Genomic DNA, 144,179 nt, shown 5'->3' on the forward strand with positions numbered 1-144,179 from the left:
GTTACCCCCTCACCTGGAGTGGAGGATTGCTCAGTTGAAGGATTTGTCAGTGATCCTGAATGGATCATCACCTAAATCAGGAGTTGGCTACACTTTGGAAGATGGGTTTAAAGTACAGACGTCCAGCCCATGCCACAGAGATTGTGATTTAATTGGTTTTCATGGTGGGCTATTTTTTTTAAAATCCTCCCAGGGATTCAAATATGGAGCCAAGTTCTAAGTGCTCCTTAGGTGTGTGGGGACACTCCCCCTCATCAGAGGGGACACCTGTCACTCTGTGCTCCCCTTCCAATCACCTGTGGACTGTAACTGTCCCTTGGACAAGAAATCGGAAGGAGGAGTCACTAAAGAGCTTCTGGGAAATTCACCAAGGAAGTGGAGAATTCCTATCTGTCCCCGGATGCGACAAGTCAACAGGCTCTGAGGGACGGGGGGAGTCTGTGAAGTCAGGAAGACGCCCAGTCAGAATGGGCAGGGAGTGGAGGGGAAGTGGTCCTTTGGAGTAAGTGGAGCAGTGGCTCCATAGGCATCCCCACTCGTTTTGCATTGTCTTGGGTAACCTCATGACTGATGAGGTGAAATTTTAAATTATGCCAGCATTTTCTATGAATACTTCTAGCAGTCTTAATTCCTAGAAGTAAATTGTTCTAGGGCAACAGATCACTCTTTGGAGCACGTTACCGAGGGGGAAATATCATGTGAGTGGCCTCCCTTGGGTATGTGATAAACACCTGTTCTACCGGGAGACAGGTCTTCAGGGACCTGGAGGCCTACTGAGGCCTGCCCTTCCCAGAACCCCTTTGTACACTGAGCTGATTGCTTTAGGGAGAGACAGATAAACTTTAGGAGCTGTATGGCTTTCCTATTGCTGCAGTAACAAATTACCACGAACTTAGTGACCCAAAGCAACACAAATTTATTTTCTTAACAGTTCTGGAGGTGAGAAGCCTCACATGAGTTGGCAGATCTCTGTTCCTCTTGGAGCTCCAGGGGTGAACCTGGTTCCTTGCCTTTCCCAGCTTCTAGAGGCTGCCAACATTCCTTGGCTGGTGGCACCCGATCACTTCAATCTCTACTTCTGTTGTCACACCTCCTTCTTTGACTTTCATCCTCCTGCCTCGCTCTCATAAGGACCCTGTGATTACGTTGTGCTCACCTGGATACTCCAGGCTACTCCCCCCATCTCAAGGTTCTTAACTTAATCACATCTGCAAAGTCTTTTTTTTTTAAGGCGTAAGGTACCTTATTCACTGGTTTGGGGTTCCGGCCTGTGAACATCTTTGGGGGGCCATTGTTCTACCTACCATGGGAACCTCCTGGGAGGAAATGGATCCAGATACCTAACATTTTGATATTCAATGTTACTAAAGTCTCAATCATAGATTGTGACAGTCCCAAATAATTCCACTGCCAGCAAATCACGCCAGGGACCCACAGGGCACTGTCTCGTGGAGGAAGAGGTGTCTGTGTGAGTGGCCTCGCAGTGCTCCTTAGGCAAGGGCTGGATCAGGGGCCTGCAGACCCGACACCCTGGCACAGGGCCATGATTTGGGAGCAATGTCCTGGGATTTGAGCAGGAACAAAAAGAGCGACTAAGCTGAGCCCAGCTTCGGGGTTCACTAGGGAGGCCTGCCACTGGGCACCTGCATCTACCAGAGGGTTTATGGCCCCTCTGCCCAAGTGGCTCTGTGGGGCTGGTCGGACTTTCCAGAAGGGGAAGAAGGAAGGGCTCACAAAGGACAGAGATGACTTCCTGTTAGCATGTATAGATGGTACACGCACAGCTACCTGGAGAAATAAGAGACTTGGCCATATTTGCACCCAGGGTGGTAGTGGTACTACTGCACAAAATTGGGGTTCTCCTACCTGACGTGCATAAGCAAGCCAACTGATTGCAGCCTCAGCCTTTGGGACAGAAATCAGCTTCATTCTGCGAGATGGATCGGCAGGGAGACAGGGGGCATGTGCTCTGAGATCTGTCTCCCTGATTCAGGATTTGGGGTGAAATTTAAGAGATTAGGGAAAACAGGCTGGCACGTGGAAATGCTGGTGGGACAGGTTTTGATTGGTGGATTCGAAGCATTTATGGTAAAGTTCCAAACATTTATGATGAGGTTCTAAACATTTATGATGAGGTTCTAAACATTTATGGTGAGGTTCTAAACATTTATGATGAGGTTCTAAACTTTTATGGTAAAGCAGGGGAGGAATTTTAATACCAAATCTTCTGGAACGATGGACCCCTCGCTTCTAATAAGAGTCTGACTTTTAGGTTCTGGTCGTGTCCTGGTCCTTTGGTTCCATGGGGAGGAGGATCTTTGGTTCTGTGGTCATTTCAGGTCAAGATTTCTTCTTCTGTGCATGCTCTGGCCATATAACTCTGCAAATTTTCTGAAAGACACTTCTTAATCCCTCTGTTGATAAGAGGGGTTCAGCTGAACTGGTCCTGGAGGGCCTAAGCTTACAGTGGGGGTCATGTTAGTCCAGAACCCGTGCTCTGAAAATCCCCCAGATGAAGGCAAGCACAGCCTGAGAGGACGCAGGCTTCCGACTGGGCCTCTCCGAGTTTATTGGGAACCTCAATAACCCCCTCGGAAGTCTTGTTGAGAGGCAGACTCTGATCACTGGGTCTGAGGTGGGACTGGAGATTCTGCATTTCTAATTAGCTCCCAGGGGATGCTGCCATGGTTGGAGCCGGGCTGGGTTTACGGGCCTGTGGCCTGTGCACTTAGAAGGACCTGCACTTGGTTTAATACTCTGCTAATTTGGTCTGCTGCTGCCGTTTTGCAATTCTTAATTCATTTTTTAACAAGGGGTCCCACATTTTCATTTTGCATTGGGCCTTGAAAATTGTGTCTCCAGTCCTGATTAAGCATCACAGCTGAGTTCAAATCACGACTCTGCCCCTCACTAGTGCCTTGTGCTGGAGAAAGGTCCCTAGTTTCCATGCTCATTTCCTTTGACTCTAAACAAGGCTCCTGGTAGTTGCTGGGAGGGTGAGATGAGAGGTGGGACCCCCGCTGGAAGCCCACCTGTGAGGACAAGCAGGTGCTGACACTGCAGGCATGCCACTACTACCACCATCAGCACTAATTGCGGAGTGCTAATTTGTGCCAATACTACACTATTAGTAATACTATTTTTTTTTTTTGGCTATTTAATTCTTAGTAATCATTTCCTCTTTAATCTCACTTAATTGGTATTAAAGCTTTGTGGTTACTTCTGTTTTAATGCTGATCTGGCACCATTGCATGCTAAAAGGAAACAGGAAGGACTTTTCAAAAGAAAACTGTGAAACCCCGAGGCCAGCCATTTCCTCATAACAGCTTCAACCACAGTTCTTTCTAGATGTGAGTCTCAAATCCTTACCAGGCTGGCTGGTGGCACCATCAGATGCCAGAGGTTTCCCCTGAAATCCGCTGCCTGCTAGGTAACATAGAAGGTACTAGAGTTTAGGCAAGAGGGTTTAGGTCAAAAACTAGAAGTTCCAAGGTGAAAAATCAAGCTGTGTGTGATAAATTAGCTTTTACTTGCGTGTAACAAGAATGAATATCAAATAAAGCATAGAAAGAGCACAGCTGTAAGAGCAAAGAGGCGTAGGCGACAACATCCAAAGCCACACAAGGGTGAATCCAGGGTCTTCATGTAATTGCACCTGCTTCTTTCTTGGTTCCGGCTTTATTGGAGCAACGGCCCCATAGAAAAGCAGACCCATCTCTCTACAGTGCTCCAGTTCCCGGGGTTTGTAGCACGAGCCTCCGGTGAGGCCATCCTCCCAGCTGTTCCCAAAGAAAAAGCAAATTGGAGGATCAATGTCTACCCGACACTGTAGCACAATTATTCTCATCTGTGCCTGTGCATTAGCATCAATCACCTGGCACACTTTTAAACTCTACCTAGCCTCAGCCCCACCTGAAAAGATTTTGATTCAGTCCGTGGGGGAAGGTCCAGGCATCAACCCTGTTTAGAAGCCCCCAGATGAGTCTGCTGTGCAGCCAGGCTTTAAACAGACAAGACTGTTTCGACCCGAGCCATTACACAAGCATCAGTGCGTGGTGGCTAAGAGCACAAGTGCTGGGCTCACACTGCCTAGGTTCAAATCCTTGGGCTGCCCCTTCCCAGGCATGCGGCTGTGTTGATTTACTTACCTTCTCTGTGCAACAGTTTTTCATCTTGTAGAATGGAGGAAAGAAGAATGGCCCCTTCGCAGAGCCACTGTGAGACATCAGTGAGGTTTTCTCAGGAAAGCACTTTGGACCATGTCTGGCCCATGGTGAGCACTATGCAAGCCTTGGATAATTAAATATACTTTACATACAATACAGTATAATTTGTGATTTATAAGAAAGGTATATTATTATCTTAAGGTATGTTTGCTAATTGCTTAGATTAAATGATTTAAAAATTTTGTGAGGTGAGGTTTAACTTATTTTCTGATTCTAATTTTGAAGACTTTCTTGGGGTGTCTCTTCCTAGGCTTTCTTGTCTCCAGTTTGCCTGTGTTAGAGTAAAAAAAACAAGCAGATGTCAGATTTTCTTCAAATCTCCAGGCACAGACTTTATTGCTAACAGGTCTGTCCAATTACAGCTAATTAGTGAATGTATATTTTTCTTTTGAGCAGGAGTGTATAGAAAAGCTTCTCATCATTAGCAAGGCTTAAGTTCCAGAGACCGTGATCCTCACAGACGACTGATGCTGGTAGATGCAGCAGGATGATGTGGGGCTGGGAATCAGGTTCCTTCATCCAGACCCGGCTCTGGGGAAGGCCTATAAAACAAAAGGATCAAGTTAGTTATCCCAGAGCAGCAATTCTCAAAGTGTGGTCCCTGGACCGGCAGCATCTACATCCTCTGGGAACTTGCAAGAAATGCATATTTGGGCCCCACCCCAGACCTGCTGAATCAGAAACTTGCTGGATGGGGCCCAGCTGTCTGTGTCTGACGCTGATGCTGCTAAAATTTGAGAACCACACTTTAGCGTGTTTTCTCCAAATCTAAAGCTATACAGGTCTGTCTTTCCAGTAAATTAAAATGAGAAACTCCCTATAGCAATTCCCACCAAATTCTTATCTTTAACCTTTGAAAATGTATTTTGTTTTTTAAAGAAAGCCATGGCATATACCAGAACTTTAATTAGAAGTATTAGTTAATGGTTCATTTGGTGGACAGGTTTAGGAGATATCAAGTTCGGTTAATTTATTGCCAATGCCTCTTTAAACTCAGTCAAAGGGTTAATTGTACATTTATACACCGTAGGCATTTCCTATCTATTATGAACCTCGGTGTTTTATTTGTCTTTTTCCCCTTTTAGCTGTTTTTACTATTTTGAGTGATTTATGACTTATCGACATAATGTCGTTATATTTTATTGATTTGTTTTGATTATGTTCAGAGTAAGTGATCTGAAATAGCTTGTCATAACCTTTCACCCATAGGAAACACACTTAGAAATACTTAATAACTAAAAAAAATTGTTATATATACTTGCTTGGTAAGAACTGCACACTGACACATTTTTATACTTTTTGTGATGAAAATTATCTATTTTCCTAACAAAATAAAATCAAATAAGTAGTCATAAACATAATGAGCTTTATACAGTGTGTTTTCAAATATGCTACGACTTCCCCTTTCTAAGGCATAAAACAGTGTAAATTTAATTCTTTTTTTGTAAAAAGACAAATCTCAGGGAAAATATCAAGAGGTAATAACTATGAAATTATGCTCATATGTGCAATTCTAGTACTCACTACAATGTTTTGGTATTACGATTTCCTTAAAGAAAATGAAAGGAAACGTTTATTGTACTGACATCTTAATGAATTCTGAGATTTAAATAAAATTGACGCTTCTTTTTAAAAATATTAGTTAATAAGAAATTTTATACAAATAATATCCAGGTTGACATGAATTAAAATTTGTGAGTTTTGTGACTTCTATCAATATGGATTTCTTTGCCATTCCTCAATATAGACCATATATATGAGCCTAGACGTGTAAATACGAAAGCTATTTTCCACATATCAAGAAACCGATCTCTTTGGAGTTCTGAGAAGAATTATATACATAAGAGCTTAATTTGTTGTTTCCAAAGGATTCGGTGAATTTTGACAAAGCTCCCCAGTCTCTTAGTCAGTATTCCTCTGAGATGGATGGTATTGCTTTATGCTCGTGTAGCGTTTTATTGTTTTCAAAACCCCTTCTTGTAGGTCCACCAAACCCCCTCAGGAGATGAGGCAGGACGGGATTACTGTTCCTTCTTCCCATATAGGAAGACTGAGATGAAAAAAGGTGAGTCCCTTCCCCAGAGCTGGGACTGCAGCTGGGGGCTTCTGACCCATGAGAGGGTTTTCTACTTTCCACAATTCTTATTACATCAAGATATTCCATCCAAACGACAAGCAGTTCCCTAATGCTGCATGAAACATACTTCACAGGATAGATGGTAGTGACTCCACCAAAAAAGTTTATCCACCAATTGAGAGTCAACAGTGAGAAACAGAAACTTTTCTGAGCTAGCTGCAAACTTCTGTTCCTACATAGCTGTTTCTGCGTAACCTTCCCTACCCATGTATGAACATCAATCAAATGGTCTGACTCACTGATTAAAAAATGCTGAAGAAAATTGAACCTCCAGAACTTGGTGAACTGTCCAGATATGGTTTTAAAATGTTCAGAACACATGAATTCATAAAGATACATGCCACCCCCCACCCCCGCCATGCTCATTGCAGCATTATTCACAATAGCCAAGACTTGGAAGCAACCTAGGTGCCCATCAAGGGAAGAATGGATAAAGAAGATGTGGTATATATACACAATGGGATACCACTCAGCCATAAAAAAGATGAAATCCGGCCATTTGTGACAACATGGATGGACCTTGAGGGTGTTATGCTAATTGATATAAGTCAGAGGGAGAAAGTCAAATACTGTGTGATCCCACTCATAAGTAGAAGATACAAACAATGACAAACAAACACTTAGAAACAGAGATCGGGTTGGTGGTTACCAGAAGGGAAGTGGGTAGGGAGGAGGGCAAAAGGGGTGATTATGCACATGTGTGTGGTTATGGATTGTAATTAGTCTTTGGGTGGCGAACACGATGAAATGTACACAGAAATTGAAATATATAAGGACGTACACCTAAAATTTATATAATGTTACAAACCAATGTTACCACAATAAATAAAGAAATAAAATGTTCAGAACATTTCCTGATTCTTCTTGGGATTCATGTGAGGGGAGAGAAGAACACTAGACAGAGTTATTGGGGATCAGGGTGGAAATAGGAGTGTAGGATGGGAGGTCTTGAGGAGAGCAAGTTCTCGCTTGTGTACCAGAGCCTACAGGAATATGATGGTAAAGTGAGGGGATGAAGCACAGGTTAGCCTGGAGGCTCGTAGGCAGTGAGCAGAGGGGCATGTTTGCGTTCAGGCTTTTCCCAAACGTCAGATTGCTCTCCTTTAGAGTTAGACAGTAAGTATCCTGATTAAGACCCCAAGTTTTAGAGTCAGACTGCTGGGTGCAAAATCTGACTCTAACACTTCCTTGCTTGCTTTATCTGAGTCTCTGGGTCTTCATCTTTGAAGTGGGATAAGAAGCAGGGGTATGCTGGCCAGCTTGCTCCTGCCCATGAGAGCCTATTTTGCTCATCTTTTCCCAACTCAGCATTCGGTGACATAATATTGGTAGCTTGACCTTGGCCATGGTGGGAGTATCTACACCATGGAAACTGGCAAAAGCTACAAAGCAGAGCCTTACTTCTTTTTACATATTTATATATAAATAGATATGCAGAGCTGGTTGTTAAACATTTGCCAGTCCTGAGAATATCCTCCCACAGTTGTTGACAGCGTTCGTTGAAATGAGTTATATCACTGACCAGCATAGTGGCTGGGACAGGGGACGAGTTCAATCCATGGGAGCTGCTCATTTTAATAAGAGTAGAAATAGTGACAATAATAATCCTTTCCTTTCTCTTTAGGTAGACTTGGGGTCAGACCCCAGCTCTCCTTCTGTGTCACTTTAGATAAGTTTACCATCTCTCTCTAAATCTTGCTATACTGGTTTACCCAGACTCTACTTTGTCCCAGAGGGATGTGAGATACCAATTCCCTGCCCTTTTTTGCTCCTTCCAGAATCCCTTTTTATCTCCCTGGTTGTCCAAAAATTTCTCCCTATTGTACTTTCAACGAGAGCACCTAAGAGAGCACATTCAAAACTTTCACAAACCCCTCAGATAACGTCATCTGGCCTCTTTGGCCCCGACAACACAGCTTCTGGCTTTGGGCTTTGGAGCCAATGGGCCGCATTAAGGCAAACCTCGTCAGACAGCTGGGAGTACCCCGGAGCATATTTCCTGGAGTTTGTTCTCATTTAGATTTAAATGATTCCTGTTTCAAAGTGGCCGCGGTAGACTAGACATAGAAGAGATGAGAAACTCTGTCTTTCCCTTCAAATTTGGTAAAGGAAGTTCACAGACTGCCCAGAAAATCCCAAAGAGCCAAATTATGGAAGACAGAGCCCTGAAATTTCCCCCAAAATTTCCAGAAGTCAAAGATTTCCTGGCATGTCAGAGCTGGAAGGGACCTTTACGGTGATCTCAGATAATCCTCTCCTTTCACAGATGAGGAAAGAGAAGCCTGAGACTTTAAGTTGCCTGCCTGAGGGTGCACAGCTGGCTAGAGGCTCAAGCAGAAGGGACACTTGGGTCTCTTCCACTGCACCATGTGTGGAGGATGCTAATCCATTTCTCAAGCTCAAGAGTATTGACATCAAAGCAAATCCTACCTGACCTCAGGGGTTATCTTCTGTAAACATCTACTAATTGGTTTTGTCGACCTGAGACCTTTATGGTCTTTCCATCTAATTTCCCTTGTTCAGTGTATTTCTTCCTCTATAAAAATATCCATCTTCCCTTCCTGTCACACAGATACACTCTCCTGGCCCCTCCTTCCAGCTCCCCTCTCCACTGAGGATATAAAGCTGTCAGCTCCACAGTGACAAGAGCCAGGTGGACTGCTTTGTGGGGAGATGTATGGGTACCCTGCAGGCTTGCTCTCGCTTGAGGTTGATGAACCAGATAGAGAACTGGATGCTGAATCTGCTCGTCTTATGGGGCTGGAGTCCCTGTAAGAATGGACCTCAGCCTCGCTCCCACCACCTATTCTTATGTCTACCTATCCAGAAAGCAATATATAGCAAGTTCTCAGCAGCTTCCAGTAATTTGTGAAACAGATAGGGCAGTGACGTGGGTGATTTTATGTTATTGTAAAACTGTTCACCTCTCAAGGAAACCACATCAGGCTAAAATGGCCTCCCGATCAGTGTGAGTTGATTTTTCTTCCTTTGGATGAGTAAACATTAATTTAAAAGAAAAATGAAAGCAGTGTGGTACTGACTTGTGTGCAGGGATGAGGCTTCATGAGAAGACTGGATATTTGAGTAAATTTTTTTCCTGGAATAGAAAAGGGCTGAACATAACCAACCACACCTCCTTATTGTCCCTTTTGAGTACCCAACTGTTATTACAAATACTTGTATATTCAAAGCCAGTAGTTCCCCAACTTGAGCATGTGTCAGACTCCACTGGAAGTCTTATGAAAACTCAGATGGCTAGGTCCCACCCCCAGAATTTCTGATTAGCAGTTCTGAACTGGGGCCCAAGAATCTAAATTTGTTACAGGTTCGCAGACGCCACTGATGCTGCTGGCCCAGGGGCCACACTTTGAGAACCATTGCTCTAAAGCTTAGGGGCTAAGCCTTCCTCTTGGTGCTTATCAGCCTTCCCAGGTATCAAGTCTCTGCACTTGGCCTCTTTTAGCAATGAGCTTACATGATGCAGCTAATTAGTCCAGATGCAGGACACACAGCACAGCTAGACCTAACTTTTGAACAGGCGGTGTGCTTCTGAATGTGGACAATGGCCGGGGCTGTGAGTGAGTCTCAGAGAGTAATTCATAGCCCGGTTGTGGCCTGAGGACAGGCCGCAGGGTCTGTCAGCCTCAGATTCATGGGTCAGAGAAGGGCTGTCATCTGTGAAGATTCCACGGCAAGAGCAACCTTTTATTCCAGGTCATTTAGTTCCTACTTAAAGGAGTGTCCCCAAGCGGGAGGAAGCAGGCTCTGAACTTTCCAGAGAATCTATGGCACTTACGTATTCAGCCGGGAAGAGTAGGAAACAGCACTGTTTCGATTATGGATAACATACTTCAGTGGAAAGTTTGTGGTTTTCAGAGTTAAAAGACTAGAGTTTAGTATTAGTTCCACCGCTTAACAGCCACGTGGCTTAAAGGAGTCATTTTACCTCTTCCGGTGTGTGAAAAAGGGATACTCATAACCAATCAAGAGCCTTGGCAGCAGGGCTGGCAATCACGTCTGCAGGAAGCCCACAGTGAATGGGAGGTCTGAGGTGAACCTCCGGAGGCCTAAGATTAGGAGCGAGAGAGTGAGCTGCCACAGTGTGCAGCCTCACCTGGGTCTCTGCATTCCTGCTCTGTGCTGGGCCCTTGGGTACCGCTCAGCACAACGGCCTCACGTCTGAAAGCCCCAGAGTCCCCATGGGAATGCTGAGGGAGTGCAGCTGATGAAGACTGGAGACAAAGAGGGAGCCGGGAAGCCACCCTGCTGAACAAGCTCAACTTCTCCCCTTTCTCTCTTGGGCTGATCATCCAAGGGGCATTTGAGGATGGCGGCATCTACGACCCGGAAGTGCTTGACATGACAGAGGAAACCCTGCATTCTTGCTTCCTGGAGGGTGTCTGCTATGTTGCCAGTGTGTCTGCACGTTGGTTACCCCCCGGTTGCATCAGTACCCCATCCAGTCATCAGTGTGTACAAGCTGGTCCTGGCTTTCTGTGGAGACTGATGACACCTTCCCACCTGCTGAAAGGTCAAGGCCTTCTTGGCCCATCCACCTGCATTTGTGGCCGCCGCCACCGCTGCTGCTCCTGCGGCGGCAGCCCCAGCCCCAGCCAAGGCTGAAGCAAAGGAAGAGTGGGAGGAGTCGGACAGGATCTGGGACTTGGTCTCTGACTAATCAATCACCAAAACGCAACCAACTCAGCCAGCTTTATTTAGGAAACAAAGACTTGCTTCTCTTAAAAAAGAAAAAGATAAGCAATCTTCAATGTTTTGGAATCTTAAAATTACGCATGTAAATAATTGAGGAGTCAAAGAAGAAATCTTGAGATCAGAATTAAAGAATGTATTTAGATCTGAATAACAATGCTAACACTCCATATTTTAGCTCAGGAAGACAGCTAAAATGGTACTTTAGCGGGAAATTAACAGCTTTCAATTCATTCAAATTTCAATGCATAGAAAATAGTTTTGAAAATGGATGAGCAAAGCATACAACTGGTGGCCCTAAAGTAAAATTTAAAAAACAACAACAAAGTAAACCCCAAAAAGTAAAAGAAAAAAAGTAATAAAGGTAGCATAAATTAACGAAATAGGAAACAAACCAAAGCAATGAAGAAAGTCAATAAAAACAAAAGCTAAAGTGAATAATTTTGTATACTGCTGCTGGGAGTCTGAATTGGTGCAACCAGTTTGGATGATAGAAATCTAACCAATGTGGGTGTCCTAAACCCCAGCAAGCCCACTTGCAGCTAACTGCTCTACAGAAGCCCTAACTTTTGTGAAGAAGAAACACGTGTAAGGGTGCTTTGGGGAACTTTGTGTCCTGGCAAAAGCATCATAGAGGAGGGGGAGGGGAGAAAAACTGCAGGAGAGACATGAATAAACTGCCTTTTTTCAGATGATGAGATATTATACAGCAATTAAGTTAAACTAGGCCCATAAATAGATGGAAACATGAAATGGCTAGCTGAATAACAATTTGAAGAAAAAAAATACATATGTGCCACTTACATAAACCATAAAACTACAAGGCAATTGAATATATTGTTTCTAAATTTGTGTGTGTGTGTGTGTGTGTGTGTGTGAGGAAGAGTTTTTTTGCGAGGAACATCGATGCCAGTCTTCCTCTATTTTATGTGGGATGCCGCCACAGCATGGCTTAACAAGCGGTGCTAGGTCCAGGCATGGGATCTGAATCTGCAAATCCAGGGCCGCCAAAGCAGAGCATGCAAACCCAACCACTACAGCACCAGCCAGCACCTGTTTCTAAATTTTTATACATGTAACAGAAGTAAAGAGGATGCATGGAAATGACACATATCACCTTTAGTGGTAATCTCTGAGTGTGGAAGGAGATACAAAAGGCTTGGGAGCTTTATGTTGATCCTTAATGTTTTCTTTATGTTTTACAGAGATTTAAGGCAAACTGGTAAATGTTTGCTTTCTCTAAATATATGTGACAGTCACTAACACATGGCAGGTGTTATATTCTTTTCCACACACTCATGTGTTTGAAATAGTTCTTCTCTGTGGCAGGCTGAATAACGCCTCCCCCAAGTATGTCCTTGTTCTCATTGCTGGAACTTGTGAATATGTTACCTTAGATGGGAAAAGGGACATTGGAGATGTGATTAAACTAAGAATCTTTAGATGGGAAGATGATCTGATTTTCCAGTTGGGCCCACTGTAATTACAAGGATATATTTATAAGAAAAATGGAAGATAGGAGGCTCAGAATCAGAGCAGGAGATGTGACCACAGAGGCAGACATCAGGATGCTGCAAGGCCATGAATCGAAGCATGTGGGCAGCCTCTAGAAGCTGGAAAATGCAAAGAAATGCGTTCTCCCCGGAGCCTCCAGAAGGAGATCCAGAAGGAACACCGGCCTGGTGACCCAGACTTCTGACCCCCAGAACTGTAAGAGAATAAATGTGTGTTCCTTTAAGCCACTAAATTTGTGATTATTTGTTATAGTAGCAATAGGAAACTAATACAATCATTAAAATGGTTTTATACTAATGGCTAAAAGATGAAGAGTTTCCGATATGGTTGAAGAACCATTTGGAAAAAAGAAAATAAATATGGATCATGACCTCATTCCTTAAACCAAAACAAATTCCAAATGTATGAAAACTTAAAGAGGATTTTTAGAAAGTACTATAGAAGCAGAAGAATAAATGGGATATTTAAAAAATAATCTCGATGTTATGAAGGAGGCCTTTTTAAGCAAAGTGAAGTCCATAAGCTTTAAAAGAAAACATCAATAAAACTAGATATATAACTAGTAATGTTTAAGAACAAAATAATTATCATAGACAAAGTCATAAGGGAATCAAATCCTGCAAGGAATTTTTGTGCAAACATCACAAAGCCTTAATTTCCTAAATATATAAAAAATTCTTACAAAACAAAGTTATCAACCATTCAATAGAAAAATATAGGGAGAGGATATAAACACGAAATTCACAAAGACAGACTAGTAGCTGATAAGCAGATGAAAGTCATTATTAATTAGACATAAGTTAAAAATTCACAGTTTCAGAAATGACAAACTATTTTGCACCTAAGGTGTTGGCAAATACATATAAAGCTTCCTACTGCACAGTGAGTGAGCTGGAGTAAAGAAATCCTCACTCTCACTTGGCTGGTAAGTTATAACCAGTAAATTGTGACCAGTTTGGAGACCAATTTGGCAATATAAATAAATTTAAAATGGATGTGCTCATGGACCCAGCAATTCTATATCTTATAATTTAGCCTGCCCATGGGTTCAGAGAGATATATACTGGAATGTTCATTGCTGCATGGCTTGTCATAGCAAGATGTAGGAGACAACCTATGTGTCCAATATTAGGGGACTGGGCAAATAAATGTCACACCTATGTGCAACCATGCAAAAGAAGAGGTTGATATTTATGAATTGATATATAAAGATATCTCAAAATATTTAAGCAAAAAATAAAAATCAAGGTGTAGCACAGCATATATAATATAGTCCCATTTTGTAAAAAATGGAAAATAATATGGATATTGTTAAAAACAATAACATATTCATATGTTAAGTGGATAATATGTATATTGGTTTGACTGTAACTAGATAGTAATAGGTATTTGTTCAACTGCATGAGAAGAAATTTCTGGGAGGCTAAGTTGGCCACAGTAGTTACTTCTAGGGGAAGGGACTAAAGAAATCCATATATAAGAGACTTACTTTGCTTTGTATACATTTTTCCTCTGATTTTTTTCTAGATGCAATATTTTTTTTTTAAAGATTGGCACCTGAGCTGACATATCTTGGCAATCTTTTTCTTTTTGTTTCTTCTCCCCAAAGGCCCCTAGTACATAGTTCTGTAGTCTAGTTGTAGGTCCTTCTGGCTCTGCTACGTGGGACGCCACCTTAGAATGGCCTGATGAGCGGTGCTGGGTCCACACCCAGGATCCAAACCAGTGAAACCTTGGGCCACCAAAGCAGAGCATGTGAACTTAACCACTCTCCCACAGGGCTGGCCCCTATTTATTTATTTTTGTATGCTTTTTTTTATTATTATTATTGAGGAAGATTGGCCCTGAGCTAACATCTGTTGCCCCTTCCTCCTTTTTTTTTTTTTTTCTCCCTAAAGCCCCAGTACATAGTTGTATATCTTAGTAGTAAGTCATTCTAATTCTTCCATGTGGGACTCTGCCACAGCATGGCTTGATGAGCAATGTGTAGGTCTGTGCCCAGAATCTGAGCAGGCAAACTCCAGGCTGCTGCAGCAGAGCACGCCAACTTAACCCCTTGGTCACAGGGCTGGCGCCTAGATAGCACTTTTTATAGAAGATTTTTTGTCTTCTTTTTCGTGTTTTCCAAATTTTCTGTGATAAGCATTATTGTGCTTAAAATGGAAAAATGTTTTTAATGCTAGGCATAAAAATTGACAAGATCTCTTTAAGATATAATTTTTAAAAAAAGTTCAGATTCTTGTAAGCTTCCCATGATTAAATCAAACAAAAACTCTTTCCTATTTGGTGGAATCACTTTTCAGAAAGGACGAGGAAAATACAGTGAGTGAGCAAGTAATCTTTTAAAATGTGATCGGAAAGCAGACATCAGAAATAAAATCTAGAGGCGAAATCTACTTTGGGGAGCATCTTCCCACTTAAGCCACAGGAGGAAGCAATGTTAGAGTTTTCTACCTAATACCTTCATGCTGATTGCGTCTAAATACATGGTTTGGTAAACAGGTGAGGCAAAGAAAGCAGAGCGTTGCTATCGATTGCAAGGAAAGCTCTATAGGGGCTCGTCGGCGGAGATGTGGTGTTGATGGGAGAGAGAGCAAGAGAACTCAACCATTCAAAACCCGAGGAGGAAAGAGCAGTCCTGGTTTTATATTTGAGAAAGAGGGGCAGAGAGAGAGACAGAAAACAATAGTTGGACAAAGCACAATCCAGTAAGAGTTAAAATATTGTAAAAGAGGATGCTAATCTATACTTACATGCTTCTATTTCTTTAAGCTTTGTTTAATAGCACGTCTATTAAATTACATACTGATGGAAGTTCTTGGCAATCCTGAGACTTTTTGTAGAAGGCACGTGCTCACGCAGCATCACAGCAAGTTTTTTCAGAGCCACATTAACATTTGTTGATTTTCCCAGCTTTCCTGACTCATTTGGCAGCCACGTGAATACCGCATCCTAATGAGATTGGAGAAGAAGGGATGAGGCATAGATGAAAAAGAGCTTCTTGAAAGCATATTAAATTTTATAATGATATGAATATTAGATTGACATGCTTCAGGGGAAAATGGAAACTAGTAACAAGATTTTTTGGCAAACCTATCTTTATTATGCAATAGGGAAAAGAACAAAGAGCAGTGTAACAGACACTTAGATACCCTATACCCAAATTTAATAAATGTCAACTTTTGTCACATTTGTCTCACGTTACTACTTTCAAGAAATAAAATGTTATAAATACAATTGGAGCCCCCACCGTGCCGCTCTCTCGTACTATTTCCCATGCCTCCTTCACCAGACCTAACCATCTCCTTCTCATTCATGTTACCTTATGTGTAAATATCCATAAATAATGTATACCATTGTTGCATGTGAATTTTAAATATCTATAAAAATGTCATCTTATATTTATCCTCCCACAAATTGCTTTCTTCATCTCACGCTGTGTTTATAGAACTTAATCAGGTTGCTACACGAAGATCTAGTTCATTCCGTTCAACAGCTTTAAAATATTCTGTTTATACGACACAATTTATCAATTCTTTCATGGTTGTATATTGAGGTCTTTTTGCTTTTTGGCTTTAACAAACAGCACTGCCGCGAATATTCTTTTATACATCTCCTCGTGCATCTGATCTAGAGTTTCTTGGGGCGTGAAAGTACTGCATTTTAAGGATTATGAAGCTTTAGTCTTAATAGGAACTGCCAAATTGTTCGTCAAAGTAGTTTTACAAATTTATGAACTGCTTCCAGCAGCAAGGCATCAGGGTTTGTGTTTTCCCACATCCTTGTCAATGGAAAATTTCAAACTTTTTAATTTTTGCCATTCTGTTGGGAGTGAAATAGTACATCATTTTTGTTTGTTTTAGCTGTCTTTCTCCTGGTTAAAAGCGACATTAGTATTTTTTTCATATGCTTATCGACCATTCAGGTTTCCTCTTCTGTTAAATGTCCATTTATTTTTTGGATCGTTTGTATTTTATTAATTTGTAGAATGAAAAATATATTTCTGGACCCTATGTCTTTGTCAATTACATGGGTTAAAATATATTTGCCCAATCTGTAAATAATATAAATTTGTTCACATCGTCTTTCTTTTTGCCTATTATCATATGGAAATATTTTAATTTAAATTTAATCAAACTTATAAAAATATTTCCTCTCATGACTTGTGTTTATTTTCTCTCACTTAAGACATCCTACCCTCTCCTAAGTCAAGATGATATTCTCTCCACTTCCTTCTACCATATGCCAGGGAACACTAGCAGTCCCCCGCCACCCTGCCAGGAGGTCACCACACTCAAAGATGCGAGCAACCCCACCTCAGCACTGCATCCTGAGAGTTTGGTTTCTTGGGGGCCCCTTCTGGTACCGATAACTACAGCAGTGCCCAACTAGGAAAACAAAAACCACTCTGAATATTTTAAAAAAGGGAATTTAATAGAGGGAATTTGTTACACAAATGTTGGAAGAACTTGAGACATCAAATAGGAAACTGTGAAGCCCCCCAGACAGCAGCAAGAAGAGCAGGAAGCCACTATCACCCCTAGGCTGGGGGGACAGAGGGATGGAGCGGTGTAACTGGTGCCAGGGACTGGCATTGCCCCATGGAAGCAGCAATTAGAGTAGGCCAGTCCAGAGGGACCTGAATCCACACCACTGCCACAGTCACTGCGGGAGGCAGCACCCAAGTCTTTTAATAAATGTCAACAAAAGACAGACACGAGACACATTGGCTTATCCTTCACTCCTTCCCTCTAGTTTCCCATCTTCCTACTGCCCAGCTGACAACAGAGCCTGGAAAGAACAGAGCCTGCAGCTGTCAACCCCCCTGAGACACAGAACTGAGCAGAGGCTAGGTGGGAAATGGATCTGTGGGCAAACAAGCTCAGGGCTGACACACTGGGCATTTGTAATATATTTTTTAAGTACCCAGGTAAGTCTGTGGATCAGCCAGGTTTGTGAACCACTTGTGTATTCTTGTATTAGTGTATGTCCCTAGAGGGCAGGAATGTCATCTTATTCATGTTTATATTCCTAGAAATTAGCACAATATCTGGCATGTAGCAGATACTCAATAAACGATAAGTAACTAACTGACTGATTAGTCAATGAGATGCTCTGTAAAAGCTACATAATGGGGAAAGGGATTTGCAAGGGGCCTTGAAAAGAGGAGTCAGAGGAAGGCAGTTTAGGCAGAAGGAAAAGCATGATATGAAGGGAACAATAAATAGATTAAATTGGCCAAAGAGGCTGGTTCATCCTGGTTACTTTGCCAGAACATACTGCAGGGGTCAAGGGTAGAAACATGATCATTGGTCAGGCTACTTGACATTCCATCCTGAGAGGAGATGATGGGGCTGGATCAGGATGGTGGCCTGGGAAACAGAGAAGGGCACATGCCTATCAGATCTATTTTAGAGATAGAATTGTGCTCGTTTCTTCATGCCTTGCACTGGGGATACGGAAAGGAAAGACATGCCCCTTGCCCTCAAGAAGCTCACAATCTAGTGGACAAGTGGTGGGCAGCTAGGAATGCAGCCAACAAAAGCCAGAGCTCGATTCAGACACAGGTTCCATCTCGGTTCAGTCTCCCATCAGCCTGCCCTTACGTGGTCCCATAGGCGCCGGAACATGTTCCCATGCATCCCTTCCCATGGGGAAAGAAAGGGCTGGCCTGTCCTGCCCCACTAACTGTCAGCTCCACCCGCAGAGGCAACAGCAGACTTCTGTCTTCCATTCAAATGTTTTTTAAACCTTATCCTGTTGAATGCAAGGGACACTGGGACTATATCTACATTCGCCAACGTAACAGATATATCATAGACCTATGACAATCACTAGTTTAATTTTCTCCCAAGCTTTGTTGAGATTTAACTCACATAGAATGTTGTGTAAGTTTAAGGTGGACACATGTTGATTTGATACACTTATATGTTGCAAAATGATTACCATCATAGCTTCAGCTGACAATTCCATCACGTGACATAATTACCACTTCCTTTGTGGTAAGAACATTTAAGTTTTACTCACTTAGCAACTCTCAAGTATAGAAAACACGGCATTGTTAGCTATAACCACACATTGTACAATGGATCCCCAGAACTTATTCATCTTATTACTGGAAATTTTTGCCTTTTGACCAACATCTCCTCATTTCCCTCACTCTAATTTGGTCTTTACTATCCTAGAATACTAAATGATTTCTACCCCTCTAGCCTGACTGATTTTTTTTTTTTAAGACCAAAACAAAGGGTTGACATTGTTTGTATGCATCAGAAGAGCCCATTTTCACTTTCTTCTTTTTTCTTCATATTCATTTTTCTTTTTTCTTTATTCATAGCCACTGTGAACAAAAAGCAAGGAGAGGGAAAGACTGAGAGAACACCTCACACACGCTTGGTCTCTGTGGGCTGCTCCATCATGAGCCTCCTCCGGCTTTATCTGACCCAGAATTTCAGGTGTGTGGCAGCTAACCCATGTCTTTAGGAGCAATATGCCATGCTCCAGGCCTCCCACTGGCTGGAACTTTCTCTGGATATTCAGCCTATGTGTTTCTTTATTAAATTCCTTCTGAAAATTTGGAATTATACCCTTGGTACCACCCACAGATGTCTTTCTCCTTTGGTGGTTTATTCTATTAGCCCTTATTGCCTCATCAATTCCCTTCTCTCACCTGGCGTTCAGGAAGGAAATGTGGTTTGTATTAATATCTTCAATCGTCCTTCATAAATCAATACTCAGAGTCACTTAATTATCTTTATTGCTTTTCTTTCAACCCTCTGCTATTTACTATATTTGTCACGTGCTTCTCCAAACAAACATTTTAAGACTGTCGTTAAGTGTCAAATGAAATTACCACTGGCATTTCATAGGGGTCTCCAAAGAAATCCGTTACTAATAAAGTTGACAGTGTAGGGGCAGGAATAGGTGAAAATTTCTCACCAAGGCAAGAAATTTAGACTGCCAGCACAAAAATGAGCCAGGCCTGAGCACTTCAAGCAGTCGCCCTGAATGGTTGGAGGGATACAGGGGTACAAAAGCGAAGTAAAGACGCGAGCACATTTTCCTTTATTTTGACCAAAAGGATAAAAAGAAGTAAATTTAGGTGGAAAAATCAGGGCAGGGTGGTAACTATATGCAGTGAGGAAATTCTGCCAAATACAATAAAGTTTGAACCAAAGCTAAGAAGATAAAAGAATCTGAGAAAATCTCCTCATTCCTAAGAGAATAACACAATGTTGGAGAAAGAAAGTGGGCAGCCTTCTGGAAAACCACTCTACCCTGAAAGGATGGGGGCTGGAGGTTGGGTGGGTCCGCAGCAGTATGATGAGAAAAAAATGGACCTACCATGTCTCACCTTACTCAGGAATTTTTTTAGTTATAGTTAACATACAGGGAAATGTACAGATATTAGGTTCAATGAGTTTTTAAATCACTGTAAGGAATATTTTAACATTTTAATAACCTTAGAAATTTTCTTCAGTCTGTCACTCATAGATTAGCTTTCCCTACTCTTGGATGTCATAGATATGTGATCATTTTGACTTCTTTGGCGCAAAATAATATCTTTGAGATTTAGCCATGTTGTTGCAGTATTAGTAATTAACTACATTGTATTGTTGGATGGTAGTTCATTTATAAATGTACTATAATTTGTTTAGTCACTATCCTATGATGAGCATTCAGCATTTTCCCATTTTTGGCCATTATCAATAAGGCTTCTATGAAAATTCTTGTTCAAATACATATGTTTTCATTTATTTTAGATAAACACCTAAGAATGGAATTGATGGTTAATAGGGTAGAATTATGCTTAATTTTTCCAATTTGGTTCTTTTTTACATCTTCTATTTTTCTACTAAGATTTTCTATATCTTTTTATGCATTGCAACCATATTTTCCTTTATGACATTGAGCATGGTTATAATATCTGCTTTAAAATCCTTGACTGCTAATTCCAATATCTGAGTCATCTTGGAATTGGGCTTATAGATTTGCTTTTATATTGAGAATGGGTCACAGTTTCTGGTTCTTTGTATGTTGAGTCATTTTGGAAAATATCCCGAACATCCTGAATGCTATGTTATGGCGACGCTGGATTCTATAATATTCCTTCTAAGAATGTTGATTTGATTTTTGTTTATTTTGTTAGCAATTGACTTGGTTGAACTCACACTGCAAACTCTGCCTCTTGAGTAGCAACTCAGATCTCAGTTCACTTCTTGTATCCTTAGTGATCTCCTTAGAGTCTGTCTCATGCAGATATGGTTCAGAGGTTAGCCAGAGTTTTGGCAGAGTTTACGGGCAGAAGTTGGTGCTCTCCCTCTCTAGCTACCTCCTTTCCAGGGACCCCCTCACTTTCCAGTGGCCATGGTTGCCCCAGTCTCTGTCCTCTGGTTCTTTAGGCAAAGAGGCTGTTGGAGTTTTAGCTATGGCAGATGGTACTTCCTGCAAGCTCTTCCCAAACTTCAAAAGCCTCCCCCCACCACCAAAAAAGTAACGTTTTCCCAGATCATTCTCATCTTCCAAGTGTTAAATTCCCATCAGAATCTGGGCTCGTGTTCATCTTCAGTGACTTCAGGGAGTTGTGTGTTTTACAGCTTGTCCAGAGTTGTATAAACTTGCTATTTATAAGAGGGTCAGTCTGGTAGGAGTGGAGTTGGCTGTACCAAAAGCAGAACTAACATGTTTTAAATTTTGACAAACTGCCAAAGTGTTCTACAAAGGGTTCAAACCATTTTACGTTCCCACAAACAATGTATGAGAATTCCAGTTGTTCCATATTTCACCAGGATTTGCTGTAACCAGCCATTGTAGTTATTCTGGTAGTTGTGAAATGCATCTCATTATAACTTAATATGCATTTTCTTGAAAACAAGTAACATTGACATTCCTACATTTTCCTTTGTGAATAGTCTTCAAATTTTTAGTTGGGTTGTTTATACTTTTATTGTCTATTGTGGAATATATTTACATATTTGGGGTAAGAATCCTTTGTTCAGACACATATGATGGAAATATTTTCCCAGTCTGTGTATCTATTTATTTTCTTAATAATGTCTTTTGATGAGCAGAAATTTTAAATTATGATAAACTTAACTTTATTATTCTATTCTTTTGTGGATAGTGCTTTTTGTGTTTTGTTTAAGAGGACTTTGCCTACCCCAGGGTCACTAAGGTATTCTCCTATGTGTTTTTCTAGAAATTTTATATTTATGACTGGTTTTTAAAGCTATGATACACCTCAAATTATTTTTTGTGTATGGAATGATAAAAGGATTAAGCTTGTTTTTTTCCTTCATACCTATATCTAGTTGCTCCAGCATAATTTGTTAAAAATATTTCCCATTCATAATTGAATTGACCTGGCACTTTAGCCAAAAAGCAGTTCATCACACATGTGAGTCAATTTCTGGACTCAATCTGTTTTATTATTCTATTTGTCTATTCTCATGCCAATACTATATTGTCTTGATTACTGTAGCTTTGCAGTAAATCTTAAGATCAGGTGGAATACATCTTCCAGTTTTGCTTTTATTTTTAAAGATTCTTTAAGCTATCCTAAATCCCTTGAATTTCTACATAAACTTTAGAATCAGTTTAAAGATGTCTTTTAAGAAGTAATGGAATTTTGAGGGAGAGTCTCTCAATTCGAGGAGAATCAACATCTTAACACTATGTCTTCAAGTCTATGAGCATAACATATCTCTACATTGATCTAGGATATCTGTATTTTCTTTTCTCAACAATGCTTTATAATTTTCGGTGTAGATATCTCTTACTTCTTTGGTAAGATTTATTCCCATATACTTGCTGGTTTTAATGAAACCTAAGTGGTATTTTTCAATGTTTTTATTGTTGTTGCTAAAATATACACAATCGATTTTTCCTATATTGGCTTTGTAGACAGTAACCTTACCAAATTCAGTTATTAGTTATAATAGATTTATTTGTAGATTCCATAGAATTTTCAACATATACAATCATGTAATCTAGGAATAAAGACACTTTTACTTTCTACTTTTTACACTTTTTACTTTTTACTTTTACTATGCTTTTTACCTTCACTTCCTAATCTTCCTTTTTTCCCCCTGCATTTTGCACTAGCTAGAACTTACATTACAGTGGTGGATAGTAATGGTCAGAACTGACATTCTTGCCTTTTTCTTTATGTTAGGGGGAAAACGTTTAATGTTACACAATTAAGTATGCTGTTAGCTAGAGGATTTCGTAGATGTTATCAGTTTAAGTTCCACTCTATTCCCATTTTGCTCAGCGGTGTTTTTCCTTTTCATTGCTTTGTTTGTTTATTTTATCCTTAATGGGTGTTGAATCCTGTCAAATGCAATTTCTGCCTCTAAAGAGGTGATGATGACATGGTATTATTCCTCCATCCTGTTGATGTAAATTACTTGGATGAATTATTGTTAAACTATTAAATCAAATCTACATTCTTGGGTAATCCCCACATAGACATAATGTGTTATCATTTTTATATATTACTCACTTACGTTTGTTAATATTTTGTCAAGAAATGTTTAATCTGTGTTTATGAAGAATGTGTGTCTCTAATTGCCTTTTCTTGGAACAGGTTTTGATATCAGGCTAATGCTGACCTAGTAAAGTTAATTTTGAAGTTTTCCTCATCCTCTATTTTCCAAGAGTTTGCATACAATTAGTATTACTTCTTTCTTAGAAGTTTGGTAGACTCACCAATGAAACAACCTAAGCATGCAGCGTTTCGTTTTGTGGCGTTTTTTTGGTAGGAAAATTTTTATTCCATATTCAGTTTCTTCAATAAATATGGAGCTATTTAGACCTTCTGTTTCGTTGTGTGTCAGTTTGATATATTTTGTTTATCAGGGATTTTTGTCAATTTTATCAAAGTTGTTCAATCTATTGTCATAATTATGTTTATAATGACCACTATTATCTTTCAGGGTCTGTAGGATCTGTAATAGTATCCTCTCATTCCGTCTTGATTTTCATAATTTGTGTTTTCTCTCTTTTATTCTTTATCACTGTAACTGAAGTTTCATTTTCATTATTTTTTTCAGAAAACCAACTTTTGACTTCTATATTGTATATTTCATTTTTTATCATGGTCTTCCTTCTACTCTTGGTTTAATTTGCTCTTTTCTAGATCCTTGAAATAGACACTTAGATCATTTGCTTTATACCTTCTTTTATTTATTTATTTTTGGGGGGGAAGATTAGCCCTGAGCTAACTACTGCCAATCCTCTTCTTTTTCCTGAGGAAGACTGGCCTTGAGCTAACATCCATGCCCATCTTCCTCTACTTTATATGTGGGACGCCTATCACAGCATGGCTTGCCAAGTGGTGCCATGTCCGCACCTGGGATCCGAACTGGCAAACCCTGGGCCTCTGAGAAGCAGAACATGCGCACTTAACTGCTGCACCACTGTGTCGGCCCCATATACCTTCTTTTATAATGTAAATATTTAAAACTATAACATTGTCTTCTAAGTACTGTCTTAGCTGCATCTCATAAATTTGATGATATATTTTGATTACCATTCAGTTTAAAATATTTTCTAATGTCTCTTGTAATTTCTTCTTAGACCCTTTGGTTATTTGTATTTTGTATTTTTACAGTTATTTTATGTTATTTATTTCTAATTTAATAATATTACGATCAGATAATATATTCCTTCTGAGACTTGTTTCACTGCCTAGCACATGGAAGAGATTTGGGACAGAGATTGTCTATGGGTGGGGCTCCTCAGAGTTGTAATTTGTAAAACCAGCCCACGCACACCTGTTGAAGAGTTTAACATTTTCAGTTAGATTCTCCGCACTCTCTTCTTTGAGGCTCTCTTTCTCATGTCACTGTTCTGCCAAGCATGAGGGCAGCCATCTCTTTTGCTAGAAAGAGACTGTCACTTTCTGAAGTTTAGTTCACTTAATTTTCTCAGCTGTTTGATTGCTTCAGGGCAAAAACCCTGTAACTTGCAGCTTACCTGGCTTGTTCTGGTTATCAGATGACAGAGAGTCTCCCGTAGCCTTATGCATCCTAACTGGAAGTGGAGTCCCACTCAGGGGCTTCTTTTTAGGGGTCTGGGGAGCAGACTTAGACATTTTTCTTGTTTATTTAATTTTTTATTGTAGTAAAGTCTACAAAACATAAAATTTACCATTTAACCATTTTGAAGTGTACAGCTCAGTGGCATTAAGTACATTCTCATTGTTGCGCAACAATCGCCACCATCCATCTCCAGAACTTTTTTCATCTTCCCGGACTGAAACCCTGTGCCCATCAGCACTAACTCCCCATTCTCCCCCAGCCCCTGGAAGCCACCCTTCTACTTTCTGTCTCTTTGAGTTTGACTACCCTACATACCTCGTATAAGTGGAATCATACAGTATCCGCCCTTTTGTGGCTGGCTTATTTCACTTGGCAAAGTATCTACAAAGTTGACCCATGTTGTAGCATATGTCAGAATTTCCTTTCTTTTTAAGGCTGAATAATATTTCATTGTGTATATACATCACATTTTGTTTATCAATCTATCTGTCTTGGCTCGCTTCCACCTTTTTTGCTGTTGCAAATAATGCCGCTATGAATGTGCGTGTACAAATATCGGTTCAATTCCCTGATTTCAATTTTGTGGGGTATGTACCTAGAAGTAGAATTGCTGGATCATACAGTGATGCTATTTTGAATTTTTTGAGGAACCGCAACATAGAGGCTGGACATCAGGGTCTTTTTAAAAGCAGTATAGAGTTTAATTTTAGTTGGAGAACCTTAAATCTAGAACAGGAGGAGTAGACATGTGAATAAACAGAGAGCTTGATTTACTTGGAGCCATTTCTGTAGACAAGCAGCCTTAAAAGCAGGAGACAAATATGTGACCACATTTTCTAAATAGCACACTGTTCACAGGGTTTCTATTAATCTTCAAGCAGTAAGCCCATGCCATTTTAAAGCAGATGATCAACCTGGGACCACAGGGACATCCTTTCAAAGGAAAAGGATATTGCCCCAGCTTGGCAGAGATGGTACCTTGTGACATAGTTACACACAATATAGAAGAAAACAGGCTTAACGGCAAACTTACTCAGCATCTATGACTCCCTCCCACCTCCAGGTTACAGAAATCCTGAGTAATCGTCTACCAAAATGAAAAGGAATAAAGAAAACACAATGTAGGACTAGTGCAAAATTCTTCAAAAAAAGAAGGAAATAAATATAAGCTGCAAATTTAGATGAAGGGTATACTTCCAAAGATTACTTATTTCAGGAACTATAAGAATGGTTAAAAGAGTAAACGTTTTACTTTTCAACATAATTAAAATTGATGGGCTTTATGAAACAAGGAATGAAAGATGAGAAGGTGAAGCAATGTAGAGAGCAAAAGACGAACTGATAGTGCTAAGAAAATAATCACGTAAGACAAATAAAGACACTCCGAAACATAAGAAAATAACAAAGAGCAAAAGTTGACAGCATCAAAAATAGGATCGTGTGGAGGATCCCAACCAGAAGTCAGAGGAAGATAAGAAAGACACAAAGGCAATTAGACAGCAGGAGATTTTCTGAGTAATCTTTGATGGGCCTTAACATGTGATAGGCAACCTTATCGAAAAAATGACTGAAACCAACATATGTCTTGGCGATCTTACTTAACTTTAAGAATGAAGTCGCCAATAGTTGAGATCAGGGTTTCTCAATTCACACTACTTACACATTGATGCAGATGATTTTTGGTTGTGGGGCTGTCCTATGCATTGTAGGATGTTTAAGCAGCATCCTTGGCCTCTACCCACCAGATGCTGGTAGCAACTCCTCTCATTGTGACAGCCAAAAATGTCCCCTGCGGGGCAAAATCGGCCCTCGTTGCCAACCACTAGGTAGCGTAAACATGTTACCAAAAAGGCAAAATTGGGCTGTTTACAACAATTCCGGTATTATGCATCAAAGACCTGGAAAGCAAGGTTGACAGAGTTTTGAAGGAAACAGAGTATGCCCCAAGAATTCTCTACTCAGCCAAGTTGTTGTTCACTGACTTGTTTTGCTGAGTCCTTAAAAATCAAGACGAAAATATGAGTCCCCCAGGAATGAAATGGGCAAGGACGCAAACTGAAAATTTGCAAAAGAAAACAATTCAAAGGCAAAAAGAGCATGAAAAAGTTCGGCCTCGTCAATGAAAATAATTAAAAAGGCCTATTATTTTTCTAAGATCAAATTGACAACTTGAAAAAAAATAGAAGATACTATGCAGGGTGGGCTAGGAGTCCTGAAATGTTTCTTACACTGTTCCCCTGGCTGATTTGGCCTTAGGTATGAAAAATCCTAAAGTATGCATTTTATTAGCTCCAAAACTTAGGATTTGTCTTAAAATAATCATGAATAAGTGGAAAGATTTATCCAACAATGCTTATTGCGGCATAGCTTGTAACAAGGAAAAACTGAATGGAGCATAAATGCTTTGTAACAGAGGACCAATCAATACATCTATGTGACAGTCACAAAACGTCATTTTGAATAAGAATTCTTATTGGCATGGCTAAAACTCTAATTGCATTAGAAAAGAAATATATAAACGCACATACCCATACAGAGAGAGAAAGTGACTGAGTTAAGGTAATGACACCAAAAAGCCACAGTATTTGTTACTGGATAGTAGGGTTTTGAATTTTTTTCTTTTTGAAGATTTTTCTGTGTTTACCATTTTCCATGTTCTTTATTTATCATATTTACCATTATTTTTATAATTTTTTAAAAAGTCATTTTGAAATAAAAGTATAAACTGAAGAGAGATGTTTATTCAGCATTTACTCTGAATTTGGAGGTTAAAAATAAATCCATGCAAATGATCTTAACACCATATTAGAGTGAGCACAAATATTTTGACCAGATCCCTTTCTGCTGTTTCCCTCATTGTCACTTGGTCTGACATTGGGCATGCAATATTCCAGATGCCACAGAATCACCCACATCAGGTTATCATAATAATCATGGCAATTATGGGCAGTGTCCAAAGCCACCAAACTATGCACGGAAGTCAGCTGACATTCCTCCTGCCCCTTTCCAGGCCGGAGAGCAGAGATCCCAAGAAGCCCCGGACTCGACCGTTTGATTCAACAGAGCACTTGAAAAAACCCCTCCGTTACATGAGGAAATCTAAAGTGCTGGAACATGATTTACAAAAATTCAATTGGCAAGGAATGTGGCAATAAAGTTGTCTAATGCGTTCCAGGGTGACGGTGGGGAGGTGATTTAAAATAGCCCAGGGCAAGAACGATTGAAAATCGGCCACTGAGCGGTGAACATTTTCAGAGCTGTCTGAGTCTCGGGTTGGGTGTGCAGCATTCTGGTTCAAAGGTTCTAGTCCATTTCAGAGTTTGACAGGAAGAAGGTTGGGGCCAGCTGAATTCTTGCCAGAGGATATAACAAAGAATTCAGAGTGTGAGCCTAGCTCACATTCACAAAACAATGGTTCCTTTTTCCCTTGTTTGAAATGCAAACCAGTCACGTTCCTGTTCCTACAGTAGTAACTAATGAAATCATCTTTCCAGGGCTCTTACAGTGCTTTCCCTTCCTATCTCTGGGTTGCCCTTTCCTTATTCTTCTTGCTTCCTCTTTCCCCCCAAATTCAGGTCTCTAAGACCAGTTACAGCAGCAGTAGAGTAGACCCCACACCCAGAACACACGACTCTTGTTCACTCCATTAGCCTGGATCCTGGAGTGAGGACGATACCAACGCAGAGTGGACCCAGGATACTAGCATGAGTCAAAGTGAAATCTTTCTATTTTAAACCACGGTTATTTGAAGCTGTTCATTATTGCAGCATGATTTAGCCAAAGCTGATGGGTACAGAGGAGATGTACCTGTTACTGGAATTAAGACACATGGGTACAAATGTGCTCCTGGTGTAGTATCTAGCATGCAGTTGACACTCAATAAATGTTTGAAAGAATACATGTGGGGAAAAGATCTGGTTTGCAGTGCCAGCTTTGACATGTGCAGGCTGTGAGACCATCACTTAATGTCGCCTGTAATTAAGGTTACAGTTAACTGCTCTGTGGGCCATGGGTATTACTGTGATGATCCCAAATGAAAGGGTTTGTTAAAGCACAGAATAAGCCATAAAGTGTCATACAAATGAGCTTACCTCTTCAAGTCAGTGAGAACAAGTGTTATTTCTATCCCGTTTACTGGGGAGGAGGGGTTAGTCATTTATTTTTAACTTATGCACAAGTTTTCTCTTGCCTCTAAACGAGGCAGAAAGTAGAGAAATGGAAGCAAGTATAGTGAATGTCAAAATGCCTAGTGTCTAAACCTGGATGACTCATCAAGCTGCTGTGTGCCCTTGGCCAAGATACGTCCCTTCTCTGGACTTTAGTTTCTTTACCTGCAAAACAAAAGAGTTACGCTAAATTACACAGCAGTTCCTTTTTTAAGTCTAACGTTCTAGGAGGGATTTCTTGTGTTTGTAGACCTTGTGAGGTTGGGCTCCACAAAACTGTGTTGGTGAATTGATCTGTGGCCTCTCCACAGTTTTGGTTGGGACTACATCTGCCAACATTTCTAGATGAAAAGCGAACAATGGTTAATTGCCCAGATGCTTCCAAATGTCCAGATGTTTGGCATGGAGACCTAACATGTGAGTGATTGACTAAATTGCTTCATTTTTCATCCAGACATTTTGGCTTGGTTCGGATATAACTTTCTTCTCCAGATCTGGAAGAGACTTCTGCAATAGTGTGAGAACCTAAAGTGAAGACCAAGAGGAAGGGATGGTTCTTGAGCTCTTTTCCGTACACGGATAAAAGCTAACTCAGAAGTCGTATAGGTAAGAGGGGCAAAGATGCTCTCATGCCATCCTTTCAATTAATCCACTTCCATCTCAGACCAAACACAAGAGTCATGACTCTAGATGTTAGGCCAGTAGAAAATGCAGTGACTGATGAAATCAGCAAGCAGATTCACACCAGTGTAGCCACCAGGTGAGTCAAAGTAACAGACAAAAGGAGTGAACATCTGAAGGCATCTCCTTCATGTAGTTATTTCCTCTTTCTGCTTTCTCTACATGCTTAGCTGTGGGCATGACTCAAGGCTCATTTCCTTCTCTTTCACTCTTCTTTGTCATCTTCAGAAACATACGTGTTTTCATAACTTTCATAATCACCTCAACACGGTATGGAGGGAGGAGGGGAATGAACCTGAGCTGTCCAACCCTCCAAAGCAATGTCGTCACGTCCCAGTGGGGAACACGTGGCAACTGTTGAAAATGTGATATAGCTTTCAAACTTCCGCAAAAAAAACTACAGATATTGTGAAGCCTAACATGTTTCTATTTTTTTGGTGAAAGTAAATATTGCAAAATTATATCAAGATGGGAAATAAAGGAAGGCCATTCATTCATTTTAACAAGTATTCTTCGAGCTGTATGTAATGGTGAATAACAGACTACCCCAAACCCACTGTTTAAAGCAATAAGACTTATTTAGCACACGATTCTGAGGGTCGGCAGTTTGAGCCAGGCTTAGCTGAGCAGTTCTTCTAATCTTGGCTGGGCTCACTCATGCAACCGCAGTCAGTTGCCGAGTTAGCTGAGGACTGGCTCACCTGTGACGGCCTCCAATGGGATAGCCTATCTCTGCTCCACAGAGTCTCTCATTTCCAGCAGTTTTTCAGACTACTTCTCCAAGTGGCAGGAAGTGTTCCAAGAGAGCGTGTGGGAGTGTGTGAGGTCTCCTGAGGCCTGGGCTTGGTGATAGCACAGCATCACTTCCATCATGTTCTATTGGTCAAAGCAAGTCAAAGTCTAGCCCGGATTCAAGAAATATGGAAACACTCAACTTTTTGACGGGAGGAGCTACAAAATCAAACTGCAAAGAGGATGGATACACAGAGAGGTGGAGAACTGGGACCATTCTTATGAACAATCCACCATGTCCCTCCAGGTACATTTCCTCTACCCTTACACACTCTAATTTCTGTCCCAGTGGACTGACCTGTATGGACTACACCAACAGAGTCCCATGCCCGTTATCTTCCAGCTGGATACAGCCAATGGGAAATCGGAGACCGGGAAGATAATAGCAAGAGGGAAGACAGTGAATCGCTTCCCTGTCCTCCTCAGGCTGGCTTTTTACCTTGGCCAAAGGTCAGTGCTCTCAAGAGGACCGCCAGAGGTCGATGCCAGGGATTAAACGGGGCCTGGATCAGTGGGGAAGCATGGCGTTGGGGTGTATTCTTCCAGTTGGCACCATCAGAGAAGATCTTTCTGAGTAGGAGAGTTTTTAGCATAAATATGAATGGTGTGAATGAACGAGCTACGTAGGGAAACAAAGGTTAGGGAAAGCATCCCAGGCAGAGAGACTCTGTGCCGTAGACAAGACCCTTCCGCCAATCACCAGCTCTCTATCCACAGCTGCTGGCAGGGTGTTCCTGATGAGTAGCCCTCCACCACCTTCAACTCAACATCTTCCAAAGTAAAATGGTCTTTTTTTTTTTCTTCAAGAAAGATTAGCCCTGAGCTAACATCTGCCACCAATTCTTCTCTTTTTTGCTGAGGAAGATTGGCCCTGAGCTAACATCCGTGCCCATTGTCCTCTACTTTATATGTGGGATGCCTGTCAAAGCGTGGCTTGACAAGCGGTGCATAGGTCTACACCTGGGATCCAAACCGGTGAACCACGGGCTGCTGAAGTGGAAAGTGCAACCTTAACCACCGGGCCACGGGGCCAGCCCCTAAATGATTGTCTTTTGATTCTCCTGTAATTCTCACTGTCCTATTTTCACCATTCTTAGGATTTTCTGCATTAGAAACCTTCGTGTCAACCTTACCCGCACTCTTATTCAGTATTTGTTTATAGTTACATATAGTGAATTACCTTAGAAACTGAAGTTCCCTCTAATATTTACAAAGATTCTACGAGCATCCTTTTTTATCTAATAGAGATAACCATTTTCACAACAACAGGGTAATAGTAAGAATTAAATGAGACTATATAAATTCTGGTATATAGTTGATGCCTAATAAATGCTCATTTCCTTGTCTGGATACGTATGGAATTTTAAAACACATTTTGCTACTTCGTGTTTATTTCTGTATCAAAGTGGTATGCACGCACGGCAGCTGTAGCAGATGCTATCAGTGCACCACATGTATGGTGGTCTTCGCCCTGTCCCTGATCCCTCTGACAGCTGATTGGCAGTATCTGTATCTCTGGGCCTGAGGGCTTGCTTTCTAGAACCACAGCAGGCTGCTCTGTCCTCTCCCGTACAAGGGGCCGGAAGTGCTGGGGAATTAGCGGCACCCGAGGAGCAACCCCCAGCCCATGACGTTGGAAATTGGTGTATAAACACCCCCATCCCTCTTGTTTCTCAGCAAAGATAAGTACGAGGTGTTTGGATTTGCTGTTTTCCAGTTTCTCCTTGGAACAGCTCCAGCTGCCCACTGTGGACTGCTCCGCTAACCTAGTCTTTCCTGGTTCTCTCTCCTCCCTGTAGCACTCTCTTGCAGGTGTTCCTTGCTCCTCCCAGCAGACAACTTGCCTCCAAGTTCTGGTTCAAGGTCGACTTCTGGAGGAACCCAAACTAAGACAATAGCAGTTAAATAGCACAGCATGGCCTGTGATGAAAGCCCAGGATCCCATTCCTCCTTGTAAGTCCTATTCCTCAAGGACAAATTTTACTCACTCTTGCAGATTTCAGTTCTTGTCATGGTGCTTTCATAACTGTAGATAAAATGCTACATCTCTGTTTTTCGATTTAACCATTTTAGATGGTATCTATCGACTCCCTAGCAGGAAAGATATTTAGTCACTTATGATTCCACCCTCATTCTTTAATACCTGACATGTTTATTTTTATATTTGGCTCTGTTATTGGCTACAGTTAATTTTACAATAATGTTTTTAAACCCCTAGTTCTCAATAAATCAACTTTGGACAGTATACATTGACAACCCATTTAGTAAGGCTGGGATGGTTCCACCAGCTTCTCCATCCCACACTTCCATTACCTAACTTCCATCAACTGCACCCCTCTTACTGGGTCAAGGTTGTTAGCACTGAATTTCTCTCCTACCATCTCCACAAAGCCCTCCATGCTTTGTCCATAAGTTGATTCTAAAAGTCAAAAAACTATACTCTATAAAATTTTAGATTCCAAAAAGTGAGAAACTATATAAACACAAACATATATGTTGTAATAATGCACATGCTGTGTATGTTTTTTAACTTTTAGAATATATTTCAAAATTTTGTTTCTGTTCATTTTGTTAATACTTGGTAAATGTTGACCGTGTGCCAGGTACAACGAGGTAGCGAGGATACAGTGATGAACAAAAGACCTCAGTCCCTGGCCTCAAAAGAACAGATGGGAAAGTTAAACCCAAGCCAATGCTGGAGCTGGTCTGGTTGCATAGTGGTTAAGTTCACACTCTCTGCTTTGGCGGCCCTGGGGTTTGCAGGTTTGGATCCCTGGCACGGACCTAACACTGCTCCTCAAGCCACACTGGTGGCCTCCCACATAAACAGAGGAAGATTGGCACAAATGTTTGCTCAGGGCCAATCTTCCTCACAGAAAAAACAACAACTAGCAAATGAATAAAGAATTACAAACGCATAAGTTCTCCAACGGAAAAGTACAGGGCATTTGGGGAGTTATAGTAGAGAAAACTGATTTAGACAGGACGGTTAGGAAAGACCTGCTTAGAGAAGTGCTATTTACCCCGAGACGTGAAAGACGAGTAATGTCAGTGATTGTGTGATGTTTGTGTGTTGTGTTGTGTGATGTTGTGTTTGTGAGTGTGTTTGGGGAGAGGAGGAACAAATGTGAAGCCCCTGACACAGGAAGAGCCCGCCACCAGGAGCAGGTGAGGCGGCCTGGGCTGCACGGAGCACTTTGCATCTTACTCGAAGCACAAAGGGAACCACCCAAGAGGTAAGACAGGCGTCAAATGACGCCAGGAAGCTGAGGAAGGGGATTCAGGCTCTGATGGCAGGACCCACAAGGAGAATTTTGTGACTAACCAATGAGATCGTGTAGATTAAGTGCTGAGCAGCATGTCTGGTGAATAGGCCGTGTTTAATAAATACGGGGCACTGTTATTTTTAATTATAATTAATTGAAAATGATTTAAACTCACTGAGACTCAACTGGCTTCCTTGTAAAATAAGGGTATTGTCCATCCCAAAGTATAAATACACTACAGGAATCCTGTAATAAACTACAGAGCGTAAGTAATTTTTGTTAATGGATGGATGTGGCTGGTGAAGTGGCCTCGTTTCACTTTCATCTCGAGGACGTTTCCATTGGTGTGGAAACTGCTCTTGGCTCTCAGAAAACCAGCAGCGTGTGCGTGCCGCTCAGCTAAGGAAGTGGGACGGGTTTCCTTTGCTTTGACACAAGCACTTTTCTTCCTTAACACTCCCCAGATCTCCTGCATAGGAGCGAGGTGTCTGCCAGGATCTGTGGAGGGAGCCCTGGCCCGGGCACATGTGCCTTGGCCTTCCGCCCACCTCCATTGCCAAAACATCCAAACCTGAACGGTGCGGCACCCGCTGCAGGTTTAACGATGGCTGACGGAAGCTTTTAGAAATGTGTGGTTTCTATTTGTGCCAATGGGGTGTTGTTCCTCTGGTCCCCATTTTCTGCAGGTGGTCCATTTAATTTAACTTCCAGCCACTAGGTTGCTTTCATTCGGGGAAGTTACTTGTCCTTCCTGTACATTTCAAATTCCAGAATCCTTTACATTTCCTGTGTTTTCTCCTCTCCCTTCAGCCCCATTGCCCTCAAACTCCAGAGCAAAAAAAAGATTAAAGAAAAAATTCTTACAAAATAAAAAATTTCCATGAGTCTGAACCAAATCTGGCATCATTTAAACCTGAGCGGCTATGTGACTCTGTGGCCGGAAATGGTTTGCTTCAACACCTGAGGGTTTTTTTTTTCAAATGACCTTATTTTAATGGTTCGATTTTGACAAATCCTGAGTCCCTGCTGAAAGGGATACATGAGACACCTCATTTCTCTAGCTGGTGACAGGAGTTTATGAAGCCTAGGCTGGTCCAGAGAGGGGAAGCTAAAGGCAATTGTAAGGAATGAATAGGAGTTTCCAGTCTGGGCGAGTGTGACAGGGGTGGAGGCCGGGGCACACACAGCTTCCCTGTGGTCAGGAGAGGAAGCCTGCCCGGAGGAAGTGATGCTTCAACGCGGCAGCTAGAGGACCAGCCGGCCGGCGTCCCAGAGGACCCTCCAGGTGCAGGAGGAGGCGCTGAGGCAGGCCTGCGACCAGCAGACAAAGGAGGCTTTGGAAGTCATCCTAGGAGGAGCCGGAAAGGCACTCAAGGTAGAGAAATGCGGAGGGCAGAGCAAGGCCCCTGGCCTGCCGCAGGACTCGGAAACCTGTGAGAATCCACCCCTCCAGCAACAGGTGTGCAAGTGTTTGAGTGTGCACATGGGTGTGTGCACAGAGACATATCAGCAGCATAAGTCTTATGTTCCACAGCATTTTTCCAGAGACGTAGCAGGCCTTGGGCGGCACAATCATTTCATTTTCGCTCTGGAGAGCCCAAGGGCGCAGTAATGGCACTTTCTGGGGGCTGTTGGGAAGGAAAACAGGGATTAACAAGTGAGGCAACAGGGACCTTCTGAGCTGAGACGCCCTGTCCACTGAGGGAACTCAGTGACCCTGGGAAGCAGCATGCTGTAGTGACCGAGTCAGACAGGCTGTGTGACTGAGGAAAAAAACACAGAACATCTTCGTGCCTCACTTTCCTCATCTATGAGGTGGGTATTATTGGGGTGCCTTCAGTCAGAATGGGGGAAGTATTTTCAGCTGCTCACTCAGGATTAGGGGGTCTGAACTCATGACCACTCCAGGAATCAGCAAGGCAAAAGCCCTCCAGCCTGCATTCGCTCCCCTATTATTTTAGGTCGCAGAGTGCCCGCCTCTTCTCTGACCCAGCACACCCCTCCCCTTTCTGCTGCTTGCCTGTAGCCTCAATATAATGTGAGAGGTTTGTCTGCTGAGCTTCTGTTGCCAAATATGGCAAAGAGGTGCCTAGTGAAGCCGGGGACCTTACAACATCAGAACATCCCAGGAGCTCATAGGGGAGTGTACAGGTTGCTGAGGCGAAGGGCAAGTTTGCTTTGGGGGCTGTGCTGGGGGACGGACGGAGGGGCGACAGTGTGTAAAGCTTGCTCGGTTTTCTGTTTTGTTTTTTCCTTCTTTACCTCATGTAAGTCATGGTCAAATATGTAAGCCTTTGAGGCAGGTTTAAGGTTTAATATGGCTTCCTTTTGTATGAGGCGAAGGCTTCACAAGAATAATGGAATTCCAAGTTCGAGTTCAGCCAGCGCGGTGGCTCATTGCTTTCTTTAATTACTCCCGCGCCTCAAAGGGCCGCTCAGACTTCGAAGAGCTCTGACACTAAGATTCACGGATAACTGACCCCGTGAGGGTGTCTGGAGGATTCAATTAAATGTGGCTGTACTTGTAAAAAGCCTAAACAAAGACGATGCTCATGGAGTGGGCTCTTCCTTCTGTGTACCCCTGGCCGGGGTCCGCCCTTCCCTCCCCTGTGCGCTGACAGTGAGCTGACAGTGCGCTGCTGGCTCTCCGGCACAGCATATTTCCTTCTGCTTCATTCTTAGGTCAGCCCTCCCGCTGAACTGTACGCCCCTTGAGACCCGGGGTCAGGTCTCATTCAATTTTATAACCTTCATAACCAAATGTAACTGAAACATCGGGAAGGAAAAAGCCCCCGTAATTAGAGCACTTCTGTCTTGACCAGCCTTCAAATCACTTTCAGGCCTTTAACAATTCATTGGCGCCACTCTGGGTTTGAAGCCTTGCTTCATTTCCAAGCTTCTCCTGCACTTCTCAAAGTAATAGAAAGTATAGGCTTATTTCCAAATTTCAATTTAAATTAACTTGGCTTTGTCAATGCTGTGAATGCTTAGTGATACGGCCCATGATGGACGAGCTGTGGCGTCACAAGGACCCTGGACAAGGAAAGAAGAAGTGCCCCTCATCTGTCTTCAGTGGGAGGCATTGCCTCTTTCCTGTTCACGGACGATTCACCTTCTCAGCCACAGTTGGCACTTCGACTCTATTCTTTCTCCAGAATAGAGCTTCTCAAAATGTGGTCCCCAGACCAATAGCATCAGCATCACCTGAAAACTTGTTAGAAATGCAAATTCTCCATTTCCACCCTAGACCTCCTGAACCAGAAACTTGTTGGGTGGGGCCCAGCAATATGCATTTTAACAAGCTCTCCAGGATATTCTGAAGAGCACTGAAGGTTGAGCACCCCTCACCTCCTGGCATCATTAGGGCTAGAACCAGCTTGCCCGCACCGTGGCTTCCTCTCCTGTGAGAAAGCAATGGAGGCGATGGCGCAGGCCTTGCATTTGGTCAGTTCGCTGGCAGCACTCTGAACGAGCTAAGACTAAACAGACCTCTCACATGCATCTCTATGCCAAATGAGGATTTCCTTGCCTTTTTCTGATTTCTGCCTTAAATCTTTATATCCATAAATGTCAGTGAAATTTTAGTAGAACTAGAATAGAGAGAGAGCAATGTCAACCTCAGATGGGCCTGCGTTCTCTGTTGAAAGGAGGCTCAGCCCTCCTGTGCGGGTGAGAGGGGAAGGGCATCCGTATTTCTCATCGGCCCCGTGTAGGACTCCAGAGGACAGACACTATGAAGCACCAACCCAGGGGGAACTGCAAAACCTGCTTCCTTTTCAGTGTGTCAAGCTGCTTTAAGTGAACTTCAGGGGTAGGGAGTGAAGATAATCAGGGAAATAAAAAGGGGTGTAACTATGAGCGTTCCAAGTCCACACAGGACTGGCCTATGGAGAGCCCTACTCCTTGTTCCTGCCTCTGAACTGCCTTTGGTCCAAATTCAGGCACCCAGCTCCTCAGGAGGCCCCTCCACACGCATGTATGTGCTCGGGCTAAAGGAACAGTGACAAAACTAAGGGCACATGCAAATTGAAGGTGGTTCAGCAGGTCGAGAGCAGAGGGAGAGAGGGAGCAGGGGAGAATGGGAGATGAGACGGGCGCCTACGTGAAGACACCATTGTGAGGTTTCAGGCAGACTGACATTATACATTTTCAGTGGCACTTTAGCTGGAATGGGGAAGATTTGAATACAGACATGACTGGATGACAGCAAGGAGACCCATAGTTGAAACAGCCACGGAAAGATAAAATTCCTACAGGCAAACTTGGCAAAAAATGTGCTAAAACGATGTGAGAATTGTAAAACTCCCCTGAAAGACACAAAAGTGGACTTGGACAAATAGAAAGACATCTTCTGTTCTTAGTTAGCATGACTCCACATTATAAATATGTTGATTCTCCCCAACTTTATATAGATATTTTAAATAATTCCAATAAAAATACCAATAGGTTTTCCAGACACCTACAACCCCCTCCTCCACACCAAGAGCTAGAGGAAATTATTGTAAAGTTTTTTTCGAAAAAAGATAAACCAGGGGGCCGGCCCCGTGGCTGAGTGGTTAAGTTCGCACTCTCTGCTTGTGTGGCCCAGGGTTTCGCTGGTCCAGATCCTGGGCGCGGACGTGGCACTGCTCATCGAGCCATGCTGAGGCGGCATCCCACGTGCCACAACTAGAAGGACCCACAGCTAAAAATACACAGCTTTGTACCAGGGGGCTTTGGGAGAAAAAGGAAAAGTAAAATCTTTAAAAAACAAACACACAAACAAAAAAAACCCATCAGCCAGTAAGAGTAGCCAGGAAAACGCTGAGTAAGAACAGCAACGAGAGGACTGGTCATGCTATCAAATTTAAAAACATATTATTTCATGGGATTATTTTGTAGCATTAGATTGGAAGCAGCCCAAATTCTCACCTCTAGCAGGTTGACTGAATAACCTATGGTATGTGCATCACATGGACTTCTATGCTGTCATGAGAAAGAATGGGGAGGATATATGTGTATTGACATGGAGTGATTTCCAGAACCTAAAAGCAAGGTGCAGGCTAGGACATTTAGTATACTATTTTTTGTGTTTGTAAAAAAAGGAGGAAAATAAGAAAACAGCAAAAAACCTTAAATTACATTCAATAATTTTGATAGCATTATAATTTTAAGTATGTTTTTGTATTGTATAGGATAAAGCAAATAAATACATATCTCAAGATCAGTAGGAACTAAAGTTTTTCATGTAAATCCAAAGTTAAAGGAAAAAAATCATATTGTTAAATTTGAATTTGAATTTGTAATACTGACATGAACCAAGTTTTTTAAGTATATATACTTTGTGTCAGTGCAAGCCAAAAACCTAGAAGCAAGGGTTCTCTAGTAATAGTGAGCACCTCTAACACCTAGATTTTGCTTTCTAAATACCATTCCCCATGAGAAGAAAATAAGGCTCCTCAGTGAAATTGCTAATCCAGGTCTGGAGCAGGGAAAGTACAAAGTGAACCTAGGATATCTTATCCCAAAAAACAAGTACTCAGAGAGGCACATTAAAGGGCAGAGAAGCCAGCTTGAAGGGCTCTCACCGATTAAATTCAGTTTAAGATAAGCATCAAAAATAATACTGGCTGGAACTGATTGAAACACACTGAATAAATAAGATCAATGAGTCAATATTGATACACAGAGAAAGAAAAAGAAAGAAAGAAAGAAAAAACTCATCTGCCACCACTAAAAGTAATTATTATACCAACCCCTTATTCTAAGGATTGATAGCTAAAGAAAAATTTAGCATTTATTGTGCTTTTTTTTAGGATGAACCATAGTTTGCTAGTGATGGAGAGATCCCTTCATTATATAAAAATGGCAGCTAATGTGGAAGGAATAATAGAATTTTAAGGTCACTATTTGGAAACCCCCAGTAAAATAACTGATTCAGGCAAATATAAACAACAGATGATAAAAATATCTATGCTGATGTGGAATAGAATGGTTATATGGTGCCAAAATCTACCCCAGAGATTACACGCTAATTGCAAAAGGGGAAAAGGCATTTTAAGCAAGTGATCACACTTAGTACGCATCACCGATGGTAGGACATGTTCCCTTCCCTGCCTTCCGAGGCGATGTGCTATGAATGCAGAGTGTCGCCTATGCTTCTTAGAATTCTTACAAAAGTGCTTCACTGGCTCCTAACCAACCCTTTAGATATAACTTTCAGTTTGCAGGAAATAAATGGATAGAGGAAAAATTAAATGATACCACAATGAGATAACCTGAGAAATCCAAGGTTTGGGACAGTCTATAAGATAATTGGCCCATTCTCTTCACAAAACACGGAGTAAGAAGATAAAAAGGACGTGAACGCTTCTCAATTAAAAGAGACCAGAGGGATTCAACAACCAAATGCATGAACCCTTACCGGGCCCTGGATCATTGACAGACATTTAGGGAAATTTGCATATGGACCGGGATCGGTGATATGAGAGAATTTGTGCTAATTTTCCTAAGTAGGTTAATCATATTGTAGAAGGGAAGAGAATGTCTATTCTCAGGAGATTCGTGTTGAAGTACTTAAGCATGAAAGGACATGATGTCTGCAACTTGCTTTAAAATGATTCAGCCGAAAATAAAAGGACAGATAAAAGCGAACATGGCAGAACATCTGACAAATGCTCAATGTCCCATTCTTCCAATTTTTTTTGGTAAGTTTAAAATTCCTTAAATAGGGCCGACCCTGTGGCCCAGTGGTTAAGTTCACGCGCTCTGCTGCGGTGGCCCAGGGATTCACCAGTTCAGATCCTGGGCACGGACATGGCACCGCTCATCAGGCCATGCTGAGGTGGCGTCCCACATGCCACAACTAGAAGGACCCACAACTAAAAATATACAACTATGTATTGGGGGCGCTTTGGGGAGAAAAAGGAAAAATAAAATCTTAAAAAAAAAATTCCTTGAGTAGAAATTTGGAAATAAAAAGATAGACTGACTTCTAAGTTTCTGGATTGGGCAAATGTTTAGAAATATTTAGTCATTTACTGAGAAAAAGAAAACATGAATGAAACCTAGAAGAGACGGCAAGGGTGGTAAACGCAAGCAAGCAGGTCTTAACGGAGGGAGAAGGGCTTTCTTCCTCCCGTTTTCCCCTTGCTTAGATTTCTCCTCACCTCTACCCTCCGTTGGTTGGAAGGTGGTGGGAGGGTAGGGTGTGGGTGAGGGGTGCTCAGCTCAGGCCACCAGCACCAAACCTTCTAACCCTGGTTTAGCAGCCAGACTCAAGGAGTATTTCAGGGCAAAATCTATAAAATTCGGTAACGAGTTAGGTGTGCTGGGGAGGGAATGGCAAGGCTGATGCCACGTTTCTGAATTATTCAGTTGGATAGATCGTGGTGTCATCACAGAGGTACCCTGACCTCCAGGGGCTGAGAAAAAATCAAGCTCAACAAACACATGAAAATTTCTGAAACCTACAATTGAGAATAAAAATTCCTTGAACTAGACAACAAGATTCTATCCATAAATGGAAATTACAAGTTTAAAATGCAACGTCACAATAACTCAAAGGGGATCACAGACCTACACGTAAAATGCCAAACTATAAAATTCCTAGAAAGTAACAGAGGAGAAAACCTAGATGACCTTGAGTTTGGTGATAACTTTTTAAATACAACATCAAAGGCATAACCCATGAAAGAAAGAATTGATAAGCTGGACCTCATTAAAATGAAAAAATTTCTGTTCTGCAAAAGACACTGTCAAGAGAAGTAAAAGACAAACCAGATGGGGAGGAAATATTTGCAAAAGACATATTTGATAAAGGACTGTTATCCAAAATATGCGAAGAACTCTGAAAACTCAATAATAAGGTAATATTCAGGGCTGGCCCTGTAGCAGAGTGGTTAAGTTGGCGCATTCTGCCGCAGCAGCCCAGGGTTTTGCCGGTTCGGATCCTGGGTACAGACGTGGCACTGCTCGTCAGGCCACGTTGAGGCAGCCAAAACAACTAGAAGGACCTGCAACTAAGATATACAACTATGTACAGGGCAGGGGTTTGGGAAGATAAAGCAGAAAAAAAAAAAAAAGAAGAAGAAGATTAGCAACAGTTGTTAGCTCAGGTGCCAATCTTTAAAAAAAGAAAAAAGATAATATTCATATGAAACTGCAAAAGACTCTGAATAGCCGGGGCAATCTTCAGAAAGAAGAACAAAGCAGGAGGCCTCACACTTTCTGACTTCAAACTATACTACAAAGCTATAGTAATCAAAACAGCATGGTGCTGGCATCAAATGCACAAGATGGGATGTCTTGTACTACCAGAAAATAAGAAAGCGAAACATATTTACTGGAGTCATGTTCAAAGGATTCAAGAACCAACTTGAAGAGGCTCTCCCTGGCCAAAGATGGGACAATTTGAGCATCAAAAAATAATAACAACAATGGATTGAAGTATGTCCAATATATTTAAACTTATGAGCTCATAATGACACTAAAGAAATTAGTCACCTTTGGAATATCTGTGACTACTACTCATAATTTTCGTAACTTGTAAATAAAAGAAAATAATCAAGCTTTTATTTTGTCTTTTCTATGTGATTTGTAGCACTGGGTAATTAAGTAATTAATGAACAAAGTGGTTTTTAAAGAAATATTGTAGCTAACGAATGAAGAAAGAATAAGATTCTAATATCACATTGGATTAACTTGGATTCAGGTTAGATTCGCTGCAATGGATCTAACTGCCCATTTACAGAAAACACAAGGCTTGGGTTAAGTGACACCACGGGAAATTCCACAGTGCCTGAATCTGCAAAATCCAGCCCATGGGAAATTCTACAGGACAAATGACCTGGTCCCTTCCATACAAATTTGCAAGAAGAAAGACTCGGAAAGAGAATCTTTGAAACTGACGAGACAAATTAACCAAATGGAATGTTTGAACCTTCTTTGGACCAAGAGCCAAACAAACTTAACTTTAAAAAAATTGTATAAGAAAAATGGAAAAATATTCACTCTATAAGATATATCATATATTAAGGATTTATGGTACATTTTTTAGGGTGAGTGGTATTACTATTATGTTTTTAAAAATTCTATCTTTGGAGATAGATATTGAAATATGATAAAATGATTAATGCCTAGAATTTGCTTTAAATTACCCAGGGTCCAGCAAAAGTCAATAGAAGTATGGATGAAACAAGATTGGGCATGGACTGATAATTTTTGAAGTTAAGTGACAGGTACATTGAGTTCACTGTAGTCTTCTCTCTACTTTTCAATATGTTTGAAATTTTCCATAATAAAAGGTTAAGAAAAACTTGGAAGCAACCAAGATGTCCTTCAGTGGTGAGCGGATAAATAAGCTGTGGTGAATCCAGACAATGCAATATTATTCATGCTAAGAGTAATGAGCTATCAAGCCAGGAAAAGACATGGAAGATCTTAAATGCATATTACCAAGTGAAAGAAGCCAATCTGAAAAGGCTACATACTGTATAATGCCAATATAATTCCAACTATTTGACATTCTGGGAAAGGCAAACCTATGGAGACCAGTGGTCGCCTGGTATTCACAGGGAGGAAGGGATGAATAAAGGGAGCATAGAGGATTTTTAGGGCAGTGAAAATACTCAGTATAGCACTTACTGGTGGATAAGTGTCATTACACATTTGTCCAAACTCACAGAATGTACAACATCAAGAGTGAACCTTAATGTAAACTGCAGACTTTGGGAGATGATGGGTCAATGCATGGTCATCAACTGCCAACAAATTTACTACTTTGGTGGGGATGTTGCTAAAGGGAGAGGCTATGCATGTGTGGAAATAGCGGGTATATGGGAAATCTGCATCTTCCTCTCAATTTTGCTGAGACCCTAAAACCGCTCCGAAAAATAAATAGTCTTAAAATACACACACACACACAAAAGCAACATCATTTGTCATTAGGGAGGTATGAATTGAAACGATACTGAGATACTACCACATAACTATTAGAAGGGGAAATAATAATAATAAAAGACAACACTAGATAGTGGACCAACTGGAACTATCACTGTTGCTGTAGGAATGCAATAGTGGTACTGACACTTTGGAAAACAATTTGATTGTTTCTATAAAGTTAAACAGTTACCATATGACAAATAAAAATGGCAAGCAATAGGATATATTGGAGAATATGAGAAGCCATTTGGTATAAACCTAATTCGGCCTGACCTTGTCTTTCCAAAAGGGCCTGACCTTGGAGGCCGTTGAGCACGCATTGTATATCTGCTTAGACATCCCCATGGCAAGAAAAAAGGCCCTTGAGATAATGGTGCAGCTTCCCTCCCCCTCCCAACGTTGGCATTCCCTTAAGGATTAAGCGTCTTTCCTTAGGCTAGGAACTGATTGCTGCGCTCACCTGTGACCGCCCAGCTCAAGACAATAGACTTGCCTCCTGCTACGCCCACTGAGAGAGCAGACCCACTACGTGCTGTGTCCATCAAGCTGTGCCGACAGGGCAATCTTATGACTATTGTGGGAGGGACATTTCAATCATATGTGGAACAGCCTGTTTGGGGGTATATAACCACTCTGTATACCTCACTTCCTGGGTGCCCTTCCTTCTTTCAGGAAGAAAGGCCCCGGGCAATGGTCCTCACATTTTAGCTCAGAATAAACTCACCCAAATTTTCATTTATAGATTAGTTATGGATTATTTTCATCAACACATACAATGAGCAACTGCATTCCTGGGCATTTACCCAAGAGAAATAAAAATGTATGCTCACACAAAAACCTGAATGCAAATGCTTATAGTGACTTTCTTCAAAATTTCCAAGAACCAGAAACATCCCAGATGTCCTTCAACTAATGAATGGGTAAACAAAATTTGGTACACCCATACAATAATAGAATATTATTCACCAATAAAAAGGAATGAAGTTCTGATCTGCACAACAGCATGGATAAATCTCAAAAGCCTAATGCTAAACGAAAGAAATCAACTAAAAAGGCCATATATCGTCTGACTCCATTTTTATGACAGTCTAGAAAAGGCAAACTATGGGGCCAGTGGGAGGAGGTGTGGTTGACTACAAAGGGGCATGAAGGAATTGTAGAGGACGATGGAACTGTTCTATGTATTTGATTGTGGTGGCCATTACAAAATTGTATGATTTGCTAAAACTCATAGAAATGTCCCACTTTAAAAGGGTGAATTTGCTCTATGTAAATTATACCTCGATTTTTTTAAAAAAGTTAAAAATGCAAAGAACTGTGAGAGATAACAATGGACTAATAACGCAATGACGTTAAAACAAGGTCAATTAGCCAACAACTGCTGGGGTTGGTGTTATGACCCTTCCTGATTTTGGAGAATAAATGTTATGAACTGTGGTGCTGGGGGCTTGTGAAGGGAAAAGAAGGCTGCAGGGAAGAGAGGCAGGCGACCAGCTAGTTGGTGAAGTGTCCTCTTGTGACTCAGGCCAGCCTCATTCCAGTTCCTCAGGGCACGCTTGAATAAAACCATTCACTTGCTAATGTGTCTCAGGGCGCACTTTATCAGGAGCATGGTGCCCAGCCCCCAGCTCCACATACCTCTGGTGTTCAATAAAATCCTTCCTAGATTAGCCAGAAAGCCTTCCCAGACCGAAATGATACATAGTAGATACAGCGAGCCCTGTAGCTAAACCCTGTTTTAGAGAAAAGCCTGGTGAAATCTTGTCCTACAGTTCCTTCCTTGTGACGTGCATGTACAGCCTCGGGGGAGAACGTGGAGCAAAGTCTGAATTCCAGGGCCCGGCCCAGGCCGCCTCACTGATGGCCTCTGTCCTCTCCTGTCTCATTGGCAAAGGCTCAGTTTCACCACCTGGCCAATGGAAATATTAGCTGTTTTGAGCAATAAAGCACGTGCTGTATTTGGAAGTCATTTCTAAAATGAAAAATGTTATTTATGCGGGGAAGCAAGGGCCCGGCCTGAATCCTCTCGGACGTGACCCTGGGCTCCCCCCACCCAGTCTGGACCTCTCGGTTCCACCATTTCTACATCTGGGAGATGATACCGCCGCCTCTGAAGGAGCCGGCTTCCCACTGGTGCAGCCCCGAACAATGGTTTCGATGAAAGAGATAAGCGAAGAGGCCAGAGGGTCTCCGGAAAGAAAGGCAGCTTGTAGCTTTTCAAGTTCAATGAGGCTTAGGAGGTTGGAAGGCTCTCCGCAGAAAGGCATGGTTGAAAGAACGCCGAGGATTCAAAGCGCGGGCTTTCCCGGACCTCTGACCACTGGCAGCCATCCGGGGACGGGTGTGTTTGCCCGTGTCTCCCCTCCCTTCTCGGGTCATTATTCCCTTCCCAAGGCTGGATTCCTCAATCTGTGATGACCTAATGGAATTACCTGGAAGGTCTGCCTAGGGTCAGCCCTCGGAACCCAGGGCGGCAGGTGCAGCCTGCGCCTCCATTCCCAGCCCCAAGGACTTGATGTATGCTAATACGGGGGCCATCAGGCCTGGGACAATGGAGCGTCTTAATCCCCCCTGGCGAGGGAGGGGGAGAGCCTTCATCCACACCCCTCCCCCAGGCTAAAGCGTTGGCAGAATGGAGACCTTCCAGGACCAGCCGGGGACTGGTTCTTCCAAGTGTGCAGCCCCGGAGGGAGCTCCCGGACGGACGCGAGCGCGGACGCCTGCGAGGACTTTCTCCCGGAGCCTAGGCGCAGCCGGCGCTGCGGAGGCTGCGAGCGCACCTTCCGGTGTCCCTGCTCCTGGGTAGAAGCAGAAGCAAGCCGTGGTGAGGGAAGGCGGGTGTCGAGGTCTGATTAGGCTGAGCGGGCATCGGCCTGCAAGAGGCATTTATTTCTGATTTATTCGACGTAAGCACAGGACTTGACAACCGCAAAACGTCGCACGTCCCGTCCTGGTCCTGAACTCTCAAGCAAATGCCTCTCCCTTTGGTGACTGAGCCAGCCCTGCACCTCTGAGAATCCAAAGTGGAGGGAAGACGGCTTCTGGCTGTCTGGAAAGGTTTGGCTTGTCTGCACCACCACCCCCCCCCCCCCCCAGGGGACCAGGATTTCTGTCCCCAAACCAGTCGTGGAAACGCTCTCTTTTATCTTCACTCTAAACTGTGTGGGTCTGCCACTGCTGGCGCGGGGGTGTAAGGATGGAAAATGGATAGTCCCCAATATCCCCAAACGATTTTGCCCCTCCCAGCAACTCTCCTCCCACAGAGCAACTAAACCTTCAGAGGGCACACATTTTACTCTCCTGAAAGAAAAAGTGCAAAGCAGCCTGCATACAAATTAGCGAAGTTTGCAAGTGCAGTCTCCCATTGTTCACGTTTTGCCAATATTTCCCATTCTTTCTTTGTCTCCCTCCTTCCAGATGCTTTATGGGGCCCATCCTTTCACGAACCCTCTGTGAGCTCTGTGGCCTCAGGTGAACACCGCTGTCCCTGTTGGCCCCTTGATGCTGTTGCCAGAAGTCCCCTGGATATAAGTCCCGTTTTGTGGGCGCACAGCTCCCTTTAAAATGGGAGGAAGTGGCCTCAGGGAAAGGCTGAGATCCTTCCAGGGCCGAGATCCCCGAGTCTGGAGTAATGCAAAGCCCCTGTGTATCTCGGAGGGTGTATCTGGGGAATTGTATGCGACTTTTGCTCCACCCCGGGGCAGTAACAGAACCTGAGCTGTGTCATTTGAACCACAAGACTAGACATTTTTCCCGCTGCCTTCTCATCTCCGAGAAGACTTGTTTCCTAGGCGCTAGTGGTCTCACCGTGGTCAGAGGAAGCTCTCGGCTTGACCAGACTCTGGCCCGGCTCTGGGACATTTGACCCTCTTCTGGACATCTTGGCTGTGACTTGGTTTAAGCCACAATCCTGCGGCCTCCTTTGTGGGGTGTGTGGAATTGCACAGAAGTTCTCCCTTCACAGAAAACTGCAGAGAGAAGCCAAAGGCGACAGCCCACTTGCTCTGCTGCTATTGGGAGAGTCAGGTTCATTATTTCCTAATGTTTTCAGATTCAAATTATCATGTAAATTAGAGATAGGAAATCACCATTAGGTCATTTTTCCTATCCTCTCAGGGGCTGAAGTGGGATCAATGTATGTTCTCAAGTTCTTTGTTCTCTCTTGTGTTAAACAATGTAAGGAATGGGGCTACTATTCTTGAGAGAGTATTACATATTCTAATAGATTTTCACAGTTAAGAAGGCCTTTCATCTTTGGCCCAAAGTTTTCTTTCTTTAAATTCATTTCATTACTTCATTCTTTGGATCTCTCTTTACTGCAGCCTCTCCCTTTTGGGGTTTAGACCCTAAAGAGACAGTTCTTAGAAGTGGTTCTCTGAGCAAGACACAGGAGCCCAGCCCCTGTGGAATGGGAAACAAGTGCAATTGGACCGAGTCCTTCCTTCCTTGTGCAAGTGGAAAGGATTATAGAAACAGATGAAGGGGTAACGCTAACCCAGATCCCTGTGGCCTTGTCGGTCAGAGAGCCCACTGAGACTTTTCTCTAGGTTTTTATGACTCAAACACTATAAATGGTTCTGTTTCCCTCAGAAGAGCCAGGCACACCGCTTAGAAGTATCTTTTGTCTTTGCTGTTGTAGGGGAGGAAGACTTTTCCTCTATCCAATGTGGGTTCGTCTGGCCGGAGAACGAATTAAATTCACATGAGACAGAATAGCAAGAGAAAATTAAACAAAGCTTTATGAGGAACCATGGCCCGGGGCCTTTCTTCCCGAAGGAAGAAAGGGCACCGAAGAAGTGGGGTGCACATAGTGGTTATATACCCCCAAACAGGGTGTTTCACATATGATTGAAATGTCCCTCCCACAATAGTCACAAGATTGCCCTGTTGGCTCAGCACTTGATGGACACAGCAGATAGTGGGTCTGCTATCTCAGCGGGCGTAGCAGGAGGTAAATCTATTGTCTTGAGCTGGGCGGTCACAGGTGAGCACAGCAATCAGTTCCTAGCCTAAGGAAAGATGCTTAATCCTGAAGGAAATGCCAACATTGGGAGGGGGAGGGAAGTCAGTTACAGGAGGTTACCAGACAAGCGCAATAAACAAATGCAGATTTAAATCCTTGCCTTCCCCGTTGATTAAGAGTTTCTAGAGACAAGGTCATCTCCTTTCTTCTTCCTGGTGCAGAGAGGGAGGCACCTTTACAGACAGAGATTTCCTTTACAATGTAAAAGTCTCCTAACAAAGGGTAAGTAAATTCTACTTTTCAGTTGCTTTCCTGTCTGCAAAGAAACCAGCCTCAAATAATCCTCATGCCAAAGAGACATATCTTGGGGTGGCCATTTCCACTCCCCACACTGTGTTTCACAGTCACATTCTTCTGCACCAATACACCTGTTTCTGCCTGGGGGGAAGTGAAGGCTCGTGGGGGTTGTGTCTCCTAAAGCTTTAAGGGCAAGAATTCCCTAACTGAGGTCTCACAGGATGTGGCCTTGACAGCCTTGTTCAGAGACCAGGAAAAAATAAACATCTCATTTTTCAAAGATGTCCATGGAGTCTTGGCTTGTTAACAGGCTGTAGATACTTGGTTCAACTCTGTGCTTCTGGCTGGTTCTACACAAAGTTGGAAAACCATTTGCAAATTTGACCAGAACTCTTTCTAGACTCTCCTTCCAGTATTTTTCTCACCTCTTGGCAACCTGGCTTTCTACCCTTGGTACCTCAGAGACCCCCAAACTCCTCCCACAGCTCCTGCTCCTAAGCACTTCCCTCCTTCCTTCCTTGGCACTTAACTTCTAAGTAGTTGGAAGCGATTCTGATAGGTTAATTCAAAGTCAAGTTCTCCTTGAGGGACAAGGTGTACAGTTACTTTTCATCTCCAGTGGTTTGCACAAGACTTGTCTGTGCCAAGTAGATGCTTATTCAATATATGCTAATTGGAAGTGGTACTACTGTTTTAAGTAAAAGATTCTGAAGACATAGGTCAATCCTTCTGACAAATAAAAATGGCAAGCAATAGGATATATTGGAGAGTATGAGGAAGCCATTTGGTATAAACCTAATTCAGCCTGACCTTGTCTTTCCAAAAGGGCCTGACCGAGGCCGTTGAGCATGCATTGTATATCTGCTTTAGAGATTCCCTATGGCAAGAGCAAAAAGGCCCTTGAGGTAAAGGTCCAACTTCCCTCCCCCTCCCAACGTTGGCATCTCCTTAAGGATTAAGCATCTTTCCTTAGGCTAGAAACTGATTGCTGCGCTCACCTGTGACCACCCAGCTCAAGACAATAGACTTGCCTCCTGCTACGCCCACTGAGATAGCAGACCCACTACCTGCTGTGTCCATCAAGCACTGTGCCGACAGGGCAATCTTGTGACTATTGTGGGAGGGACATTTCAATCATATGTAAAGCACCCTCTTTGGGGGTATATAATCACTCTGTACACCTCTTTTCTTTGGTGCCCTTTCTTCCTTTGGGAAGAAAGGCCCCGGGCCATGGTCCTCAGATTTCAGCTCAGAATAAACTCACCCAAATTTTCATTTACAGATTGGTTATGGATTATTTTCATCGACACTTCTAAACCTTCCTTCTTTTTCTTCTTCCCTCCCTCTCTCCTTTTTTCCCAACTTTCTTCCTTTTTTCCTTCTTTCTTTCTTTCTTCTCCTTCCTCCATCCTTCCTTCCTTCTTTCCATTCTTCATTGCTCTCTTTACAAATATTGTTGAGCATCTTACCATAGCAAGCACATTTTTATCTTCCAGAGATCAAGAAGAAAACAAGACCAACTAGGTACTTTTATGAAACTTGTGTTCTATTGGGAAAATACGCTAACCAAGTAAACACAGAAATGAATAAGTTTATGGAACAACAAAAGACCCCGAATAGCCAAAGTATTCCTGAGAAAAAAGAACAAAGCTGGAGGTATCACACTCCCTGATTTCAAATTATACTACAAAGCCATAGTAACCAAAACAGCATGGTACTGGCACAAAAACAGACACACAGATCAATGGAACAAAATTGGCAGCCCAGAAGTAAACCCACACATTTATGGACAGCTAATATTCGACAAGAGAGCCAAGAACATACAATGGAGAAAGCAGAGTCTCTTCAGTAAATGGTGTTGGGAAAACTGGACAGCCACATGCAAAACAATGAAAGTAGACCATTCCCTTACACCATGCACAAAAATCAACTCAAAATGGATTAAAGACTTGAATGTAAGACCCGAAATCATGAGACTTCTAGAAGAAAACATAGGCAGTATGCTCTATGACATTGGTCTGAGCAGCATATTTTCAAGTCCCATGTCTGACCGGGCAAGGGAAACAAAAGAAAAAATGAACAAATGGGACTACATCAAACTAAAAAGCTTCTGCACAGCAAAGGAAACCATCAACAAAACGAAAAGACAACCTAACAATTGGGAGAAGATAGTTGCAAACCACATATCAGATAAGGGGCTAATATCCAAAATATACAAAGAACTCATACAGCTCAACAACAAAAAAACCAACAATCCAATTAGAAAATGGGCAAAAGATCTGAACAGAGATTTCTCCAAAGAAGATATACAGATGGCCAACAGGCATATGAAAAGATGCTCAACATCATTAGCTATCAGGGAAATGCAAATCAAAACTACAATGAGGTATCACCTCACTCCAGTCAGAATGGCTATAATTAACAAGACAGGAAACAACAAATGTTGGAGAGGGTGTGGAGAGAAGGGAACCCTTGTTCACTGCTGGTGGCAGTGCAAACTGGTGCAGCCACTATGGAAAGTAGTTTGGAGTATCCTCAGAAAATTAAGGATAGATCTACCATATGATCCAGCTATTCCACTGCTGGGTATTTATCCAAAGAACTTGAAAACACAAAGGCATAAAGATACTTGCACCCCTATGTTCATTGCGGCATTATACACAATAGCCAAGACTTGGAAGCAACCTAGGTGCCCATCAAGGGACGAATGGATAAAGAAGATGTGGTATTTATACACGATGGACTACTACTCAGCCATAAGAAATGACGAAATCTGGCCATTTGTGACAACATGGATGGACCTTGAGGGTATTATGCTGAGTGAAATAAGTCAGAGGGAGAAAGTCAAATACCATATGATCTCACTCATAAGTAGAAGATAAAAACGACAACCAAAAAAAACACATAGCATTGGAGATTGGACTGGTGGTTACCATTGGGGAAGTGGGGAGGGGGGAGGGCAAAAGGGGTGTTTAGGCTCACATGCGAGGGGATGCACTATAATTAGTGTTCGGGTGGGGAACATGATGTAATGTATACAGAATTCGAAATATGATGCACATCCGAAAAAATAAAAGTTTAAATAAATAAATAAATAAATAAATAAATAAATAAAAGAAATGAATAAGTTTAGAGAGTGACAAGCGCTATGAAGAATGTCAACTGGGCGATGTCTGCAGAGTGACAGGGTAGCAGTGGGTGGGAGCGGTGAGTAAAGAGAAGGAGTTTCCTTGGAACTGGTAACCGTGGAAAGAAAGCCTCTCTGGAGTGACTTCTGAGCTGAGTTCATGACAAATAGGATTCACCATGGGAAGCTTTGGGGGCAGGATGTGGCCTGGGTTCAAAAGTCCCTGGGAGCAAGGCAGCTGGGAGAGGAGGAGGAAAGCAGTGCGGGCCACAGCATACCAAGCCAGAGGTCAGACAGACTGGTCGGCACCGATTGCACCAGTGTCAAACCCTGTGGGTCACAAAATCAAGTGTGAGTTTTAATCAGAAAGCTAATCCTTTAGCTTTGTCATTGTGGATCTGTCATGTCACTCCTTTGGGTGTTACATTAATTATTTATGGCTGTGTAACAAATTGCCCCAAGACTCAGTGCCCTAAAATAACCATAATCATATCTGCTCTGTCGTTTCTGTGGGTCAGGCATTCAGGAGCGGCTGGGCAGTCTGGCTCAGGGGCTCCCGCTGCACTCCTGGGGAGATTTGACCGGGCGGAAAGGTCTCCCGCTTGTGGCTCGCTCACATGGCTGGCAAGTTGCTGGTGCTGCCTGTTGGGGGGAGGCCCCAGTCCCTGTCCATGTGAACCTCTCTATAGGCTGCTCAAGTGTCCTCGTGATATGGCAGCTGGCTCCTCCAGAGCCAGTGGTCGGAGAGAACAAAGTAGAGCTGCGACGTCTTCTGTGACGGAGCCTCAGAAGTCACACCTCGTGATTTCTGCAGTATCCTATCGGTTACACAAGTCAGCCTTTGGACCTACCAAGGGCATGGGGACCAGGAGGTGAGATCCTTGAGGGTCAGCCACAGGCCTGTTGCTAATCTCTGATAAAGATGTTCAAACTGGATAATTTCTAAGCCTAATATTTTATGGCGATAACTTCCATGAATACACGTTTTCATAAGGATTCTGTTTTAATTATGTCATTTTCTGTTATGAGTGACGGGCATGAGAAGATGGGTAAGAGAAGTAGGATGAATCTCCTGGTCCCTTCAAATCAGACCACAAAAGAGACTAATAGGCTTACACTGAAGCTGAAGCTGACGCAACCCTGTCCCCTGACTGTGGGGAGAAAAAATGAAGCCGTAGGCCTTTATGACTCACCTGGTTATGATGGACTCTGCAAGGCTGAGCTCGCCGAATGTTCCAACACACCAGCGTTGTCTTCTCTGTAGCTCCTGGGACTTCTCCAAGCCACACACATACCAGTGTTATCAGCAGGGAAATGTCATGAGGGGCGACCTGACAATGTGGCATTGTCCTGTGGGGTTTATGACCAGGTTTCAACAAATGACCTTTTATCTCACTTCTTTTTCCCTGGGTGGCTTGACACACCTCAGCACAGGCTCACGGGGCCGTTTGGCAACACCTGCTGTCAGATGGCTTTTCTGTCGTGTCTCCAAGATTTCTGGGCACCTCCTTCCACTCTTGAGTGGCACCGTCTTGGCAGTGTCCTGCACAAGGAATGTTGTCTTAGGGAGGCCCTGGGGGCTGTTGGCAGTGGGAGTCCTTGTGAGCAGCTGTGATTTGTGGCAGAGAATGTTTCATAGTTGAATTTGCCCCAGCACAACTTGTCTGCGGCTCAGCATGGGATGGAATGATGTGGTAAAAATCTGGAGAAAGGAGAAGCGGGTATTGTGTGTCAACCAGGATTAAGGGAAAGAACCTCTCAAGGTTGCAAAAACAGTCTTAAAGAAATACATCATTGAATCACATATGATTGTCAGAAAACCTGGGTTAAAGTCCGGCTGTCTCACTCTGTCTTATGTCTGTCTTGGACGGGGACACGTAAGCGCTAAGCTTCCCTTTCCTCATCCAGTAAATGGAGATGAATATCTTTCTTTGCCCTACAGAACCGCTGTGAGGATCAGATGAGAAGGTGACAGTTATTAAAAAGTACTTTCGAATGCATGAACATTTGCAGAGGGGAGGGACATATGGTAGGAACGTGGCTTTGCAATCAGCCAGCTCTGGGTTAAAATCTGGGTTCTGCAACTTAGCTGTGACTTGCCTCATGCTTCTCCAACTTTAATGTGAACACCCTGGTGATCACGTTAAGATGCAGCTTCCCATTCAGCAGATCAAAGGTCAGGCTTGAGGCGCTGCCTTTCCAGGTGATGCCCATGCTGCTGGCCCTCATTTTGAGGAGCAAGGAGTCAGGCTCCCTAAGCCGTGCTCTCAGCCCTGATGCCCATCAGAACCACCTGGGAGCTGGAAAAAGTTTCAGTGCTTGTATCACAGCTCAGATCAGTTAAGTCAAAATCTCTGAGGATGGAACACAGCATCAGTATTTTTGCTCTAAGACTTAGTTTATTAATCTGCAAAATAGAAAAATAATAGCCTTTCCCTCATAGGCCTATGTTGGGATTCAGATTTTATGAGGATCTTCATACAGTGTTTGTTCTATAAAAAACTATCAAGAATTTATAGATACTACAGTGCTTTTGAATTTACAGAGGACTTGTACATACATCATCTCACTTAAGTCTCAAAAAAGCCCTGGGAAAGAGTTCTGTTTCCAGACTCTGAAGGGCAAGTAGCCGGAAGAGTCCACAGCCAGGAGAGCGTATGGCTGGGACTTGAATCCATCTCCCCACTGGTTTCAATGAACAACTTTATGACTGCATATGGCTCTACTAATGTAAAGTATTACCTAAAAACCTCTTTCTTGGGATGTAAAAGCTGCCTACATATATTATCGCCACAAAGGTAGCCGTCCATTACTGAGTTTCATTCATGTGGCATCATTCGGAATCTGATGCAGTTGAGGTACGAGCCACAGGAGGAATTTACTTCCTTCATTCTCCAAAGAGAATACACAACTGTGAAAGCTGTGTCTGTCCAACCAGCTCCAGGAATTGATCTCACTTTATTTCAGAAGGAAGGGATGCCATTCTAGGGCTTGAGGTAGGATGAAGCAAAGAGAAATGGCCCCTTTAGGGGGAAGTCATCCCTTTGACCCCTCAGTTTTAAAGTGGGTAAACAGCCATCTGGGAGCTACGCAGCGCTCCCTGGCTCCCTGTGACTTGCTCCTTCTCTCTCTTCTTCTTCCCCTGGAGGATGGCAAAGAGTTAGAGAAAAGAGAAACCAGTGAGAAGTCACTTTTTTTCCTGAATCTTAGATGGATAAGGATAATTCATCTTTACTGAAGCTCTGAAAAAAACTTTTTTGGATTGCTAAAAGGGTATGTGGTCCCCGTTTATTCCAAGGCTGAGGTTAGCCATGGAAGTAGTGACTAGAAGTGCCGATGTTGTGAAAATCACGAAAGCAGCCTACTGGGATGGAATAATTTAAAAGTGCCTGAGCATCGCATGCAAAGATCTCAGATCCCACCAAAGGCTGGCATGGCACGCTCCGAGAAGCTCTCAAGGGATTTAAGGATTGCTGTGCTGGAATGTTCCCCTTTCCTGTTTCCAGCCTGATAAAGGAGCAAAATGGCTTCAGGGGGAAAAAATCTTCCATTTGGCAACTATACCAAGTAATGGATAGAAAATAGTATTTTGGATGTAATTGATGCTTTTTTACAATTGATAGAGACTAAGAGAGTTCTTGTTTATTTTGAAAAAAGGAATTAAATGGAAATACCTGGGTTATTTAAGAAGCCATTGGAACGCACAACACTGGGGAATTTATCTTCTACTTGCTGACAACCTAATGTGTGTTTACCCTCCTGTCGTAGGCTTAGGATAGTGAATCCAGAGCTGAAGAGGCTGCTAATTTCTTTTTGGAGATCATTCTTCTTGTGAAAACAATACCTCGTCTTTCTGATGGTGGAGCGTATTGAGGCACTTTGGATATTCCCTCTTGTTCTGGCTAGGTCACCAGAACACCCGTGTGATCAATTACTGGATGTTTTGATTAGATGAGGAGTAGACGCTCCATCCTTGTGGGTGGGGAGAACCATCCCTCCCCTTGTAGCAAGACCTTCCGGGAAGGAAGAGAGCAAGCTCTTGGCTCCTTTGATGTATGGTTCAAAGTTCTTACAACACATCTCATGGCCTGAGGTTGCCCAGTTGAGACCAGTTGTCAGAAAATGAGCATGTGGGTCCCTCAGGGGAAATTATTGTAAGAGTCATGGTACTCTTGTCTGATGACCCCTGGCTTCATAGGAGGGACCCAGAGCCTCACAGGACAGCTGGTTCTGGGTTCCTGGCAAAATGTCTTGTGCTGTAGATTCCCTGGAGAGATGAGTGTGCCCTTGGGAAAGCGTGTGCATGGTTTGGCACCTGCCTGTATTTGTGCATATGTTCTAAAAGAGCTGTAATGTTGGAAGGCCAGATCAGCTCTGTGAGGGTCATGCGTGGTGAGCGTAGCCCCTCCTCAAAGCCTGAGAGGGACATCCATGCCCAGCTCAAGACAGGACCCTTGGTGAACCTGCCAGAGCCGGGTTTCTAATCGATGAGGCAACTGTGAACAGCACAGAGTCCTTCGGAGCAGGCAGATTTCCTCATGGAGTTTGGACTTCTCGCGGGAAGGAGAGAAGAATGCACTTCTTTCAAGTGTGGGACAAGCCCTGGGAGTCATAATCTGAACACGTAAGAAATACGATCTTAAGCGGCACCCTCAGCCAGCGAAGTGGGACGTATCAATTATCCTCAACTGTGGAGCAGCCAGATTTCCCCAAGGCGTGTTTAATCAAGAGAGAGCAGCTCACGCTCCCACGAGCACTTCATCAGTGTTTTCTTTGCAAAGCTTTCTCACAGCAGCAACTTTCAAACACTTACTGACACGGTATGAATTATTAGAGATGAATTGTGCGCCAGGCACACAGGTGTTTGGGGTAATTCCTGCCTCCGTGGAGTTTGCACTCTAATGAGGGGGAGCAGATAGTAAATAATAAACATCACAAGTCAGTCAGTTGTACGGTGTGTTGGAAGTGGCCAGTGCAGTGTTAAGGGGGCAGGAAGTAGGCACGGCGGGCCGGAGGAGTTGGCATCCTGCAATTTTAAGACAGAGTGCAGGCCTCACTGAGAAGACGTTTGAGCAAAGACAGGAGGGAAGTATGCGGGGAGTGGGGAAAGGGGGTTTACACAGAGCAAAGGGCCACTATAAAGGCCCTCGAGCAGGGGGTGTCAGGTGTATTGCACACTGGTGCAAGGCAGCCGGTGTGGCGGCTGGAGCTGACGAAAGGAGAGTAGCAGGAGATGGGCCATGGAGGGAAGTGGCATGGGGTGGGGGAGGGTAGACAGACCACGTAGGGCGTTGCAGGTCATTACAAGCCTGTGGGTTTTTCTCTGTGTGAAGTAGCCCTGGGAGGACTTTGAGCAGAAGAGTGGTTGGTGTATTCTGGCTGATGTTTAATACTGCATTACTCCCAACTATAGTACTGAAGGAGATTATTGGTGTGGGGGTCGGGGGCGGGGGGAGGCTGGAAGCAAGGAGCCCAGTTAGAGGTTTTTACTGTGATCCAAGCCGGAGATGATGGTGATCTGGGCTGAGTGGTTGCAGTGGAGATGGTGAGAGAACCTGGCTCTGAATGTCTGTGGTGTGAGCTCTCAGTGCCCTCCCCGTTGCTCACACTTACCCCAGTGTGCTGCAGGTGACTTCCAGCTGCCCTCCATCTGCATCTTTGTGTCTGAGGACTTTCTCTCAGGACCTGAGGGGTCACCTTGCCCACCGTGCCTCCCTATGACCGCCATCCAAGGGGCTCACTGAAGGTCTGTCTTATTGTCCTTGGGCCCTGCCTCACAATACTTCAGAAAGGGACCTACTTTCTAGCAAAAGTGGAGTGAGGGGGGCACCTGGCTGTGGAATCGTATACCACAACCCTGGGCCTGATGGAACAGTGGGGCAGCCTCTTAAAGGGCACAACTGGATCCCCAGTGTACAGATGACCGTCTGTGGAGTGGGAAGCCCTGTCCTTTAAGACGCAGAACATACTTCAGTGAGCCTCAAATGGTGAACCCTGGACCTAGAGAGTCAACACCACCTGGGAGCTTGTTAGAAATGCAAGATCCGAGGCCCTGCCTCAAACCTTCTGAATCAGATTTTCAAGGTGGGGACCAGGCATCTGTGTTTTAAGAAGCTTTCTAGGTGATTACAGGGAGACTGCATTATATGGTGCCAGATCCGCAACAGGTAGAACACATAGGCTCAAGAACCAAAGGGCAGAAGTGAGAGTGGCCCCTCCAACCAATCCTCTCAGTGCCCCACTTTGGGAATTTATACTTCCTATCCCTGGACCTTCAGGTGAGCTGGATTAAAGGTCCTGGTTCCCAGGGGAGGGATAGCTATACCAGGGACTGAAGGAAGCAGCCTACTGAGCTTATAACTATGGCCATCATCTGGTAATCCTGGGCTTTTTATGCCTGTAAAGAAGGAGTGACTATGGACCCTAATTATCTTGAGGAAATGGGGTTGCTGTTGTACAATGGGGATGGGAAGGATTATGTCTGGAACATCAGGGAATGAGACCATCCATAGCCTGACAAGAGCAGGGTAACCAGCCACACAGACTGCATCAGGGGAGAGGATCTGGACCACCCCCCTCCCATCATGTAAGCATCCTAACCCAGCAAAAATACTGGTTGAGAGTGAGGGGAATCCAGAATGGGTGGGAGACGAGGGAGATGACATTTATCATTAGAAGTCTCAGTTTCAGTTGTAGCAGTAGAGATAACTTGTCCCTCTTATCCTCCGTCTGTCTTCATCTTTTGTTTTTTTGTAAAGAAATTGGGACCAGTGACCACCCTGAAGAAACAGTGGCAAGGCAGAGTGAGCTTAGTATAAGGCATGCATAGATGCGAATGGTCGGGTGGTTGGTCTGTAATACACTCTGCCAATGGCCCCACCACAAGCCTTGGCCAGATTCTACTGCTTCAGCATGCTCTGCATGATTTCTGCCTACAAAGATCTATGTCTCTGTGTCTGGAGTCTTTTTCTGGCTGTGAAAAGTGACTCTGCTGTGTGTGGGACAAGCTAGAAGTGCTGGGAATTAACTCTCCCCAGCAGACACTCTCAACCAATGATTGATGGGAGTTGATGTATAAATTCCACAGCTTCCTCCCCCTTCGAGTGGGATAATGTTTTACACCAATTCTCAGAATTTCCCCATGGCATTGAGCTCAGTTGTCCACCAAGGCAGCTGGGCTAATCAGGTATCTGCATCAGCCAGAATCAAATCAGAAGTCACAGTCACATGCAATTTGAGTGTGGAAAGTTTAATATAAAGAATTATTCAGTATAAGAGGGGATTTGGAATAATGAAGGATTGGATAGTAAAACGTAAAGAGAGCTGTAAAGAGCATAAGAATAACAGATATAAAGAACAGCTGCTACCCCTAGGGCTGAGGCAGAGCACCCAAAGAAGGAAAACAATCCAGGATAAGATCCCCTCACTCCACCCATGGCTCACTAGATGGTGAAATCCCTGAGGTGCTATGCCATGGAACTTTCCAGAAATTCACCTTCTAAGTTGTGAGGGGAAACTGTCCAAGAGAGCTCCATCCCTCAGAACTCACCTCGAAATTTTCCTAGGAGTTGCTAGGACATTTCCAAGGAAACTGTCATGGGGAGGTACCTTAATAGTGGCATTCCATTCTAAAGCTGTTTGAGGGAGTTCCAGGGGAAGATGCTGGGTCCTGGGCACTACTGGTCACTACATACTGCAAGATCTGGGCCCTGGAGATGCTCTGCTGCAGGAAACTGTCTGAGTTGGAGGAGCTGGATGAGCTGAAGGAGCCTGGGGAGAGGAGAGCACCAGAACTAGGAAGTAATATCTTTCTTCTCAACCATCCCTCCAGCGCCCTCTACTGTAGAAGTTTAACATTGTGCCAGCTGGCATAGGAGAAATATTTACAAGGCCCAGCTATAATATTGCAGAGCAGGCAATGAAGGATGAATTTGGAGCTGAGAGACAATAAATTGATAATGTGATACTCCATGTTGACTTCTTCCCTTCTTTGTATCATTCACCCACTCCTCTGTTGGTGTTCCCTAAATTCTAAATAAAATACTTGCACTTAAGTTTTGACTCAGAGTCTGCCTTTGGAAAAAGTCAAACATTTTCCGAAAATAGAGCCAATAGGATTTGGTGATGGATTGGATTTGGAATATGAGAAAAAAAGTTTTCTCAAGAACAGCTCCAATGTCTTGGGTCTGAATATGGTGGAAAAGTTCATCTTTACAACATTACATTTTTCAGTCCAAGAACATGATACATCTTTCCATTTTCTTTGTAGAGGTCTTTGAATCTTTCGTTGGACTTTTATTCCTAGGCGTTTGATGGTTTTGATGCTATTGTAAATGGTGTAATTTTTAAAGGTTACTTTCTAATTGTTGTTAGTACAGAAATATAATTTACTTTTTTACATCCAGCCATCTTACTAATTTAGTAATTTATCCTTAGATATTTTTGGATTTTCTAGTTGTAAAATTATATGTGAAAAATGATTTTTTTCCTCTTCCTTTATGATCTTTATGTTTTCTTTCTTCCCCTTGCCTTTTTGCAAGGCAGTAGGATATTCAATGTTATATATAAGTGGTAATTGTGAATATTCCTGTTTTGTTCTCAAGCTCAGAGAGAAAAGTTTTCATTATTTCATTATTGGATATGATTTTTACGGTAGGTTTATTGTCACACTCTTTATCATACTAAAGGTGTTCCTTTCTATTCTTAGTTGGCTATTTTTTTTTTAATCTCAGATGATGGATTTTATCATATGCTTCTTCTGTTCTTTTTCAGATGATCATATGATTTCTCCATTTTTCTAATTTTCTCTCCAGGGTCTTGCTGAATATAAAACTTGAAATCATCCCGGAATATAGCCTAGGAAGTGATGAATCCTCTATACTGAGACTTTCCCCAAATTATCCGGCGTTTCTATCATTTGTCTCCCCTTTCTCCCTCTCTCTCCCTCTGCTAGACCCTTTGAGTGCCATGTTCTTTTGAGAGGACGAGTGGCTCTTACATGATGATGTAATCTTCTTAATCTAAATGTCTATAGTATTACCTTTATGCTCTAAGTCCTTCAGATTCTTAGCCTTGGAGGAATTCAAAATCCTTGTCTTAACAGAAAAGCCCTTGCTTACAAACTAAATTTTGTTTTTTTGGTAATTTTAAAATTATTACACTACTTTATAGTTTTATGAACCCATTTTAAAAATGAAAAATGATGCTTTTGACTTTTCATTTTCGGACTTCAGTCTTCTTGGGACAGCAAGCCTCAGCCTCAATATATAGTATTTCTAACATAAGTGCCAGAAAGCAAAAATGAATCACTGAGAGCAAAAATAGAGTCAGTTAATTTTCTCAAAATATTGTACTGCTATTTGTTCACTGACTTCAATGGAAATAAAGACGGGAGGGGGCTCCAGGTAGGAAGGTATTGCAATTGTCCAGGTGACAAATGATGGTGGCTTGGTCTACAGAGATTGTAGTGGAGACAAGAGAAATGGTTGTGTTCAAGGATATATAGGAAGTTGAATCAATTAAACTTGGCCTTTGACTAGATTATGTAGAGCACTAAGGATGAAGAAGGAGTCAGAAACGATGCTTGAGATTCTGAATGGGTGGTGGTCTCCTTTTCTCAAAGAGAATTGGAAGAACTCATGAGTTCAGTTTTGGACATGTTGAGGTTGAAGTGCCTAGAGAGACATCCACATGGAGATGTCTGATAATCATCAGTATATAGAGGACTAAAGCCTCGGAGAAGAAGCCTGAGCTACAGGTAAAATGTGGTAGTGAACATTTAGGTGCTGACTGAAGATGTGGAAGGAGATGGGATGGTCAAGAGAAAGAGTGTAGAGTGAAAAGAATGAAAGACTTAGGGCTGAACCCTATGGAATTCCAACTTTTAAATTAAAAAAAGAATTTAAGTAAAAAAAAAATAGGTTACTAAACTGTACATACCATGTGGGATATTTTTTTGTAAAAAATCCTATGTTTATACATAGGGTTGATTTTCAGCAGATGTGTACCCAATAGTGCCTATGCTGTGACAGTATTGTGAATATCACTTGTTTATACATTTTGTTTTTAAAAAGACTGGAAGGACCAATGGTAGTTCTCTCTAGTTGATGGGATTAAGGATAATTGTTTTTCTTTTTCTATTTCTTTATATTCTCTAGAATTTCTGCTAAGAGCATGTCTTCAGTACTTTGTTTCTAGGACTTGACTTTAGTACTAGGGATGATGTATGTTTAAAAAATAAAAATTTGTGGTTAGATCCATGATTCCAAAGCTTAGTAGATCATCAAAACCAGCTAAGAAACTTTTGTACAATGACTATTCAGGCCCCAGAGCAGATGGGCAGAATCTGAATCTCTAGATGGGAGGCCCAGGAAAGTCTAAATCTCTAGATGGTACCCCAGTTAACTAGTGGTTGATGAGGTTTGACACTCTCTGGACTAACTAGTTTCTAATACCAGTTACATATTTGAGGAATGTCTGTGCTAGAACGGGATGTAAAACATATTTGGCAAAAGAAGGAGGTTTTTAATTTGTAAATATTAATTGACCTAAATTATAAAATTAGCTAAAACCTTACATACTGACCAAAAGTCAAATTAGGAGATGACTATTCCCATTACAAAGAAACTCAGTATGAGATTTCTTTAAATAGTGACACTCTCAAATTTACTGGAATTTATGGGTGGATTTGTCCATATTTTTCAGGGGTGTATCTGAAACCTGAGCCATAGAGTCAGACCCAACTGGAATCACGCAATAGCTCCAAGTCAGCTGCCAGCCATAGTCATCCCTAACAAGTGGGAGAAATGTCATCTAGCATTAGCATGAACTGAAAAGAGTCAGACCATTAACAAGTGGTCCAGAAAAAGTATTTATGTTCATTGCATTAAACATGATGAAAAAAATAGATTTTAGCTCGAAGAAGAGACAAAAACATCTGTTATTTTGTGTCAATTACAGTGAATTGAAACAATCTAAGAGGATAGTTCAAAAAATAAACAAACTAAAAATCCAAGAAAGCAAACATCGATGTTGTGGGTGGATGGGTACAGAGCTTGCAGATGAGACTCAGCAGAGTCTGGCTGCATGTTGTTAGCATCACCCGGACAGCTTACCCAGCCCTTACCCAGATCAATTAAATCAGAACCTCCAGGGCTGGAGCCTCGGCATTGGCTTTTTTTTTTTTAAGTTTCCCAGAATATTCCAATGGGTAGTCAGGATTGAGAACCTCTGAACCTAAATGCACTTCCAGTTAATTACAGTCCCATATTTCCCTTCCTGATTCCATCCATTTCTAGAGTTCCTTCTCTATCCCTTGGTATCAGCGTGATTGAGGCCTGGGTCTAGGGGGTCGCAGTGGGGCCAGGGACAGCTTCATGGGCCTGTGACCTGGGATGTCACACGAGAGTCTGTGCTCAGAAGGACCCCACACTTGGCTTAGTGCTTTGCTGCTGTTGTCTTGCAATGCCTAATAATTTTATCTTTGAACTTCTGTTCTGTAAGTGACGTCATTGGGACAATGGAGCATACACATGAGCAGAAGAGATACAAGAAACATGCTACCCCACTGACACTTAGCATTCGCAAGGCCCCATGGGCACAAAATTCTAGTAGACCCAGAATGCCCGAGATTCAGCGAGACTCAACGTGAGTCTGAGGTAAGCGCAACTGAGTAACGAAGGGCCCTGAAAATTGTGTAGCTGGCCCTGGTGGGGGCTGTAGGAAGTCAGCTATGAGCAGAAGTGCCCCCGCCCGCTCACCCCGCACAAGCTCCGAGGAGGCGGCCTGAGGGACCACAGGCACACGGCCTCCCAAGAGCTGAGAACGGCTCCTGGAGGAGCTTTGACCCCACGGCAGATGCCGGGCTTTTGCTCCGCCGGCATCCTGACTGCCTGACTGTTTCCAGACGGCCCAGGCTGCAGTCAGAGAATGATAATGAGCAGTTCCCTCCGAGGATGGGCTAAGTACGGGCAGGAAGGGTAATCATTAGCAGCTCTCTTGTGGATACACTAAGGCCAGCAAAAATGTCTGCAGACAAGTAATTTGGCTGGGCGTGTTTTGACAATAAACTCAAACCAGACAGAAGTCGGGTGGGGAGGGGAGGGAGAAGCCATGAACTTTACAGGAGAAAATAACTAGGTTCCTTCACGCTCATTGTCCCAAGAGATGAGCAGCAAAGAACAAACGTCCCTGTGGAGAAAGCGTGGGCTAATGGGAAGAGCCCTGGGCAAATGTTAGGCCCTGGGGATCCCCGCCTGGCTCTGCTGCTGACCAGCTGGGTGACCCTGGGCAGTTCTCTCAGCCTTGCTGAGCCCCTCTTAGCATCCTTTGGAGATTTCTATAACCTTGAACTCATCTGTGTGCTTGGAGGGAACGATTGGAAGGGGTACCCACGCATCAGCCACCACCTTCCTGCCTAAGCTCAGATGGGAGGGTTGCCAGGGTAGCAGCCCTCAGTTTAGGTATAAATGGGTGAATGTGCCAATAGACAGTCAGACTGAGGAGGGGAGCTCTCTCCCAGGCACCTGCTGTAATGCCTGGAAACCTTAAGCTCATTTCATTTTGAGCTCTAGCTGTCTGGACTAATTATCTACTTTTAGAAATCCACAGATTAGCAAGTCTAGTAAGACATGTTGCTCAGGCATAAAAAGGTCAGTCACCAGGGAACTGAAGAATGTAAACTAATATTTTCCATCATGGTTACTGACAGGTGGTATTCACGTCGACCGGCTCTGAACCCTCATTCCTAAGAGCGTCGCTCACAGGGGCGTCCGTGCCTTAGGCCTCGGCAGACGACTTGGTTTACTGTGGAGCCCAGAGTGTCACTTGGGCCTGCGCCATTTATTTATTTCTCTAGCTATCATTTTCAAAGTAGAGAGTTGAATCTCCTGTACAAGGATCTGTCAATCAAACAGTGCTAAGAACCTGCTATGCATTAGGATTTTTTTTCAAGATTACGGGCCATTGAGAAGAAGTCTGCGATAATCTTTGTCATAAAGCAGCGTTTCTCAGTCTTTTTTTTATTATTGTTCCCTTAAGGAGAAGAATTTAATTTAAATTCTCCCTAACAAGAGAAATTAAACAGTAAAGAGTACAATTTTGTCAGGTACGTTTGAGGTTTGCAGGACCACAACCGTCGTACTAAAGTTTTTTCACACTTCCCGAGAACCAGTTTTTACCCTCTTAGGGGGCTATTCCATCCCCACTGAGAGAGCACGCATAGAGGACCCCGTGGCGGGATCTCGTTGGAGGAGAGACGCGAGGAGGCTGAATGACATGAGGATAAAAGCCCCGAGTTTGGAATCAGACACCCTGGGCTTGGCCTGGCATCAGTGCTCCAAAGTCCTCAGTTTCCTCACCTGTGAAATGGCCCAGTAATGCTTCCTTCCTCACAGTGTTTTGTGAGGATTAAATTAGATAATACTTAACATGGTACTTAGTAAAATGCCTGGCATGAAGTGAGCACCAAATTAAATGGTAGTTTGGGACCAAAATCTGAATTGTTACCTAATGCTGCATAATAAATTACCTAAACTTAGCAGTTTAAAATAGCAAACATTTATTATTTCGGGTGGTTCCTGAGGGTAAGGTATCCAGGACCAGCTCAGCCATGTGGCTCTGGCTCGGGGCCTCTCCTGAGGTCACAGTCAAATGTAACCGCCTCAGAGACAGTTTTTTGAGCAGTGCTATTCTATGTTTTAAGTGATATAAGAAACAGCACATGAAAACTCAGCATAACTCCCATAAAGACATTGTTGAGGACCTTATTTGTCATATTACATTACGTTCTTTCCTGTTATTGAGGATCTGTGGGGAAAACCTAAGAAATAGCTGTGCTTTTCTGGAGTGGTTGGTTCATTTGTCGCTTATGGATGCTCCAAATTATGCAATAATCAGATTTCACTTTTGATATTGGCATTGAGAAAATTAGTACAAGGATTGCGTAATATGTATATGTGTTAGCTTTAGACCTGGCTCCACAGGATGTCCCTGTCTTTTGTTTTCCCTTCTCCTCTCTCTCCTTCCTCTAGGTTTTTGTTTTATTTTTTATGTTCTTATAAGCTTCCTTAAAATCTCTCTGGAACAAGACAATAAGTAAGCAAGTAAACAAAACAATATATGTAATTATACACATATAAGTACCTAAAATGTAGATAACCTAAGAATACATTTTAAAAATATATTGGTTAAATTTGAAATTGAAATAGAAAACAATAACATTTACAATAGCATGAAAATGTGAAACAGGTAAATTTAACAAAGTTTGTGCAAGGCCTCTACTTTAAAAATTACAAAGCACTGCTGAAGAAAATAAGGAAGACATGAATTAGAAGATGCAATATTAGTAAGATAGCAATGATCCCAAAATTGATATGAAGATTCCACATACTCCCAATGAAAATTACAGCATACATTTACGGCAGAAATTGACATGCTGATTTTAATTTTATTTTAAAATGCAGCAGATGTAGAATAGCCAAAAGAATTTTGAAGACTAACAAAACTGGTGGACACACACTACCAGATTTCAGTATACTCTAAACCTACAGTAATTAAGACCATTTAGTATCGATGCAAGGTAGAAATACAGATCCATGAAACAGAACAGAGAGTCTAGAAATAGACCCAAATATTAGTAGTCAATTGATTTTAAGTAAAACTCCCAAGATACTTCACTGGGAAAAGATGGTCTTTTCGGTAAACAGTATTGGAACAGTGAGCTATCCATATGTCAATCAATCAATAAATAGGTAGGTAGGTAGATAGGTAGTTAAAGAAATGTCAACACTTACTTTAATCATACTTAAAGATTAACTCAAAATGATCATAGAACTAAAGGAAAAAGCTAAAACTAAAACTAAGGAAAAAATAGGAAAAAATCTTTGTGGCACAAAAAGCACAAATTACATGAGAAAACACACTGACAAGTTGGACTTCACAGTTTAAAACTTTCACTCTTCTACAGAAACTGTTAAGAAAAGCAAAAGGCAAACCACAGGTTTGCTTTTTTTAGTAACGTTTGGACACTCAGACACTGCTGGTAGGAATATAAAATGCTATAGCTAGCTTTGGAAAACAGTTAAGTTTCTTGTAAAGTTAAACATACACTAACGCATCCAGCAATTCCTCTCTTAGGCTTCTGCCCAGGAGAAATGAAATCATATGTATGTGCAAACCCGTTCAAAGCAGCTTCATTTATAAGAGCCGAAAGCTGGAAACAAGCAAATGCCCACCGCCTGGGGAATGGACAAGCAAACTGAGAGAGTGAACACCCAGCTTCCTTGTCTTTAGGGTGGACAAGCCTGTGGTGCATTCCACACCCTCTCCCAGAGGTCCTTGGCGGGACTGAGCCCCGGGTGCCTGCAGTAAGAGCTTACCCTCCAGCTCACCTTCCTTCTCTGTCTCATGCATGCCCTGCCCTGCCAGCACATCCTGGATCACGCTGCGTGCACTGAGACCCTTGTCTCAGGGTTGGGGGCAATTCAGTCCAAGACAGTTCTGCTTGGTTGGGAGTTTTGATTTGGTTTCAAAGCATTCTTCATCCCATAACCACACTTCAGGGAAATCTGCAGTTGGGATTCCTGAATCGCTTTTCAAATGGTGTGTGGCTTTGGTCACGAAGAAGACTGAAGTGCCAAGGTGACACGTGGGAGCAGTATTTTGCAGGCTTTGCTCTAGATGGCAATCTGCCACGGGAACGAGGACTTTGGAACCTCTCTCTATTATCCATACACATGTGACATGAGACGTGGTAAGGCTAAAACTGAGAAGGAAGCAGGCTGCACACTTGGCTTTTCCCTGGAGAAAAATGGCCTTGTCTTTCACTGGGTATAATTATAGACAGATACCCATTATAACACATTTAAGTATTTAAAATTCACTGAGTATCTGCTATGTGCCTGGCACTCTATTACAGACCAAGAAATAAAAGAGGAAGAGATGAGTCTAGTAGGTGACAGAAAGCAAAATGTGAAGCGTGTCGAGAGGCCTGGAGTAGGAGCCTAAGTATGAAGGGAGGATTGGGAGGTGGGGGCCAGGGGACCCTTAAATGATGCTGAAGCGGAGTTTTGAAGGGCGAATAGGAGCTTATCAGATGGAGAAAGGGAAGAAGGGCATCTAGGTGGAGGGCATACTATGTGCAAAGGCACAGAGTGCCCGAGAGCAGGGCGCATTCAGACGGGCAATTTCTGCAGAATGGCTGCAGGGGAGAGGTTTTGTTATGACCAGCAAAGGGAAGAAGCAAATGGAGGTGCAGGCGGGGCGCTGATACTGTCACCCAACCTCTGCTTCAGAGGTGATCCTGTGTAGTTGGGTTGTGTGTGTAGTCACCAAAGAGGCCAAGTAAAAAGCAAATTTCCCAGTGGGTGGTGTAGGAGCTGGGGTAGTCATATCCTGGGAATTGAAGAAGCTTGGAAATACACACATCTCCGCTGCCACCCGTTTCTCCACTCCCACCTGCACCATCGCCACAGCTGCCACTCAAATACCAATGGCTCTGTCTCTTTCCTGCATGAAAAGGGAAGCCCTCTCCATAGGTCTTTAAGGATTTCCAAATGGTGACAGGGTCTTGGCTGCCCGTTTCCTTGGCTGTCAAGCCACATACTTTACTCCATACAGGGAGGATTGTAAAAACGTCTTGTACATTACTGTCCATCTCCCCTTTCCTTCCGACAACGTCAATAGTTTCTGCCAGATGGCCACGATACCTTTTACAAGATCATGGGCTGTTTTGTCTGCCAAAGGACTTAGATTTAGTGCTTATGGTGTTAAGGAGATTACCTCCTAAATGCTAATGCTATGCAGACACCAGAGTTGCCCAATCAGATTCCTCGGCATTGGAGCAGCTTCTTGAAGGCACTCCACTGAGGTGGAGAGGCCCCAAACCTGACATCTTCTCCATATGAAAAGCTGTCCACACGCACTTCATTTGTGCACTGAGAAACTGTGCCAGACAGAAGCCAGACCTTCGGCAGCCACAAACCTCCCTAATCTAGCTCTGTTTGGACTTTGAAAAATTATAAGGAAGTTTCAGGGTTAGTTTTGTTTTGTTTGGGGTTTTTTGGTACACTGAGGTAGAGGTGAGGTCCAGATGTCGAAAGTGAATGACTCCTCTTCTCGCTTCTCTGCTCGAATAAGGGGGACGCCCATGAAAAAGACACTTTCCTCCTCTCCTCTGTCTTCCCTTCCTTGCTCCCCTCCTGTGAACTACTCCTTATATTCAGGAATAGAAAGATAAACAACACTTGGTCCTGCAGTCAAGAAACGTGCAGTGTCTTCAGGGAGAAAGTGTCAACAAGAGCACCAAAGGGTCCTGCTGCCCTGGTGAGACAGGAGCATCACTTGGATGCTGCTAGAAATGCAGAGTTTCAGGCACAGCCAACACCCCCTGCATCCGAACCTACATTTGAGCCGGATCTCCAGGTCACTTGTATGGATGTCGGAGTTTGAGAAACACTGTTCTGTGTCTTCAAAGTAGCTGGCTATGCTCCTCCAAAGCATATAAGCTGGAAATAAAATGAAGAGTTCTGGAACAGGGGAAACCAAAGGTGACAAAAGCAGCTTTGGCAAAAGCTCAATGTAAACCAAGCAAGAAGAGAAGAGACCGGCAAACAAGACTGTACACAGAGCGGGTGAGACTGTAAAGTGAAGTCAAGAGAGAGTTCTAGAACAAAAGTAAAAACATTCAGATTCTAGTCCCAGAACTCGTCTCTGTCATTTTTCTAACCTTGTGACACTGGACTAGAATCTCAGTTTTTCATCACTTCTCTTTACAATCCATCTTTGCCTCCTTCCCATTTGCATTCATTCATTCATTCTTTCACTCAGCACCTGCCGGCTCTGTTCTAGGGCTGTGGCATGAGCACAGATGATTAAACTCTGTCATTGTCTACGAGGAGGTCAAGGTCGCAGAACAGCAGGGGAGATGAGGCCTGCAGATGAACAGTTATAGTGCAACCCAGGAAACTAGAGCTTTAGGAGGGTTACAGATGAAGCGGGGGAGTCCTGAGTCAGGCGAGATGACTGCTAGCTGGGATTTCATCAGTTCATGGGGGAAGAGTCTGGGACAGAATCTGTCGGGAGGAATAGATTTCTCCCTCCCCTTCTCTGAATCAGCCTGTGAGACTGAAGCAAGTTTTCTGAAGAAAGCCAGTGAGGGAGCCAACTGGAGCTACAGGCGGGGCCACTTCCAAGATATTCCAAGAGTCTGATTTTGAATCCCCTCTAGTTAAATGCAATGGGATTTCTTTTCTGGATCTCTTGCAAAGAATTGAAGACATCCTGCCTGGTTCCCTGATCCTTGGATAGGAGGTGTTTCTCTTCTATGGGCTGACAGCAGTGTTTCCCTCTAAAAAGGGCTGTGTCAGGGGTCTGGGGTCCTCCACACTGACCGTCGGATGTGTGATGGCCAAGATGTGATATTTGGGAAAGACTCTGAGCTTCTGGCGAGGAAAAAAGACATGGTTCTGGCTTCACAGACCTAATTCCTGTTTCTGCATTCACTCTGTAATTCACTCAACAAACACTTATGGAGTGCCTGTTAGGTACTGTCCAGAGCGCTGGGGACACATCAGAGAAACAGAGAGTCAAGGGTTTCTTTCTGTTTGTTTATTTGTTCATGAGCTTGTATTTAATTGTGGGAAAGCAGAAAATAAACAAGAAAACTAACAAATAAACACAAAGTGTTAAATAATGGTGACTACTCTCAAGACAAGAGAGCAGGTTAATGTTGTAGAGAACGATCTGGAAGGTAAAGAAGCAGGTGTGGACTCCTTTAGATGGTCAGGGACATCCTTCCAGGAAGCGACATTTCAGGGGAGCGCGGAGTGATGACCAGGAGCCATGTAAAGATCGGACATTCCTTGCCGTGGCCCGAGAAATGTGCCTTGTTTTGAACCTCAGTCTTCTTATCCCTGAAGTGGAGAGAATGAGGCCGACTTCACAGGGTTGTTATAAAAATTCAAATCAGCGACATCTTCAAAGCACGTGGAACTGTGCCGCCTGTGTCCTGTGTCCTCACTCACCCTTTCTGTCCTTCCTTTCCCCTAAAATCAGGCTTTGGGACTAGGCGAGGCCTAATCCCGCCTCCTCGGAGCTGGCTCCTTAGGGCTCCAGCCTCTCTGATGCTCCAAGCCCTCCCTGGGTTTCTGACACAGACTTCACACCCTGGAGGTCAGGAATGTGGCTGCCTTTGGCACTTTAAGCAGATACTGGAAAATATTCGAACTCTTCATATTCACCTCTCAATCTCTAGACAAGAGAGGATCTAGAATGTACCCCGCTAGCCTCCATCTCTTTCTGATGATAGGTGAGCTTGCTGAGGATCCCTGATGAAGCCCTTTGTATATATGTGTTTTGAATTGAAAATAGCTTCTGATTAATGGTTACAAAATGTACTGTTTGTGAGATAAACAGCCTGATTTTAACTGTGCAGATTCTTCACAGACAGCTCCCGTTTTTCTGTTGTCTCCTTTTCCTGGGAACCTTGGCTGAGTTTTGTGTTAGGTCAGGAGAGGCCCATTGGTCCAGTGGCATTTTTCTAAGGCTGATAAAGTGTTGCTGGGTAAGGATGTCCCTCGATAGAGGTCCAATGTGCTGTGTGGGGTCATCTCCCCACTTAGGCATGAACACCTAGAATATGGTGGAAGTGAGGGTAAGGATGGAGGTTAGGAGAGCAAGGACCACCTGGGGCCAAGGGCACTTCTGTTCTTGCAGAAAAGGAGGAGGCAGACGCTCTGGGAACCTCTATTAGGTATTTCTGACTGACACACGGGAGCAACAGGTTGAGCTGAACTTGACAGGTCTGAAGACAGATAAGGAAGACAGGAGTGTAGGCTCTGGGAACAAGAAAGGGCTGACGCTGGAAACAAGTCTTCAGAGACCCTGTAGGCCCATGTTCCTGGACTCCACCACACGCTCAGGCTTAACTCCCTGACTCTGCTACCTGCTAGCTGCATGGCCCTCCTCAGGCAAGTCACCGAGATGCTGTGAACTCCCACGCGGCACAAAGACTTGCCCAAACACGGTGCTAAGAGGCTTGCCCAAACTTTAGTCTGGCTTCTTCCTGCAGTCGATCGACACGTCCCTAAAGGTAACCTCAGCCCCTGTGCTGACTCTTTGCTCAAGAAAAAGCAATGCATCCCGACCCACCTTGCCCAACCATTTGCAGCAATTCTCTAATCCCCATCTCTTGTAATTTTCCATTTCCCTATAGTGCCAGTCCTCTTTTTGTTTTTCACTTCCCCACAGTCCCATTTTTGTTCCCTACATGTTCTCCCTTTAAAAACCCCAGTCCCTTCGTGGTATCTGGAGTTGGGCTCAGTTTATACAGGAATCTGTCTCCCCTACTGCGGCAGCCTGAATAAGGTCTGTCTTGCCACCTTTAACAAGTGTCCACTGCTATTGTTCTTTGATATCACTTAACACTGATGAATGGTCTTCCTCACCTGGAAAATGGAGATCATTACAGCACGTCCATCACAATGAGCTAATGAACTCCATAGTACAGTGTGTATAACAGCATCTGGCTTGTATTCTAATCACAACCCAATTCTTCTTAGCTGTAATTGTTGTGATAGCTGTGACTCCAGCCGGGGTGGGAATCCTGACCAGGGACATGAGGGCATTACTTCAGTGTTGTTTGGTCAGTTACTAAACCTGGCTCAGGAAAGCCCCCAGAATGCTGGTCTGCGGTTGGCAAGGTGTCTGAATGCGGAAGAGAGAAGCACGTTGAGGGTCTTCATTTCATGCAGCGTTTTTTTTTTTTGCTGAGCTAGCTGGCCTCCTCTGCTATTCCTCAGGAAAACAGAGGAGCCCTCCCACCAGCCTGCTGGGCAACACAGAGAAATGACAGCTGCAAGAGGATGAAGTATTACATCCTATGTCCCCGACCACAGGTTGAACGCCCTCATCACGCCTCAGAAGAAACTATAGTTCATTGACCCAACAATTTAAATCATCTGCAATTAAGGATGAAAGCTTTTTCCCCCTTAACTGCCCCCTCTGTGGAATATGAAGAGGGAACAGTGACTCTGCTTCCCAACAATGAATGACCCTGGGGCCAAAAGACTGTGTCTTCAAACCCTGGGGGACTAAGCTTCAGTGGATGCTATAAATGGGTCTTCACAGACCTGCCCAGGGCTAACAGAGTAATAAAAAGGTGAAGGATTCCCTCGCACCATCCAGAAGATGCATAGGAAACTGTAGGTCCCCTCGTCTACAAAGCAGAAGGAAGGATAAGAAAGATGACATTTGTGTGTGCCATTTGTGAAGGGACAGGTGACTACGCAATAAGCCAGAAATCAGAAAAGATATCCGACGATGGCCTTGACATCCCTGCTCCTTACCCGGCTGAGACACGTGGAAAGAACATTCTAAGCAGAGCAATTCTAGAGGAGTCTCTATTAAAAAATCATGAGCCTTCTCCCTTAATTCCTGCCTGTCTGTACAGGAATGGTTTCCAGTGTGTGGTCCCAGGACCGGCAGTATCAACACCGTCTGGGAACTTGTTAGAAATACAGATTCTAAAGCCGCACCCCAGAGTTACTGAATCGCAAACTCTGAGTCTGAGGTCCAGTGATCTGATCTGTATTTTAAAAAGTGTTCTGGGGGTGTGAAACGGTATGTCATTGTGGTTTTGATTTGCGTTTTACTGGTGGCTAACAATATTGAGCATCTTTTCAAGTATTTATTGGCTATCTGTGTATCTTCTTTGGAGAACTGTCTAATCAGATTGTTTGCCCATTAAAGGAAAAAGAAGTGTTCCAGGTGATAGTGTTGCACACCCAAGTTTGAGAAGAAGTGCTCTCAGAGATTAGATTCCATTCTCAGCATTTGACCACTTCTCTCACTTCCTGACTATGAGGGCTAGATTTTCCAAGAATGATTGTTCTCAATCAGTCTCAAAGTCCTATCAATTGAACAATAAGAAATACGTTCTTGTTAAAACAGGAGCCGTAAGGATGTCGTCAAGGAAAGATGAAGACCAGCCATGCAGTTCACCAACTCTTAGTTCCTCCTTCTGTCACTGCTACACCGTCATTGCAGCCTTAGTGCTTGGCCTCCAGAGGTTCCAGAGAGGAAAAAAACCAGCGTCCCACACCCAGGTGGGGGGCTGACGCACGGCTCTCGTGTCCCAGGTTCTGGTAACTTCAATCTGGCTTTTGTTTAAGTCCGTTTTATAGTTTCCGCAGACCTGGACGGCTGAATCTCAAAATGGCCCCGGACCACACAACTTGTGTTCCCTTCCAGAGTCTGATGTTGTCTCCCTTCTGCTTGCCAACAGCAGAGGAAGGGCTGCTGAAGACAGCCGACTCCTGGTCTTCAGATGGGAGAGGGAAGTATGACACTGGCTGCCACAATTACAAAGACGGTTGGCATCAAGAGAGCATGGGGGAGGACAGATATTTGGGATTAAAGTGTCAGTTTCTTTCAGAAACCTTTCACCAATATCTCTTTGGGCTTGAAAGCCCTCCACTGCACAGTGCTAAGTGAAATAAGCCAGACATGAAAGGGCAAATAGGTCAGAGTGATGACATCATCACATGATACTCCACTTATCTGAGGGACCTAGGGTAGTCAAATCCATAGCCCAAAAGTGGCATACAGGTTTCCAGGCGCTGAGAGCAGGGGAGGATGGGGAGTTACCGTTTAACGGGGACAGAGATTCAGTTTGGCATAACTAAAAATTTCTGAAGATGGATGGTGGCAATGGTTGCACAGTAATGTGATTGTACCTAATGCCACTGAACTGTCCACTTAAAAATGGTTAAAATGTTAAATTTTATTTTATATGTATTTTATCACAATTTTTTAGAAGGTCAAAAAAATAAGCTATCCACTGGCCCTTGGCCATTGCTTTAGTATCAAGACAAAGACCTTCACCTGGCTTCACAGGCCCTGAGTGGTCAGCACCCTTTCTCCAGCCTGTCGCAAGCACCGCGGCCTTCTTTGGGTTCTTCATGAACGCCATGTGCCCTCCTGCCCACGGACCTTGTTCCCACCCTTCTTAACTAGCTCGCACTCTTCTGTGAGATTCCACCTCATCAGTGGCCTCAGTGTCTTCATCGCAAGATTTTAGGCAACTTGAAGGCAGGGTCATATCAGTCTTCTTTAGTGCTCCATCCTCAGGGCCTACCACAGTGTCTATCCCCAAGTAGAAACTCAATAAAAGATGTATTAAACAAATAAATCAGGAAACGGAGAGATAGGGCCATTTCCCTTTCATTCTCTGATGAGCGCCAACTTACCTGGGTAAAAACCACATGGAGGTGTAATCAAAGCCAGAGAGTCTCAAACTTGCTGGTTTCAGGACCTCTTCACAGTCTTGAAAATTATTGAAGACCCCAGAGAACCTTTGTTTATGGGACTATATCTATTGATATTTATCACATCAGAAATAAAAACTAAGATTTTCTTTTTTGGAGGAAGATTAGCCCTGAGCTAACATCTGCTGCCAATCTTCCACTTTTTGTTGAGGGAGATCGGCCCAGAGCTAATATCTGTGCTCATCTTCCTCTATTTTATATGTGGGACACCTGCCACAGCATGGCTTGAAGAGCAGTGCTAGATCTGCGCCTGGGATCAGAACCCACGAACCCCAGACCACCAAAGCAGAGTGTGCAAACTTAACCACTATGCCACCAGGCCAGCCCCGTAAAAACTGAAAATTTTTTAAAAGCAAGAATTTGTGACACATTCCACTAACCACCAAAACAATGATGTGTTATTAGCCTCTGGAGAACTCCACTGTACACTCCTGAGAGACAAGAGTGAAAGAGGACAATACCTTCTCAGTAGTCTTATAAAAACGGCTTTGACTTCCCCCTTACTCTGAAAGGGTCCCAGGAACACCCAGTGGTCTCCAGATCGTACTTTGTGAACGGCTCTTCCAGGCATTTAAAATGGCATGTGCCCAGCTTGAGCTGGTGTGCTCCTCGGTGCTCAGTGCTTGAACTGGGCTTTCTGGAGGCAGACGGGCCTCAGAGTGGGGAATTTGCTGCCAGCAATATGGAAGTTGGTGTGGCCAAAGCTGAGCTGTATTGGTGTCAGTAGTGAGAGTGTGGAAAGTCAGCACGTTCACCAAGGGCTCCTTGAACACCCGCTGTGTTCCAAGCGTAGGTCTAGGCACTGGAAATATAAAGACACGTATGACACAGCTCCTCTCCTTGTTTCCCTGTGGGCAGTTTCTGAAACCTGGAGGAGAGCTTCCAGAAACTTGACAAGGACCCATCTTCAAACACGCAACAGTCTCATGTAATGGGGTTATCTGTGAGTACTCACACTTCACGTAATCTGAAGAGTGGAATATACTTTACAGAGAGTCATAGGCTGTGATGGACAAAGGGCATCTTCGGTCTGGCTGGTCGAAGACGGTGGTTGCCCAGGAGAGGCTCACAGGGGAGTTGGAGATTCTAGCCAGCTGTACACGTGGACGTCCTAACACAAGTGCACACATCTGTTCCCAAAGCAGGCCTGGATGCAGCCTCTCCTTCCTTCTCCCTAAAGCAGGCCTGCAGACAAAGAGAGTTAAACGTTCCAAATAACGTTAAAAAAAGATCACTCAATGCCAGGATATTATGGGAACTGGTACAGATAGAGCTGCTTTGGGTAAAAATCTTTCCTAATTTCCACTTGTGATGCACCTCAGCTTTCCTTCCTAAGTCAGAGAACACCGAAAACAAGGAGAGAAGGTGCTTCCCAACTTCTCTCCATCTTTCCTTGACTTCGAGCCCACCTGGAGATTCTGTAACAACTCAACGGTAGACAGACTTCCCTTTCTGCTCCTGGTAGTTATTATTCTCTCTGCTCCAACCATATGGACTCAAAGGAGCTTGACCTTTTGGGATGCCAATCTCCTGAAAGGATGCTGGAGCCTGTTTCCAGACCCAGCAATGGTGCTTCGAGGGATCTACACCTCAGTGACTAATCAGAGTTGTATATGAAGATCTATTCCAGAGCAGGTTTAAGAAATGTTCTCCTGGCTTATTCTTACAGGGAAACAAGCAATGTTTCCAATGGAGAGAATATTTTTGTATATCCATGCAATGAAATAATACTCAGCCATTAAGGATGGAGCAGTAGATGGATATTTACTGTCATGGAAATATTTGAAAAAGGCTAATTACACAATATGTGTCTAGTATAAACCCAGTTTCTGCCATGATCCCCTCACCAAAGGTTTTACAAAAGGTGGCAATAGAGGTTATTTCTGGACAGTAAGATCATTTTCCCCTTTCTTTTCTCTTTTTTTCCAGCGTTTTTGAGTATAATTGTCAAAAATTGTATGTAAAGTGTACAATTTGATGTTTTGACGTGTAGAGTCATGCACTGCATACCGATGTTTCAGTCAATGATGGATTGTACATACGATGGTGGTCCCATAAGATTAGTACCATACAGCCTAGGTGTGTAGTAGGCTATAGCAACCAGGTTTGTGTAAGCACACTCTGTGATGTTCCCACAATGACGAAATTGCCTAACAATGCATTTCTAAGAATGTATCCCTGTTATTGACACACAACTGTATACACTGCAAAATGACAACCACAATTAAGATAACATATCTATCACTCATACAGTTAACTTTTGGGGGGTGATGAGAACACTTAAAATCTACCCTTGAAATCAAGTCTATAGTTACTATAGTCACGCTGCTGTACGTTAGATCTCCAGAACTCATTCATCTTGCATAACTGGAAGTGTGTACCCTTGACCAACATCTCCTCATTCCACCTCCCCCAGCGACGACCACTCTACTCCGTGCTCTATGAGTTCAACTATTCCAGATTCCACATATCAATGAGATCATGCGGTGTTTGTCTTTCTGCGTCTGGCTTACTGCAATTAACATAAGGGCCTCCGGGTTTATATACGTTATTGCAAATGGTAGAATTTTCTTCCTTTTAAAGGCTGAATAATAATCTATTGTGTGTGTGTGTGTGTGTGTGTGTATACATATATATATATATCACATCTTCTTTATCCATTCATCTGTTGATGGACACTCAGGGTGTTTCCATGTCTTGGCTGTTGCGATAATGCTGCTGTGAACATGGGGTGCAAATATGTCTTTGAGATACTGATTTCATTCCTTTTCCATGTATACCCAGAAGTGGGATTGCCGGATTGCCTTTATTTTCTATAATATATGCATTTCTTTTAAAATAAGAAAATAAAGCAATTAAAGTTATTGAAATTTAGAAATTATATTGCAAGTGGCAGTGATCTCCAATGTTGCCACGTTGGCAAAGGCATCTTCCTGTCTGTCTAGGAAACAAGAAAATCCAAGGCCCTGAGGCAGGAGAGAAGGCTTTGAGGGTGCCCAGCCTGCCACAGGCAGCTTTGTTCCACCAGGAGCAGGACATATCAAGACTTCAGCCAAATGCTGACTGATCTAGAAATCACATCCCTTCTGAACTGCATCCTCTGGGAACAGTTCAGACCTATCCAGTTCAAGCAGATTACATAATGGGGCTGGTGGAGAAATCGATGTGGCCAATGCTGAGTTCCATTTGTGTCAATGGTGGGTTTTGCAAGAATCAAGTTAAAAAATGCCACGTAAAAGACACATGAATTTGAAGCGTCCATCAATGAGCTGGGAAAATGTGCATTGCAGTACCGGAGGAGAAGATCTGTTTCACAGAAGAGAAACTGGGAGAGAAAGAAAGCAGAAATTCCCTGGGAGTAGGCCTTCCAGCATCTCTTTGGGGTGGCACAGACTCTAACAGGCACCCCACTGTCTGAGCCCTCTGCATGGTCAGGAAACGTGGGCCCATAGTCACCTCTGGTTCGAAGTGCCTCAGGGATTGGCAGTTGGGACTGACGACTCAAGGAATGGGGCGAGGTTCTGTGACTGTGTAGAGATGGCTGAACTCCCACGTCACACTCCAGAGTTTGGGGAGCTATTTCACACAGCAGTTTTTCACTTATTCTTGCAAAATCCACAAGAGAGGAACAGTGCAGGTTTCACCTTCTCTGCTTTTCAGATGGAGAACAGGAGGTGAGAGTGGAGGCAGGAGGCAGGTAGGGAGTGGGAGGAAAGGAGGAGAAGAGGAAAAGTCACGTTCCTGGGAGTCTGCTCTGTGCTAGTGCTTTCTAGAATTCTCTCATTTCAATCGCCTTTGGACTAGGCAACCGCTGCCATCACAGGTTCACAGAGGCACAAATGGAGGCTGGAAGAGTTTGTTAACTTTCCCATGTCACACAGCCAAGCCTTGAACCCTTGGCTGGTCCCTCACATAGGGTCACGTGGCCCCTACAGCTTTGGACTCAATTAAGTTTGTCCAGGCACCCACCGAAACTGACCTCTACCCTATCTTTTAAGATAAAGCTTACATGTAAACAGCTTCTGCTAGGTTCCGGCATACTCAACTCTGTCACACTTACAAAAACAGATAAATTCGTTACAAATGAACTTTATCAATTTTCCTTGGTTTTTGTTTAAGGAAGAACCAGACAATCCCTGAGAGGCGATACCTTAAATGCCCACCAAGGGAATGTGGGAACTTGAAAATAGCAAAGCCAGACTTGCAGGTACAGCTCAGGAGTGATCAGTGTTCCAACAAAGACCCTGGCTGGAGGGCAGGCAGACAGGAGCCTGCCAATGCCTTCCCGCTCAGAGTCCCAGGGGCTGGGGGACAAGGAAGCTTGGAAAGTGGGGTGGAAAATGCAGTAGGAGCTGGCACCAGACAAAAGTGATCATACCCATTGGAAAAGGTGTGGCCCTGCCCAGCTAACACGGGTGGTTACAGACAAAAGGGAAGAAATGTGTACATCCATCTCTATACATATACACACTCTCTTTGTGAGCAGAAACACCAGGGGAAAGTGCTGGAAAGAAATACATCCGAGTCATATTCTTTTTTTCTTTCTTTCTATCTTTCTTTCTTGTTTTTTGGTGGGGAAGATTGGCCCTGGGCTAATATCTGTTGCCAATCTTCCTCTTTTTGCTTAAGGAAGATTGTTGCTGAGCTAACGTCTATGCTAATCGTCCTCTATTTTATAAATGGAATGCTGCCACAGCATGGTTTGATGAGTGGTGCAGAGGTCTGTGCCCAGGATCCCAACCCGCGAACCCCGGGCCACTGAAGCATGTGCAAACTTAACCACTATGCCACTGGGCCGGCCCCTAGGGTCGTATACTTGATGATTTTCTTTTCTTTTTTTGATTATCTATATTTTCTCATTATAATTTATTCTTTTTGTTTTCTTTTAAAAAATGGAGAAACTTAGAAGGTGAATGAGGCTTGCTTTCATTGACAGCGTGCAGCTCCCCTCCTACAGCCATGGTGGACAGAGCAGAGCTTCAGAAGGAGTTTGCTGCTTTTGAAACTCCTCACCAGAGGACTAGCACAGAAGATGTCTGGTTCACCATCTGCTCCTTGAAAGGAGCCGAGGCGGGAATGCAATTGCTTGTTCCCTGCACCTTTGAGAAGGCAGGGCCAACATCAGCACATCCATGAGGGGCCCAGGTCTTGGGGAGGACACAGCCCTCACTTCCTACGAGCACAGCCTAAGGCAGATGGTGCCAGACCCTTCTAGATGCTACTCTCAGTAAACTGTGGGGAGAAGCTGCTGAGAAAATACAGAAATGGATTTGCTTTTTATGCCATGGCAGTTAGACTGCTAAAATCAGACAGACATTTGGTAACTTACATTTTTTACCATTTTATTCGGTGAAGGGAGCAAGACCTTCTCAAGTTTGACTTGCCTGCTACTTGGGTCCTACTTTAGGTGTTTTCCAGTTCAGAGGTTGGCCCACACTGCATAGGGGAACACATTCTTTCCTATCAGTAACAACAGCCCGGCTCCAACATCATCATCTCTGCAGCGCTCCTGGCAGGCCGGCCGCGATCCTGAGCCGTCGTGGTTGGCTGTTTCTCCAGAGAGAGGGCGGCATCTGTGCTGAATCCCCACGTCCCCACCTGCCCTCCTGGTGCACTGCAGAGACAGTGGGTGGGTGGGCCTAGTGCCTGTGGCCCTGGGGACTCAGCGGGCCCTCCTGGGGCTGAACCAGCAAACCTGGTGTCGTTAATACAAAGCTCCAATCTACGCCTCTAGTCAAAGGTGTTCCTTGTAAAGTTGGCCATGCCTGGATACATGGCCATCTCTTCGCCGGGCTGGAAGGGAAACTTCTTGGCACAGAGTCCTTAGAGACCTTTTGTCATCACAAAAGGGAAATGTGACAGCCTGAACTGGTGACCGCCCCTCCCTGAGAGGAGGGCACAGGCACTATTAGCCTTGCCCTCCCGGGTTGGCCATACTTGGTTCGCCCACCCCCAAAACTGTACAAAGAAAAGTCCAAGAGAAAGCCACCCCAACCCCTTCTCAATCTCTTGTCCACACTGGGGACACTGTCTATTGGGGTACAGTCTAGGAGAATGCCTGGCTGCTCCCTACGTGCTAAGACAGCGATGGAGCGGGAATGAGGTGCAGTGCATAGCAGAGTCCTAGGGGAACGCAGCCCAGAGAGAACATCCAGCTGCTGAGAATTTCCTAACAGATCGACTGTGACAGACTTCAGTTCTTCCCGTGGAGCTGCCCGCATAGCACTCATACTTGTGTCCATGCACAACGAGCCGATTGAACAAATCCTGGCCAGGTCGGCATGCCCTGGACTCACACCTGATGTCTGCTGCTCTCACAGCTCCTCTCCGGTCTCTACTGTCCTGCTTGTTATGGTAAGTTACTGCAATTTCTGTAGGTAATTAATCGCCACCCCTGGTGCTGGGGGTCAGCCCTGTGGCTTCTTTACCCTTACACCCACTGCAGTGCAGAACACCACAGCTAGCACATAGTAGGTGTTCAAAAGCAAGGGCCCAAAGTCTTGACTGACTTGCGCAACTTCGTATGCATCATTATATCCACAATTACATCCCGGCCATCGGCAGCTCCTCCCCATACACTCCACACACAGTAGCACACAACTGCAATTTGACTTTTGTCCGGTCGTACATATGACAGCAATTTGTAAACTGTCAAGCTCCACAGGTATGTGAGGTGGCATTGCTCACTCCCTTGCAGGATAATGGGACTCAGATAAAAGCCGGCTTCAACCTGAAGTGTCATCGTAAATGTACACAAATACGGATTCACTCCTCAGGACCTTTGCTCTCTGAGTATATAAAATTCTTCTTTGAGTCTCTTTTCCAATTTCCTCTCCAAGTTACCAAGCGGCTATTTGAGAAAGCAACTGAGAATGGCCTTCTTCTGAAAGGGGGGAGGGAATCGCTGCATTCCAAGGCCTGTTTTTATTAAAAGTATTAGTAAAATGGTACTCAGTTTTTGGTTGGAGGTGCTTCCCAGCATCTAAACCACCTTCCTGGGTTTGGAGAATTTCCCACCAGGGATGTCGTGCTGAGTCCCAAGCTGAGAAATCCAGAAAGAATCTAGACGCACACATTCGCAGTCCATGGCAACAAGTGGACGGTGCTCTCCAGCTCTCCCTAGAGTCCTGTGGAGATGACCTGAAATGTCTGAACAGGGCTGCAGCAAAGCCTCAGGAGTAGCAACGGGAAATCTACCAGATGGATGCAGGCAGCCAAGGCCCCCGGCTTAGCAGGCCTGACGGCTTTCTGGAGCCCAGAGTCCCTGCACGCCATCCCAGCAGAGGAGCCAACCCTCGGCAAGTCCCTGCTTTTTAGTCCTCCACGTCGCCCAACTCCTGGTTCTGGCTTGGGTACCATCCTCCATTTCAAAGGGAAGCCCCATGAATGAGGACAGCCCTTCCCATCAGAGGAGTTAAATCTTTGTGGCCACCTCTGAGTATGTCCTTTGGAAACGGAATCCTTGAGTCAAAAGGTATTTGAATTTAGAAAGCTTTTGATGTATGCTGCCAAATTCCCCTTCAGAAGAGTACCGATTTACCCATTACATTTCTCCTGGCAGAATATTAAAGGGGCCTCTGCCTGGATCCTAGCTAACACCGGGGATTACCATTCTGCTGACTTCTCGCCAATTTGATGGGTTTACCACAGTATGTCGTTGCTGTTTTAATTTGCACTCTTTTTTATTATGCATAAAGTTAACATTTTTTACATGATAATTGTCAATTGTCTGTTTGATCTTTGCTCTGTTTTATTTCCACATGTTCATTTATTTTTCTCTTAGTGATTTATAAAGAAATTTAACATATCAACAATTTTTTTCTGCCATTTTTGTCAGAAAAACTGTTTCCAATTTGCCATTTCCTTCATAATTTATTTTTTTACTGTATATATACTCTACAAACCTCTGTGTATATAGGTATGCATACATGTGCATATATACATATGTAAGCATGTACTCTATACCGCTAATTATCAAAGGAAATAAAAGATGAAACATTATCTTTTATATCCCACTCTCTTTTCCATATTAAGATGAAGAGCTGAGCACTTTTATTACTCTTTCCACTCACTGATTGGTTTCAGTACGATAATCTGAAGACTTAGGCTCAGATTGTCACTATTACATTATTATTTTTATATTAAACATCTTTTATTTGATGAGCAACTTGTGACATCTGCATTAAGTTTTGTAAATAAACATACATGGAAAGCACTTAGCATAGTGGCTGGCAGATAGTAAGCACTAAATAAATGTCGGCTCTAAAATGATTATTTCAACAAATATTTTGAATTAATTCCATGTTTAACTGTTTTCATGCTCGCAGAATTTCCTAGTCTTCAGGTCTTAATTTTGTTCTGCATTTCACATGGAATGAATTTTCATTTTCAAGTAATATTTTTCAACAAATATATCCTGAGAGGATGTTTTTTTTGAAGATTGGCGCCCGAGTTAACAACTGTTGCCAATCTTGTTGTTTTTTTTCTTCTTCCCAAAGCCCCCCAGTGCATAGTTGTATATTCTAGTTGTAGGTCCCTCTGGTTGTGCTATGTGGGACGCTGCCTCAGCATGGCCTGACAAGTCGTGTCATGTCCGTGCCCAGGATCCGAACCGACGATACCCCGGGCCGCAGAAGTGGAGTTCGTGAACTTAACCATTCGGCCATGGGGCCGGCCCCTATTTTTATAAACCTTCGGCTATCTGGCAATCTTTCTATTTTCCTCATATATAAAAGAAAAACTGGTAGAGTTAACTATTGTTTCGTCACAATACTTTTCCCTCAAACTCTTTCTTTGGTTCCCTTATTTTTTGCTGTTTGGCATAATACTGGAGAAATCTGAAAACCACCAGATTTGTATTTCTTTGCCTTTGATTTGCCCAGTTTTTACTGGATATTTATGGAATTTTTCTTTGTCTTTATAAGGAAAAGTTTTGCTCTGGTTTTTCGAGGTGGTTTTATATTTTTCTCCAATATAATGCGGTAAAGTCTTTCAATCTGCAAAGCCTTTGTAGGAAATTAAAAATAAAGTGTATTATGCATGTGTGTGGCTATGCGTGTTTAATTACTCATTCTATTGTACTTCTGATTTTATTCTTTGGAAACATATTTGATTTTTAAATTTTGGCCTTTGTTTCCTGGCTTCAATGCATATTCCCCCTGGTTTCGTCACGTTCGTTACATAATGATTTGCTCCACCTTACCATCACTTGGGCTCTCTGTGTCATCCCAGGGGGATTGTAATCCTGCCATTGAACTTTTGGTTTCTTTGTCATTTTTCCTCAGCTGCACCATCTATCTTTTACTTTCATCTTGTCTTTCCATCTCAGACCGTTGTCTCCTTGTGATTTCTCATTCCTGTTTGATCAAGGCCATGCTATCTTGTATTCCATTAAGCATACGAAGCATTTATGAGAAACTTTCTTCTGAGCCCTGAAGAAGATCATTTTCCGGGGTCTGCTCCTCTTGAGATGGCTATAACTTTGTTAAATCGATATTTACTTTTTTATTTTTATTTTTTTGGAGGAAGATTAGCCCTCAGCTGACATCTGCTGCCAATCCTCCTCTTTTTGCTGAGGAAGACTGGCCCTGAGCGAACATCCATGCCCATCTTCCTCTACTTTGTATGTGGGCCGCCTACCACAGTATGGCGTGCCCAAGCGGTGCCATGTCCGCACCCAGGATCCGAACTGGTGAACCTTGGGCCGCCGAAGTGGAACATGCGAACTTACCCGCTACGCCACCAGGCCAGCCCCAAAATCAACATGTATTAAGTGGAGCCCAGGGTGCTGGATGGTGAGCAGAAGTTCAACAACAGACCACAGGAGGAACTGAAATAGATAAGTCTATTACTCGCAGGTCCTGCTAGAAGTACCTGCGTGTTTTGAGGAGCCACACGGGGAGGTCAAGGCAGATCTCAGACAGAGAGAGACAGGACCTGGGACAGGCCTTTATTAGGGTCTATGGGTGGAGTGCTTGGGGTCCGTAGGCTAAGGCTGGATTGGTCAATGTAAACCAAAAAGATCAGGGTTCTGGTAAGCTCCACAGGGATCATATCTATAGGCACAGGGGGAAGGCCCGGAGAGACGGAGGCATCTGTGGGTCACCAGGGCTGTTGGGGAAGTCATATCTGGAACTTACATTTGCTGTGACTCTGGGGGCTGCTATCTATAGGGCAAGCATGTGCATGAGGGGCTAGTGTCAGTTTAAAGTCCCTGCAGGCCACTTAGCCAAAGAAATGGATGCGGAAGCAGCAATACCGTGGAGCAGCTCGGCTGAACTCTCAACAGAGACTTAGGAAGGGTGAGATCTATCCAGGCAAGTGCGTTGACCTGGATTCCATGTGGTTCCCGTCTCCTTTCCAGGGCATCTTAATAAGCCTCCAGCCCCACGCACGCCCCAAGAAAGCGTTCATATGGGGCCAACTCCATGCACTGAGGTGGGCAGGTCTCCTACCTCCTTCTCCACGATACACACTCTCTGCCTTGTTGTGTGATACACCTCATCCATGGAGTAAATAAAAAACCATAGTTTCTAGCATTTATTGTTAACGAGAGCATTGCATTCTCTCTCCTCTTTTCTCCTTGCTTAAAAGGATTACACCCCTGAAGATTCAATTTGACATTGTCAACCAGCTCTCTGTACCAACTGATGATTTAAAGAGAACTGCTGTATCTTTTCAAGGGTAAAAATATAGAATAAGAAGAGAACTGGGTTGTCCCACCCAAAAAAGCAGACACACAATAGAGAAACAGCTGCTGGGTTTCTTTCTTGATGTGGAAGCAGAACAGATAGAAGCAAAGAGCACAAGCTTTGAAGTCAAATGGGCTGAGTTCAAACCCCGTTCAGATAACTTGTCCAAGATCACGCAGGGACCCGGTGAGCTCGGGCAGTTGACTGATGCCCCCATGACTTAGTTTCCTCATTGGTAAAATGAGGAGGAAGGGTAATAACAAAACTTCTCGGAGGATTGTAAAGAGAGTCACTACAAATAAAGGCCTGTAGGAAGCATTGAGTAAATATTAGTGACTGTGAGTGAGCATGAGGGATCCTACTGGCTGATAAAAATATTCTAAAATGGCATTATGGAGATGGCTGCACAATAAACCATTGAATTATGCATTTGAAATGGGTGCAATTTATGATACGTGAAATACACCTCAATATAGTTATTTTTTAAATAAATATTTGTCGTCATTACATGCCAATCCTGCCAATAGGTTGATTTTATGTACTAATTTTATAAGTTTTTGTATTTTTCCCTGAGACTTCTGAGCCCCTTCAATATCTGCTATTTACTTTGATAATGAAAGGATTAAGGATCTGAAAACAATGTTATAGAATATTCCTTGTGCTCCCAAATTATGCTCTTCTCATACCATTTCCCCAGATTCTGGACATTTAGTTTTACTTTTAACTATTCAGTGTTCAGTTCGGGGGTCAGGAGACCCGGCTTCACGGCCCAGCTCTGACTTAATCAGCGTTAGAATTAAGGTATCGGCTCCTCTCCAGCCTCAGATTATTCCTCAGCTGCTGAAAAGAGGGAAATGAACTAAACGATCTCTACTCTTGCCTCCAGTCCATAGGACACGGCATCCTTTTCTCATCCTCTCCAAGATCTCAGATAATTAGAAGCTGGATACAAATGTGGATTTTATTTACACGACATTGTGCCACTGTTTACAGTTATGTCTCAATCCAGTCCTATTTCCATCTCTCCTCTGCCCCACAGAGTCCCTGGAGAGAAGTATGTTCACAGGAAAAAAGGGACAGTGGAGTAAGAAATGCCTGCTTAGCTCATGTTTTAGCCCCCATACTCAAGGCAAAAATCCAGGGCCCTAGGCTGGGGCTCATGGAACATCCTCCATGCCAATGCCATGCAGGCCAAAGTAGCCACAAACCAAAGACCACTCCACCTTCTCAAAACAGACATTGAGAATAGAAAACAACTTGCTGTCAAAAGATCCAGAACTGGGTCCACCGTTTCCCACGTGAGGACTCTCGGACAAGTCACTTCGCTTCTTTAAACTTCAATTTCCTGGTCTTTAAATTGAGTTAATGACCCATATCTTTCAGTGTTGCTATCAAAGTGTTAAAAACATACCGTGTGAGAGCATCTAGCACATCCTAAGAACTTAATGGACTCTGAGTAGATGAACCAACGAGGCATTGACAAAGGACGTGGTTTTTCCAGGGTCAGCTGAGGTGAGCTTGCTAGAGCTGGACGGAGTCCTGAAGTGGGAAGTCTAATTAGGCTGAGCAGACAGGGACCCTTGCTCTTCTGTTTTTCTGTTGGCTCTAATAGAGAGAAACGAGTTAATGAAAAACAAACATTTCCTAGTAAGCTCTCTTCAAACAGCTGAGGGTTGTTGCAAGGCTGAGAAAGAAAACAACTTCAACTCAATTCGAAAGGTCAGGAATTAGGATAAGCAAAACAATCTCATGACAAGATCCAGTCCCTGGGAAGCCATGAGTGACAGTGGCCCGAGGCTATCCAACCATTGTGAAAAACAGGAAGGGTCCTAGCAGAAGTGAAACGAATCCTTCTCAGAGTGTGGGCTCCACCTCATCCCATCCTCCTGCTGGAAGGCCAACAGATGACGTCAAAGTAACCCATGGGCGCGAGCCCACTGAATTCAATGCTACGTAATTTTCTTCCCAGGAACATGGGGAAAAGGTGACTCTCAGCCATGTTCAAGTTCAAAAGAATTGTGGCTGTGGTCCCTAAAGCCTACCATGTCGTAAATTCAAGACTGCCATAGGAGGGTCAGGATGTCACTCTCAACCTTCAGAAGATTTGATGTAGGTACACATTATGTGGACTTTGGAGGAAGGCAGGAAGTTGAGTAGAGAAATACCTCCCCACTAGGCAAAAATGAATGGGCAAAATACTGAATTGAGGGTGGAGAAACCTGGAAGACACCAACACAATTGGGTGATGGAGGCCGAGATTACTGATGACAGCATGTTATAGAGAGTTCAGGCTGCTAGAACAAAATTGCTACTGACTGGGTTCCTTAAACAACAGGGTCATTCTCACAGTTTGGAGGCTGGAAGTCCAAGTTGAAGGTCCTGGCAGATTCTGTGTCTGGAGAGAGTGCTCCTCCTGGCTTGTAGATGGCTGCCTTCTCGCTGTGGCCTCACGTGGAGAAGAGAAAGAGAAAGCAAGCTCTCTGGTCTCTTCTTATGAGGGCACTAATCCCTTCACGAACTCAGCTTCATGACGTCATCTAAACCTAATTACTTCCCAAAGGCCCTACCTAATGCATCGCATTGGGTTTAGAACATCAACACAGGAATTTTAGGAGCACATAAGCCTTCAGTCCATAACACAGCATGAGTGGACATTGTGTTCCTCCTGACAAAGGCGCAGAGAAGAGCCAGGGTCCTTTCTGTGGTATTCTTGCCAAGAATACATGACCAGAGTCTGATCACGCAGAAGTACTAGAGGAACTCAGGTTGAGGGTTCTCCTAAGGAAAGAAGGGCTTGTACGTTTAAGACAGTCAAAGACATGATAGACAGGGAAAGACCAAGGAAATATTCCAGACTGCAGGAGATAATGAGTCACAACAAATAAATGTAATGTGTGTTCTTAAACAGGATCAGAAAGGATAAACAGACCTGGTTGGGACAGCTGTCAAAATTCTAACAAAGTCTGTGAATCACCTACTGAGAGTGACTTTTTACATCTGTCATTGCTTCTATGTGTAGTAGTTGGCATTCTACTATAAGAGAGAGTATTCCCTTCTCAGCCACTCATTTTCTTATTTATATCAGTATGTGGCTGGCAATCCAATATTTTTTTCAGCTTTATTGAGGTATAATTGACAAATAAAATAATAATGTATTTAAAGTGTACAACGTGATGATTTGACATACATTGTGAAAGGATTCCTCCTCATCAGGTTAATTAACACATCCATCACTTCGAATATCTACCTTGTTTTGTTTTGGTGAGAACATTTAAGTTCTACTCTCAGCAAATTTCAATTACACAATACAGTGTTATCACGTTACCATTTAATACCTTGGATCCTTAGACCTTGATCATCTCATCACTGAAAGTTTGTACCCTTTTACCAACACCTCCCCATTTCTCCCATCCCCCAGCCCCTGGCAACCACTTTTCTAATCTCTGTTTCTATGAGTTTGACATTTTTTTTTAGATTTCACATATAAGTGAGATCATTCAGTATTTATCTTTGTCTAGCTTATTTCAATTAGCATAATAAGTATTCACGCATGACTCAAATTATTGTAACTTCCTTCTTTTTTAAGGCTGAATAATATTCCATTGTGGATGTGTATATATAAAATATATATTATATTATATTATATTATATGTATTATATATTATTATTTTATATATTAGATTATATATTATATTAATTATATATTTTTTTCTCAATTCATTCATTTGTTGATGGACACTTAAGTTGTTTCCATATCCTGGATATTGTGAATAATGTTACAATAATCATTGGAGTGCAGATATCTCCTCAAGATAGTGATTTCATTTCCTTTGGATAAAGACCCAGAAGTGGTATTTATTGCTAATTGCTAATTGCTGGATGGTAAGGAGATTTTATTTTTAATTTCTTGAGAAACCTCCATACTGTTTTCCATAGCGGCTGTACTCTTTTACATTTCCACCAACAATATACAGGGGTTCCCTTTTCTCCATATCTTTGCATCATTTGTTATCTCTTGTCTTTTTGATAATACCCATTCTAACACGTGTAAGGTGATATCTCATTTAGTTTTGATTTGCATTTCCCTGATGATTAGGGATGTTGAGCACCTTTTCATGCACCTGTTGGCCATCTGTATGTCTTCTTTGGAAAAACATCTATTCAAGTCCTTTGCCCATTTTTAAAGTGGGTTCTTTTTTTGTTATTGAGTTGTATAAGTTCCTTGTCTATTTTGGTTGTTAACCCCATATTGGACATGTGGTACCAATCCAATAGTTTGATGCTCAAATTGTCTCTGCTTTGGTCAATGGGATCCTTCAGGAAGACTTCTGTGCCCTTTAGATATGTGCCCCTGATTCTTCAACTCTTCCTGACTTTCTGGCCCAATGTTCCAGGATCATCTTGTCTTTTCTTGCCCCCATCCTGGATCAAGTCATTCCGCCACGGTGCCCCGGTTCCTTTTAGTGAAGTATTCAGAACCAATCTGGGTACTCAATGGGTTTGTTGCTTTTAGGAGAGGGCGTGGCTGCTTCAAGGCCCACATAGTGGTCAGAGGTAGGGAATATAAGTATATACATGCGAATATATGTATAAATACACTCATTTAGACATAATCTATAACTGTTTTGTGATCAGTCAGGCCCCAAATGTATTAGTGCAGTTTTAAGCTTTAATAACTTTAAATGTATAAGTGTACATACTCTATACTTTTGTGTAAAGTTTTTATGTATAAATCTACAAACTTATAAAAATACAAGTTGAAAGTTTTATCATTTACGTTTCTCTTACATTTATTTGGTCTTGTGAACTTTATTAACACGTTTTTCATATTAATTTTAGTCACTCTGATTTAAGATGACAAACATTGATCGAAACCCAAAAACTAAAAATTAGTTTTTCAAAATTAAAGAAGTATGCAAGACATATAAATGATTCAACTTTCAAACGACATGTTTTGAAAGTATGCAGCATTTACATTTCTGAAGTTTTGAAAGCATAAAATTGCACTAAGACTTTTGGGACACCCTAATTCACAAGACACCATGATTTTGGGACACCAGATTCACAGGAATCATGAATACACAGTGATACTTCCAATCTCAGTCTCACACATCAGGAACCTTGGCTCAGTCAATTAACCTATTTATGCCACGTAGCCAGTGTTCCAGGCTGCCTCGGAGAACTCCCTTCAAATCCAGCTTCCCCAGACACTTGACACATTGCTGCTGCCAACACCCTCAAACCACATTTCTAATACCCAAGACAATCAAAGCACTGTTCACTCCCTTTCCTATTCCACGTTTGTCCCCTTATCCTTACCAGTTGTGTGACAATAGTAATAATAACAACCTCAACATGATTGCTGATAATAGTGAATTCAGATGATGTGTTAAACGCTTTAAGTACGTGATCCTATTTAATCCTCTTATTTCATCACCATATAAGGTAAATACCTTTACTTCCATTTTAGAGGTGAAAAACTGAGGCAGACAGTTTAAGTTAATCGCCCCATGTTAGTAGAAGACAGCGATAACGTCTTCGTCCTGAGCTCAGGCTCTTAATCACTATACCGTACCTGTGACTCTTGCCTCTCCAGCTCGATTTTAAACATCTTTGGGACAAGGAAGAGTATTTTCTTTTGAATCCACTGTAGCATATAGAATAGTCAATGTTGTAACTCAACCCATTTGAATGACATGGAATATTTATGCATTTCCACAGGCCAGAAGGACAGAGAGAGAGAGAGAGAGTCAAAAAGGAAACAAACAGCTCACCAGGCTCAGCGCCTTCCAATGTTCAAGCTCTTCCCTCCACCTGGACAAGGAGAAAGAATTGATACAGTTGCTCCTAAAGTTGCTAAGTAGCAGATTCAGGAAGAATTGTGCTTCTGATTAAACGGTCGTGAAATCTGAAAGTAGAGCCAAGACTGGATGGAAGTCTTTCTAGTCCAAGCACAGAATGGCCCACCTATAGATATTGCTTTAATATTTAGACTTAGAAAGTGGAAAATGGTAGGCAGAACAAAATATTAAAAAATATATGAATGATTTCTCTTTGCTTGATGCTGTAGGCAGGAGTATGTGTTCACCCAAGACCAGTTCAACCACTGGGAATTAGTTCCAGTCATTTCTATGCAATATGTGGACAAAGCAAAGAGTAAAAGAAAGATAAAGCATTGCTCTGTATGGCGTGTGAAAGAAATTTATTAGCAAAATTTAGGCATTTCAACGGGCTGTTTGCACAGCATGAAGGCATACTCCTATACACACAAGCACAAAGCATTTGAGGAAGTAGCTACAATCTCGCTAAGCTCCGAATTGATCCTGTGCCATTTTCAAGTTTGTTCATGAATTTAGGAGGAAAAATGTCTCTTGCATTATAGGTGAGTTTTCCTAGCAACCAGATTACAGGGCTAATGAGACAAATTTGGGGTATTTCATGTCTAATTTACCCCATTCCCCGTCTTCTGTCTTCTCCTCCTCACTCTGGGGTCTGTGACAGGAAATTTAGATAATCTCCTCACCGAAGTATAGCTTAGCTTGAGAAGGCTACTGTAACTCATCCAACTGCAGATTAACTCAGTAACTAATCCACTAACCCAGCTGCCGACATTCAAAGGCCATATTGCCCAACGTGTTTCTTACTTAACCCTCAGCTGCAAAAGGGCAGGAACTATGTTTTATTTATCTTAGAAGTGGAGCTAAGAGGAGTAATAGGTACTGTTCATTGAGCAACCATAGAGAGCTAGACATTTTGCTTATGCCCATTCTAATTCTCACTGCGATCCTTCGGGACAGTGTGATGGCCATCTCCACATTCCAGACGAGGAACCGAGGCTTAGTGAGGTGACAGCGTGGCCAGGATCCAACGCTTGGCAGTTGGACTGAGACGTGAACTGTCAAATGTGGCTGGTCTAAAGCCTAGGTTCTTTCCACTAGGCCACGCCCCCACTCTCAGCCGCACCCCTACCCTGGCACCTGGGAGAAGGCCCGCCTGTCATAAGATTCAATTTGTGATTGGACAAAACTGAACTAGACTGGCTAATAAGCAGCAGCAATACCCGGCAGCTCCTGGGCCCTACATTCTAACCAAACTGGGTGGAGGCGGAGGCGGAGGTGAGGAGTAAAGTTTTGAAATAGTGGGAAAAGCTCCAGACTGGCCTGTTACCTATCACTGGAGACATAGAATAAGTGACTCCACCTCTTGGCTCCTTAGGTTCCGAAATGCTGAAATGAGGCAGTTATACTTGACCACCAGCATTTCTTACAGCTTTACTATTCTTCACTTTCCCTTGTCAAAAATTCTTCCTTCTGCACTCTTCGGGGAGAAGCTTTGAAATTCCTGGTGCCATGAACCCCCCCAACACCCCCCACCCTCCCATCTCTAACCCAACTGTTAGCACAACCCTCCCCCTATTTTAGAAGTAGTTTTTATAGGAAGAACTTTAAGCAATCGATTGCTTTTGGAAAAGCAGATGCTTAGCAAACAGACCTGTGATATCATGAGCAGTTCCTACCCAGAGATGCAACTCAGAGCATCCACAGTGGGGCCAGGAATTAAAGAAGTAAAGGTCTGTATTTATGTATCTTCTTTTTCTTCTTGTATTAAATAAAGAACGAAAGATTTTTTTTTCCAGTGGGGAAGCATTAGCGATGAAGACCAGCACACACTGTAAATAAAAATCAAATTCTCCCTAAAATAAAAAGGCCTTTAGACATATGATGAAAGCTGTTCGTGCCATTGCCATTCTCAGACGAAAGAGGGGATGCCGTGTTTAAGATCAAACACTCTATTTTGTGCACATGTGCTTAGTAATAAAGTATAGGGGCAATATCGAACATGTATTCATTCTTAAATGTATATATTTCTAATTTACTTATTTAGGCCAAAGTTCAGATGTGAACTGATATCAGGATTCAGCAAAGAAAAAAGAAAAAAAAAGGCTAATGCTCAATCTCTAGGGGAACGAGCACAATTTCCACACTGGAGCTTGAAAATTAACACCCTCAAGAACCAGCCTTCGTTAGCTCATCAAGAGTTAGGGTGATAGCTCTTTCAGTCCCGTTAATGAAGCAATTCTTTCTCCTTGCTTTTTGCAGAATGCAGCATTAGCCCAGCTCACAGAGGCAGGATTCCATGGAGGTCAATGCAAGTTCGCCTGTCAAAAATAGAAGTACTGACCTATAAAGAATTTTTTCCAATGTAATCTTTTCAGAGTCTGGGAGTATTCAGAAGAAATACAGCCGGGCAGGGGCCGACACTGATGGCGGGGAGTGGAGTGCTGTCAGAGACCCCTCCTCCCCAGGAACCCCAGGGGGCTCGGCTCCCTTGCGGGCTGTTCCCCGGATCACAGAACCCAGCAAGCCCAGGTTGCAACCTGGGCACACTCCAGCCAAAGCTCAAACTCTGTCTCGAAGTAGAAAAATAGAGAACCCAAAATGGTGTTCCCAAGGACTGAATCGACGGAAGGAGGCTGAATAAGTGATTTGGGGAAGATTTCCTACTTCAGAAACACAAAATCCACTTTGAGAAAATTTAAGTCTCCCTGAGTAAAAGACTGTTGAAAACCTCTGCTGGAAACAGCAGAAACTGCTCATTCTCCGTCTGCACGGGAAAGTCCGCTCTGGGGAGCAGATCTGCCCCACATTAAGAAATAGAGGATGCGATGATTTGCATTACAAAGGGATTCTTCCACTTACGAGAAGTTTCGCTGCATTCCTTTTTGTATTTAACCTGTTCATTATAGAAAAAAAAAAAGTACAAAATACAGATTAAAATAAAGTAGACTAAATTCCCTGTAACCTGCCACCCAGAGATAAACACTGCGAATTTCATCTCCACCCTTAATTTTTTTTCTCTGCATAAACAGTTACACATATATCTTGGGCAAGAATGGAATCACATTAAACTTACGATTTGATAACCTAGTTTTTAACTTAAAATACATTATGAACATCTGTTAATGTGAAGAAAATATTTCTCCAAGATCATTTTTAATGGCTATATGGAATTTCATTAAATGAGTTTATTGAACACTGTCTGTTGAGGTTTCTTTAGACAGCCTTTATTTTTTACTCTTATGACGAATGCTGCGCTGTGAATTCTTTCTGCTAAAAATGTGCTCACTTCTCTCTTTATTTAGAATCAATTTCCGAATCTGGAATTCTGTTGGAGGGTGGGCACATTTAAAGCATTTGTTATTTATTGCAAAACTACCATCCAGAAATTTGCCACTGAAACGTGCAGTTTTTAATTACCCCTTAGATAGAACACAGTTTTGCAAGCCTGTTAGTTACTTTTACTTATCTTTTTCCTTTTTCCAGCATGTCCCTGCCTATTTGCAGGCAGCCTGCCAGGTGGTCCAGATATACAGATAGTGATAAAATTACAATGGTTCAACGTCTAACTGGAAAAACTTTCAGGAGCAATTTCTTATCCTTTCAGATCTTCTTCATCTTGCTCCTTCTTGTCTTTTTGTTGTTGTTGTATTTCCTCAAAGATGCGCTCATTTTCAGTGGTCCAGATGACAAGCCAGCTCTTGGTCCCTCCACAATCTTGTGAAATAGTTACTATTTTCCGCAGTCATGAAAGTCAACAAAATCATACTTGAGAATTACCTTTAAGTAACTAACTACTTTCGAGGTCTCCTTGAGATGACCGTGACGACATAGGGTCCAGGCTTTGTGGTGGTGATAGGGGGTGGGGGGCAGGTGAGGGCATCCTTCTAGTTTGACCCCAGACCCATTTCCCAGGTTAATAACGTTGGCCTAGCATTTTCCACACCTAGGAGGGGTAAAATTCCCATTTTCTTATAGCAGATCTCCTTTTAAGAAAGGCTGAATATATTTCCATTGTTTGAAACCAAAGACCCTCAAGATGGATTTACTTTCCAAAACAGTCTTCTAAGATAAGATGTGACCCTGTCTAGGGCAGGAGGCAAAGACTGACTTACTGAAAAATTAAAATTCAGAGAAAAATCTCAAAAGCCTGTATTCCAAAATGTCAAGGAAGAATTAAAATAAATGTCAGATAATATTAAGATAAAACTCATTCCATTGGTGCTTCATTTTTTTCAAATCCAAAAGATTGACTCGTTTCAAAAGCATTTATCCTCTCTCCACCTATCAAAAGTTTGACAAACCAACAACATCAACAGAGGACAAAAAAAAAAATTAGTTTCTTGCAAAGTCTGAAAAAATCTCGACTTTTGTTCGGATTCTGTTTTTAAAGCACCAAGGCACCATTTTGATGGTGTTTTCTATGCTCTTCTGGATCCATTTGGCACTGTGGCCCAGAGTAGAAGGCAGAATCATTTTCTCACCTTTCTTCAATCTGGTTTTATGCATTTTTTTCTAAAAAAAAAAATAGTGCTTTTTGTCACCTTACTGCTAATTTAAATAGGTAGAAATTCCAGGCTTATAATTATGCATTGCTTTTGTCAATGGTTCCCAAGGTGTCATCAGCAGGGCAGGTTGCAGACGCCTTTGTTCTGCCCGATGCTGCCTGACAGCAGCAGGCGGAGAGAAGGACAGAGCAGTGCTGGTGTGGAGAGGCAATTCCTTCGTGGTAACCCCAATTAAGTGTTCGACCTTCAACCGAGTCTTCACGCTATTATGAGGTGGCTTTAGCACATTCACGCCTTATACTTTGGGAAACATAGGTCAAAAGGGATGACTATGTTTTGGGAAAATTTTGTTATTTTTTATGTTAGAAATTTGCTTCCTCTGGATGCAAAAACACATAGAACAAAAATATACTCAGCTTATATGAATGAAATATCCTTAAACTTTTAAATCTACAAGACATATCTTGAATCTCATATAGCATATTACTTAAAGGACATTTGCTAGAATCTTTTCCTGTGAAGGGCAGAGATTAAAAAGGTAACTAGCTGTCCAACCTTCTAGTGTCAGTGCAGCCAAAGACTACAGTCTTCATCTCTACGTGGGCTACAGACTCCTTGCAGTGGCCCCAACTATACCAGGATTTCGACTACTATCTGAATCAGTGGTGAGTGGCCCCGTTGTTACAAGCACCGGCTCCGAAAATATAAACATGTTTAAGGTTCCTCATTGTTTTTATATTTAGAAATCATATATATATTTATTATTTTTTTATTATTTTTTTTTTGGTGAGGAAGATTGGCCCTGAGCTAACATCTATTGCCAATCCTCCTCTTTTTGCTTGCGGAAGAATGCTGCTGAGCTAACATCTGTGCCCATCTTCCTCTATTTTGTACGTGGGATGTCGCCACAGCATGGCTTGATGAGCAGTGTGTAGACCCGTGCCTGGGCTCCGAACCCCCAAACCCCAGGCCACCGAAGCAGAGTGCACAAACTTAACCATTACATCACTGAGAGGGCCCCTATATGCTTTTATTTTTAACTAGGGAATGCAAGGTATGCAACAGGATTTAAGGATTATTTCATTACTCCTCTATCAAGGATGGATTTCATTTCAGGGGAAGTTTTCTGAGAGTGCACAATCTGCAAGAGCTGTGCAGTGTGCAATTGGAATGTTGCGTCTTTGAAGACATTCTATGTGAAAAAATAGTCTAATGGTGGGCAGGGGGAGTTGCAAGAATTAGGGCTGAGAAACAGAGACAGGGACTAAAAAGACAGATGCACTAGGATGTTTATAGAAGATCTGCAAGCTAGAGGAGAGAACGCTCCTGTCGTATCAGATGCAGCATAAAGGCTGTTATGGGGTGAACTGTGTGCCCCCAAAATTCACATGCTGCAGTCCTAACCTCTAGTACCTCATAACGGGACTGTATCTGGAGACAGGGTCTTTAAAGAGGTGCTTAAGTTAGGATGAAGTCATACAATGTGACTGATTTTCTCAGCTGTAGAGGAGATTAGATACAGGCAGGCACAGAAGGAAGACCGTGGGAAGGCACAGGCAGAAGACTGCCGTCTACAAGCCGAGGAGAGAGGCCTCAGAAGAAACCAATCCTGTTGACACCTTCATCTGGGACTTCCAACCTCCAGGACTGTGAGACAGTAAATTTCTGCTGTGTGAGTCCCTCAATCTGTGGTACTTTGTTATGGCAGCCAGGGCAAACGCTACAATGGCCAATGTCCCTTTCCCAGTTTACCAAGTGGTTATTCATATTATTCACGTCATGATGCAGCCGCACATAACCCTCACCTTCCAATGTCCTGCCTGTTGGTAGCAAGTCTTGGCTGTCTGGAATGGCGCCCCCTCCCTCCACTTGCCTAACCAGCACCTCTGTGACTCTGGCTCCTTCACAGGCTGTCAGTCCCCAAGACCCTTCTGATGCCGCTGCCCCTCGGCTCTGCTGCCCCGCTTCGTCCACCCAGGCAGTCATCAGCCTCCCCGCTGAGCGCTCCCTGGACAGCTGTCCCCTCTGTGGTTCAGCATCATTTCATGACACGAAGTCCGTGTATGTGCCGTGAGAGAGGAGAGACAAGAAGATGAAAAGAAAGCTGCCTTTCGTGAGATCATCAGTCAACTCCCCAAGCCCTCCAGCTTGCGGGAAGCAGCCTGGAAGGAAGGTTGTGCAGGTTCCTGGCGTTGCTCGGTCCGCTGCGCCTCTTCGTGAGCCGGAGCTGGTGCCCTCTGGTCCCCTCCGCTGATTCCAGGAGCCAGGCCGCCGGCTGCAGCAGGCGTGCACACACACAAGGCTGCCAGGGGGAAGGAATCACGTTTCTCCCGCAAACCTGCCAGGCTTTCTTCTCTCTCCCACCGCCAACTGCCTGCTGGTTTTCATTTTCAAACATATTTTAATTGAGATAATAAAGATACATGACTCAAAACGAAAATTTTCCCGAAAAGCTTAAAATGAAAAATAACTACCTTCTGTTCCAATCTTTTCACACTTCTTAGTCTTCATCTCCAGAGCCAACTACTTTACACTGTTTTAGCTGATTCTGGTAGGTAACTCGTCATTTCTAAATAGCATGTTCATGTTACTCCTTCTTGATCTGTCAATTTTAAACAATACTCTCTCTTGTGATAACTGGGAAATTCACTCTCCTTCATTTCTCACCTCTCCTCCCACATTCCTAGTATAGTTATTTCTAGTTAAATCTACTGACTATTCTGTTGGCTATTTAAATGTCTGTTAATATTGAGCAAGGTAACATCCTATGATTATATAGTGTTATGTATAGTAAATAAGGCCCTTTCCTACCCAATAGTGAAAGAAGAAAAAAGAACAGCAGGAGAAGAGAAATGGTGAGATATGTGACACAACTTCCTCCTCCTGAGCAAAATCCTGGGGGGCAGGGGACAAGGGCATCTAGGCCAGGTAAAAAACTAAAAACAGAAGCATGCTTACCCCATTTCCCATTGGGTCTCTAGGAGGAGACTACTACTAATGTAATAATTAATCAAAGTTAGCTCCAGAAAACAGAAGCTACTCTATTTTGGGTACGAGGGGTGTTTATATAGTGACATGGAAGAGCTGGAAAGTGAAGGATCTCTGTATGCCCGGTGATTTCTCCCTGGGACAATAGCGAGGGCGTGTCTCCAGAGTGTACGGGGGGGGGGGGGGGGGGGGGGGGGGCACTGTGTAGGCTCCCGTCTGCCCACATCTGGCTGTAAGTGCCTCTGGAGAGTAATGCCTCTCCTCATTCACCTTCCAGATGTGCCCTGAATGTGCCTAATTAGCGGACACTACCTTGGACCATCATGGGAAATTTTTAGAAATTGTAGTTTCTAGCTTATTCATCTTCAGAATGAACCTTAGAAGGGGGAGGCAGTGATGCCAAATTGACAACAGACAATCCAGCACATGGGAGATCTTCTTAGCTCCTGCGTGGTGTGGAAGCCGTGCAGAGGTTCCTCCTAGGTCCGTGGAGGGAGACAAATGTGTCTGAGAGTTGAGGCTGGGGTTAAGGTGAGGCAAGCATGCTGTTGCGGATGTAGGGCAGACTACCTGGGATGGCAGGTGGCCTTGGTCAAGTTGGGACAGTAATGGTCACAGTCAGTTTTACTGACTGCAGACAAGAGAAGTCACAGGCAGACAAGGCACAGCACTGCTACAAAGGCCACAGGGACCAGTTGGCACCACGATTGAGAGGGTGGATCGGAAATCCGTCTCCTGTACAGTCAGAGCCACCATTCCCTGTCCCCAACAAGTGCCATGAGGACACGGTAATTTTTCTCATGTACTCAGTGCAGCTACTCTTTTTTCCACTTTCACCTCATCTTCTTGTTCTTCTCTGTCTGCAGACTGGGTCCACTGCTCACTCATCTGACGGCACTTGATGGGTGCCCCCAACCATCAGCCTCGACCCCAGTCTATGAACCCTTCCAGTCCAAAGCCCAGCCCCCACCTCAGTGCCTGCCTCCGCCAGGAGAGGACATTTGATCCGCCCATGCAGTTGAGGCTGGAATAACTCCAGATTATGTGGGTGTGGCGGGGGAATGGCTATTCCCAAAAGGTGTTGAGGGTAAGAAGGAAACCATGTTCAGAGGCAATTCTCGACATCCATGTGGTATTTTCCTTCTCTTGAAATGGAAACCACAGCCTCTGAGCTAGTACTTTCTCTATTTGAAATCAATTAAACGTCCCTCCCACCGGCCAAGGAATCATTAAAAAGTATATTTATCAGAACAATTACCGAAAAAGTTCACGGATACAAACAGCCGACATTCAGATTAGAGAGAGTTGAAAAGCCATAGTTGACATTTGCTGAAAGTGTGGAAAGGAAGCAAAAACTTTGAAAGAAATTGATTAATAAAGACTTTGTACTTTTAGTAAGCCTGTAAGGAAAGATTAAAGATTTTCAATAGGGGCCCTCTAGCAAGAAGAGAACATTCCAGCACAATCCAGACAGGAAGAAAAAGAACAAGGAAGACAGGACCCAACTAGACCAGCACAAGCCATTGGCTTAGCCAGCTGGCTGTGGGTTACCACACATCCCTTTGTGAGAAGCACAGAACTTGATTTCTGAACCCGCTGTATATCCTTCAGAGTTCATTGTATACACATACGTAGTAAACTATGTACAACTCTTTCCACCATTTATTTCTACTGGTCATTATCATCAGATGCTTTGACTGTCTCATAAGGCCCTGAGACACTGCAACTTCCATGTATTCTAGGCATAGATATTAGAGCTGACTAGACTCTTGTGTCTTTATAGGGATCTCTCAATGAACCATATTTCTGTCCTGAAATTATAGTGATTTTTATATGTCAGTATTTTCACTGGATTGTCAGCCCTTTTAGGACAGATGCTAAGTCCTATTCATATTTATATTCTTAACATATAGGCTTGTGACCAGCACATACTGGACACTCAGTTAATAGCTGTACTTAACAGTTTAGGAAATACTTTGAACTACATTTTATCCTTACAGGAGTCCTCTCAGGTAAGTAAGGATATTAAGTGGTGTTTACTGGCCTCAGTATTTTACTGCTCTCTTCCACATTGCCTCTATTATAGCCCAGGATGGGCATGTGCATGCTGGAGAAAAATGTGAATGGAAATATTGAGTGTTGAGTATTGTGATCAATTGAAAAATGACGACCAGATGCCATCAGTTGTGTTTTTGGCTCACGTCCAGATTCCTCCTAGATTGAGAGATTCTTGCTTTAAGGTCTCACAGGGTCTTCCTTACGGATTTCGATGGTGAAATGTAGGTGTCTGGATAAGGTGGTGTGCTGAAATAACAACAGCAGAATAAATGAACAGAACGTACGTGCTCACGTGATTGATTGGAGCCAGCCATTCATTCACTTATTCTTCCTTTAATTTAGCAACCATTCATTATACTAGGCACAGGGCCAGCATCGAGGACACAATGTTCTTAATCATGGCTCCAGGTTGAATAAAATTCAGAATCATATCCAGCAATGGCAGAAAAATTTTTTTTAAAAATGTAAATGGAGTGATAATCAGAGACGTTATGTTTGGACAATTAGATACCAGCAAGACTTGTCTTGTTTAGTGATGAAATTTCTCCTTGTAGAACACATCTCACTCTAGGGATCATTCAGATGAGGTTGTGGTTTAGCTGTTATCTCTCTGAGGAGGAGACATGCATGATTTGATACAGCCTCTCCCAGCTGTGAATTTCCTGGTTACACTAATAAACTTATACAGAGAATACTCTGCATAATAATTCAGCTAGTCTTCTCTTTCTCTTCCCTCACTTGCGTATCAACGCTAAGATAAGTGTATTGAGGGAGAAATGACCTTTAAAGGGCCAAATAAGAAGTAGGCTTTTTCAAAGATTAAAGATCTCTTCATTTCTTCTTTTTCCTTTTGCAGATATCAGTTCAAAGCAGAGATATGTTAACAAAACAGACTCTTAAGCGATACGGTTGAGGCGAAGCTGCCTGTTCTGCAGGCAAAGGAATCAGGCAAGTGTTTCAGATGGAAGAAATTCAGGGATGTCTTGGTGTATGAGTTTTACAGGGGAAAAAAAAAACTTCTCTTTTCTCAAACTTAAGAAAATGATGTCTCTCTTCTGTCTGCTTCTGTAGCCTAGTTAAGATAAAGAATGTTTTGAATCCTGGCGGATAGGGGAGTACTGGGTCTGCCTTGGTGATAATTTGTGTGTTTAATTTTCTTCATTGTTTGTGACTTACATCATAATCACCTTCCAGCAGCAGAGGAGAGGCTTTCTTTATGGAGAAATGAGAAATGCTTGCAAGCTCACTCTTGAGACTCAGTCAACTGAGTAAGATCTATTTATCATTCCTGTCTCAGTTCCTGTCATCTGTCAGCACTACTGCTGCTGATCACACCTCCCCCCACACCATGGTGGCACCAGCCACTCACTCCTCAGTTGTATCCTGATGCACCCTGCATACGCATTTACTGCAGCACTTTTTTTTTTTTTTTTTTTGGTGAGGAAGATTGGCCCTGAGCTAACATCTGTGTCAGTCTTCCTCCACTTTGTATGTGGGATTCCGCCACAGCACAGCTTGATGAGTCATCTGTAGATCCATGCCTGAGGTCTGAACCCATAAATCCCAGGCTGTGAAGCCAAGCACACAAACCCAACCACTATGCCACTGGGCTGGCCCCTACAACAGCACTTTTGATAGTTCTTGCTTTTACTTCTAGAACAATGAGTTTCGATAAGGTTTGTACTATGCACTGGGAGGCACTTTGGGAATTTGCTGGTGGGGAGGAGGTATTGTTTTGTCGTCACAACGATTTGGAGGGTCCTGCTGGCATTTAATGGGTGAGAACCAGGGCAGGCTGGACATTCCTGCAGTGCGAGGGATGGGCCCGTGAAAAGAATTGTCCTCACGTCTCTTGATATTTGAACGTTCAGCTGGACGCTCATGTAGGTGAAAAGCTGGGTTACAATCCTCTGAGCCTGGAATGTAACTCCATGTGGCACCCAAAGCAGACTTCCACATTTTCATGTGCACTGAGCTCCCTAGAAAGGCAACTGCTGCGTAAATCAAGAGAGGATCGCACTTTGTGTTGTTTAAAACCTAGTTAATTTTCATTATTTCATTGATAATGCTTTTTGTGGTAACTGAGTTGATGAAAAATAACAACAAAAACTGAGTCTACAACTGCAGTGGTCACATTCAAGGTGATTCTGCACGTGGGGTAGAGATTTGATGACTTTTATTGTAGCGAGGCATGCCTGAGTATTTACATATTAAAATACATGTTATTTTTTTATACAGCACTTTTCTTTCATTTATGTTACAAAAAGGTACTTTATTGATTTTTTGATATGTGAGCAGATGGGTTATATTGTCTCTATAAATAAAATAAAATTCAGGATCGTAATAAGGAAGATTACAAACTGTTATTAAAAAGGAAGTGCTGGGGCTGGCCCCGTGGCCGAGTGGCTAAGTCCGCGCGCTCTGCTTCTGTGGCCCAGGGTTTCGCCGATTCGGATCCTGGGCGAGGACATGGCACCACTCATCAGGCCACGGTGAGGTGGCGTCCCACATGCCACAACTAGAAGGACTCACAACTAAAATATATGACTATATACTGGGGGGATGTGGGGAGTAAAAAAGCAGGAAAAAAAAAAAAAGATTGTTAACAGTTGTTAGCTCAGGTGCCAGTCTTAAAAAAACAAAACAAAACAAGGAAGTGCGGAATCTGATAGGATTGAGAACTGCTCCATCAGACCATAACTTTCTTGGGGATCTTCCTTATCACTCAGGGATAACAATTATACTCATGTCTTTATCGCTAGTTCAGAACAGAATGCCTCCCACACAGAAGAGGCTGATATATTTCAATATTTATTTAATGCACATAACCCACATTTCCTGTTTCTTGCTAATTGAACCCTTTCAAATATTAATCCAAGGCTACAGTCCTCTGCACAATCATTTCCTCTACACTGTTTCAAGGAATTATCAGGGAGTGTCTAACAGCAAATGGAATCAGCTTTGCAAGGCATCCGGCATTTTATAGCAAAAACAGCTCTGTATGTCTGGCAGCGTGGTGTGTGAGCAAGGTCGCTTTACAAGTTGGTAAAGAATAAACTACTCCACAAATGGTGTTGAGAAAATTGGCTATCCACGCTGAAAAAAAGTCAATCCCTGCCTCACAAACACACAAAACCCCTCTCTACATGGAACAAAGACATAAACCTGAAAAGCAAAACTTTAAAATTCTTAGAAGAATACATAGAAGTGTTTTTTTATAAACTCAGAAAAGGGAAGAGTTTCTCAAACAAGAACCAAAAAGCACGAGTCATAAGGAAAAGGTGAATAAATCTGACGGTATTAAATTTTAAGGTCTCTGATAAGTCAATAGGTCTCCCACGTCTTATAAGTCAATCAGAAAAGGACAAAAAATGCGAAAGTAGACACAGGGTATGAAGAAATAAGTGAATGAATGTGAAACTCGTGTGCCCAATAGATCCAGGAGAAGTTGTGCAACTTCACTAGCAATCAGGAAAACGAAAGTGAAAATGACCTGCTGTATTACACCCTTTAGCTTGGAAGAAATTAGCACATCTGAAGAAAATGTGTTAGCGAATATTCACACTCTCAAATGTCGCTGATGAGTGTAAGTTGATAACCGCCAACGTGGATAAAAGCTTGCCATACCTAATGAAGTTCGATAGGAACCCAGCGTGTGACTCATCAAATCCATCTCTGGATAATTACTGTCAGTGGAGTGTATTTCAAACTGTTTCTAAACAACCTACAGTAGGAAATACCTTTTACAGGACAACCCAGTGCATATATCCATACACATTTGTAAACAAAATAAAACATAATTTCATAAAATATTCATACTTTTCACTACATCTGATGCATTTTTAAATTTTTATACTACTCTGTCATCTTTTTCAAAACATACTGGTAGTGACGTACTGAATTTATTTCACAGTCTCTAATGGGTTCCAACCAACACTCCCCAAGAGAAGCTCTCAAACACGCACATGGAGATGTGTACGTGGGTGTTCATTGTGACATCATTTATAATAGCAACGCCCCAGAACCCATAGTCACAGATCTGTAGACTTTCTGAGCCGCTCAGTGTAAGAATCATTGAGTTACTTTAGCTACTTCTCTGCTCTCTTCTTTAGCGGCAGTAACTGAAGGTGAGAGAAATGAAAGGACTTAGCCAAGGATGCACTGAGTGGGCGCTGAGCTGTGGCCAGAACTCTGTTCGCTTCTCAGCCAGTTTCCTCTCACAGACCATCCATTTTCTTTCTTTGAAAACTAGTAAACCATCAAACCATCGATGGTTGTTCCAAAGCCAAATATGTTCATTTGGGGCTGTAATAAAATACTTTTGTCGTGGAGCCTTTGAAGTTCTTTGAACTCCTTGGAATAAAAATGGCAGCTTAATCTGATGATGTTGCTCCTTTTAAAGCCGATCTCCATGTCTTAGGTGGTAATCTCCTGTCCATCTTCACGCAGGCTTCAGGTCTTCCTGTTTCTCTCTTGCCGTCCGTTAGACATTCCTTTCCTACCCATGGCACTTTGAACACCTACCTGAGGCCGAGCTATACTTGTCACTATGAATTTCTCTTGCAATAGCTCGATTTAGCCATTTGCTAATAAAATGTCTCAGCTGACAAACTCTAATGGTGATAGAATTACACCCCGATACCAGGTCATGAGCAGCAGTAAATCCGAAGAGCCACTTGAAGAGATTAGATGAAAAGACACAAAACAGGAGATCAGCTCAAAAGTAGGGATGGAAAAACAGGTTCATTGTGCAGTGTTAAAATACTCAAAGGTGAACAATGACATAATAAAGTAGGACGTATGGTTCCAAATCACTGGGAGTGCATTTCCCAAACTGTATTCCACAAACTGCTACTCCATAGGACGGCACTGGATGCATGATGAAAACTATGTTCTGAGTTCATATGGGGTTGTGAACTCTGACCAAACAAAGTTAAACAGATTGCTTAACTGCTAAGATTCTTAGGAATTCTACTTTTTAAATATTTATTGTCGTTCCCTCAAAACAAGCCCGAGTGTTTCCCTGCCTTGTTTATACACGGAATGTGTTATGTATTTTTTCCCAGAGCATCCATTAGTATCTCCTTGAACTATAAACCTGCTAAAGTTTCTTTGAAAAACATTATAACTAGGAAAAAAGTACATAAGAAAGAAACGAGCAACATAGCAAAAGGGAACATAAAAAGCTGAAAGCATAAAGCAAAATAAGGCAAGAAAATTTTGTTATTTATAACACTAAATATACATTCATATTGAAATTAAACATTCATGTTGAAATCAAAGATTCTCATATTAGATTTTAAAAAATCAAATTTTAATTTCAAAAGGCACAGGGGACAGAACAGAAAGCTAGAGGAACAGAAAGTGAGAAGGATTACTTTTATATTATAAGCTGCAAAGTATAAACTTTATATTTATATATAAACTTTATATTATAAATTTTAAGTATATTATAAACTTTATATTATAAATTTCCCTCCTCTTTAAGAGAGGAAAAGAAGGAAGGAAGGAAGGAAGAGGAAAAGAAAAAGAAAGGAGAAAGCTAGATTGGCAAAACTAACATCAGGAATAACTAAATTTATAACAAAATTAAATTTTAAAAATGGAAAGAAATAATCCATGATAAAGCAAGCATAGTTATGAATGTGTATAGTCCAGGTGACCAAGAATTGAAATATAGAAGTAAAAATTATTATTAGAAATACAAAGACATATGTATGATCAAAAGCACAGCTATGATCATTAGATTAAATCAATAGATTAGACCGTTAGATTAAAAACAAATAACGACGTAGATGATTTAAGTAATATAATTAATAAGGTTATTTTACCAAACATGTTTATATGTCAAATTTACACCCAAGAGGATATAATTCTTTCCAAAAATCCACCAAACACTTATAAAAATAATTAATATACTAAGCTACAAATAAATCTCAATAAATTCTAAAATATGGAAATTACACAGGCAAAAATCTACGAATACTGTCAAGCAGTAGAAAGAATGAATCTGAAATATATGAATGACAGAAATAGACTAAAAAGGATGTTTAAAACTGGAATCAATCACTAATAGTCAAAGAATTGATGAAAACTTCCAGATAATCAGCGACTAAAAGGGCACCAGGTCCAGATGGTATTTTGGGCGAGTTTTCTGAGTCTTCAAAAAAGAGAGAATTCTCGTATCATTTAAACTATACTAGCTCATAGGAAAAGATAGAAAGTGTCGATTTGGTTCATGAAGTGCATAGCCTGATAAAGAACATAAAAGAAAAATAATAGATCCTTTCTGAATATGCATATTGTTACAAAAGTCCTAAATAAAATATAAGCAAATCTGAGCAAGTACTCTGTTAAAAAAAATAATACATCATGGCCAACGAAACTCACCACAAGAGTGCAATGATGGCTCAATATTAGAAAACATATTTATATTGTTCATTACACCATTAGGTGAAAGGAGAAATACTTAAAACCTTGTGAAGTATTGAAAATGGCTTTAGTATACCCAATCTTAATTTGTTTTTAAAAAAGTCTTGGTAAACTAAAAATAAAAAGTTACTTATTTCAAAATAATACAAATACCTTCCTTAATAACAATGTATAACTATATTTCCACTAGTCCTAGAAACAAAAGTAATGACTATGATCACTATTCTTTATCGTTGTGCTGAAAGTTCATTTCAATATACTAGAATATGAAAAATCAAAAGTGGGACATATACGTCTAAGACAAATCAAAATGAACTTTTATGTGTAGATTATGTCATCTACCTGTACATTCCAAGAGAAGCCGATGAAAACTTTGTGAACTAAGAGCATTTATGTGGAGTGGTTGCTTTCAAAGTAAATGTAAATCAGTCTCCATCCAAACCAGCAGAAAACAGTTAAAAATGTAATGGTCCATTGGCTCTTGGAGCCCTCGTTATGGTTTCTGAATAACATTTCCCACTAGAAAGAACCAGGGCTCCTGGGAAATGGCTGATGGGAAGTCTGGGAAAGGAAATGGACACGATGGGACATCTTGTGGTCACAAAGTAAGGAAGCTAACAAAATCTACTGGGGTCCTGTTGAAAAGATTCAAGAACCAACACAAAGAGGTTCCCAATGGCCAAAGATGGGGCAATTTGAGCATCAAAAAACAATAACAATAATGAATTGAAGTTAATGAAGTTGATTGAAGTTAAATCTTGGTCAAATTCACCCCTCTGGATCTAACTGCCCGTGACACAAAATACAAATGACACCATGGGAGATTCCACAGTGCCTGCATCTGCAAAATCCAGCCTATGGAAAATTCTACAGGGCGAATAACCTCTCCGCTCCCTTCAATACAAATTTGCAAGAAGAAAGATTTGGAAGGAGAATCTTTGAAGCTGAGGATACAAGTCAACCAAATGAAATGTTTGGACCTTATTTGCACCAAGATTCAAACAAACTTAAAAAAAAGTTGTATGAGACAATTGGGAAAATATGAATACTGGGAGATCCTTGATATACTGATGATTTACTGTTCATTTTCTAGGGTGATAGTGGTATTATAGTTATGTTTTTAAAAGGCCTTATATTTAGAGATAGGTATTGAAATATCTATAAATGTTTGTAAATGATTGATATCTGGAATTTGCTTCAAATTACCTGGGGGCCAGGGAGAAGTGGATAAGGGTGTAGATGAAACAAGGTTGGGCATAGATGGATACTTTTTGAAGTTAGGTGATAGATACATTAAATCCACTATAATCTTCTGTTTACTTTTTCATATTTTTGAAACTTTTCATAATAAAAGGTTAAGAAAAATTGAAGAGTCCTCATCCTTCAGGCCCTCTTCCCTGGAGGGGTAACATAGTAAAATAGTTTTATTTACTCACTTTTTACCCACAGACAGTGATTTTATTAAAGTGTGTTTTACTTATTTTTGTAGGCAAGCATCTCTTTGAAGAATTTTGAACATATAGGCTTTCATAGCACAGAGACCAGAAAGCAAATCTCATCAACTCTGCCTACTAGGAATTGCTAACAATGCTGTTTGTATTTATAATTATATTTTAATTTAATTTAACAATTAAATTTATAATTTAATAATTAAATTTATAATTTAATAACTAAATTTAGAATTTAATTAAATTATTATTATTTAATTATAAATTATTTAATTTGATAAATTTATAATTTATAATAAATTTAAAATTTGTAATTGTACTTTCAAGCTAATGGGATTAAACATAATCTTTCAAAGTCTCTGTTTCCTCAGCACTTAGTACTTTGACTATGTATACTGAAATGCATAAATAAATAAATAATAACAGATAACCTGATTAAAGAATGGGCCCAAGACTTTAACAGACACCTCACCAAAGAAGATATACAGATGGCAAATGAGCACATGAAAAGACGCTTCACATCATACGTCATCAGAGAAATACCAATTAAAACAACAATTAGATACCATTACACACTCATTAGAATGGCCAAACTCCAGAACACGGATAGCACCAAGTGCTGACAAGGATGTGGAGCAACAGGAACTCTTCTTACTCATTGCTGGTAGGAATGCAAAATAATACAGCCACTTTAGAAGACAGTTTAGGGGTTTCTTACAAAACTAATATGATCTAGCAATCACCCTCCTTGGCATTTACCCAAAGGAGTTGAAAATTTATATCCACACAAAAACCTGCACAGGGATATTTATAGCAGCTTTATTCATAATTGCCAAAGCTTGGTAGCAACCAAGATGTCCTTCAGTAGGTGAATGGACAAATAAACTGTCATACATTCAGACAATGAAATAGTGTTCATTGCTAAAAAGAAATGAGCTATCAAGCCACAAAAAGACATGGAGGAACCTTTAATGCACATTATTAAGTAAAAGAAGCCAATCTGAAAAGGCTACCTACTGTGTGATTCCAACTATATGACACTCTGGAAAAGGCAAAACTATGGAGTCAAGAAAAAGTTCAGAAGTGGCAGGGGGGAGAGGCAAGGCAGGTGAATAGGCAAAGCACAGAGAAGTTTCAGGGTGTTGAAGATACTCTGCATGATATTACAATGATGAATATTTGTCATTATTGGTTTGTCCGCACCCATGGAATGTGCAACACCAAGAGTGGATCACAAGGCAAACTATGGACTTTGGGTGATTATAATGTGTCAATGTAGGTTCATCCTTAGTGAAAAATGTACCATTCTGGTAAGTGATGTTAATAATGGGGGAAGCTATGCACGTGTGGAGGCAGGGGTATAAGGGAAATCTCTTTACTTTCCTCTCAATTTTGTTGTCAACCTAAAACTGCTCTAAAAAATGTCTTACAAAATAGTAGCTAAAAAATAATATTGCAGTGAATTTAAATATAAGACATCCATGAAAATCCATGAATCATAAAGATACTCAAAAAAATAGACAGAAACTCGTTAGTAACTATTTGAGACAGCTGTTACACCAACTCCTGGCTTTGATGATTCTTAACTAATGGGAAAGAAGAAAGCATTTATCCTGTCTTTATAACAGAAATGTATTTCAGGAAATGACTGTGAATCAATATTAAGACAGTTAGGTGAATTGGATTTTTGGATAGTGCACAACACAGCATAGTCACAGGGGAAAATGTAGCTGTACAATAAATGAATCGGACTCATCAACCAGTGGTTGATCTTAGCATCTTGTCCCATCTTAGCATCACACATGGTGGGACAATCAGACAATACGTATCTCCTGATGTGATTCTACTTGGAGCCCACATCACCTATGTGAGTTATGACATTATATGTCAAAATATTTGACTTGACTACATCAAGCTTTAGATTTCACTCCAATTTACTGGAGATACATGGGATAGAACAACAAGCTAAATGATACAATGAGTAAGCAACCAATTACAGAAGGAGGACCATTCTGGAGGACAATTGGCCTGTTCTCTTAAATCAAGCCAGTGCTATTTGAAAGAGACTTAAGAAACATAACAAGCAACTGCAATGTGTAGTCCTGGGTTGGATATGATCTCAAAAAAAACAACTAAAAAGACTTTTGAGGATAATTAGAGGAATTTGAATATAGCTTAGCTATTAAATAGGGTGAAAATTTATTCAAATGGAAAGATGAATAATATTAACAAAAAAGTTACAAAGCAGTATATACAATATGAACTCATTTTGGTATGAAAATCACAAAAGGCTCTGAAAAGATACCTACTACAGGGACCAGCCCAGTGGCGTAGTAGTTAGGTTCACGCACTCTGCTTCAGCCACCAGGGGTTCGCCAGTTTGGATCCTGGGCATGGACCTAGCACTGCTTATAAGTCATGCTGTGGCAGGCATTCCACGTATAAAATAGAGGAAGATGAGCACAGATGTTAGCTCAGGGCCAATCTTCCTCAGCAAAAAAAGAGGAGGATTGGCAGCAGATGTTAGCTCAGGGCCAATCTTCCTAAAAAAAAAGAAAGGATACCTACTACAGTGTTAAAAGGGGGCATTCTGTGAGTAGCAAGATTTAATGTTTTTATATTCTTATTTTTGTTTTCTGTATTTTATAATTTTCTAAAATGTGTACATCTGCTTTTCTAAGAATGAAAGATGTTTTAAAAATACAATATATGTAAAGTACTCCATTTACAAGACCACCAAAAAAACACATAGACTAGTTTGAATATATCGAGTTCCTATAATTTTCTTAAAATTAATCTATAAATGTTATGTATTTTCAGCCCAAATTTCAATTAGGCAATTTTTAAAAATCTTTACTTTATTGTCATGGTTCTAGAAGCAACAATCATAAAAGAAAATTGACAATGAAATGGAACTACATAACTTTTGCAGGGTAGAAGTAATTGAGTGGCAAACGTTGAACAAGAGGCAAAATTTTACCACACAAATCACAACTTAACAGCCTTAATATATAAAAAAAATTTTATAAATCAATGAGAGAAAATAACATCCACCACCAAAAAGGTAAATGGTCTTGGCAGACATATCTAAGAATTATCAAAGCACAGGCAGGAAAGCATGAGGCTCCTGATGCACCACGGACAGCTCCTGGGGAAAGATGGGCATAATCCATACCCTGAGCCTCTAAATGGGGTTGCAAACTCAAATGCCTCAACAGGTGGGCACACACATGTGTGAAGCAGGATGTATAATGGGTACAAAGCCAGGGGAAGTGGTCAGAGCTGTGTAAACTAGAGCACAAAAGTCTCTTCTAAGGACAGCCAAATTGTTGTTATTTTTAAAAGTTGTACTGTTCTAATTTGGCCCAAGGGTCACCATTTTGTGACTTACGTGTAGAAACTAAAAAGGTGGTTCGAGAAGCTCTGGAAAATCTATTTCAGTTACAGAATTACATATTATTTGGAAGAGTAATAAAAGGAAAACTAAAGACACCAAGAGTCTCCCAGTGCAGATTTTTTTTAAACCTGCAAATGATACAAAGCAAGCACTAGACATTTTACTCTTCAGAGGATTTCAACTGAGTAAAAGGAGGCTTTAGGTGATTTTCAAGAGAACAGATGCAGTAGAACTGTTAGCTAGAAGGAAGAGAGTGAAGACAGCATGACTGAGGGAAATAGAAGTGGAAAGAGCAGATTGTTTGCTGAAGAAGTTGACTATGGAAGGAACCGGAGCAATGGGATGATGGCTACAAGTGGGAAAGAAACCACCGGAAGCTTTTCCCAAGACAATAGTCATCATCTGAGGGAACTGTCAGCCTGGATCTAACTAGGTCTCCACACACATCTTATTTATAAGAACAGCCCTATACTGTGTTGCATAGTGTCCCCCCAAAATTCACGTCCACCCAGAACTTCAGATTGTGACGTTATTTGGAAATATGGTCTTTGCAGATGTAATCAGCTAAGGTGAGATCATACTGGGTTAGGGTGGGCCCTAAACCCAAGGACTAGTGTTCTTCTGAGGAAGCCATGTATAGACACTGACAGCCATACTCACAGGGAGAACATCATGTGATCACGGAAGCAGAAATCGGAGCAAGGCAGCTACGACCAAAGAATGCCAAGGATTGCCAGCACCCACCAGAATCTAGAAGAAAGCAAGGCATGATTCTTCTCTAGAATCTTAAGAGGAGCGGGGTCCTGTTGTCACCTGGATTGCAGACTTCTAACCTTTGGAACTGTGAGTGAATAAATCACTGTTTTGGAAGCCCCCCAGTTTGTGGTGACTTGTTACAGCAGCTCTAGGAAGCTAATACAAGCCTTATTTTGGACAGCAGAGAGAGACAGTAGGCTGAAAATGTTGGGATATATTTGAATAAAGAGTCAGACTCTTCCAATAAGAAGACCAACAGGCTTTTTTAGGGGGCTAGAGAAGTTGATACTAAAGTTCCTATGGCAAAGCAACACGCAACGAGAGTCGGGAAAACAATGAATAACAAAACATGTCAGAGGGGAATTAGCCCTCAGTAAATATACCATAAATCCTCTAATTAAAATAATGTGGTACTGGTGAATGAGTAGACAAACAAGCAGTAGAATAGAATAGAAAGGCCAGAAATAGACTCACATTCATGTGGAAATTTAGCACCTGATGAGTTTGTCTTTGCTGTTGTTGCGTTGGTTATCTTTTTCTCTGCAAATATACTCAGCTCAAAATATTTCTCCAATAGGAACAGGGCTTGGTGGTAAGGCTAAAAGGAGCTTTGATTTTCAAACGAATTGGCAGAGGCACTGGCCTTTGAAAGTAGCTACTGTGATGAATAGAGAGTCCAGGAAAAGATGGCATTCTTTTTCCATAAGATCACAGGGCCACTAGTGAGGGCATGCACTTAGAATAACGGATAAACATCATGGAAAGATGGAGCCAACCATATGCCCAGGTGGTGAAAATGCATGAGCATCCTGATACATCAGAAGTAAGGAGGTTTGGGTCTGGAATAAGAGGAATCTGGAGCCACAAAAACCATCAGCCAAGGTGTAGACTGGTCTTAAAGCCCAGATGCAGATTCAACTAAGGCAAGCACCGCATTTTCTTGATGGCCTCCATGACAGGAGGCATGATGAGCAAATGGGAAATGGACATTCAATAAGATGTGCTCCTGGATTGTCCTGAGACCCCATGGTGAACCTGAAGTACCACCTCACCTACACCTGAGGTGCCCAGACCAGGAGACCCAGTGCTCTGCATGGGACCTGATCTCAGGGAGGCCCGAGGGCCTGAAGACGGCAGAGAATACAAGCTGTTTTCAACGGTGCGGAAGTGCTTCCCCTGTTGTGTTCTGTCCTGTGTGACCCCTCCCCACTTGCCCTGCCCAACGTGTTTCTCTACCAGGAGCATCACTGATGACCTGGGCTGGGCCGGGTGGCTCCAAGACAGTGCTGAGGGGAAAGACAGAGTTAAACCAAATGATGACGGACTCGTACTTCTTTAGGGTTCAGACGCCACCTCAGGTGTATGATTCCAGGAAGGGTAGGAACGATGTGTGCTTTATTCTCACTTTTTCTTTTAATGACTCAAAAGCATTTATTATGCTTTCTGCAAGGGGAGAGTGTGCAGAGGCTGACATGGTCTTAACTCTTTATTAAAAAGTGCCATTCAAACGCGGGAAGGAACTGACCTCTCCTCAGACAAGTTAGTGAGAACCAGTTAGGGAAACTACCAATGATTTTCAATGCCATGCCTGTGTGCTGCGATGCCAGGGATGGAGGACCTCCGGTTCATGCTGGGCTCTCTTTTTACTTTTTTCCATTTCTAAGTCAATGTTCTCAAGTGGTAACTTGAGTTGCAAAATGGTGATAAATAGCACAATTCAATGTGTCCAAACCTAAAATGATGCCAAATGGAAGATTTTTTTCCAATTGTTTAAGAACATTGTGCTTATAAATGATTTCATACATTTGGACTCAATTGACTTTTTAGTAGGATGAAATTAATTGCTCTTAATAGAAGTTCAATTTGTGTTCAGTTCTTGCCTAATTCATTAAATAAGAGAAATTCTTGTCTTTCCCTTCCTTCTTCAATAATCCTAAAAGAGATAAAGAGATAACTGAGCTGCAAATGACTTCCAGTTCTCCAAACAGAAGCGTCATATCACTGACTTCTTTATTTACTCTCCTTTATTTACTAGATCAATAATAAATCTTTCAGACTTCTTTTTCCTTGTTCAAACAAAAACAACAAATTCTCCACTGTCACACCCTCATTTCACCTAGGGATTTGCTTTAATCATAATTAAATTAAAGCTCCTGAAGTTCTATTCAACAACCAGTGTTAGAAGGATTCTCAGCAAAGAGTCTTCCAGAGCCTGCAATTTGCATAGGAGTGCAATCAGTTCATCACTGGGGTTTGTAGCAATGACTACTTTTCAGTTCAGCATCATTTCTAAAAGGCATGTTAATGGGTTCAAAGTGACCATAAGTGCTGTTTGCAAAGGCGTGGAAATTGTGGATAATGATAATTTGTGCAGGAAATCATTCTCATAAACTAATCGCATACACTGTTCATTTCATCTGCCCAGGTTTTGCATGACTCTGCTCAGAACCGTGTGCTGTCTCATTGGATTACAAGCCAATGACATTGGTGGGGTTCTTTGGGTCTTACTGGAAAACGTTTGATACCATCTCCTCAGCTAAGACCAAGCAGAGAGTGGAATTAGTTTTCTGAACAATTTGGAGCAAATTAGCCATATCATCATCTTCACCTTCCACTTAACTTTGGCTGCGAAGAGCAAAACTATGTCTATACATATAACCAGTAGACCTTGAGCTTGAGTTCCATTCAAATGAGGCAATTGATCAGTTCAACTTTGTCGAACCGCATTGATCAGTCATTCTTCCATCAGGCAATATGGCTGAGTTCACAGACTGTGCAAGTGTGCTGTGAGATTCACACAAAGCCCCTTTTCTGTAAAAAAATGTCATAGATAAGGCCAAAACAACTGGGTGATTCAGACAATTCAGTGAAAAAAATGTCACTTGGCAGTTGTGTTCCTGCCAATTACCCACATTGAGCATCCTGGCCTAGGCCAGGGCTGACCACTGTAAGTCATAGACCGAGAGTGTCCTGTGTGCCAAGGTTGACCTCTACAGAGTGTCAGAACCAATTAATTCAAGTGAGGTAGATAATCCACGCTTTCTTATTCTCACAAGACTTCTTTCTCAGGTGCTCTTGAAGTTGGAAAGTCCCTGTGGAAGTCACCAGGGCTGTTGAAAATACTGGATTCTGTCTTTCCTCCGACACCTGGTAGGATCGCACCCCGCAGACATGGCTATGGTGCTTGGTTTGAGTGGTGAGATACGGGTGGACTTGATGTGGGCTGCCTCCATGCAGAAGAGTGAGGAGCCAGCACACACGTGACCACCGTGCCCTTTCCTCTGCCTCTGTGGTCACTATCAAAGTCTCCCTGGTGGTGGCTCCATGTGTGGATGATGACATGGAGCAGAGTCCCCAGCCAACTCGTAGTGGACATGTAGTCTGAGAGAGAATAAACACTTTTTTTTTTTTGGTTTAAATCTCTAAGATTTGGGATTATTTGTTACTGTGGCACAATCATCTATCCTGACTAGAACAGTCATGAGATTCAGTCTCTTTGTAGGCAAATCGGTTTATAACAGGCTGCTGCACTGAAAAGCGCCTTTCAGCCTTAGCTTTGGGGGATTGACACATAGGTTTCTGTACATGAATAAGAAGGTTCTAGAGAATAATCATTTTGATAAAAGACTAGATCAACTCACAGTGTTCAAGAAAGATGACTTTGTGGTTCACGTGTGCCAAAGACCCACAAATCCAGCTTGGTTCAGAAGTTTGTTTCTTTTAATGTAAAGTAATGTTCATTTTTGTCTCATCTGCACCTTACAGTGCAATCCTGCAGTCTGGTTTGTTTCTGGTGATATTTGTGCAAAGCCAATCTGCTTTGTTCTCCATGCACGCACACTTACTCTCTCCTCCAGTGAGTTAGCACATCCACATGCCTATACAAGCAGGACCTACATACTAGCTCCACCTGAGATCTGAGGTGAGGAGCAGAGGGAGAATTTTCTTACTGTTCAGGCAGCGAGGTCAGCACACTGAGTCCTGAGGGGTTGGAAAAGGATATTTCTAGATTACCGTGTTTTATATCGTCAGCCATTAAAGAGCATGTCAACAACAGGGGGCCATTGGTTGCATTCTGGAGTGCATATTTTTTCTGTGCTATGCTGGCTCATGCTCCAAGAAATGTATGGTTGCTTCCCTCTGAGCATTTACAGTTATTGTTGGAAATAGGGGCCCTAAAGATTTTCAGGCATTGTAAATGAACGGAGAACAAAATGTAATCTATGACGTGATTCTAAGGATGTGAATTTTTCCATAAGTCAACTAGAACTGAGAAGAGAGACCGGTAAAGAAATGAGATTGTGAACGATCCACTCCTTAATTTTAAAATCCTCTTCCTACTGCTAAAATATTTTAACAATAGAAAGCAGAAAAGTCATAAAACATGGAAGCAACATAGGGTTTGGATGAATTGGCCAGTGTTGCATTTGTGAAACTATTCAAGTGGCTTGACCTGGGATGTCCAGTCCATCTCTGTCATTTCAAATCTCCCTATTCCTCAAGTTCCCTTGGGGGGCTGGGGTTGTGGGACGTTGCCTCACTGAAACCCATTCGTTAAGGTCTGAGGGTGGGGGCGGATCTGCTTATCTTTCTAGTCCTCAAAATTAGTTGGTAACAGCTGGCGTTTGCCACACCAGACTCTGGTCCACACACACCTCTTCAGACAATTCTGCAAAGTGTCCATCGGAACGTGCATTTAGAGTAATGAATACGTGTCATTAATATGTTGGGCAGGTTCCAAGGTTGTAAAGTATCCCACAAGGGGAAAGTCACTGCTGAGGACAGACATGTTTTATAGCCACTGCTGATTTACAGGCTGGTAAAGGCAGTCTTCAGTTGCCCTTGAGGATAAGAAAGAGCAAGAAGACAGAGTGTGAAATCACCCAGATCTGTTTTGATCTCCTCTGACATGGGGATGAGACTGCAAAGACAGTGGGCACCTCAAGCACGCATCTTCCCTTCTCAGGTATCTGCACTTCAGCCACTCTACTCTTAGATCTTAGTTTTCTTGGCATCTGCCATGTGCGGGATTCTCAGACACAGGACGATAAAAGGACAGTAAGGTCTGACATGGGAGATAGAAGAGGTAAGGGACCAGCTAGAGAACAACAAAACAAATCCTGCTTGTAAACAGTGTCAAAGTAAGTAATCAAGAAATGGTGTCATATAACAGAAAACTTAGTATGAAATGCTTTAATGTTAAAATGTTAGCAAGAAGGCATAAAGAAAATGATGCGTCCTTGTTTTTGCTTGATGACTGAAATTTTAGGCAGGTGGACACAGCAGGTTTTATTTTACTGGCGGGGCAAGCTGGAGGCATCTGGAACCTGGAGTCTAGCAGACTGGAAGTGGGCACCTCACAAGGAGTTAGAATGAGGGAAAGTATTCACAAGTTAGCATGAGACACAAGTCCTCAACCTTCTACCCACCATTCAAGCTCCCTGTTTAATAAGTAGCCAGGGCCAGGGGGAACAGAATCAAACTGGTGGGGAATGGCTAAATGGAAAGGACAGAACTATGGGACTCATGGGACATAATTCTTCAGTGAAAGAAAGGACCAATATTTTTTGGACCAATATGTGCTAGGCATGATTAGGCTCCTTATGTATTTATTAATTTTTACAATAACCCTGTAAAATCCCTATTATGATCTTTATTTTACAGATGAAGAAATGGAACATGGAGGTTAAATGACTTATGTAAAATCACAAAACATATCTCTTCCCTACCCGCAATTTCAGGTCTCCATTCCATTGACATTCTCCATTGCTTCCTTTCCTCTGGCCCTTTGAGGAACCAAGGTTTCTGGTGCTTTTTCTTCTGAGCTCTATTAGTAAAGATACCTAGATTTTCTTACCCCCCAATAGTTAGACATGGTGATAAAAATGCAATTAGGATTGGAGAGCATAAAATTAGCATTAGCAATCTCTTTTACCCCACCTCTAGTCCCAAAGCACGAGGATCATCAAATTTTATCATTTTGGTTGAACTTTAAGTAATTTCTTAGACCTCCGTTTCTTAATTGATTGTCTTTAGAAAGTGCCGATGGATTATTTATTATGAAAAATGAGATTTTAGTGCCCTTGCAATAATGCCTACCTTTCTGAATCTTTTCTGACCACCTATTTTTAATATTTTAGCTCATCTATTGGTTACCATCAGAGCTATACAATAACAAATCAATATTTCATGATGCACAAATTTCAGGGAGCCTCTTTTGACTTGCCATTATGCAATATCAAACCTTTAGCCATGTTACATTTCTCTCCCTCTCTCCTCTGATCTTTACTCCCACCCTCCATCCAGCTAATCATTACTTTTATGTTGTCACGGTCCAAAGCTTCCATATTTCATACTGTAACTGAAAAGTCATTAGTATTTTACCTATAAATGAGTTTTAAAAGTTGAGTACCAGTAATTCACATTTCACATATTAAGAGTGTCTAATATCATTCACTGCAGAACCAAATAGTGGATTTGTTTCATGGAGAAGTAAACTCTAATCCTGTGTCATTAAACCTATGTCACCTAAAAAATATGTTTCAAAACTTAAAAGTTGAGAGAGGAGAGAAGAAACTGACCTTTGCATTCCATGTTTATAAAGTTAATATTATAATTTCTTCATTTTTCAATTGAAATCATCCAGCTTCATCTTATTTTTTATGGGGAATTAATTTTCTTCCTGACATTATTCTCAGAGCCCTTGAACTTTCAGCTGGCTTGCTGTTTAGATCTACCGCAAAGCGATTGTTCTGGAATTTTTTAAAGATGTATTCCTGAGTTTAGTCCACTGTTGGATCTAATATCTCTCGCTTTCTTGGATTCCTTTATCATTTTGCTGATGGACAGCTTGGTCTGTGGGTGATGAACTTTTTGAGTCCTTTCTGTCTGAGAATATTTATATTTCTCCTTATCCTTGGTTGATAGTTTAGTGGGATAGACACTTTAGGTTAAAATTTATTTGTTTTTAAATTTTTGAAGGCATTTTCATTTTATTTTCTCCATTTTCATCTAGCATATGGCTGCTGATGAAAGTTTGATGTCAGTTGATTTTATTTTTGTTATGTGACCAGGAGAACACATACAAACACATGCACATTCCAAAATTTCATGAAGACATGTTTAGGTATAATTGTATTTTTCTCAGTATTTGGTGTATACTTTTAGTCTGAAATCTTGTGTGTCCTTTCCTCTGTGACAATTTTTCTTAATATCGTTTCTTGGATGAGTGCTTCCCCTCCATTGTCTTTGATCTCTCTTAACCTTAGTAGAATGATTGTCAGTGTCTCTTAATTGTCTCTCAACTCTCACTCCATATTTGAGATTTTTTTCTATTATTCCTTTCCCTAAGCATTTTATTTCAGCAATAGCTTTTCTAATTTCAATGAACTCTTTTTTCTTTTCTGCTTTCTCCTTTTTCATACCAATCTATTATTGTTTTGTACCTAAACTATTTTCTCAAGACTCACTAAGGACACTATTTAGAATAATTTTTATGTGCCTTTTTTTTTCTTGAACCCGGTCCCTCCCTGTGGTCTGTTCTGTTTCTTCATCTTGGTCCTTTATGAGTGTGTGTGTGTGCATGCAGTTGTGTGTTGAGTACTGTTGGTCCATGAGAAGTCTGATTCTTGATTGCTCATTCAGATCTCTGAAGGAGAAGTGAATAGACTGATCGAGTTAACTTTCCCCTGCAGTGACCAGCCCCTTCCCTGGTTAAAGCTCCGTGGATGTGAAGATGACACGTTGAGGCACAGGCTTCATCTCAGAGTGTGCAGGTGAAGAGCAGGTCGGCAGGATGGAACTTTAACTCCACCACCTCCACTTCCATCAAATGCTAAAACAAGGAAACCAAATTTCTTTTCTGAGACCCTCAAATTTTCCTTCAAAAATGTCCACGTTCTTAAATGAAATAGACACTATAAAAAACAATAGAAAAAAATTAATGAAACCAAAACCTGGTTATTTGAAAAGATAAACAAAATTGAAAAACCTTTAGCTAGACTTACCAAGAAAAAAAGAGAGAAGGCTCAAATAAATAAAATCAGAAATGAAAGAGAAGAAATTACAACGGATTTCTCAGAAATACAAAAGATTATAAGAGAATACTATGAAAAGCTGTATGCCAAGAAATTGGATAATCTAGAAGAAACAGATAAATTCTTAGAAACATACAATCTTCCGAAACTGAATCAAGAAGAAATAGAGAATTTGAATAGACCAATCACCAGTAAGGAGATGGAAAGAGTAATCAAAAACCTTCCAAAAAATAAAGTCCAGGACCAGGTGGCTTCTCTGGTGAATTCTACCAAACATTCAAAGAAGACTTAATACCTGTCCTTCTCAAAACCTTCCAAAAAATTGAAGAGGAGGAGAAGCTTCCTAACTCATTCTATGAAGCCAACATTACCCTGATAGCAAAACCAGACAAGGACAACACAAAAAAAGAAAATTACAGCTCAGTATCACTGATGAACATTGATGCAAAAATCCACAACAAAATACTAGCAAATCAAATATAATGATACATTAAAAAGATCATACATCATGATCAAGTGGGATTTATTCCAGGGGTGCAGGGATGGTTCAACATCAGCAAATCAATCAACGTGATACACCACATTAACAAAACAAAGACTAACAATCACATGATCATCTCAATAGGTGTAGAGAAAGCATTCAACAAGATCCAGCATCTTATTTATGATAAAAACTCTGAATAAAATGGGTATGGAAGAAAAGTGCCTCAACATAACAAAGGCCATATATGACAAACCCACAGCTAACATCATACTTACCAGTGAAAAACTGAAAGCTATCTCTTTAAGAATAAGGACAAGACAAAGATGCCCACTTTCACCACTCTTATTTAACATAGTATTAGAGATCTCAGCCAGAGCAATCAGGCAGGAAAAAAATAAAATAAAATTAAAGGGATCCAAATTGGAAAGGAAGAAGTTAAACTGTCACTATTTGCAGATGACATGATTTTATATATAGAAAATCCTAAAGAATCCACCAAAAACTTTTAGAAATAGTAAATGAATACAGCCAAGTTGCAGGATAGAAAATCAACATACAAAAATCAGTTTCGTTTCTATACACTAATAACAAAGTAACAGAAAGAGAAATTAAGGATACAATCCCTTGTACAACTGCAACAAAAAGAATAAAATATCTAGGAATAAGCATAACCAAAGAGGTGAAAGATCTGTACACCAAAAACTTTAAAACTTTGTTGAAGGAAATTGAAGACACAAAGAAATGGAAAGATATTCCATGCTCTTGGGTTGGAAGAATTAACATAGTTAAAATGTCCATACTTCCTAAAGCAACCTACAGATTCAATGCAATCTCTATCAAAGTTCCGACAACAGTTTCTTTGTTGGAATCCTAAAACTTATATGGAACAACAAAAGACCTTGAATAGCCAAAGGAATACTGAGAAAAAGGAACAAAGCTGGAGGTATCACACTCCTTGATTTCAAAATATACTACAAAGCTATAGTAACCAAAACAGCATGGTACTGGCACAAAAACAGACATGAAGATCAATGGAACAGAATCAGGAGCCCAGAAATAAATCCATGCATCTATGGACAGCTAATTTTTGACAAGGGAGCCAAAAACATACAATGGAGAAAGGAAAGTCTCTTCAATAACTGGTGTTGGGAAAACTGGTCAGCCATGTGCAAAAAAATGAAAGTGGACCGATTATAATTGATAATTACAATAAGATAATTACAGCATATACAAAAATTAACTCAGAATGGATTAAAGAGTTGAATATAAGACCTGAAACCATTAAACTTTTAGAAGAAAACATAGGCAGTACACTCTTCGACATTGGTGTTAGCAGCATATTTTCAAGTACCATTTCTGTCTAGGCAAGTGAAACAATAGAAAAAATAAACAAATAGGACTAAATCAAACTAAAAAGCTTCTGCACAGCAAAGGAAACCATCCACAAGATGAAAAGACAACCTAACAATTGGGAGAAGCTATTTGCAAACCATATATCTGATAAGGGGTTAATATCCAAAATATACAAAGAACTTGTATATCTCAACAACAAAAAAACTAACAACCCAATTAAAAAATGGTCAAAAGATCTGAACAGACATTTCTCCAAAGAAGATACACAAATGGTCAACAGGCACATGAAAAGATGTTCAGCATCATTAACTATTAGGGAAATGCACATCAAAACCACAATGAGATATCACCTCCCTCCTGGCTATGATTAACAAGACAAAACAGTAAGTGTTGGAGAGGATGTGGAGAGAAGGGAACTCTCATACACTGCTGGTAGGAGTGCAAACTGGTGCAGCCACCATGGAAAACAGTATGGAGATTCCTCAGAAGATTAAGAATAGATCTACCATATGATCCAGCTATTCCACTGCAGGGTATTTATCCAAAGAACATGAAAACACAAATGGATAAAGATACATGCACCCCTGTGTTCATCACAGCAATATTCACAATAGCCAAGACTTGGAAGCAACCTGGGTGCCCAGCAGGGGACGAATGGATAAAGAAGATGTGGTATATATACACAATGAAATACTACTCAGCCATAAGAAATGATGAAATCCAGCCATTTGTGACAACATGGATGGACCTTGAGGCTATTATGCTAAGTGGAATAAGTCAGAGGGAGAAAGTCAAATACTGTATGATCTCACTCCTAAGTAGAAGATAAAGACAACGGCAAACAAACACATAGAGGCAGAGATTGGATTGGTGGTTATCAGAGGGGAAGGAGGGAGGGAGGAGAGCGAAAGGCGTGATTAGGCACATGTTGTGGTGATGGATTGTAATCAGTCTTTGGGTGGTGAACATGATGTAATCTACACAGAAATCTAAATGTATAATGCTGCACACCTGAAATTTACATAATGTTATAAACCAATGTTACCACAATAAAAAAATGAAATGAAACAAAAATGCCTAGTTTCTTCAAATGGGATATCTCCAGCTCCAGTCTTCTGCGCAAGTTGGATGGACAGGAGACCTGGATAGAGACCATCTGAGCAACTTTTCTTAGTGGATTTACAATCAACATCTTCAATCTCTCTTCCTCCTCCAGCTCTATAAACCTGTTAACTTCAGGGAACCTGGTTATGAAAAATGCCCCAACGTCTTTGGCAGGGTCGTTCTATTGCATATCCTCTAAGCAGAGACTCCCTCTGCTACCCTAACAAACTTATATCTTTCTCCAAACTTTTGAAAATCTTTAGTCCACTGCTGTGCTCCGTTCTCCCAAACTGTCCTCATTTTTAGTGCTTTCATAAATTCACTCCATGCTCTTCAGTGAATTATTGGGAAAGTAGGAAGGAAAATGTACGCTCAGTTCAACTTCCTAAAACATAAGTTTTCCAATTAATGTTTAATATGGTACTACAATTATTGACATCCCTGGATTTGGGGGCCTTAAATAGATGTCCAATTTAATGACTAACTGAAACAAAGCTTGTAAATCTTTCTACCATTTTCATTAGCAGAAAGTCATTACATTCACAGTAAACTAAAAACACAGTCTGACATGATTTAAATGCTCACTTACTTGCTTTTGTTGCCCTTAGTTTCCAGAGCAAGTGAAAACGATGATCCGTTTTCATCGAATCTATTAGTAGAAGTTGGATTATTTCCACCTAGGGCTTTATTGATTACCTACTCAAGTTGAACGGATATTGATACCATCATTGTGACTTGTCAAGATAGCCAAGGAAATTGGTATTACAGTGGACAAGACTTCAAATAAATCAGTGTGGCAAAGGTTGTATGGATCTCAGAAAATACTCTGACTCGTGTCCATCTTCTGGGTCCACTTAGGTTCCACGTTCACGAAAGGTTTGAGTCTGGGGCATCGGAACTAGGTTCCACCTCCTCTCTCAGGATCCTGACTAACCTAGATTCTGACTCTGATTATCTTTTCAAACTTCTTGCCACGTTCACTGACTTCTGGACAAAATAGACTGTTTCTTGACAGTAGAGTATTTGAAACAGAATTAGGAAGAAGAAGATAGAGTTGTTTACAAATATTCCAGGCAGTGAAAATTATATTATTTAGGAATTGCTTTTCTTTAAAGTTTCAGATATGAAGTTTAGGAAAATTTGGCTCAAGGAAAATATTTCTAAATCAGGATTTCTTACTATTTGGACCACAGTTTAAAATATTCTCTCTCAGCATGTCCTAGAGTATTTTACAACATGATTTAAAAAATGTTCAGTGGTCTTTAGCTGGGGAAGCACTGAGTTAAATATTATTTTAAAATGATGTTTTCTCAAAGATTGAAAACAAAGCATATGAAGAAATATTAATACCAGAATATTATTATAATAAAAATGAATACATATTAATATGTTATCACATTACTTTAGATATTATTTAGTAATTTTTCATGGTATCTTTAGTAAAAAATAGTCTTTAAGAAATAAATCATCACTGGTAAACTGAAGACTCCTATGTTCCTTTCTCCAGTCTAATTACCTTATCTTGCTTGCAAGATGAAACTATATTCATGAATTTGGTACGTATCTTGTCCATATTTTTATATCTGCTTTATTTATTGATTGACCAAAAACATGTGGTTGCTTTTAGATTTTATTTAAATTAACATAAATAGACTCATGTCTATTTTTTGTGATTTTCTATTTTTTTCCTACTTAATCTTTTTTTTTTGGTTTCTCAATATCAGTGCATGAAGATTTAGTTCATTCATTTCAGTGTTGTATAGGATTCCGTTCTACAGCTACAATATAACTTATTTGCCATTCTCCTGTTGGGGGATGTGGGGTTCTCCCTTCACAGACAACACTGCAATAAACATTCTTGTGCATCTTTCCTTACACACGTAGGTGAGAGTTTCTCTCACAGAAATATATAGAAACAGAACTACTGAATCAATAGTTACACACATTTTCAATTTAAATAAACATTATCAAATTCTCTTTGAAGTTGTACCAGTTTATACTTTAGCCAGTAGTAAATGCAAAATGTTAATTATTTTCCCTTCACATGTTACCAAACACTTGATACTGTCAGTATTAAAAAAATATGTTTGCCAACCTAAGGCCGTGAAATCACTGTTGCTTTAATACTTACTTTCCTGATCACTAGTAAGGTAAAGTATTTTTTCATGTGTTTGCTGATCATTTGTTTTTCTACTTCTGTTAACTCCTTATTAATATCATTTGCCTTTTTTTCTTAAGGAGCATTTATCTTTTTCTTTTTTGTTTGTAGGAGCTCATTTTCCAGCCTGGATACAATTTCTTTGTCAAAGACTCGTTTGCAATCTGTGATTTGATTTTTACCTTTGTTTTTGGCATCTTTCAAAACACAGAAAAATGTTTACATTTAAAATTAATTTATCTATTTATTTTCTTTAAAAATTAAAGTTAAAAAATTTTTAGTAATGAAATTTTGACAAAAGCAAACTTCTCGACATTTTTCTCATGACTCAGTTTTTATTTCTTGTTTAAGAAATCTTTTCTTCCTCGAGCACATATATTATGCTCTCCAAGTATCAGTTTTTAATAACAGGAAACATCCCCCTTGGGAAATTGCTGATTCCATATCCAGGAGTGAAAATGTAAAAGATGATCTTGGAACATCTTCGACCTGAAAGCAAGGAACTTATCAAAGTATGATGGGACTGTGTCAGAGCAAGGATAATATGAGCATCACAATGAATAATGACCATGGAAAATAAAAACTGGTTAAATAAATAAAAATCCATGAATCCATAATAATACAAAACACACAAGTAAACTGCACTGATACCTTCTGGAAGTTGCTAAAGCACCAAGACATGTGTATTACCTCTCCAGTACAAACTGCACTTCAGGGTAACTACATAGTTGATAAGAGAATTCTTATTTATAGAAGAATTAAGCTAATAAATGCAGAAGGGATGATAGAGCTAGAAAATAGCCACTTTGAAGAACCCAAAATTAACGGGTCTAAGGTGGTGGTCATCAAGGGCTTATATCATCACTAGGTGAAAAGTTGGTGAAACTTACTGGATGGATCAGGCTGACAATCCACTGGAATATCACAAAAAGGAGACGACCAGATCTGATGTGCATCTTCTGAGGTGCACCGGGAAGCACCCGGCCCCAGCTGTCACTGTTCTCCCCCTCTGCAAACGAGCAAACAACAATCAAAACTGAATCCAATCAAAATTCTAGCTTACGCTACCTGTGTACAAGAAATAACATGGTTACAGAAAGCAGAAGATGCGAAATTCTACAAGGCAAATGACCTAGTTTTCTTCATCAAAACAAATGGCATAAAGAAAAAAAACCAGAGAGGGAGAGTGAAGAGGAAACTCTTATAGATGAAAAAGGGCTTAAGAAACATATCCAGTAAGTATTTAGACCTGTTTTTGTATTCTGACCTGAGCAAACTGTCAAAAGACATTTTTGAGGCAATTTGGGGAAAAGAAACATACAGAGCATTAGATGATATTAAGGACTTGTTATTAATTTTGTTGATTGTGCTAAGCGTACTGTGGTTAATTTTTTAAAAAGTCTTTATTTGCTAGGAACACATTATAGGTGAAATAGTACAGTATCTGAGGATCAGTTTTAAATTCTCTAGTAAAAAGTAAAGAAATAAGGAGGAAGGAGAAATAGATGAGACAAAAATAGATGAACAAAGTTTTTACAAGGTTGAAATTCAGTGGTGGGTAAGAGGAGTTCGGACAATTCTCTCTAATTTTGTACATGCTTGAAAATGGCCATAGTTAATATTTTTAAAAATATCTAAACTTGTCACAAACTACAATACTTCTTATAATAAATGAACAATGAATTTTAATAATAAAAAGAAGAAACTCATTCTTACCCCAGTGTCATAAAGATATTTTCCTATATTGTTGTCGAATTGTTTTACATTTAGAGATTTTTTGTTTTGTTTTGGTTTGTCTTTTTTTCTGAGGAAGATTCACCCTGAGCTAACATCTGTGCCAATCTTGCTCTATTTTGTATGTGGGTTGCCACCACACCATGGCTGCTGATGAGTGATATAGATCTGTTTCAAGAAATGGAACCTGGGCCGCCAAAGCGGAGCATGCTGAACTTAATTGCCATGAAGCCAGCCTACATTTAGAGTTTTAATGCAACTTGAGTTCATTTTTGTGCGCAATGTGAGACAGAGACACATATCTATAAAACATCTATTGAATAGTCCATCTTTTCCCCCATTTAATTATAATGTCTTCTCAATCATACAACAAAGTCTCATAAAGATTTAGCTCTCTTTTATACACTCTGGCTCCATTGATCTGTTTGTCTATCCCTGTGTTGGCATTAAAATAAGTCTTAATATCTGGCAAGTCAAGTTCTCTATGTCTTTTCTTTTTCCCCAAATTATAGTGTGTCTCTTCTTGTTCCATTACACTTCCACAAAATTTTGAAAAGCTCACCTCATTTTAAAAATAGATCCTATTGAAACTGATTTTCCTATTATATTTCTAGGTTAACCTGAGAATTGATGTCATCGCAATACTAGATTTTCCCATCAGTATGTGAAGATATGCTATATTTTGCCATTTATTTAGCCCTTCTTTTCTTTGTGTAAACGTTTCTGTGGGATAAATTCTTAAAAGTAGAAATGCTTGGTTAAATAATTTATGCACTTTAAACAAATATTGCTAAATTACCCTTCTCAGACATTGTACTAACTTATACTCCCATCCATTTCTGTATGAAATTGTCCCAAACATCTCCTGGAAATTCAGATAACACTACCGTGGCAAATGCTGTTAGTGGCAACACTCATCTGCTGCTTTTACCATAGTAATAGTAACTTTGTAACAGAAACTTTGATTCTGTCTGGGTCTTTGACTTGCTGGAATAAAGACAAATTCCCAGCCTTCCTTGTAGCTTTGTCCCATGTGACAAAGTTCTGACCAATCAGATGTAAGTCGGTGTGGTATGTGGCAGCATCCAGGAAGCCCCCTTCAAAGACAGCTGGCTTGTCCTCCTGGTCTTCTTTTCTTCCTTTCCCTTCCTGCATCTCTTCACCTGGAATGTGACACAGTGGCTGGAGTTCTAGCCTTTACCTTCAACTTTGAGGATGAGGGATGGTGGGTCCTTAAGCTGGAAGAACTCTAGTTCCCTAACGATTTTGCAGAACCACCTAACATGCCCTCAACTGTCTGCCTTTATGACTTTGCTTCCCTGAGAAATAAATTTCCACCTTGCATAAGCTAAGCCTAAGCTAATCCTAACCGATGCAGAAGTTAGCATCTAGAAGTGCTAAACTGTAAGAACAACACCTAAAATATAGCATTAGCTTAGTAGAGGAAGTGATGCAACAGACAAGGAGTCGTTGTTGGAGCTGGAAAGTTTGTAATTCATGTGAAGTAGCAGTGATACATTTGGTTAAACTGTTGCCTGCTATAAATTGGAAGGCGGACCACAAGTTGACTGAGGTTGCATTCTTAGGGCCAATTGTCCAAAAATTTCAGAATAGTGGCCTTGGTTGCTACTTCTTGCCACTTTCAGCAAAGTTCTAGTGGAGAGAGATGAACTAGAGTAGATCTAGCCAGTCTGCCAACACAGAGGAAAGGGAATACAGCTCCGTAAGTGTGGAGCCCTTCATCTGCAGCCCGTCATGTTGTATAATTTGGAGGCTTGAAAGGTAGAAAAGCCTGCTGCTCTGTGGCCCACACAGAAGCAATTACAGAGGACGGCCGTGAAACTGCAATTTTAGCAGGAGCAAGCCTTCTGCTCCACCATATGAGGCCCATGGGCCTGATGGCAAAGAGGGAAGCAAGACGCCCCTTCTCTCACAAGTCCATCATTTCAGATGCTTCAAAGGGGCATCCAGAGCTGCATCCTGAGCATCCAGAACACAAAGCCAATAAACAAAAGCATCAAGCTCAAATACTAGCTCGGGACAAGATCTCTGGCTATGTTTACTACCCCCTAAAACTGACTGAAAGCAAGTACTCCAAAACCCTACTACATTTTTAAATAATGATATTGCCAAAGAATCCTGAGTCAGGCCTGCAGAAGTCCATGACCTTTAATACTCTAACAGCCCCTGGGCTCCTGAACTTGCATTAGGAAAAAGAGGTCTGGAAAGCTGGATGGCCCCCAAGGAGGTCAGACTCTCCAGTGCAGTGGTGCTTTCCAGATGAACCTTTGGATGATCATGTACAAGAACCAACCAAGGGCCAGGGGCTGTGGATGGTAGCGAACGAGGGTGTTCCTCCCAGAGCCCAGCACCAGGAAAGTTCTCCACCTAAGGAATGCTCTCCGCTTCTGGATCAGGAGTGCACATGGTTTATGCCCAGCAGGGTTGATCTTGCTATGGTCTGAGGACTGCTGTTTCCCATTCTACCATTTTCAGAGTGGGACATTTCATTGGCAGTACCCTGTTCCTACTCTATCATGATGTGTCGAGAGCTGACTTATCTTTAAATACACAAGTTGCCTGACTACAGGAAGCAGCACCTGGAGATGAATGCAGAGGACGATAGATTCTGGACTTTGAGCTGAGAGGGAGCAAATAGTTGAAACTTTGCATTTAATGCCTTGGGGAGGGGTGTGAATGTGTTTCATGAATAACGCATGTTCCCAAGATTATTTTGGTCAAATAAATCATTTTGATTGAGCAGCCAAAATGGCAGAGAAATCAGTTTCTACTCTCCCTCTCTTCCTTGGAAAGAATAGCTCAGATTTTTGGCTGAGTCTTCATCTCTCAGTTTTCCTTACATTTAAGTATGAAAACGTGTTTAAATTCTGGTCAATGACATGTGAGTGAGGCTACTTCTAAGAAATGCCTTTAAGAGATTGCTGAGTGTGATCTTTGCCTCTTTTCTTTTTTGTCTCTTCTTCCATCTTGATACTGAGAGTTCAGGTACGATGCTTGGAGTTCAGGCTTTTATCTCTAATCATGAGAACAAGGTCTCATCCTAGGATTCAAGGACCAATGAGTTGAAAAGAACAGGGGCTTCTATTGACCCCATGGAACTCTCTCAGTGGCCAGCCTCCCTCATTTACATAAGGCATAAATAGATCTGTATAAATTGTATTTGCCACTATAATGTTTAGTCATTTTTGTCACTTGCAGCCAACTTAATCCTAATTTACACACTTGCCAAGTAGCCCTACATTATGCAGGAGGTGAGTGGTGGGAGGAGGAAAGGGAAGAGAGGAGACAGGGAAACTGGAGTTGTGCTAAGGAGTAATTTAATTTGTACCTAACTCCCTGTATCCCCTTAATTAAATCCAGAAACCCCAAAGCAGAAACATACAAACCATATTCTCCTCAGTGCAACAAAGTCTGCTGAAATAGACTCCGTGCTCTGGGGCATTACAGACCAGCTGCTTCATGGAGGCTCACCCTGGAGAAGCGACTAATGCAGTGACATGGCGAGTTAGGGTAGCCGACTCCAGAGCCATGTTCGTTCAGCCTGTGGGGCCTTTGGGTGGGCTGGAAGTTATTTTCTCCAGATGGTGCCTCATGTTTCAAAGGCACATTTTGAAGCCTCAGCAACTGATCAAAAAGACTACTGAATATTGTTCTGTGTGTGTGATAAGTACAGTGGGATGCAGAACCGCAGGAAGTGGCTTGGTTGACTTCTGAAGTTGGTCTTGCACACAGTTTTCCTTCTGGGGCTCTCTTTCTCTCTCTCTTTTTTTAATTGCTACTTCCTTCCTTCCTCCTCCATTATCCCTCTTACCCTTACACACACACACACACACACACACTTCTCTCTCAAACTTGAAGGTCTGGCTCTGGTTCGCCAATAATGCGTTGCCATTCCCTTGGCAGTAAAAGATTCAGAACTTCTTGCTGACTACTGCTTTGGGCTGGGGCCAGCTTCCTTGAGCACTGGGTAAAGATGGAAAAATATTAAAAATGAAAGCTGGTTTGCTAAGTATTTAAGGGGGAAAAAAACAAAAGGCATGAAAACCTCCAGCAGGTGTTTTCTTAGGACTAGTCTCTAAATTATCTAGGCTGTCATCCAATTTAGTATGAAACTGAACCCAAGCTGCCTTGATGAGCCCAACCAGAGAAGGGGATGAGGTAGCTTTTTGCACAACTAATTCAGTATCATTGGACCATTTCAACAATTTCTCTGTATGTTCTTTTCATCCCCACACAAGCCCTGATTCTCGAATCCCGCTGTTTATTGACTTTGATGGGAAAGGTAGTGTGAATGGAATTCAGTTGAGAAAGAACAAAATTTCCCATCATCCTCACAGCCAATAGCGAATTGCTGTGAGATCTTCCCAGATAAGGCGTTCTCCAGCATCGCCTCTCTTTTGGTCAATCCCCCTCAGTTCTGCTGAAATGATCTTTATAAAATCATACATATGATCAAGTAATTCCCTCACCTAGAATCCCTCCACTACTCCCCATGGTCAACAAGCCCAACTCCCCATTTAAGACCCAAACCCCACCTGCTTTCTCAGACACACCTCCAACCACACCTCTACCTAGGCAGTCACATCGAACTTCTTGTCTCTCCTAAAATATAACATACTCTTTCATGGTTCCTTTCTGTAAAATGCTTGGAAAGATTAACTAACACATCTAAAGTCACAGTTCAGAAGGGATAGAGTTGGGATTCAAATGCAAGCAATGACAATAAATCACACGCACTTTCCCATTGGGCTATCCATTGTGTCAGCCAATTAAATATGAATGCGTGGATTGTTTCCAATTTTTTGATGTTATGAACAAAGCTGCAATGAACATTAATGGGTACTCAACTATTTAATGCCTGCAGGATTATTTCCTTGGAATAAATGCCTATCCATGGGATTACCAAATCTAAAGGTGTTGTATATTTGTACAATCTTTCTGGCGGGCAATTTTGCAATGCATATTTTTGAATCTGACTATAAAAAACAGACTATCATGATTTTGATTTGTATTTCTTTGGAACTAGAGAAGCTGAATTTTATATCCCTACTTAATTTGCCTATTTATACCCTTTGCCCATTTTATTTTCCGGCATTAGTGTTATCTTTTGCTCATAGACTGGAAAACTCTATATATTGAGGACATTTGTCCTTTGTCTGTAATAACTGTCATAAGGACACTTACAATAGCTTGTGGCGTGTCATTTAATTTTGTTAAGGTGTTTTTTAAATCTCATTCTGGACCAAAACAAGAACTTTCTAGACTGAGTGACTGTCGCCAGGCTGTAAACAGGGCACTACTGCTGGCTTGATTCTTATTCGATGGCCAAATTCACCTATATATTTCACAGCTCTGCAGCAGAGGACACAGTGATACATGCAGCTCCGTGTCCAATTCCTGCCCTTAGCAGACTTTCACTGGAGCAGCTTCTCTTTACCAAGGAGATGTCATTTACCACATCGCCTGGTTCTTTAATATCGAGCTTATATATTAAGTACATTGCATTACCCAGGATGCCCTTCAGCAAGGTTCTCCTCATCTCTGCCTCTACTAAACTCTTTTCTTGAGTGAATCATTATCTATTTACTTATCCAAAGATAATTGAGTCCCTACTATGTGCTAGACATTACTCAATAAACGAAACAGACAAAAGTCCTTCTCCTCATCTAATTATGTCCTAGTGGCTTTATTATTATTGATGACTAATAAATATATTAAACAAATAAATTTATAAAATGTTAGAAAGCAGTAAATAGTATAGAAATAGAAAAATTAAGAGAGAGTAAGAGGGCTAGAAAAATCAAGGTATGTAGGTAGGAATTGAAATATTAATAGGGTTGAATATTTTAACAGTAAAAGACTTGAAAGAGAAGAGAGAGTTAGTTATGTAAATATCTAAGGGAAGGAAGTTTCAGGTAGAAGAAACAACCAACGAAATGGCCCTAAGGTGGAAAATACCTGGTATCTTTGAGGAATAGCAAGGAGGTCAGTGTGCTAGAGAAGAGAGAACAAGAAGGAGGGTAGCAGGGGCTGGGGTCGGAAGGGTAATAGGTGGTTATAATGAGTCATTGTAGGTCATTGTAATGAGTGCCATAAGAGCCTACACGAATGGGGAGTCACTGCAGGCTTTAGAGTAGTCTGACCTGCATTGTAGCAGAATCACTCTAGTTTCTGAGGTTGAAAATAAACTACAGAGGGTACAAGGGTAAAAGCAGAGAGAGTATTTGGAAAGTTCATGCAGTGATCCTGTTAAGAGATGAGGTTGACTGGGCCCGCAGTGCTGGTAATGGAGGTGGTGAAAAGTGGTCAGGTTCCGGATGTGTTTGGAAGGAAGAGCCAATAATATTTCTTGGTATATGGCATGTAAAGTGTGAAAGAAAGTGGAAAACGCTCTCCCGAGATAGCAATTCTCCATGCTCACTTTCCACATCTGCCTTTTTTTTCTTATTTTCTGGTAGCTGCTGTCTGGATAAGAGCAGAGTGTTGGGGAGTTGTCTCAGAAGCCAGCATTCGTGGGGCAAGGGAACACTTCCCCATTTTCCAGATGCTTTGTTCCTCGGATCACTGAGTCCAGAGACAGGGAGTAAGAAAGGAAAAAGGTGCATTCTCACTTTTTGCCAGTGGCTTTTTTTCCAACGAGAAAACACAAGCACACCGTGAGGGGAATTCTGCCTGGTCCCTTCTCAGGTCAGCTCCAGCTGCCTTGCAGAGTCCAGGGGTACGGAGATAGTCTGTCCTTAAGTGCTAATTTTTCATGTGGGAGTTTTCATTTGTGTGTGTGCTGTGTTGTCTTCATGTGAATTTCAGTGGGAAGCTGGCTAAGGCTGCTACAAATTTTTTTTTTTCAGATTCATCACCTTTTATTACTTTTTCTTATGAAGTAGAACATTTAAACTGGATCTTCTTATGGTAAACCATTTAGACCCAAGTAAAGTTCACGAGCACATTAAAAGACTCTCTGAAAATCAGAGTTTGTCTTCAGCATTTGCTGCACACGGGCTGTTCTAATTTCTGATACAGGTACTAATTTATTAGAACAATGCCTTTAGGAAAACAGGGTTTGGATAACAAACTATTTTCATACCTTACTGGGTGGTTCAGAAACCATTTGGCTTTAAATTTTATTTTGGAATAATTTGAGACTCAGAAAATTGTAAACCTATACAGAGAATTTATTCCCCCAGTTTCCCCCAATGTTAAGATCTTACATCACCATGGTATATTTGCCAAAACTCAGAATTGTTACATTACTTTGGTACATTACTATTTGTACGTTACTATTACCTACACCGCAGACTTATGCAATTTTCACTCATTTTTCCACTCATGTCCTTTTCTGTTCCAGGATCCAATCCAGGACACCTCATTGCATTTAATTGTCATGTCTCCTTGATCTCCTCCAGTTTGCAACAGTTTCTCAGTCCTTTGTTTTCTGTGACCTTAACAGTTTTGAGGAGGACTGGTCAGGCATTTTGTAGAATGCTGCTCAGTTGGGGTTTGTCCAGTGTTTTTCTCATGATTAGGCTGGGGTTAAGGGTTTGGGAAAGAATACCACAGAGGCGAAGGGTCTTTCTCATCGCGTCCTCTCGGGACACACCTAATGGCGGGATGTCTCGTCACTGGTGGGTGATGCTATTTGGTCCTTTGGTGCAGGCAGTGTCTGCCAGGTTTCTCCACTTGGCAGTCAGGACTTTCCCCCTTTCCACACACTGTTCTTTGGATGTGAGTCTAGTCAAGAGTCCAGCCCACACTCAAAGGCAGTAGGCGGGGAGGGGTTACTGTTTTTTAAGTTGGGAATTTAAATTTTTTCTTGAAAGGAAAATGGGGCATTCAAAGAAAGAAATAAATGTACCTCGTCTGACTTTGGGTTTTGATATCACAGCCATAGAGGTGACTCTTTACCCTCCCACCTCCCTTTCTTTCTTCCTTCACTATCCAGCACAATTTAATGCCCCAGGAAGAATGTCCCAGTTACTGCCACCCAGTGTTGCCTTATCCCCCTGAGAAACTCCGTTTAAATAATTCTGTATTGCAATCATTTGTGCCTTTCTTTCTTTGGCTGTCTAAAAAGCCAGTGAGGACTAAATCTTGGTTAAATGAATAAAAAGATGAATGTCTTTCATGAATTTCTTCTTTCCTCCCCTCCTGGAGGGAGGGGAGCGATTTAATTTTTCTCCTTCCTCCTCACAGTAACTGAGGTTGTAACTAACACTCAGTAAATGCTTTTTATCAAACTGGATCTGATCAGTGATGGAAGAGCTTCTAAATAATCCACAATTCTCTCATCAAACTGTCAGACCCAATAAGTGCCAATAAAATTGGGAAGAGGAATTCAATTCCACGGCAGAGTCCCAATGACATTTTCTCACAAAGATTCATAATAATCATCATCACAGGAAGCCTTGGCTATTCATTTCCTATTGTTCTTTGTGGAAGGGCTGTTAGCTTTGGGTTTTGCTTTGTTTTGTTTTTTCAAAAACAAAGAATAATACACTGTGACTTTTGAGAAAAGCACGGAGTTAATGAAATGTTACCAAAAGGAATAGAAAAGAGAAACTACAAAGGACAAATTAAATTCTGTCCTTTTTTAGCTTCGAGGGTGCCAAGTTTTGTATTTTAACAAGCATAAACCAGCCTTTATCACGTCCAGGGGAAGAGAAGCTCATGGAAGAAGGATAACAAAGTGATTCTTGTGGCAGTACCGAACGCTCCTTCTCTCTTATAAAGGAAATCTATGATCCTTGTGGAAATATTAGAAAATGTATACATGAATAAAGGGAAAAAACTCCATAATCTTGGACAAATGGGAAAGAGGCAAAATGTATATTGCTGTAGATTTGGGTGGTCTCTTATGTATTTGTCTAGAATGGGGAAAAGCGCCCTTAATAGAAAGAGGGACTTGTCCAATGGGCTGAGAAGGTGGTGTGAGGGGCATCCAGGAAACCTATTAACAAATTGAGGTGATATTAACACACCTGTGTTATTATGTGTGATATTAACCACAACAGGAGACCACTGGGACCATGCTGTACAAGGGAATTTGGGAGAAAGCAGAAGTAAAGGCATGAGTTCCGGTAGCCATCTTGAAAAGAACTGTCCGCAACCTTTTCTGTTTTCTTCCCTTTTCTTTTTCTTTAACCATGGTGGGTTGGGGGTGGGGGGACAACTACTTCTCGTTTGCTGAGATGAAACCTGAGCATCACTGAAGATGTGAGTGAGGCTGGGTTTGTCTCTAATGCATGATTACGGGCAAGGTGTTGTTTGACATTACTGTCAAGTGTTTGTGTTTGCTAATGCTGGTCAGTCTACCATATTTCCAAAAATGCAAGAGTTTCCTGAGGACTAGAAATCACACGTTCGATGCTTAAATGTCTGTCTTATTCCCTAATACTCTCACATCCAAACAAAGAAGACTAGCCAAAAATGCCCTGTGGGGGATCCAGCCTCTTGAACATCACTATGTAATTATCTTTCCTTCTTATGGAAAACAAGTGGCTTAATAGATAAAAATCTTTATATTGTTATTAAGCAAGATAGGCAAAGTGTAAGTCCCTTTACAGAAAATGGCTTTATAGCTACAAGAAGGAGGAGAATAGGTCGTATCTGTATTTTCCCTATTTAAAGTCTCTCTTGGTTTAGAAATCATGCTTTCATATCATGATACATGTATGCAGAAGACAGCCCTTCAATGCCCCCAAATAAGTTAAGAGATGGAATTGTTTGTAACCACAATTTCTGCCCTGAGGAAGAAAATAAAATGGGTCAGAGACTCTCCCAACTACTGGAACAATTGCCTAATTGTCCCCACAAAAGACCAGCTCTGTGGTCCTGGGAGAAATCCCTTTGTTCCCCAAAGCACTTCCAAAGGCCAGGCTGTTCTGGCTGCTCAGTGAGCATCCTTTTGGTGGAGCACTAAAGGGGTAGAGGCAGTATCTGAATGTTGTTTGGCGTTCCCCGGGATTCTATGAAGGAAATTTAAAGAAGTAATAAAAGGAACCTTTTGACCGGAGGGAAACTGGTCTAAGGTTTTCTGCTAGAATTCTGAACTTCCCCATCTTGTTATCATGAAAAGAGTAAAAAAAAATTCATCCCAGAGAGGAGAATTATCCCTAATTTTCCAGGCCTTACGTTCACTCCTGCCCCTCCAGCAAAACACACACACAAACACACAAAGTAATGATAATCAGTTGCATTAACGTCAAGCCAAGATCCATTATGCGAAGTAAGATTTCGCATAAAAGTGCTTCATTGGATCTATTCCATAGCTTATAATACGCTTCATGTCTCATATGCTGCATTTTCTCAACTTGAGGGGATAATCCGGTCACCATCATTTCACCCGATCGTAACATGCAATCCGGATGTCCCAGGGCCCTCTCTTTCCTGTGAATTGGGTGGGGAGGATAGGAGTGGTGCTCGGAAGGTTTCATCTTGCTCTTCTTTGACCTACAGTATTCCCACTTATCTCCTGCGTCCTGGGGTCTGTCCGCCACTGTCGATATCCAGTGCCAGAATTGGCATTTTTATGATAAATTTTCCCATCTGCAAAGGGTGGTTATCGGTGTTTTCGGCTACTTGACATCTGAACCCCCATTCCTCTATTTATAAAATCCTGCCCCCTACGAGTCTTGGTTGGAGGTAGCTTGCAACTAAGATTTGGGTCTATGACCCAGGTTCTGTGTCATAGAAATTTGACCTTCTTAACCAACATAAAGAGGACTATCTCTGCAGCCAGCTCAACACCTCACACCTTAGGAACTTTCATATTTTATTTAGTCAATGAATGAATGTTGAAATCAGAGGTCTAGAGTTGTTTTCCTTATGGCCTTGAAAGGACAGACATTCCACAGTTGGTCCCTGACATCTGTTAGGCTAAGTTTATGGGAATTCGTTAGGCACACATTTCCATAAACTTCCAACTATTCCAACCCTCCAGGTCTATCAGCCCATTTCTCTCCCTTGGTGCTCATTTTGTCAAACAATCCATGAGGGGCTATGTTTGGGAGATATTATGGAGAAGGACCAGAACCAAATGAAATAGTTTATAGGTTAAATGTCCAGGAGGAAAGCTGTAAGAAGGGACGATATGAATTAGAAACTGAGAGGGAAGAGCCAATGCTTCCCAGATCTGTTGAGCATGAGAGGTAAGAGAAGCAGTGTTGAGAAATGGGAAGATGGCCAGAAAGCTACTGCATGACTTTACACAAGTGGCCCTCCCTCTGCTGGACCTCAGTGTCTGCACATGAGTGATGGCTGAACAGGAAGATTTTGAAGATCCCTGTCCAGCAATGACACTGTATTTTCAGAGGGGAAAAAAAATGTCAGTCTATGATTTTTCTTTCACGTGGTGAAAAAAATCCTCTAACAGAAACCAAACAACAGGGCACAAGCAAGAGTTGAGCCCTGTTATCATGGATGAGAAGCTGGGCCAAAACCGGCTAAGGACTCAGCTGCTGGAAGCCTATTAGCAGCAGCTCAGATTTCCTGGTTCCAATGGGCTGCAATGCACGCAGGATTAGCTTTGCCCACAGCCTGTGGTTAATGACTGTTTGTACGGTAACAGTCTGCTGTTATGCCGACAAAATGCCTGTAAAGACTATGCTTGGAGTTTGGGGAGAGACCACATATTCCCCTCATGGATGACAAAGCTGTTTAGAGACAAAAAGACTCTGGAATATGTCGCCTAACACCGAATCCAACACCAGGCTCTGAGCATCCACCATTACGGCACTAGAGGCAGTTGGCATCCTGCACTGTGAAATAGGACATCAATACCCAGGAAGGATGCCTGGCTTCATTGTCTCCTCCATCGCTATTCTATTATTCTCTTTCCCTGTATGCTTTCTTTCTGTGTTTGTAAACTCCAAGGGGAGGGAAGTAAATTCAAATTTTGACAAGATTCTACACCAAGGTGATATTGAATTTTTTTTATTACCAAAGAATTGCTATCAAATGACTTCTGGAATTTTCTGTGGCTTCTTATTAGCAAAGAATAAAATTCAGACCTGTTTACATCATTGAAGCCTCACATTTTTACGACTCCAACCTAGGTTTTTCAGCTTATCATTATCCAACTATGATTTCTTAACTATTTTAGATCATGACTGGGATTTTTCAGTCTTGATCATCTTTGCTCACACTCTTGCTGCAGCCAGAATGCCCGGCCATCATTTCTGCTTGTTGACATCATCTCTGTGGTTTAAAGTACAGCCTAAATGCTTCCTTCACTGAACTCCCAGCAATCTTCTCTCTCATTTATTCCCTTAAAATTCTGCTTTGTAGCTCATTGATTTGAGTATGTATTTCGCCCTCCTCCAGTAGACTCCAAGCTTATTGAAAGTGAGGGCTGTATCTCATTCACATTTCTTTTCCCAGTGGTGCTACAGCACAGGATCTCACAGAGGGGTTGTCTGATGACTGCTGAATCATCACTCTTTGTTTTGTTTTGGATCCAAAGTTTAATTTTGACCCAAGAAACTGGAGAGAATTGAATGTGCACACCACACCTCTCTTGGCAGACTTGTGATTCAGGGATGCTAGGAATATACGGAGGTCACTGACTCTGTGACTGATATAACGGAATAAAACTGTGGGGCAAATACTTCATATTCCTTTTCTAGTACCCGTATATCCCAACTAAATATGCTTTAAAGGTAATTATGTTCTTGTAGGCTTGGAATTTAGTAATTTAGCAACTTAAAGCAGGTTGAGTCAAAAGCAAGTTGTAAATTTTAGAGAGGAGCTTCAGGGCTTAGGTATAAAGAAAATTACTCCTTTCTGATTGAGAATATAATTACAAAGATTCACACACAGATACAGAGAAAGACCATAATCGCCAGCCTTTCGGGGCTTCTGCCAAGCGGCCTGAAAGAGAAAAGTTGAGTTCTAAAAAGACGCAGAGGATAAAAGCTTCTGAGGAATCAGAAAGGAAAGGGAACTAGAGAGAGACGACAATAGGTGGTTCTCATGAAGGGAGCCGGGGGACTCAGAGGGGACAACAGAAGGCCTGAGAGTCTCGACACCAGCACAGGTCGGTGAAGATCACAGAGGAAGCTGCCTCTTGTACCTGGATATTCCCATTTCTTTAAGATTGCCCTGGAAATATGTCTTTTTCAAGACAGTGTCCTTTCATGTTTATCACTGGCCCTTTTACAATGTTCTTTTTTCTTGCCTATTGGAAAACCTCTCCCAAAATTCCCCTCCCAAGAACATTTAAATAAATGGCTATTTCTGAAATTTGGATCAGTGGAGGAATGAGAAGAGGGAAATAAGAGCTACCTGTGATAATATTTTTAAGGTCTAATATCTAGGTCTGCTCTATTTTCTAATATGCCTCCAAGAGTATCGTTAAACACCGATGTACACATGTACTCATAGCTGACCCCTTACATCAAAATCAGTGCCTTCCCTCTCTTTTTTGGCAAGTACAGTAACTCAGCTATTGAATGGTGATGCTCGTTTAGGCCAAAATGAGCTCCTCTTACCTTTTTCAGATGTCGTAGGATATGGACAATTTATTGGCAGCGTACACTTAGATTTAGGTTTACCAATCCTTTTGATTTTCTGTGGAAACTCTAGATGTCAGTTACCCATTGCTACAGATGTATGTAGTGTCAATTCATGGGAAGATGGCCTCTAGAAGTTTACAGACTAATTTAGGAGAAGGAAGATTCTCATAAAAATATCGTGAAATATTTAGAGAACTTTTGTTGTTAGTGCCGTCGAGTTGATTCCCACTCCTAGTGACCCTGTGTACAGCAGAGCAGAGCCCTGCTCCGTCTTTTTGCACCGTCCTCATCTTCCAACGCTATATCAGACAATGCTCCACTGCTGTTCATACATATTTATGCAACGTAGCAAGTGCTAATTTAAAAATGAGATAAGTGCTGGGCAGCAATGCTGTTATGAACTAAGTGCATATTCAGAGTTGGTTTAACTCTCACCTATGCCACTTAGAAACCTTGAGGTCTTAATGCGTGAAGGCTTTGTTACGTCCTCTGTGAAATGTGGATGGTAACAATACCAACTTTGCAGAGGAGTGGTAAGTATTTGATGATATACAATGTGGGTAAAGCACACAGCAGGTGACCAACAAAAGGTAGCTGTTGTTGCTGTAGGAGCTGGAATGTAGTTGAGACGACTGTGGGGCAGGGGCATTGGAGAAGGGTGTGAAGGCTGAGCTAGGGCAAGTTGTTTCAGATACAGAAGCAAACAGAGGGCATCCTAGAAGAGCCCATGGAAGAAGATAAGGACAAAGCAGCAAAGGTCCAAGATGACTTTGAATTCCAAATGGAGCGGTTTGTTCTTTCTGTTATAGGCAATGGACAGCCACTGGATTTTTTCAGTCCAGAAAAAAATAAATAAATAAACTTTGTATTTTTGAAAAATCAATCTCGCTGACATAGGAAAGCTGAATCGCAGCAGGGAAAAGTCAAACACTGAGAGACATAGTGATGGTTCATCGGTGATCCAGGTGGGAGGAACCCAGTGAAGGAAGATTAAACCAAGCCTGGTAGCTGATCGGATAAGGAAAAGGGTAGCAGCAAGTTTCCAAATCCAGGTGCCTAGGGGAATGAATGATGTTGGTACCATGGACAGAAAGACGGAAGTCCAAGAAGGCTTTTCAGTTGAATAGGAAAGGAAGGGATGTGCACAAAAGTTCTCCAGGAACATCTGTTCAGGTCTTTTGGTTGGAGCTCATGACATTATCTCACATTTATATTTGAGATCTCTCTATGTCTCAGACTTCATGTTAAATATTTTGCCCAAATGATCTCCTTTCACCCTCCCAAACTAGTAAATACGAGTTAATCTTATTTTTCCCATTTTATAAATAAGGAAAATAAGGATAACCAGGATTGAATAACTTGCCCAACATTACAAGACCACTAGGTAGAAAAGCCAGGATTCTAACCCAAAACTCAACTCTTCCTCATCCTGCCTTCCTGTATTGTTGGGTTGCGCTTAGAGATGTGTTGTCCACATTCTATGTCCAGATTTTTAAGATCCCGGAACACAGCTTAGTTCTTATTGAATGAATAAGTGGAAGCTATGGAAGCAATTGGATTTGTTGGAAGGGGAGCAGAGAGGAAAGGCAAGAACACTGAAAACTTGCTATTAGGCTACGTCCACATTCACAACACGGACTTGGAGTCAGGAAGCCCGGGTTAACTTCTCACTTCCACTTCTTATTAGCAACTCTCTGAGCTTTCATTTTCTCATCCTTGATAGAGTGATAATATGCCTACTACATATAGCTTTGAAAATCAGAGATAATAGGAATGGACATGTTTAATGACCTGTAAAGTAATTTACAAATATTAGCTGTTATGGAGGATCTGAGAGAAGGAAGAGGAACCATTGAAGGTTACTAGAAAAACCACTAGGACCACAGCACATGTATCCTGGATGCCGAGGAAGGAGAGCTTCAAGGAAGAGGGCACAGTAAGGGGTTAAAAGTGATGAGAAAAGTTGGTGATTGATAGATCTTTGGTGACCTTGGGAAGAATGTTTTTCGTTGAGAGATGAGACAGAAGCTAGATTTTATGAGATTAAGGAGAAAGTGGGTGGTAAGGAAATGGGAGCTGTGGAGTGTAGACCGCTTAATTAAGAAGTTTACAGTGAAAGGAAACAAAAAAATGGGACGGTAGCTTGAGGGGGCAGCTTAAATTCTTACCGCTTCCATGGATATACTGTAGACGTTTTAACAGGGATCAACTCCTTCGACTGAAGGGATTAAGTGTTATTGGTAGAATTTCAGGCAGCCAGAAGGTGGGGGAGAATTTTCTTCTTTGGTACTTTGAGCACTTCTCGAAATCCCTGAAATCACACCATGCATAGGCATTCGTCTGTTCAGCGTAAAGGTTAAGCTGACCTTGTAGAAGTGCGGAATTTGGGGTGCTCCTATCCTCCACTCTTACTGTTTTATATTTTCACACCTTTTTAACAATACTTTCAGGTACAGTGGTTTGCTCATAATGACGATGACATGAAGCAGACTCTGCA

The 144,179-nt window shown here is 41.9% G+C and overlaps 1 long non-coding RNA gene across 1 annotated transcript; it reads right to left on the bottom strand.

The window, feature by feature from the left end:
- Positions 1–4,545: 4,545 nt before the first annotated feature.
- On the bottom strand, positions 4,546–67,450 carry LOC139040007 (uncharacterized). The gene is made up of 4 exons (XR_011493549.1): positions 67,235–67,450; positions 53,039–53,547; positions 15,342–15,540; positions 4,546–4,768 (listed from the first exon to the last, which is right to left on the bottom strand). It is a non-coding gene; the product is annotated as an uncharacterized lncRNA (long non-coding RNA).
- Between the last annotated feature and the right edge of the window lie 76,729 nt (positions 67,451–144,179).

This window comes from Equus asinus, chromosome 13 (genome assembly GCF_041296235.1).
Source record: "Equus asinus isolate D_3611 breed Donkey chromosome 13, EquAss-T2T_v2, whole genome shotgun sequence".
Taxonomy (NCBI): domain Eukaryota; kingdom Metazoa; phylum Chordata; class Mammalia; order Perissodactyla; family Equidae; genus Equus; species Equus asinus.